The sequence below is a fragment of the Balaenoptera physalus genome, assembly GCF_965194825.1.
Source record: "Balaenoptera physalus genome assembly, chromosome: 14".
Lineage (NCBI taxonomy): Eukaryota > Metazoa > Chordata > Mammalia > Artiodactyla > Balaenopteridae > Balaenoptera > Balaenoptera physalus.
The window spans coordinates 14,505,886-14,629,433 of NC_138893.1; the positions used below are offsets into that span (position 1 = coordinate 14,505,886).

The window sequence follows — 123,548 nt, forward strand, 5'->3', positions numbered from 1 at the left end:
ATCAAGGATCTTCGACATCACCTCTTCTGAGAAAGCACAGGCTCTCAGACAGATAATGGGGAAATGTCAATCCCCGTCCAAAATTAGACATCTCATCTCACACATAAGGGTAACTAGGACGAAAGAGATAACATTAGGGGCTTCCCTGGTGGCGCAGTGGTTGAGAATCCACCTGCCAATGCAGGGGACACGGGTTCGATCCCTGGTCCGGGAAGATCCCACATGCTGCAGAGCAACTAAGCCCATGTGTCACAACTACTGAGCCTGCGCTCTAGAGCCCGTGAGCCACAAATACTGAGCCCGCGTGCCGCAACTACTGACGCCCGCGCGCCTAGAGCCCGTGCTCCACAATGAGAAGCCCACGCACCGCAATGAAGAGTAGCCCCCGCTCGCTGCACCTAGAGAGAGCCCGCACACAGCAGCGAAGACCCAACACAACCAAAAATAAATAAATAAAATAAATAAATTTATTTTAAAAAAAAGAGATAACATTAGCCAGATGTTGTTTATCAAGTACAAATGCCATAAAAACTTTCTCTTGGAGGGAAAAGTTTGTGTTGAAAAGCCGCTCGGTGGTAGAGATTGGGTTTCAGAGGACAAGAAAACAAATGAGACAAACTCCTCTGGGGAGAGATGAACAGAGATTTGGGGTGGAGGGATGCTAAGGGCAGAGGGGAGGAGAGAAATAGAGAGAAAACAACCGCGGAAGACCGAGCAGGTGTCATGGCATCAGAGGGACCAGGCTCTGGAACGGAATATCCGGTCCCACGGGGTTTGGGCCATTTCAAGGCTTTTGGGTGCTAGCACATGAATTGACCCCCTTTTTCATCTTCCCATCCCATCAGTTATGTCTGCTATACCTAACTGTTTTGTGTGAAATCAAGATCTGGGAGGGGAAATCCAGAAATGGAGGCTGAATTCCACATCTGGCTCAGCACAGAGAAGAGAAAGACACCATAGGAGGTAAAATGGAAGTGATCTCAAAGGGTCCTTACAGAAGCAGTGATTCAAAGCTAGCCGTGACCACGGGAATATAAATTTCAGGGACATTTTGGAGAAAATATAGGATATGACGATCAAATGCTCAACTAGGTCACATAAGAAACAAAAAAGGTTCCTTTTTAAAAATGATGACAACCAACGTTAATTGAGTGTTTATCGTATCTCAGTCTTTGTGTCAAGCAATTGACAAGCATTATCTCCTTTGACCTTATAATCCTATGAGGATAGCACTTTTATCTTTACTTGCAAATAAGAAAATTGAGACTTAAAGAAAGTAATAACTTGCCCAAGGGCACTCAGTAAGGGAAAAGCCAGGATTTGAGCCCAGACTGCCTGCTAGGATGGTTGATAACTCTTTTCCTGTGTCCACTGGCAAGAATGACTCACAGCTAACTAAAAGGTCCCATGATTCACTGAAACTCTTCTTGTTGAGGTCACTAAACCATCTCCCTGTTGCAAAATCCACAGAGCTGACTTCCGAGTCACAAAAGAAGCAGAACCTAGTTTCTCTTTTTAAAAATGGCAATAGTTAATATTACTTGTGCACAAGCCAGATGCTTCTTCACCTTCCTTGGAACTTCATTTTTCTCTACAGCTCTTATCACCCTTTGACATTTTGTATTTAACTTGTTTATTGGTTTATTGTGTCTTCCCCAACTAGCTGTCCCTCACAGCAGAGATTTTGGTTCTGTTTATTAGCCCTTGATAAATATTTGTTGAATAAGCCTTAATATCTATCCAAGAATATAACACTTTGGAGATGTGTTGGTAGTTTTTTAAAAAGTTAAATAAGCCTCTACCCTATGACTCAGCAATTCCACTCTTAGGAATTTACTTCAAAGAAATGAAAATATATGCCTCCCCTGCCCCAAAAAATGTCCTGTACAAGTGTTCATAACAACCTTATTCCTAACATTTAAAAACCGGAAACAACCCAAATGTCCATCAACAGGAGAACAGATAAGTAATTATGGTATTTCCCTTAAACGGAATAGTACTCAGCAACGAAAATGAACAAACTACTAACGCAAAAAGCAGTATGTATGAATCTCAAAAGCTTATGTTGTGTGAAAGAAGCCAGACATGAGAAAATAATGGAATATATTATTTCACTTTATATGACTTTAAAGAACAGGCAAAGCTAGTCTCTGGTGACAAATATCAGAGCAGTGCTCACCTGGGGTGCACCGGCACTGATGGGCTGGAGCCAGAGGGAGCTTCCTCGGGTTGTGGAGGTATTTATTCTCAACCTGGCTTTGGGTAGTGGTCACAGGAATGGAAGCAACTGTGAAAACTTATCAAATGGATCACTTAGATGCATATGTGCATCTTACGGTATATAGAATACACCCCAATTTTTTAAAACTTATTTTTAAAATATTAGCCAAAAAGAGTTGAAGAATTGTTCTTTTCTCTCGGGAAGCAGTTGGACCTAGTGAAATTGAATCCCATCTACTGGCTGGAAAACCTCTTAGCCTCTGTTTACTCATATGTAATACAAAGAGTATAATGCTTGCCTGACAAAATTTCTGTCGGGATTAAATAAGATAAGGTACATAATATGCTCAGCATCTTAGTGTCTGGCACAAAATAAGTGTTCCAAAAATGTTAATTCTCTGTCTTGCTGTGAAAAATAAAAGACAATTCTTCATCTTGATTGCTTTGGTCCAACTAATGCAAGGTTTTGGCTATCTTTTTTTATTCCCACTGGCAATTTTCTGAACATCTCTCTGTTCTTTAGAGATGGAAAAATTCAGTCCAGAAGACCACAAGTGCTTTTGACCTTGACACAAAGGAAAACTGGGTCAAACGGAATCGATTTAGATAATGGCAAGGTTAAAAGTCATTTCTGAAGTCTGTTTCCTAAACTTCAGATCTTCTTCTTTTTTTTAAGCAGTGAATGATAGAAGCTGCTCATTGACAAAAGCCTTTAAAAACTGTCATTTTTATTCTCAAGGTAAATGTCTGCTAAAGATTTGAACTTGGTTGGTGCTATCATTTTACTACCGTAGAACATGAAACCAATTTTTGGTTGATTTTGCATTATTGACCTGTGTAATGATTTCTGTCACTCTGAAGTGGGAGCTGAGTTTGCTCCAGGGATCCTGTGTGATTGTCACGTCTTTGATGTGGCCCCCTTAATCATTTCCCCGAGGGGCATGGTGACACAGCCAGGTTAGCGGGATGGCAGCTCTACCTCAGGCCGTGAGATCGAGCCCCCTCTCCTGCAGGAACCACTAGGCTGGGTCCCCAGATCTGCCTTCTGCTTTCAGGTTTTCCTGGTGGTCTGGCATCACGGGATCTTACTGGAATTAAGGAATAGAGATGTGGGACCCTACTTTCTCTCCACACCATCAGTGCCACATGGGGTATTGTATGGATTAAGGTGAATATCATGAAGCCTCCATGGCCTTGAAAAAGTTTTTCTTTCTAAGGCTTAGTTTCCTCTTCCATCAAATGGGGGTGATGATAGGTTGTCCTGAGGGTTGAATGAAGAAATGAAGCTAGCTCCTGGCACACTGCCTTTAGAGCAAGTGCTCAACAAGCAGGAGCTGACTTCATACAACCTTGCTCTCTCCCACCGAGAGTCCCCAGGCAGTGTTTTCTCCCAGCTTCACTATCACGTTGGATGGTTGTCTCCCAGCAAGTTTTGCCCAGACACTTCTGAGTCCACTATATCAGGGAATCTCGCCTTTTCTTAGGTCTCATCTCCATTCAAAAGAGATGGAAACAGGGGTCCAATAGGATATGATGCTTAGAGAATTCTTCTGAAGTCCTGAACATCCTCCTTCCCTCCGCTGACTCTGTTTCCTCATATAAACAGCACACACAGAACCACTTTTGACCTATCAGGTGGGCAGAGATGCAGGAACTAATAGGTCAACGTTAGTAAAACCTCTGACATCGTCTGACAAAAATATTCTAAGATGGTATCTGCAAGGAGCTTCATGGTTTTCTGCTTTTGCACATTGGTTTCTTATTCCTTAAGTACGATGAGAGCCGCAGAATGACGACCTCATGGCTGGAAGGTCCATAGAGGTCAGATGGTCCAGATGGTCTCTGGAGCCCTGACCGGGGGCCAAGGAAGGCCTTCAAGCAGGGGGCGTGGCCCTCTGAAACTGTACCTTTGTTATGTGCATGTTTTTGGAGAGAGGTCCATAGCTTTCATAAATCCTCAAGGATTCAGTGTCCAAACCCCCTGATTTTACACATGAGGAAGCTCAGACCTGAAGAAAACGAGTGGGATCTTTCCAAACTAATTTAAAAGGGGTTTCGTCTAAAGGAGGTCAACTGTTACAAGGAGTTGGGGAACAACTGCCTTATTATTTCTGTATATTTTTTGTCCATCTTTCAGGCAGTCTCTCTCAGAATCTAGCAAGTTTACCAAGAATCTCCAGAACCTCCCTGCCATCCGTACGCTATTCTCGGCCGTGGAGAATATAGTCACCAGATTTAGCAAACACCAACAACAAACACACTAGCAACAAAACAAGAGGAAGCCTAGCTAAATTGGAATTTCACATAAACAGTGAGTAATGTGTTAGTATAAGTACATCCCATTTCTGAAATCCACATATAACTGGGTAACCCTCTGTGGAAATACCAAAGCCAAAGAGGCCGAAGCCCTGACCTGTAGCACATTTAGAGAACGTTCTCCTGTAGTTCCTAACTAAGAATAGGGTGGTCTGGGAGCAGAGACCGGGCCCGCAAACTGGCCTACAAGTCTTGGAGGACCCCAAGTGAAGCACATAAAATCCATGACCCACAGGTTAAGCAGTGATTCTCTAGGCTAAGGTGGGTGAGGGAAACCTCCCTAAACTGAGGAACACTGAAACTAGGGGGTCAAAAATACAGCCCCCTCCTGACCTAAAAGTAGTAAGAGGTGAAGTGGAGGCTCCCTCTCTCCTGCAGAGATCACCATAACCAGAGCTGGGGGTCACCCAGGACACAAGGCTGGTGTGGGTTCCCGTGACACCTCTCAGTAAATTAGGAGAGAGCTTCTTTCATAGGTAAAGACCTATACTTCCTAAGTTAGTTGTTTCTCAGTAATAATAATTATCAAAATAATGTCAACCTATATAGATTTTGTAAATTCAATTATTGCATATAAAATTATTGAAAATGGAAAACTGAATCACAATTGATTAGAAACTCAAGTCACCAGACCATAAAATGATTACACTCAATATCTTGCTTTCATGGTGACATTTACTTGTCCCAATACCTTGTTTCCTGGAGAAATAGTTGCAAGATTTGCCTGCCTATCTTGTGACATTTTAAAATAAGCTTTAATTCTGAGAAATCATATTGGCAGAGTTAAATATATCCTGAAAGCTACATAAGTATGCAGAAAGGCATCTGATAAGCTGTTGTTGCAAAAATATTAAAATATACTAACAGATGCCATACTGGATTTTAGAAAGTAACCTGACGTTTTAGCTCTTCTTTTGTTGATATTCATCAATATCACATTGTTTATATATATCCAATCTATTTCTTTCATAAATTACATAGTAGAGTACTCCATGGTCATTATCATTCTCAAATACATGGCATCTAAATTGCTGAGAAGGTCATGATACTCAGTATCATAAACCTATCTTTGAAAGATGGTACTGTTGTAACAAATATAGAAAAAAGAATTTTACTTTCAAATTAATTTTGGATTAAAGTTGGGATGATCATGGGATTTGGAGATTAAATGAGTTTTCACTATACCTTTTCTAATATTTCTTGCATCAGTGTAGGAGATCTGTAATTTGTTTAGTATCAATAATATATATTTTATAAATGCTATCTCTTTGAGGTAAAATTGTATTATATGCAGATGACATAATACTATATATAGAAAACCCTAAAGACTCCATATAAAAACTACTAGAACTGATAAATGAATTCAGCAAGGTAGCAGGATACAAGATTAACATTCAGAAATTGGTTGCATTTCTTTACACTGACAATGAAATATCAGAAAGGGAAAGTAAAAACACAATATCTCTCTTAAAATCACATCCAAAAAAAATACTTAGGAATAAACCTGATCAGGGAGGTGAAAACCTCCTTATGCTGAGAACCATAAAACATTGATAAAGGAAATTGAAGATGATTCAAAGAATCATCTCATGCTCTTGGACTGGAAGAATTAATATTGTTAAAATGAGCATACTAGCCAAAGCAATTCTACAGATTTAATGCTATCCCTTTCAAATTACCCGTGACATTTTTCACAGAACTAGAACAAATAATCGTAAAATTTATATGGAACCATAAAAGACCCAGAAATGCCAAAGCAATCATGAGGGAAAAGAACAAAGCTGAGGCATAACCCTCCCAGATTTCAGACAATACTACAAAGCTACAGTAATCAAAACAGTGTGGTATTGGCACAAAAACAGACATATGGATCAATGGAACAGAATAGAGAGCTCAGAAATAAACCCACACACCTATGGACAATTAATCTTCGACAAAGGAGGCAAGAATATACAATGGAGAAAAGATAGTCTCTTCAGCACGTGGTGCTGGGAAAGTTGGACAGCTGCATGTAAATCAATGAAGTTAGAATATACCCTCACACTATGCACAAAAGCAGACACAAAATGGCTTAAAGACTTAAAGCCAAAAGAAACAAATGGTACCTAATCAAACTTATAAGCTTTTGCACAGCAAAGGAAACCATAAACAAAACTAAAAGACAACTTACGGACTGGGAGAAAATATTTGCAAATGATGCAACTGACAAGGGCTTAATTTCCAAAATATACAAACAGCTCATACATCTCAATAACAACAACAAAAAAAAAATCAAAAAATGGATGGAAAACCTAAACAGACATTTCTCCAAAGAAGATACACAGGTGGCCAACAGGCACATGAAATAAATGTTCAACATTGCTAATTATTAGAGAAATGCAAATCAAAACTACAATGAGGTACCACCTCACACTAGTCAGAATGGCCATCATCAAAAAGTCTACAAACAATAAATGCTGGAGAGGGTGTGGAGAAAAGGGAACCCTCCTACACTGTTGGTGGGAATGTAAATTGGTGCAGCCCCTATGGAAAACAGTATGGAGTTTCCTCAAAAAACTAAAAGTAGAGTTGCCATATGATCCAGCAATCCCACTCCTAGGCATGTATCCAGACAAAACTATAAAACTATAATTCAAAAAGGTACATGTTCATAGCAGCACTATTTACGATAGCCAAGACATAGAGGCAACCTAGATGTCCATGGACAGATGAATGGATAAAGAAGATGTGGTACATCAACACAATGGAATATTACTCAGCCATCAAAAAGAATGACATAATGCCATTTATAGCAACATGGATGGACCTAGAGCTTATCATATTAAGTAAGGTAAGTCAAAGACAAATACCATATGATATCACTTATATGTGGAATCTAAAATATGACACAAATGAATTTATTTATGAAATAGAAACAGACTCACAGACATAAAAAACAAACTATGGTTACCAAAGGGGAAAGGGGGTGGAGGGATAAATTAGGAGTTTGGGATTATCAGATACACACCACTATACCATATAGCACAGGGGACTATATACAGTATCTTGTAATAAAGCATAATGGAAAAGAATATGGAATGGAAATGATATATATATCCATACATATGTAATGGAAAATATATATGTGTGTATGTGTGTGTGTGTGTGTGTGTGTGTATATATATACATGAATCACTTTGCTGTACACCAGAAACTAACACAACACTGTAAATCAACTATACTTCAATAAAAAAAATAAAATATAAATACTGCCTCTTTGTTTTTCTTCAAAGTATTTCTGAATTCCTGCAATGCTTTTGGGATTATTATGTACATGGAATTTTAGTTCCTATAACTCTTTGCTAATTATACTAATTTTTCTTCAAACACCATACCAAATTAGTCCTGAACAAATACATTTAAAAGTAGATTTTTTAAAAGTACACCTTTGGCTGAAACCCAGAATTTATGTCTTTATTGGACATTGAGAATTTCTAACACAAAATTATGTACAGCTTCTAGTTGATTTTTCATGGCATGCAGGCATCAGCTCAACTTTCCCACCATGTGTCCAACAATATTTCAAATTTATGTTTGGTAAATGTGCATTTCCTGCTAAGTTTAAAGAATGTGCAGGTGAGGTGTCGCAGCCCAAACAGAGTGAAAAGAGCTTCCCTCTGTGGGGCAGCCTGGCGTGGGGTCTCTGACCCACACGGGGCGGTTTGGGGTAGCAGCCTAGTGCACAGGGAAAAGAAGGAGTCCCCGTGGAGGGAAGCCGGGCTGGTCGTCAGAGTCTGAGCAGGCCGAGGAGGGTGTCCGCATGAGTGGGGGGCAGTGCAGCCCCAAGAACCTGAGCCAGCGTGAGGTGAGGAGGACATGGGGCAGGGAAGATGCAAGACTAGTTATGAACAGGGGAACTGATCAAACCATGTCAGTATATTAAGGATAATAGGACCCAGGTTTCTTACATTTGGAGAAGGTGGTTACAAATATGGAAAGGGGAAAAGAACTAGAATTAAACCTGTGTATTGAATTGGGATCGAAAGAACCGTAGGAACTCAAGTCCAAAATATATAGATATATAGAAGTAAATACGAATGGAAATGTGTTTATGTTTGCTCCAAAACACACATGTATGCATACATGTGTACACAGACATATTTACATGCATACATCTATGTAGCACTGTTCAATAAATTGCTTGGAAACAATGACATCTCAATAGCAATGAGCACACCTAGGGTGCAGCTCTTGGCTTCTAAATTGCTTTCTCCACTTAAAGGCGCCAGGAGAAGTTAACTGATTCTAGGGCTGGGCAGGGAAAGTACAAACCTGGAACACCTTGCTGCGCTGAAGTGCTCAAAGAATGATGGGACATGTCACAAGAACCCCAAAGTCAGCTTGAAGGGCCCCCCCCTACTGGTCAGATTGGGGACAACATGAACATCAAGATAAATAATGGTGGTAACAGATTGTACTCCATTCAACAAATTGGAAAACGTGCATCCATACAAATACAAAAAATAAATAATAAATTAAATGCTTGAAGAGGAATGGGATACTTATATCACGTTAAAATACCACTCTACAAAATAATTCTGAATTCCAAAAGGGAAAAATGTAACTTTGCAGTGAAGACTGGCACACTCTACCTTAATCAAATGATCACAGGTAATATAGCCAGTAATGGGGCAAATCAAAATCCTACGCCACCTCCTAGGATGCAGGGAGAAAAGCACAGCATCACTACTGTGTTATTCCTGCCAAAGACACATAACCTGGATCCAATCTTGAGGAAACATCAGACAAACCCAAACCGAGGAACATTCTAGAACATAATTGGCCTGTAATCTTCAGAAATGTCAAGGTCCTGAAAGTGAAGGAATGACCGAGGGCTGCTGCGGCCTGAAGGAGATGGAGACTGACAGCTCCCTGCATCCCGTCATGGTTATCAGGACAGGTGACAGAATGTACATGGGTTCTGTGCATGAAATGGTAGTGCTGTACCCAGGCGAATCTCCTCATTTTGATGCTGTGTGGTAGCTGTGGAGGAGAACATTCTCATTTGTAGGAAATACACACTAAAGTATTCAGGAGTGATGATACATCAAGATTATCAATGAACTCTCAAATGGTTTAGGGAAAATGTTCCTCATTATCTGAGTTTTTGTATCATTTCAAAATAAAAATTAATAACGTACAGAAGAAGGGAATGTCCCAGAATATGCTTTAAGTATCTTCCTTTAATCCACTGTGTTTTCCATGCACATTTGCAGCAAAGTTGTAGGCCTGGCTCAAATTATTTTTTACTAGATTCAGTCTTTGTGTTTGGTAGTATTTTAACTTAGAATTTATAAAATTTTAAAGTAATATGTAATAACATTTTAAAGTAATAAGTAAATGTAATTTAAAGTAATAATATATGTAACAAGTAGGCAATTTATATACCAACAAAATTTCCATATCATTGAAAGTAACTGCTATAGTACAACTAGTGGACCATTTTGTAGTAACTTCTAACTTATTTCTATGTAATACTTTGTGGCTTATTAATGACAAATGAATATTCGCTATTAAAAATGATTTGTGTCACAATAAAAATACTTACAGATTTAAACTGGGAACTCAAAATACCATTCTGTTTTTAGCAAACAATTCCAGAAGATATGAACAACGAATCAAATTCAAAGATTAAATTTAGCCAGTATCTAATATTAATGGTGTATTATTTTTCACTTGAAGATAGCCACAGTCAGTAAATGAGTCAGAAAAGCAACTCTTCGCCTAGAGCAGTTTATTTGAGAAATTGTTTGGGCAAAAAGATCTTTCCTCTACCAACTTGTTTTTATTTCATAATGAAAGCAGAACCATCTCCCACTTGACATTAGTTAATCCATTCTTGACACTCAAATGTTCTGAACAACAACAACAAAAAGTAATCTGTTCCCCATTATTTTCAACGGGAAAATTTACTATACATTATACGTCAACAGAAAATCCATAACCAACTTCCTAAGACAACTAAAACAGTGAAATGCTTTCATGTAAGTAACAAACACACAAAGGGATATAAATGCTTTGAACACTGCTTCCTTATCACCCCACAATGAACATGGTGTTAACCAACACTTGCTCTGTATTCCCGTAGGTTTGCATGCAATTTTACATTTGCAATATAGCACAGCAAATTACAAACAGCGATAAATGGATCTACTAGAGAAAATGCTTACGATATATTAGGGCAATTTCCTGCAATGCAGCTCACCAAGTGAGGTAGACACTTGGAGCTGACAAAACTCGAGAAGCTGCTGCTGTAGATGCTCCTGGATGCTGATAAATCTTCAGAGGAGGTGGGTGACACTATATAGAGAAAAAATTGCCAGCGGAGCTCTGCTTATACTGTCAGCACTTATGTGTATAAATTTCTTTGTAGGGTGTTAAAGAGGCATGAGGCCATTTTTAAAGCAAGGCTTTCCGTCCTCTGGCCTCATGTTAAGAACAGGGATAGCACCACTCATGGAATTTTAAACCAGCAGCGTCCAGGGGCTTGGTCTCATGCTCCTCCAGGTCTTTGCCGTGGTCTTCCTCAAGCTCAGTGGTCAGTAATCCCGCAGCAGGAGATTTTTAGGAGTTTCCTGACATCTCTTTCACTACCTCTCCCATGCCTGCTGCCTCTGGAAGAGTGACAGCTCTGCCTGGGCACCCACCACCTCTTTAGAGCCTTTGAAATCAGTCACAAATTGCAGGGTTAATTTCCATAACCGTGGACTGCCTGTAGGAAACCTTTTTTCTGTGCCTTGTCAATGATAGTGAAGGTTTCATCTGCAACCTGGACCAGGTTTGGGAATGTTTTCTATACGAACATCAGCAAAAGTCTTTGTATTGAGAAGTGCCCATGTTTTGCAAACGCTAGGCTCTATTGCAAGGCCAATACATATGATATGCCTGTGTACGGACCCAGCTGGAAGGGGGCACTGTGTTTCCATCTTTCAGAAAATTGTTGTAACATACTGATTTTAATAAGAAATGAAGACGGTTTTATGCCCTCTACCAAAAAATTGTCATAATAAGCAATGAATTGCCCATCTTTGGAGTCAAAACTTAATAATATTTTTACATTTTCAAAATATTGAAGATATCTGCAATGTTAAGGGCATCCCCTCGGTGGTGGGAGCCGCTGGCACGCACAACCTGAACCATTTTACACGCAGCCAGCGGTCAGATTCGTCCATCAACTCACTCGGCATCGCATTAAAAGGGAGCCTTGCGCAGAATGCTGAAAGATGGCGGGACAAGGACCTCCCTGACTTTTTCAGGTATCCAGACATCTACCTAACCTACCGCATCCACTCATTGCCATGGTTACTGGAGAGTAAATCCCTTTTGTCTTCTTCTCCCCCGGGGGAAGGGGGAACGGCTGCCCAGTCCCGGGGCCTCCAGGGCCCTCACAGGGCTCTCCTCTCCACGGGAAGTTGCTGGGTCAGATTCTACAACCTGGTCAGTTCTGATGCTACATCTCTCTGTTTTCTTCTGTACCGTCAGCCCTCTGGGGGTGATCAGCTCTCTGCTAACCTCGTTGTCATGTGCTATGTTTCTGCTTCCTCCTCCCAAGAAAGTAATGCGTTCTCCCTAAGGGTTGGTTTGTCAGTTTCTTTTTGTTGGAAGGAGGCCGCAAACATGGACTTTGATATTGGGAGCACTAACGGCTAAAAGAATTTTGTGATGATACTGATTTTAAGTGAAATATGTTTTTCAAGCTTTGAGTTGGCAAGTCAGGGAGGAGAGGGCTGGTCCTAGAGCTGCAGCTTCGAGACTCGGATGAATGCTGCATCACGGACAGGCAGGCCCGGAACTGACTGGCTTCCATCTTTATTCACCGTCAGTGTGTTTCTTTAAAAATCAAGCTCTTTTCCCAATTTCCATATTAATCCTGGGATTTAATGGTAAAAATCGAAGTGCCCTACCTCTCTTTTGAAAAGTGTTCTCTCACGTGAGGTTTGAAAGATAGTCTAGTATGGAGCAGGAAGAAAATATTAGAAGTTTTATTTGTATTTAATTTTCATGTCATCCTTTTAAATGTTTATCTTTTGTATACCATTTATAATGCACATAGTAATTTAGTGCAGCAGTATAAGTTTATAACTTGTAAATAAGTATGCGTACACAAATAAATACGCTTACATTGCTGGTATGTTCTCAAAAAAAAAAACCTTTTTTTGAGAACGAAAGGCGTGCAGTCACGAACGTTTGGAGACCTTTGCTCTATAGACCCAGTCTACAGACGTCTTCCCCAGTCCTGGCTCCCTGTGTCCATTCTGTGAGCCCCTTTGCCGCCACATCTGCTCCCTGAAATCTACCCCTTTCTGCATCCAGACCTCACCCCCAACTCAGGCAGTCACGGCCAGGGTGTGGGGAAAAGGGTGGCCCCAGGAGCTTGCTGTCTCCCCTCTGCCCTGATCAGCAGCCCCGTGTACTGAACAGCTAGTGTAGCCCATGTGTGCCAACACAGGCTCTGGAATCAAAGTGGGTGCAGATCCAGCCGTCTCCCTGGTAGTGACGTGATCTGGGGAGAGTCGTGGGACTTCTCCCAGGACTTGGTACTCATCCTTAATCTGGAGATGAGAATAGCGTCACTGCCAGCGGGCTGCGGTGAGGATGCTGAGAGAGTAGCTCAGGTGCACAGCAGCACCTGGTGCGTCGTATTGCTATTACAGTTATTATTATTCATAATAACAAAACATAATTTGGGATGACTTTAAAGCAAAGTCTCTTTGCCTGGATATCCAAGATGAACCTGTTTTAGGATAAATTCTGCTCTACTAGGAAGAATGATTCAGCCAGCTGTCAGTGGGTTTCTTCTGGATCCTTTCTGAATTTTTCAGGATTCCCCCTGGAAAAAAGCTCTCAAGGAAGACAAAGTGGAGAATGGCTCTCTCTTCAAAGGCTGTGGGGCAATGGTTAATTTTGCCAGTTACTAGTGCCTTAGACATAGACGATGCTCAATGAATCCTGCTATAGATTGAATGCTTGTGTCCCCGCCAGAATTCCTATGTTGAAACCTAATGCCCAAGGTGATGGTGTTGGGAGGCGGGGCCTTTGGGAGGTGCTTGTGTCAAGAGGGTGGAGCCTGCCTGAAAAGGATTAGTGCCTTCATAAAAGAGACCCCAGGGAGATCCCTCACCCCTTCCACCACGTGAGGGTACAGTGAGAAGATGGGCACTATGAACCAGGAAGCGGGCCCTCAGACAGACAAGAAATTGGCTGGTGCCTTGATCTTGGACTTCCCAGCCTCCAGAATTGTGAGAAATAGATGTTTGTTGTTTAACCTACTCAATCTACAGTAATTTTTGTTATAGCAACCTGAGCTAAGATAAAGCTTGTCTCTTATACCTAAAAATAACACAAATTGTAACAATAATTTTAAAAAGGCACATTGTGGCCAACGACATATAACTAACATCATCCCTCCTCTATGAAGCCAAGAGCTTAATTAGGTTTGGATGGCTGAATAGAGTATGACTAAAAACAGACACCACCGAGATGTCTAAGTGCTTAATTCCTCTTCCTGCTGATTTTCTGCTAGAACAAAAGAAAAGCCCCAGGTCTCTGTTGCCACTGAACAGAGAGTGGCCAAATCCCAAATTAGGAAGTCTCGGGGTCTGTTTTGACTGCAGATGTGTGTAATTACAGGGAAGCTCTATTGTTCGTTCCAAAGAATGTTTCACTGCAAGGCTGCAAATACATCTCAGTCTATCAACTAAGGGGCACAAAAAATATGATTTTACTTCTTTTTAAATGTGTAAATTTCTTTTTTGAATCCAGTTTTGCCGGTTGTCATGGGCTCAGTTGTGTCCCCACAATTTCATATGTTGAAGCCTTAACCTCAAAATATGACCATATTTGGAGAGAGGGCCTTTAAAGAGGTGATTAATGTAAAATGGAGTCATTAGGGTGGGCCCTGATCCAATATGATAAGGAGATTTGGACACAGACGATACAGTCCAAAGGACAGCCATTTGATGACACAGGGAGAGGATGGCCACGGGCCAGCCAAGGAGAGCACCTTGGAAGAAATCAATCCTACTGACACCCTGATCTTGGACTTCCAGCCTCCAGAGCTGTGAGAAAGTACATGTCTAAGCCATCCAGTCTGTGGTACTTTGTTACGGCAGCCAGAGCAAACGAATACAGCTGTGTTTCAGAAATGGTCTCTTTCAATTTGAGGAGTCCCCCTTTTTACCCTAAAGTTTTGCTTCCGTTTGGGGGAGCTTGTGTTATGCTACTGTGTCAGGGCAGGAGGTTCACAACATTTACCCCACTGGGCCTTTGAGACACTGCACAGGTGTTCCCAGGGCTGGCTACATAATTTGCAGGCCCAGTGCAACATGAAAATGTTGGGGTCTTTGCTCAGAAGCATGAACAAAGCATTGTTAAAGGTACTAAAACAGAAAGCTCCTGTCCTCCATGGTCTCTCCTTGTTGTGGATGGTACTTTTTATTTGCTATTTAATGTCAATATAAGTAAATAATTTAATTATTCACACGAATTTTACCACTCACCTTTATATTGGACAATGCCAGTTTTAAATAATTTGTATGGGGACTCACAGTTCCTATTTCACAGCTGGTAGGTGCACAAGTATCTTGTTCTCACCAGAACAGTGGAAATCCTGCACAAGCCTAGCTCATTCCACTTGACACACACATCTGTTACCAACCCTCCTACCCATCATCTTACTGTTGAATAAGGAACAGCTGAACAGTTCAGGAACAGGAGGCTGCTTTTCTTTCCCTTTCCTTTTATGTCACTGTTTTCAGCTTTAGTGGTCAGTTAACAGAGAAAAAACGGGAGCGAGAAAGGTGCTTGGTTGTTCGCAAAAGGCCATTGCCCTCTTCCTGTGTTTAAATCAAGCTCTGGTTTGCGGGGAAAGGGTGCGTGGTCATCGACGTGAGTGCTTACCTTGTACTCACTTTGAGTGTCAACGAGCATAGCGTGTCCACTTCAATGCTGTGCTCACAGGCAGGGCGACCGCTCTATGCTAATGAGAAGGTAAGAAACCACGGACATGCACGTGGGCCGTCTCCTCTGCTCACGTACGTGCTCCGTTGTCCCATCCACTTTCCTCACAAAACACAAGTTCAAAAATAAAATTACTAAGAACTTCAAGGGACAGCAGAGCATTAAATCTGGCGTGGTGCCCTTCTGGGGGTGGAGCCTTTTGGAGGCGGGTCCTTCTGGGGGTGGAGCCTTTTGGAGGCGGGCCCTTCTGGGGGTGGAGCCTTTTGGAGGCGGGTCCTTCTGGGGGTGGAGCCTTTTGGAGGCGGGCCCTTCTGGGGGTGGAGCCTTTTGGAGGCGGGTCCTTCTGGGGGTGGAGCCTTTTGGAGGCAGGCCCTTCTGGGGGTGGAGCCTTTTGGAGGTGGGCCCTTCTGGGGGTGGGGAGTTCTGGGAGCGGGGCCTTTTGGAGGCAGGGCCCTGTGCAACTGCAAGTGTTGACCGCCGTGAAGTCCACCCTGCCTCTCTCTCCATTGCCCCTCCCCAAGGACCTTCAGGCTTTGGACACTAGAGTCGAAACTAAAGAAATATGTCCAATGCTTTAGTGCTGTGGTGGGTTGGTGTTTTTTCAATACTAATTGACTCTCTTTACTCAGTATTTTCGGCCCCCTCCCAATCCCCAGGCTTTCCCCTATAACGTGGTGCAAGGCTGGCCTTTCTATTGGGTCGGACCATTTGGTGAATCACCGCAAAAACCTGCCCTTCTTCCATTGCTCAGGAGGGTAGTGCTGCATCGCAAGCTAAATATAAATATACATATTAAATGTATTTGTGTTAATTTACATATATACACATTTCTATATTTACATATATAAAATTCAAATATTATTTGAAATATGATTTGCCCACTATATTGGTAAGATGGAATGCACTGCATTCAAGAGATTTTCCTTAATTCCATGATAACAATTCACCATTGTCTTAATTAGTCCTCACACATTCCCCACTTTTCAAGTGTTACAATCAAGGTTCAGTGAAGTCCAACACTTGCCTAACGTTATTCGTTCTGTACGTGGCCTCTTGCCTCAGCCTAGAAGCCCAAATGGGTGCTTCGGCCAAGTCTCTGGCCAGGGAGACAAAGCCAGAAGATGAAGGGAGGAGAAGTCTTGATTGGTGTTTCTTCTTGGGCCAAACAAAGGGCCCTTAGCAAGAGCCCTGTTGGCCCTGGCTGGGCAGAAGCCTGAGAGCAGAGGTCTCAGCTGCAGAGGGTGCGAGCATTCCTGGGAAATGCTCAGGTCAGCAGAAAGCACTGGCTTCTCCTTCCTGCCAGTGTCCTAGGCGCCCTCCCACCTGATACTGTCACTTGTCACATGTCTGCCCACCTGTCACTATTCCCCTTAAAACAGCATGTTCAGGAAAGGGCCCGAGAAATACATTCAAACTGCAGAATCACAACATATGGGGTAACATGTTGACCCACCCTGGCAGCTTTTGATTATTATGAGGGGCCACGTGATCTTAGGGCAAACTGATATATTTCAAGAATCAGCAAAATGACGCCAAGAGTAACATAAGGGCTAGTGATCACTACTGGTCCAGAAATACCTCTGGGAGTCCTTCTGAACATTCTCCCCTGCCCCGCCCCGCCCGTCATTACTCCTTGTCGCCAAGTGAATGCTATTTAGGTCTTCTGAAAGAAATATGGACGACATAGTACACTGTGTGTGACCCCTGAAGCGTAATTCATCTCTGAATGACAATTAATACTGATGGTTTGAAGGATGGATACTTTCCTGGGCAGAGGAAGGAGCTGAGCAGAACATACGAGGCAGCCCTGCCACCCTGCATACAAATAATTGACGCCAGCAGTCACCCCTCATGCACGGCCACTGTGGTTTAGGTACTGTTGCTTTTGTCCCCAGACGGAAGTGGGGTCGGAGCAGGTCACAGTCAAACAGAATTCAGCCCGGAATTGGACGGTCTGAGTTCTCATTCTGACCCCCTCATAGATTACTCGTATGGCCGTGGAAAATCACCTCTCTAAGCATCAGTTTTGTCATCCATAGTTACAATATTTTCACAAGAAATTTTAAGATCTACCCTCTTGGCAACTTTCAAATATACAATATAGTGTTATTAATTATAGTCACCAGGCTGCACAGCACATCCCCAGAACCAAACCTGAGACATTACCAGTTCAGTAATCCAGACAGCACCTGACCCTGCAACGCCAGTTTACACTTTGAGTTGTGTCAGCGTCCGCTATAGGTTTGTGAATTTAGGGACGTGGAGAAGGTCCCCTCTCTTCCAGGGAGCATTTCTCCCTGTTTCTTAGCATATCTGAGTTTCTACGACTAAGTGCTTCACTATCTTGTGTTAAACAACAACCTCTCACTGCAGTTTCTTCTTTAAAAGCAAATGAGTTTTAGGGATGGTGTTCATATCAGATCTCTTTCTTTGGTCGGAGAACAAGTTGGGGGGGGGGTTGGGTGTGCTAAAAGAGGGGAAAATGTCTCCAGAGGAGAAGGGAAAGGAACTAGACAAAAGTACAAAATTGTGGGAAGGGCTTTGGACTCAACCCTGACTCCATAAACTATACCGTTTTCTAAGAATGTGAAAAGCTAACTTCCAATTTGTATTTTACTTTTCTTTTCTCTAAATGTCTCATATGTTCACTTGTGGAAAAAAATTTATTTCAAACCCTGGGAATAAAAGGTAGGTGGAAACACTGATCAGAGTTGTTTGTGATGCTTTGCAGGGGTCTAGCTGCCTTAGATTATTTTGTGGAAATATTAATGATCTAAACCACTCAGAAGAGAAAAAAATTCCTGTGATTAAAAAGCCATTTACCCAACCCCTTTTTAATGTCCCTTAATCTTTCCCCAAATTCTCACTTGATGGATTCCAGGTCTGTCATTAAAATCACTCTCTTGTGCTGTCACCCTCCATCACACACACCTGGCAAAATCCCACCTGGGTAAAACCCAACAGTCTGTCAACCCCGTGTCTCTTCCTGGCAGCTGAACGTAGTCGGAGAAAAATACAACCATGCTGGCAGGTTTCACAGTAAATTCTCGACCACAAATCCAACTGTATATCTCTAGTCGACTGAGTCCCCGCGCCCCTAGAGAACTATTTCACACCTTCTTTCCTCAAATCCCTAACCGTGGGATCCTCAACTCTGGCCACACCTTTGAATCACCTGGAAGCCTGTAAAAAGCACCAGTGCCCAGGCCCCACCTCCAGAAAATCTGATTTAATTGTGTAGATAGAACAGGGGGTCTTGCTATGAATGTGCTTTTAAGATTCTCCAGGTGACTCTGGTGTACAGCCAAGATTGAGGACCAAGCCCTTCCTCAGACACAGCTGATCAGCCTTCTGATGGCTGCCCTGAGAAAATCCAATCAGTAAGGGAAAAACGCCCACAGACTCTCACCAAATCTACCTGCATGGGGCCTTCACTCCCTTCTGAGAGAAGACCAACCCCTCCGCTTCTGCATTCCAGCGCATCACCATTCGAGCAACCAAGGGCTTCGTTTAGCCACCGCTCCCTCTCTCTCCAGCATCTCCCTTGTATCCTTTCTACTGAATCATGTCCACAGCTGTTCAAACTTCTCTTGATTTTAAGAAATCGCTTCTCCAATCCCAAACCCACCTTTGCCACCTCCCTTTTCTCTCCTCCCTTTGCAGCAAAATTCCTCAAACTTTGTCTTTCCTCAATCCCCAAATTTCTTCTCTCATTTTCTGAAATCCACTCCCGTCACAGTTTCATCCCCTCGTTGTCAAACCCAGTGGTTAATTCTCAGCCCTCATCTTACTAGATCCCTCGGCAGCATTTGACAGTTACACCTTCTTCAGAATACACGCTTAGCCTCTAAAACTTTGCTTTGTCTCAGGTTTCTGAATTCTCAGTCTCCTTTGGTGGTTTCTTCTCATTTCCCTCACGTCTAAATATGAGTGTGTGGGAGATTGGGATTGACACATATACACTATTGATACTATGTATAAAATAGATAACTAATGAGAACATACTGTGTACCACAGGGAACTCTACTTGATGCACTTGTGGTGACCTGAATGGGAGGGAAGTCCAAAAGGGAGGGGATAAATGCATGTGTATGGCTGAGTCATTTTGCTGTGCAGTAGAAACTAACACAACATTGTAAAGCGACCATACTCCAATAAACATTAATTTAAAGAAATAATAAAATACAAAAAATGCAAAACTTAAATAAATAAATATGAGTGAGCTCCTCAGACCTCCTAATCCTTGGGTGATCTTGTCCACTAGCTACCATCGACCTACTGATGACGCCCACATTTCTAGCTCCAGTCCAAGCCTGAGCCTTGAATTCCAGATTCCTCTCTTCAACTGCCTGCTTTCCAGATCCACTTAGATGTGTTAAATCCAACACGTTCAAAACCAAGTTCTTATTCTTTCCCTCCAATCCTGCTGCTCTTGCAGTAGCTCAAGTAAAAAACTATGGAATCATTCTTGACTCATCTCTTTCACTGTCTGCTTTTAACTCTTCTGTAAAAGCTGTGGGTTCTACCTCCAAAATATATTCTCAATCTGAGCAGTTCTCATCACCTCCATCATTACCACTCTGTTCCGTAACACCCTTTTTCTACATGTTGGACTACTGCAGTGGTATCCTAACTGGTCTTCCGGATTCCATCTTTGCTCTGCTCCTGTTTATTTTCCACTCAGCAGCTAGAGCGATCCACTTAAAATACAAGTCAGATCTCGTTACTTCTCTGCTTTCAGCTCGCCAGTGGCTCCCCATTTCACTCAAAATCCAGTCTTACAAGATTTAACAGCCAACTTCCTCTGCAGTTTCATCTCCTACACTTCCCTCAGCGCTCTCTGCCTCAGCTGCACCAGACTCCTTAGTGCTCACTGAGTACAGCTAGTGTGCACACACCTCGGGGACTTTGCACTTGTGTCCTCTTCCTGAATGCACTGGACTTGCTCTCTCAAGGATCTGCCCCAGTGTCTTCTACCAGAGCAATGTCCGCCACCACACACACACACACACACACACACACACACACACACACACACCCCATTATCACCACCACCACAATCACCATGATCTCTGCCCCTCTACTTTTTACCCCTTATCAACAACTGACATATTACATATTTATTTATTTGTTTCTCTTCTCCCCCTCTACTTGAATGTAAGTGCTATAAAAACAGATTTTTTTTTTTCTGATTTATTCTCAGTGCTTATAAGAGAGCTTGGCCCATCGTAGGTACTCAGTACATTTTTGATGAATTAGTGAATGAATCAGTCAATCAAGCAAGCAAGCAATGGAAATGTCAGGGCATCTCAATCCCAGAAAGGGATTTTTTCCCCATAGTTTCCTATAGTGTTACCCTGTCTCATTCTTTCTCTGCCTCTTTGGGTTGACTCCTAGATAAATTCTTCATGCAAAATCATTTTGAGCAAGGTTAATCCTTAGGTCCCTATGTCAGATATGACCCCAAAAGTCACACCTTGCCACGTACACTTGCCTTCAACCTCCTCCCCCCACATACTGGCCATGGTTCAGCAGCTGTGGCTCTTCCTTCCTCTCGGTTCCAGGAGCTCCTTTTCAGCTCTAGCCCCCTCCTTTCTGGTGATGAAGGCCATGTGGGGAGAGGCAGCAGCTGCCCCGACTCCATCTCTGCCTTCTCTGCCCACGGTGACCCAGCAACACATAGACTTCCCAAGCCTGACTTGGCCTGTGCAGTCTGGGGCTGGCCAGGCCAGTCTGTGGTGCATTTCCATTCCCTGCAGCAGCTTGGCCATTTGCAAAATAAAAATTGTAAAAGTACCGACAGGAAGAAATATACACCATATTTTATTATTCTAAGATACCCACTTTTTTTTTTCTCTCTGTCTCTCACATTTCACATCTCAAACATCAGGAATCGTCTTGTAGTTGGTGGTGGGCAAGTGGGAATTCCTACGTAGCCTGAGTCTGTGTCAGCAAGGTTACGATTCCAGGGCACACCTGGCTGTCTATTCCCCTCGGTACTTTAGGCTGAGGACCTTTTGACCAATTAAAGAAGGAAAATAAAGCTGGTTATTATATGAAAACCTTGGATAAGACAAACAAACAAATACCAGCATTAAGCCATGCAGAACAGAGGGCAGCAACTTGGATGACCTCAGGGCACTTCTATAAGAAGTGTGGTGTGACAGAGGCTCTGGGTGGCTCAGAGGAACATACCATGAGGAAAACCTGGGCGTTGAAAACTCTCAGTGAGAAGGTAAATAAGACTAGTGAGATGAAGTTTTAGGAAAAGGCTGACCAATTATTTTAACGTATTTTTATGTGCTCATTAGAGCGCTACATGATAAAAATCTGTATCTGTATTTAGATTCGATAATATAAATAATTATCAAAGAGGTGTTTTTGATATGTTTAAGTTTAAATTATTAGGGAAAAGAAAACACTGTATCATAGTTTAAATGGTAGCATTTTTTCTTTCGTGGTGATACATAAAACAAAAGTGTACTATACCATGAAGGGAGGCCTAGACTCAATGAAATACAGCTACTAGCCCCAGGTACATAAAAGTACGAACCCCTGGTTTAACAAAACCTAAGGAATCTCCTACACAGATGAATTGCTTTTGCTACCTGGAGCTCTTTGAGAAGACTATAAACCAAAACCTCAATATTAACCTAAAATTACTTCATTATATTACAAAGTTATATTATTTGAAAGATGTTTTCAAATGACTCAAAATTAAAAGATCTTAGTGTAACATTGGTTCTGTAATTATCCTCACAAATATGTTACTTATAAAAGTTAATGATGTAGAATCATCATGGTAGCATCAAGTAGGAAGTTGCCAGGCAGATGGGAAAGTTTTTTTGCCTTTTGTTTTCCAATTGTTTTCTTCCTTCCCTCTCTTCCCTCCACAATGAGAAGCAGCCACTGTCTTTAAAGGTTGGAATATTTTTACTTTTCTAGGTTTTTACTTTACTGGGTTAAACAAAGTAACATGCTAAACATTGATTCTAAACAGGAACAGTCATCTAATTTTTATTTGACAAGCTTTGGGGTGACAATTTGATTTTACGTCTTTTGTGACCAAATAGTCCGCTTCCCATTGTTACATGCTGTGTGAGCTACAAGCACTTTGAGCTCAGGAATGCACAAAGGCCCTGCATTTCCTTGGGATTAGTACCATACAAATGCAAATTAAGGACAGTGGAAGGCTGTGTCCATCCTTGTGACTCTCACTGCTCCGTTTTGTGCTTCCTAGGGGAAGCAAAGCAATCCATTGTTTTAAAAACACACACCTGCCTTAGCTGCTGACTCTTTCATTGGCTACCTGAAGAAGAGAAGGAGGAATTCTTTCCTATAGAATCCACCCCTCTGGATCCTATTCAATTATTTTTAATAGATAGCATGAAATCTTACAGGAGTCTTACACAATTTCTAATTGCAGGATTTGTACTCGAGGTATGGAGTCTTATTTTGCTCCTTGCATCTTCGGTCTATGCTTCACATGACCCTTTGTGGTAAGCCTGAGGACCTGTACATACCCTCTTCAAACTCTTTGGCTGGTTGGCACAGTATATAGATATGTTGGAAATCAGTTCTCTTCTGTGGCATAATTCTTCCAAGGGAGTTGAAATGCTTTACAAACACTTCTCATTTATCAGTCAATCCATATAGCAAGCCATGTTATGCGAATCTCTTCCTTCTTATATGTTGTCCTTCGGTGATTTTCATGACGTTCTGCCTGTACAGTGGCTCTGGTTTGGGAGGAGGAAACATGGGGGCTGGGAAGAGAGGTCAGGAACAGAAATTGCCTGCCTGACAGAATTGACCTCAGTTGATGGCAGAATGGTCCCCACATCTTTATCCTTTATGCCTGCTTAGAAATAGCAACATGCCTTTCCATTTTGTGTAATTATTTAGCTAATACCCAGTAGGATTTGTAAGCCCTCACATTGCTGTAGATTTATTTTATTTCAGAGTGATAGTGACTTTATGACCCAATTAACATCAATGTGACTTATTGCACTACTTGTGGGAGGGAGAGGGGGCGCAAGAAGACAAGACAGACGGATCCTATCTACCACCATCAATAGGATGACCGCCACACACTCCTGTCCATGGAAGAGGGGCAGTTGGAACCTTTCTGTTCTATTTATCAGAGCCCTGAAGCCCGGGTGATCGTGCTATATTTTAACAGACGAGTGTGTCAAATGTCTGAGGGAAGGAGATACTGAAAGAGCGGTGTTAGAGTAATCAATATTTTGGTGGTACTGAATATGTTGAATTTAAAAGATGTCAAACGTCAAAGACGATGACGAATGACTACCTAACTGCAGATGCCGCCACCCTCAAATTACAGGGGTAAGGAAGGGAGACTGACCCCAGAAATGGACCGGTGAGGCCGGCTCCTAATCGCAGCAAGGTTCCCGGAAGCCGGACAGCCCTTGTATTTATAGGAGCAAGCGGCGCAGGCCGCCGTGACCCACGGGCAGCCGCAGCGCAGAAGCAGCCGGGGAATTGTGACCCTCCGCCTACCTGGAGCGTTTCCGCAGCGCCTGATTCAGAACCACCGGGGCGGACAGCTCCCCGGCGCCGGGCGTAGGGCGCCGACTGCGGAAGGGAACGTGAGCGCGGAGGGTCCGCGCACCGTCAGCGGCCTCGGGCGGCGGAAGAGCACACTGCGTCCACCTCACACCCACTTGGTTCCTCCCTTTCCCCCGAGGGTCAGTAAGGGGCCTGCGGTGGCCGTCCGCCGGCGCGTCCCGACAGGCGAGAGGACCGGCCGGAGCCGCCGCCGCCGCCCCCTGCCCGCCCCCCAGGCCCCTCGTCTTGCCTGCTCACCTCGCCTCGCCCCGCCCCGGTGGGGGCGGACGGGGGCGTTCCCGGCGCAGGGCCCGCCCAGCCCCTCCCTCCCGGCCCGGGTCTGGCTCCCCATTGGCCGGCAGGCTGGAGGCGCGAGGAGGCGGGGCCCGCCTCTGGCGGCTCGCGCCCGGGAAGGTCGGCCGGGGAGCGCGGGTAGCCGCCGCGGGGAGGGCGCACGGCGACGCGGCGGGCGCCGAGGAGACGCATCGGCGACGCCTGGCCCGGGCCGCAACCCCTGCCTCCCGCCGCGGCCCGCAGCCCGCGGCGCCCGAGCTCCGAGGCGCTTCCCCGGGCGCTGGGCCCGAGGCGGCCAAGACGGCGGGCCGGCCGGGCGCGGGGCGGCGGGCGCTGTGCTGCGGGCTGCGCTGGTGGGGGACGGCGGGCCGCGGCGCGGGCCCGGGGCCCGGCGCTTGCGGCTGGGAGGCGCTGTGGGGGGCCGGCGCGCGGGCGGCGGCCGGGGCCATGGCCGAGGGCGGCGGGGGCGCGCGGAGGAGGGCGCCGGCGCTGCTCGAGGCGGCCCGCGCGCGCTACGAGAGCCTGCACATCTCGGACGACGTGTTCGGCGAGTCGGGCCCGGACAGCAGCGGGAACCCCTTCTACAGCACGTCGGCCGCCTCGCGCTCCTCCTCGGCCGGCTCCTCGGACGACGAAGCCGAGCGCCCCGGCCCCGCGCGGGGCCCCGGCGCCCCCGCCGCCGCCGCGCAGGAGTCGGAGGAGGACGAGGCTGGCGCGGGCTGGAGCGCCACGCTGCGGGACAGCCCGGCCCCGCACTTCGAGGGCACCGGCGGTAAGGCGCGGCCCGGGGGCGGGGGCGCGAGAATTCCCGACGCTCCGCGGGTCGGCTTGCGGGTGGCAGCTGTGCGTTTCGGGAAACACACGAGGCTGCGGCAGCTTGCCGGGGCTCCGCCGAGTTCCTCGTGGGTGGACAGGATGAGGCGAGGCCGCGGCAGCACGGGGGAGTGTACCCTCACGTGCTGGGAGTGTCCCCGCGTCCCGAACCAGAAGACACTCGCACCTGGGGGGTGGGTCGGAGTTCGGCTCTCCTAGTTGAGGGGATCCTGAAAACCTGGCGTGTCTTGGGGCGGGGGAGTCATTTTGCATTGCTGGCCCCAGAGCAAGCCTGACCCGGGCGCCAGGGGTGGGGCAGGTAGCGGTTGGAGCGAGGCCCTGGGAGGGCTGAGAGAGGCCACCCATGGCGTCTTCACTGGGCTTTAGTTTTCTTCAGTTAATCTGAGAAACTTTCCGTGTCCGTGCCGTTGAGGATCTCTTGGGAAAAACAGGGAAGAGTGAAAGGACCAGTTAGTTGGGCAGCATTAAGGCGTATGCTTTTGCACCGGAAGGCACTTTCACGTGTGTCCTGCTTACTGTTACGGTCGTAGACCAGCCCCTGATACCTGGAGAAGGGCTGGCAGCTCTGGCTGCTTGAGGTCCTCTCTGCTGCCTCCTTTCTTGGGAGGTGGTTATAAAATATCTCCACTTTCTCCGCGGAAGCTCAGCAGCCTCTGCCCTCTCCCGGAGGTGGAGGCCAGCCATTTGCCCTTGTTCTCTGATGCTTTTGTTCCTTGCTCTGCGCCGCCTTCCGTGGCAGCCCCTGGTTTCTGCACACTGTTTTCATGGGTGGAATGGCGCGCAGCCGGTGATGCTGACGACCAGGGAGTGGCCGCAGTGGGCATGATGCTGGGCGAGATGCGGCTTTGCCTGTGGCTCTCCCGATTATTGTTCGACCGGTCGGGAACACAGCCCATAGGAGGACAGGACCAAGGGACCCCTGGCTGGTGCCTCGACTCGGGTCAGGACATCAGGCTGCAGCCCGCTGGCAGGGCTGGCTGGGCTCTCAGCAGGGAGTGGTCTGCAAGCCTCCAGCAGTCAGGCTGCAGTGTGGATACGCTAAGCTACAGCTGGGCTTCCAGAGTCCAGGTTAGCTGTGCAGTGTTGGAGGTGGGTGCATTTAAAAGCAGGTTCGTATTTGGGCTTTGATTAAGAGTGTGGGAGTTTTCAGTCACATCACTCTGTATAATCCTTTTACCACCCCCCTCCCATATTTTCCAAAACGTCATAAAGTTTTCCAGCCCCAGACAGCTGTTTTTCATATCGGCTCTTAAGAATTTGTACCTACCCAGAGCCCTGGTTTGGCAGGCTTTATGCAGTGAGTGTCTGTGATCCAGTTTTTGATCTTGGAACACTTGTGATGCGTGTCTGCTTGGGAGGATGCGGCGTTTCCCCTGTCTCAGGGGAGAACAGGGAAATTGTGTTGGGTTCAGCCTGGTTATGAATAAGATTCATGAGTATGCTGGTTTGAGAAGGCTGAACACACTGAAATTTCAAAGCAATATTATGTTTCTTAGTAAGCTATAAATGGGAGAAGTTCTGCAGCAGAGCAGTTTAGCCACTGCAGCACTTAAACGGTCACGAAGAGCAATATCATGTGTCAGTTGGCGTTAGGTTCAAATTCTGCTTCCTTCACGTGTCCGCTGAGTTCAAACCTGGACCTGAGAATCGCAGTCAAGCACTATAACCAAAGACCTTAGTGATTATTTGATGGTATATTTATACCTAGTTTTGCTTTCCTATTTTGTGTAGGAGCACAGCCGTAATTAAGAACTGTCTTTTTCCTTGCAGCACCTTCTCCCTGAGGGAATTTGGGGTAGCGGTGGAGGGATGAGATTGATGGTTTACTAAGTAAGAATTCAGGTCCCCTGAAACAATGGAATAGGGTTTACGGGGGCTGAGAATAGGTGCAGAAATACGCTGTTGGTGAGAGAAAATCCTTGTGCCTTACTGGTGCGGAGAGAGAGAAGTGTGTTAAGAGACTGGAGAGCTGCATCCTGGCCGCCCTGAGAGCAAAGAAGGGTCAGCCTGCAAAGTTTACCAAGTCCAGCAGCTCAGACGCTCCAGCCAGAGTGTTCTCCCCACTTTTACGGAACGCAGCCTGCACCTCCCTCCATCTTCGTTTCCCAGTTTGTTGATGGATCTCACTGGGCTGGTACGGTGGGAAGGAGACCAAGCCAGAGGGTGGCATTTTGATCTGTAATCAGCCGTCATCAGAGAAAACCCCTAATGGAAATTGCTGTTGCTGCTAGAATCAGATGAGGAAAGCAAAGGATTCTAGACTCATGGAACAGGCTTCCTGCCTGCCTCCTGCTGTGAAAAACCACGTAGGCGTATGTATGGAAATAGGCGTGTATGCATGTGACTGTCTTAAGTGAAAATGCGTTATCGCTTGTGCTGAGCCTGGTTTCTTCTATCAGAAAGAGGTTATGACCGCTGTCTGGGAGCCCTCTTGATGACCTGGAACCCTTTTCAGAGAGTCCCTGTGTAGGCGAGAGACACTGGGCACCACTGTGCCTTTGATCTGCATTCAGAGCCGCCTTTGGCCCGGCGGTGGGAGGGAGAGTACACAGTAGGGAGACATTTGATGCCCAGGAGGAGGGGAGGGAGGAGGAAGCATTTCTGTGGTTCAGGTTGTCTTCTCAGCCTCTTCCTTCTGTTTTTTTCAGTGTATTTAGCTCCTTGGATCAGGCTCTCCAGAAGTGCACTTATGGGTGGGGAGGGCCTCTCTCTCACAACCCCTTCCCTTCTCTCTCCTCCCGCTGGGTCCCCTTGGGATGATTTAATTACAAAGACCCTGTGTGGGTCATTTTAACCCCTGGTGGATGGAGGGTCGGCCTGGGAGCAGAAAGTGGTTACTGGGAACTCAAGGCCCAGGACTGTCTTCTAACCAGACTCGCAGGGTATCCCCCTAAAATAGCCCCCTCAAGCTGTCAGCCTCATCTGCCCACCGCGCAAATAACCAGCACAGCATGCAAGCTCACTCTTTGGAAACAGCATGAAATTCAGCTGCCTTGGGAGCTCCTGCCCTTTCTGAGCAGTCTTGTGATTCGTTCTTTCTGAGGAGGCAAAGGAACAGGCAGATTCACAGATGCTCGGGGGCTTCTTCTGTTTGGCTTTGTGGGTCCTTTGTCGTGGCAGGCTGGGATCTGAGCTATCTGCTCTTTCCATGAGAGCTTGGACTTCACAGGAGTTGTCTTCCCACGTCCCATGTCAGCCACCCTGTGTCATCATGCAGTGGGGAGCTGTGACCTTGAGAAGCTGGGGAGGAACATATGGCATTGATAATTAACACTGTGAAATGTTTTATCTTTAGAGTTTGTTGTTGGTTTATTTGGTTTAGAGTGTTTTTGAGTAACAAGGAAGAAGAGAAGCATCTTTCTCTTAAAACCAGAATTAAACCGAGACCTTCTACTGTAATGGGATTTGTCAGCTAAAATATTGGGCCCCTCTGGTGTCAGGTAAGCAGCTGCTCCCACCTTTAGCTCTGTGGCTCCGGGGGGAACTCAGATCATGGTGAGCTATGAGATAAATTGTGTGCAGTGCTACCTAATACTCAAGCGCATGCGGGGCCACGCAGAATTCAGAGAAGGGAACTTCCTGGGAGAGGTGTTTTGTTCTTTTCCTAGGAGTCTTTTCCTGTGATGGGGAAACTTGAGCTCACGATAAGGAAAATAACCCACAGTTTGCATCTGTAACTTGCTTTTTCAGGCATTATCGCACTGAATCGTCACAGGTACTCTGTGTGGGAGAAATTCTCTTCTCCACTTTACAGAGAAAGACAGATGGGGCTTTTCTGCCAGAGTCTGGGGGTAATGAGATTACCTTGGTTAAGTGATCACCACCGTCTAACTGCTCAGAGTTGATAATTCAGGAAAGGTAGTGGGTTGGGGTTTTTTGTTTGTTTGTTTGTTTTTCACCTAGAATTTTTTCCAGTCAAAAATATTTATATTGGTTTTCATGTTTATACGTGGATTTGCCGCTCCCTTTTCTGGAAGCGTATATAGTCCTGTGAGGCTTAATGCAGGTATGGATTTGTGTATTTCAGTGGGATTTCAGTCCCACAGTCGGGGACTGAAACAGAAGACCTAGGATTTTATCTGGCTTCTGATTTAATCCTGCTCCCCTGAGCCATGGTAATGGGAGGTCAGAGCTCCTCTGCGGGGGGCAGGGCTTTGACTACACCAGCACCCTGGGAGTTTAGTGTGGTGTAGTACTCAGTTTTACAGTCTAACACTCACCTTTATTTTTAAGAGCTGTGAGTGTATACTTTTTTCTTATTAACAAGTAATATATGTTCATTTTAGGAAAAAAACCAAAAAGAAAAATGATAAAATTTAAAGAAATCCCATAATCTCCCGTTACTCAGAGATAATCACAGTTAACACATTGAGTGTACCCTTCATAAATCTTAGGTTACATATTATCAGGTGACCTTTTTAGTTCTAAATAATATATTGTAAACATTTTCCATTTAAATTTTAAAGTGTTGTTTTAATGAATCAGTTCCCTTTGGGTGGGCATTGGGTTCATTGCCCCCTCTCCCTATTTACGTATATTTATTTATATTTATTATGCTGTGATAAATATTCTTGAACTTTAAGTTTGTGTGCTCATCTTTAATATATTCCTTAGCATAAAATGATCAAAACAGAACTGAATAAGGATTTTGTACATTTTAACATTTTTGATCTCTCTTGTGAAATAGCCTTCTGGAAATGCGGCTACTTGCACACCCCGGCCAGCAGTGTACCAGAAAGTCCATTAGAAAGTCTGGCTTCTAAGGCAGCAAACCAGTGTGTGATTCCTGCTGGTAGTGTGGCCCTGAGAGAGTGTTCCCTGTCATAAAGCTTACTGAGGTGTGACACACACAGCACACGAGTCACCGTGCGCAGCACAACCTTGCAGCTCCCCAGGTCAGGGTAGAGTCCGTCCAGCCCCTTCCCAGTCAGTACCTCCCTGCCCCCAGGGGTAACCATTGTTCTGATTTCCATCACCATCAATTAATTTCGCCTGTCATTTTGGTCAGGTTCTTTAGTTCATCATGATACCTGAGTCTTATTTTTACAGTCTTTATTTCGCCGTGTAGCATTCCATTGTATAAATACTACAGTTTGTTATCCATTATCCTATCAGTGGACTTTTGGACTGTTTTCAGGCGTTTATGAATAAAGCTGCTACCAGTATTCTTGTGCATGTTTTTGATGGACATACACGTAATTTCCCTGGGGCGTGTATACCTAGGAGTAGGATCTCTGGGTCATAGAATAGATGCGCCGTTGCAGCCTTGGCGCTGTGGACACCGTGGGCTGGGGGATCCTTTGTTGCAGAGGCTGCCCTGTGGGTTGAAGGCTGCTCAGCGGCACCCCTGGCCTCTGCCCGCTGAAGGCCAGCAGCGCGCCTTCCTCTCGTCGTGACAAACAAACTCCTCTCCAGGTGCTGCCAGGTGTCCCTTGGGGAGCAGAGTCATCTGCAGTGGAGAACCACTGCTGTAGTAGATACTGCCAAATGGTTTTCCAGTTTATACATGCACCAGTGGTGTATGAGATGCGCCACGTATTCATTCAGCAAGCGTATTGAGCCCTGCTGGGATACAACGATAAGTAAGGCATGTCTCCTGGGGTCCAGTAGGAGAGACAGAGTGAAGAAAAAGAGGTAAGAGTCTGTGATCAAAGTACACCTGTATTTAGATGGGATTCCAGAGGTACCTCACCTGATCCAGCTGGGTCGCACCTAATCCTCCGGCAGAGGTGGCCCCGAAGCTGCATCTTGAGGAATAAAAATGAATCAGGTGAAAAGGAAGGAAAAAGGCCTCTCAAACAAGGGAGCAACTTAGCCAAAGGCTGGGGTGGAAGGTGGAAAGAAGGTATGCCATCTTTGCCTCTGGGCAGCCCCACTCTCCCTTGAGCTCAGCATCCTTACTTGAGGCCTTGGTGAAAATGGCTTGAAATGTGATGTTTGTCATTGTTACCATTGCAAGAAACTGTAGCTGGAATCTGAACTTGAAGTCCAGGCATGGGTACGGATTTACCTAGCAAATGCTGGATCCCCCAGCGAGGGGAGTTTGGCAGGTTTGGCGAGAAATAAGTGCTTAGAGAGGGTGGAATCCATGGAGAGGCACTGGGGGTTTTTCTTTAAGGAAGGAAGAGGGGATATGAATGACAACCAGAGTCAATGTGGTAAAACCTTTATTGGCCAAGGGATGTGTAGTATCAGTATTAACTTAGGGTGAGGGGGAGAATGTCATGCTACAAGAACAATAGGATACCTAAAATATCCTGTAACGTAAAGGGACGCTCTGCCTGGATTGGCACATGGTGTAAATAACTTTCTTCCCCGTGTTTGTGAATTCCAGGAAGAATTACTACAGAAGTATGACTGTCTGGCCATACTTTTTTTGATTTATTAAATGCATACTAAATATTAGGTGTGTATTGAATAAATCAGTTTATTAAAACAATTAGAACCACAAATTCTTTCTCTTCTTATATCATTGCCATTGCTTCCACCTTTAAGCAGGACAACATCACTCATTGGTCAGGGCACTGGAATCTTCATCTGCTGGGATTCCCAGATTCCAGTTTTGTTGATGCCCCACCCCCTGCTTCTATCTCTCTTCCCATTGGCTGTGGAAGAAGAGTGATCTTTACAAACCGGGGCTCATCCACTCACTTTTCTGCTTAAAACCTTTCAGCGCCTTCAACTTCAAGCCAAAGGGAATTCCCAAGTCCTTCGCAGGGCCTGCTAGCCTTCCCGTCCCACGTTCCTTTGGGTACCTGTCCTACAGCACTCTCTCGCCACATGCTCTGTCCATCTCAGAGCCTTTGTGCCTGCCAGACCTTCACCTGGAATGTTCTTCCCGATACTCGAATAGCAGCCCTTGCTTGTTGGTCTGGTCTTGGTTCAAATGTCACTGCCTCCAAGAACCTAAAATCACCGTCTTCCCTCTGGTCCCTTTTAGCACCCATATAAGCTAACTCCTTCCCAGGGCTGAGACCTTGGATGTCTTGGTCATGGTTAGAACATGGTAATTCCTCAAATTCTGTTGGATGAATGAATGAACAAAAGACTAGATGGATGCGGAAGTAGATTTTTAAAATGGGGGTGGGAATTGGTGTCGGTGAATAAATGTTTACAAGGACCTGTGCGTTTTTAACATCTGAATTGTGGATGGGGAATGAGTTCCTTCCCAGGAAGGCACTGAAGCAAGTCTGGGATGTGTTTAACAGGGATTTCCATCCTGGATGGAAGACTGAACTCGTTGGCCTCTGGGGAACACTCCAGCCCTGGGCTTCTACAACCTGCCCACTTTCTAATAGCTAGAGACCTCCAAGACAGGACTGTGTTAGGAATTTGCGGGGAAGCCAGCTCCATACCCCTTAATTGTTTCACAAACGCCTGTATATATCACTTACTGTGTGCCAGATAGTGTCCTGAGCTCTTTCTAACCTATGTAATCCTCATAACAACCCTGTGAGGTCAGGACTGTTATTTTTCCTATTTTTAACATGAGGAAACTGAGTCACAGAGAGGTTAAGTGACATAGTGTGGACTGGTCCCTTTGATTAGGGTATAAGTAAGCATCATACTTAAGCATGAATGTGGACCATGGTATATGCTGGTCAGATCAACTAATTAAAAATAAGTCCGTTGCAGGGGGCTCTGAGTTGAAAACCAGTGTCATTCTCCAAATCTGTCTCACCCATTGACTCTCATCCCAGGCTTTGGCTGCACTTAATTTCCCAGGCCCCCCTCACCCCCTCCCCGTGCAGCGAGAAGGGCCGCTGCCTGGGTTCTGGGCAATGGAAGATGAGGCAAAGTGTGGACCCCATGCTCAGACCTCGCCAGGAGGGAGGCTTCTCTGGGCCACACGTCAAGAGATGCTGGGGCCACCAGATGAGAGGACCTTGTGTCTGAATCACCATTTGGAGCACAGCCACCCATGGATCAGTCATATCTGTCATGGACTAAATTTATGAAGAAATGAACTTCCCTCTTGTTTGCTCCCTCATACATTTGGCAGGGGCATGGGGTGGAGGGCGGGTTTTACAGCAGCCAGCAGAGTCCTACTTGTGCAGATGCTGAAGAAAAGGGATGGATGGGGGAAAGCGAATTCAGATCAGTAGGGCTCTTGCTGATCATCTGTCCAAGGATTCACGAGGGGAAACCGAGAAAAAAAAGCCTAGAGAAAAAAACTGAATTATTTGCATTCTCTCAGTAAAGTTCCCATTGTCACTTTGGAACAGGTGAGATGATGCAGGTAAGCAGTGTGCACGGGGTATTCTAGACGCAGTTATTAATTGCACGTTGATGTTTTGAAGTGGTAGAGGGTTTGAAAGGGGCTTAGTGGTCGGTTTCTGGTGGGGAGCGAGCATGCCCAGGGCAGAGGGCCTGGGCTCTGCTGAGGGCTCGCCCTGCGGTCTTGGGCCGGGGACCCAGTGGAGCTCAGCACTGAGAGTCAGTAAAGACATGCGGGAAAGCACAGAGCTGGTGCTTCATTCCAGGTAGCTGATTCTCATTCCTTTAACTACTTTTTTCCTATGTGGCCAAAATGGACATGATGGATATTGTGCTACTTAGAAGGTTTTCAAAACTTTTTGGCAAGCAGGAACCTCAGGACAAAACCAGGGGGCTCTCTTTGAAGCCGGAGTGAGAGGCCCCAGAACCCACCCAGCTGGCCTCCGCACCCTCTGGGAGCCCTCGGTCGTGTGGCACCCTGTGAGGTGCTTCAGGATCCCTCTCCCATCTGTCGAGGGCCTTCAGCTGGTGGAACCCAGGCTGGATGGGGAGAGAGACTCCACGGGCAGATGACAGACATCGGTGAGAAGCAGTTAGTGTCCTTGCCTCTGCTGGGCCCCATCCTCTTTCACATGATGGAGAGGAAACCAGTCGGTGAATGTAATATTGTCGTTTCAGAGCCACCGAATAGCTTCCATGGCAAAGGCGATTAAAAATTTAATTACTTTAGAAGAACCAGAGAGGGAGGAGACCTGTTTTCTCAAGTTTGGAAAACAGAGTTACAAAGAGAATATAAGGGATCGGGATAAAGGATAATTTTCTGGGAAGAAAAAAAAAATAGAAACAAGTGGAATCATTTAGAGAGTGGTTAATGAAGGGCTTGCTTATGTGAGCTCCTTCTACATTTGGGGAAGCGGAGAATCATTTGTATCTTAAATAAGCTTCCCTGGGACCCCCGCTGTGTCAGTGGGCTGTGCTGAGTAAAGATGCCGAGGTTCCGTGAGTGAGTAGAGCTTCACTTCAGAATTCACATTTGAAAAAATCTACCCCTTCTTCCTCATCTGCTTGTAATGATGCTTGCTTTCCTTGGGCCCCAGCGTTTGAGGTAAATAAAAATGTTCCATTTGGTTTGCTCTTAACACTATTGTATTTCAGCAAAATTCCCAATCAGGCTTCCTTGGCTAGCTGAGAAACTGGACCACAATTATTTCACCTGAGGGGACATGCATTCAGAATTCCAGTGGAATCTGGAAAATTACCTAATTGGAAATTGGCGATAAGTCCAGTGAGAAGGCTTTTAAGATTGAAAGAGGTGAATTTTAGGTAAATATCAGCAAGTGTAAATTCACACTGTGTATCACACATTTATAGACTCATTGTCTTCAAGAAGTTTGGCAGAGAAGAAATAGAAAGATTTTGAAAAGATGACGGTAAGTTCAGGGAGACGGCAGATTCCATCAGGGAAGTTGGAGTGGCTGGCTGCCAGGGTGCAGCCCAGACTCCTGAGGGCGGCGTGTGAGATGCTTTGCTGGGCTGGAGGGGGACCTGTCCCAGCTCAGCATCCAAAGCGCCGCCTCCTGCAGGGCGGCTCCAGGCACCCAACGAGATCCTGTCTGGTCTGACGGAGGAGGCACTCAGTGAAGTACCCTCCCCACTGTCTTGCTGGGCTCCTAAGAGCAATTCCCAGTGTCCCTGCTGCCAAAGGACCAGCCAAAGCCATGTGCCCCCTGGGGTGTGCCAACATTCTTTCACCCCAGCAGGTTATTGGCAGCAGGGCTGGAAGACGTGTAAGTACAGTTGCCTGGAAAACTAAAGTTAAATGGCCCCCCAAAAGAAAAGCTCTTGAGTTCAGACTTCATCCCTTCTTTTGAATACACTTCATTCATGTGGCCTGTGATGGGCCAGGCACTATGTCAGCAGCTGGGGCTTGAGAAATGGATAAGGAAAGCATGGTGCCCAGCCCTGAAGACAGGAAGTGCTCAAATACTTGTGACCCGTATGGTAGGTGCTGTCGTAAGAAGGGCATCCTGGTGCTGTGGGAGCCGCCAGGACCAGCACTTCTGTAGACCCGTAAATGTGACCGGGGCACGGCCCCAAGGGAAGCCAAGGATGGTTTGCTCAGATCCCTGCTCCTCACCGGCTCCAGAGTGCCTCCCCGGGATGGGATCAGGAGCTGGGCAAGCGGGATCGCTCCGGATAGAAGGATCACAGGTGTGCCTAAGTTCTGACCTGCAGCCGATTCCCGTTTCCACTGAGTCCAGCTAAAGGTGATACTGACAACAGAGTATCTTACCCTAAACTTGTTACTGGGAATAAAAAAAAGTCAGTGATGGTTGTGGAGTTAAAAAGAAAAGGAATACTTCTTTTCTTGGTAGTTTTCATACTGTGCAGTCTTTTAAAAATTATACACATGAACTATCTAATTTCATTTACATGCATTAATATCATACATGGTTTTTAACTGCAATCCTGTTTTACCCTTTTTTGTTAGAATTCTCTTCACTGCCTGCCTCCGTGTAATCCGTGTTGACAACTTGTTGCTCATACGCAAACATATTTGTGCATAAACATCATGTGTAGGAGTTTTTGGGGTCATTGTTTAACAAATACAGGCTCACTTTATATACCTTTGTATTATGCTCTTCTCATTCCAGAATACTTCATCAATAACTTCCTTCCGTTCCTAGCTTACTTTATTTTTATAAGGAATGGCTGCCAAACTTTTATCAAATGCCTTTATTTTTATCAAAATGCATTTATCGCTGTGGTCCTATTTTTTATTCACATTTAATTTATGGACGAAGTAGATTTCACTGATTTCCTGGTATTGAGATTCCTGTACTTTCCCGGAATATATCCAAGTTGGTCTCTTTGATAGATGGCTGAGTTCCGTTGTTTGCTGGTATTAGTTTAGTGTTTCTGTAGCTAATCCGTCCTAAGCCAGATTTGTTCATTGTTTCCCCCCCTCATCTCTCTCAGGTCTGAGTATTAAAATAATGCTCAGCTTCATAAAATGAATTGGCTTATTATTGTTTAATTGCCTGTTGCCATTCAGCGGTGGAATTATGTGTTAGATATAGCTCAGCTGTGAACCTGTCTGGTCCCGGTACTTCTGAATTTTCCACGTCTTGAATCATTTTGATGATTTATGTTTTCCTAGGAAATCATCTGTTTCTTCTAGGTTTTCAAATTTGTTAATGTAAAATGCCATGCAGTTTTGCAAAATGGTTCTTTGTGATTTGCTTTTGTAATCTGCAGTTGCTTTTATGTGTCTGTTCTCAGCCCTGGTCTTCTGTGTTTGTACATCGTCTCTCTCCCCTATCCCCTCCTCTCCTTCCCCTCCTTCCTTCACTTTCTCCACTTTTCCTCTCCCCCCATCACCCACTTTCTCTGTCTTACCCTTAATTGGGCACGTGAGGTTTTTCTGTATTATTGGTCTTTTAAAAGAATCAGCTTTGAGGGACTTCCTGGCGGTCCAGTAGATAGCACTCTGAGCTTCCACTGCCGGGGGCCCAGGTTCGAGCCCTGGTCGGGGAACTAAGATCCTGCCAGCTGCATGGTGCGGCCCTCCCCCCACCAAAAAAAAAATTAGCTTTGAGTTTATTTGTCCCTGTTATATTTTTTTTAATTTAAAAATTTATCTTTGTTATAACTTCTTTCTTTTGATTTATTGAGCTGTCCTTTTCTAATTGGTTTAGATGAGTACATGTTTTTTTATTTTAAAAAAGCTTTAGTATTGAAGGCATTTGACACTAAAATATCCTTAGAGTATAACTTCTGGTGTATTCTGTAAGTTTTGGTATCCTTTCCATTGCTTTCAAGATTTTTTCCATTCCTCCTTTTGATTTCTTCTTTGATCTAAGAGTATATTTCTTAATTTCTAAGTAGTTAAGATTTTTTTGTTACCTGATTATTTAATTCTAATTTTATTGGATTGCGATCAAAGAGCTGTCCTCTAAATCTTTAATTTGAAAGTTTTGTAAAGGTTTTCTTTGGTGCCAGATATCAAGTTAATCCTTACAAACGTGGCATACATAGGTAAGAAAAAATGTATGTTTTTTATTTGAGGGAAGTAAGGGTGTCTGTCTGTTTCTCTATCCTCTCTGTTTTTCTTTTTTCTGTCTAGTAGATATTCCCATTTGAAGAGCTAAGTTTTTACCATATGCTTGCATTTTTAGGAGTCTTTAGCTGCCGTGTTGTTTGGTGCACGCGTACTTATACCTTTTATATCTTCCCACCAAACTGTGTCTTTAATAATGTCCCTCTTCATCTTGCTTAGTACCTTTAACTTTAAATCCAGCTTGTTTGCTGTTAATTTGCCTTTCCTGCTTTCTCCTCCCTTGCATTTGCCAGGTATCTCCTTGCCTGGTGCATTCTTTCCAACCCCTTTTTGCCCCTATTTGTGTTTCACGGACAGCATATAGATGGATATATATTTTTGACACAACATGATAGACTCTTTAGTTGGAGAAATCAGTCTGTACACACTTTTTTTTTCTCCATTTTATTTAGTTTTTTAAAAATTTTTTTTAAGATTTTTTTTTTATGTGGACCATTTTTAAAGTCTTTATTGAATTTCTTACAATATTGCTTCTGTTCTTTATGTTTCGGTATTTTGGCCACAAGGCATGTGGGATCTTAGCTCCCTGACCAGGGATCAAACCTGCACCCCCTGCATTGGAAGGCAAAATCTTAACCACTGGACTGCCAGGGAAGTCCCTGTACACACTTAAAATGATGACAAACAAGCATGATTTTATTCCTTCTATATTAGTTAATTCACTTTTTTATTTCTTACTCTTTTCCCTGTTTTTGGTGTTTTGATCAAGTTGTTTATTCTTTTTTATGCAATAAATATAGAAGTTCTTTCCATTTTGGGGATAAGAGCTTTACTGAGATATAATTCACATGCCATACAATTTACCCATTTTATGTGTACAATTTAGTGGCTCTTAATGTATTCCCAATTGTGTAGTGTAAACAGTCAGTTTTAGAACATTTTCATCATCCCCAAAAGAAACCTTTAGCCATCACCCGGAGCCTTAGGCAACGGCTAATTTACTTTCTGTCTCTATAGATTTGCCTGTTCTGGAAATTTCATATAAATGAAATCATACAGTATGTGGTGATTTGTGACTGGTTTCTTTCCATTAGCATAATGTTTCCAAGGTTCATCCATGTTGTTGCATGTGTCAAAATTTCATTCCTTTTAAATGCTGAATAATATTCCATTGAATTGATGTATATACCACGTTTTGTTTACGCATCAGTTGATGAACATTTGGATTGTTTTCACTTTTTTGCTACTATGAATAAAGCCAAAACCTGCATGTACAAGTTTTAATGTGGGCATAGTTTTCATTTTTCTTGAGTATGTAGCTAGGAATGGAATTGCTGGCTTGTATGGTAACTCTCTGTTTAACTTTCTGAGGAACTGATAAAATGTTTTACAGAGTGGGTGGCCGCCAGCAGTGTATGTGGGTTTCAATTTCTCCACATCTTCATCAGGACTTTTGTTTTTTTTTAGATTTTTTTTTTAATGTGGACCATTTTTAAAGTCTTTATTGAATTTGTTACAATATTGCTTCTGTTTTATGTTTTGGTTTTTTGGCCGTGAGGCATGTGGGATCTTAGCTCCCCAACCAGGGATCAGACCCACACACCCTGCATTGGAAGGTGAAGTCTCAACCACTGGACCTCCAGGGAAGTCCCGTTTTTTTGGTTTTTTTGGTAGTAGCCATGGTAATGAGTGGGAGGTGGTATCTCATTGTGGTTTTGATTTGCATTTCCTTAATGATTAGTGATGTTGAGCATCTTTTCATGTGCTTGTTGGCCGTTCATATATTTGTATGTTGTAGAAATGTTTGTTCACGTTTTTTGCCCATTTTGTCCAAATGGCTAAACATTTGCCTAAGGCAGGACAGAAGCCAACTGTAGAATGAACTTCTAGGATAAAGATACAGTCTGAAGTTTTGTTCTTTTAAAAAAGCATTTATATATATATATATATTTTTTTTTTGTAAGGTTTATTTATTTATTTATTTTTGGCTGTGTTGGGTCTTCGTTTCTGTGCGAGGGCTTTCTCTAGTTGCGGCGAGCGGGGGCCACTCTTCATCGCGGTGCGCGGGCCTCTCACTATCACGGCCTCTCTTGTTGCGGAGCACAGGCTCCAGACGCGCAGGCTCAGTAGTTGTGGCTCACGGGCCTAGTTGCTCCGCAGCATGTGGGATCCTCCCAGACCAGGGCTCGAACCTGTGTCCCCTGCATTGGCAGGCAGATTCTCAACCACTGCGCCACCAGGGAAGCCCAGAAGTATTTATATTTTATTAAACATTTTAGGTGTCAAAATTCAAGAGGTTGACAGCATAGTACAGGAATAGTGATTTCTCATGCTGTCGGTGGCTTTCCTGTACCTGTAGTCGCAGCACTGCGCACTTGTGAACACTTGTGTTCACTTCCTGTTGGGCTAGGGAAGGGGCAAGGTGGTCGTGTCTGCCAACACAGGGACTTGTGCCAGCGACGGTGCACCTTCCTCCCTCACAGTAGCTCTTGAAGGTAGAGACTTACCTTCTTTTCATCTCCTAGACTTGAGGACTTGGTCAGTCTGTGGGCTGATGCAATGTCATTGGCAAAATCCCACGAACTAAACCTTGGTTGACTGCTTACAGGTATTCTTTGAGTATTTCTTAGGAGTAAACTTCAGATGTTGCCTCACTTGTAATTTTTATTTCTAATATTTCCGACTGCAATTGCTATGTCCTGCAGTCCGTTGAGGAAAAACTAGGAACGTGGCAGTGGAACAGTGTGTTTTTCTTCCACGATAACAAAATCATTTCTGAATTTCTGTCTGCACCTCAGATTTTGGTATACGAGCATGGATATGTGCATGGATTTTGGCGTCTTCCCGAGGAGACGATTCGTATCACGTAAAGAACACTTAGGCTCTTGTGACACGTCAGCCTGGTGACCCAGGATTCTGCAGGCCAGCCAGAAAGGCAGGACCGGGGGTAACTCCCTCATCACTGTAGGCTTTCGGCATTCAGAGGCCTCTGGATGTGTTTGCAACCTTCACACGTGTGCTGTGCAAGATGCAGAAGGAGCACATTAATTCAGGGGAACAAATCTTCAGCATCACATTTTCCAGGAGGAACTCCATAACTAGGATTCATAGCTTGGGTGATTCAACAGTTCTTCATCTTCTAACTACTGGAAATGGTAGTTATTACCCACGTGGTAATCATTTCAACAGACACTTTGAGTGTAGCATTAGTTTCCGTAGGCTTAAAACTACAAGACATTGTCTTCTTAAAGGGCACTCTTGTAAGGTTATTTTAAAACTTGACTCATGGAAACAAAATTATTCTGTAACACTTTCTTTTCTTCATACTCTATTATTTTTAATAGATTGAAAGTGATTTATTTTGGATGTTGTCATAAATGATTGTGGAATTTTTTTCTGTTCCTGAATTTTTAAGCTGGCAGAGTTGACTTTTGGATTTTAATTCATCTTCACTAGGTGAAGAATTCACAAATAGGACTTTTTCTTGAAATACTCATAGCCTGAATGAAATTGAATGAATGAAGTTGAATGATTATAAAATTACATTAAATTCTCAAGGGCTGTTTGCTTTAGTCTTATGAAAGCTAATGCATGAAATAATTCTACAAAGATTATAATTTTGATATAATCTAAACTATTTTTCTGCCTTCTGTCATTACTTAAATTTTATGACTCAGTTCTAAAGGATAGATATTTTTTCTAAAGTTATCTGGACGACGTACGTGTAACGTATGTATTGTATTAACTATCATTCTGTTTCTTGATTTAAGTATTTGGAAGCTCTTAATCTTACTACTTTTTTTTTTTATAAAATTGTCAGCTATTCCAATCTTTAATTACTGCAACATTTTACTCATACTAGTAAATATACATTTGTACTTTAACTTATAGAATTCCACCATAGATACTTTAACTTATAGAATTCCACCATAGAAAGCTCATAAGTTTATATTTTCAGCCTGAGTTATATCTAGAATGCTTAATTGTAGTGAAAGTGAATACTCAGATATTAATAACAAATCTGAATTGCATGTCCTGTGCATTGTGCCTGAGATGGCTCTGCTGCTTAGGCGTGATGAGAATCTACATGACTAAATGATGTTGATCACCCATTACTTCAGGGGTGTCAGAAATGACATTGACGCAGGCATCAGCCTTCAGCCTTGCCAAGGCCAAGACCGTTGGCTCATTAGTCATCAGTTTTCTCTCCTCTTTGCTCCATGGAGTCTTGGTTCTATTCCATTTGTTGTTAGAGCTTTTCCTTCCTTGTTTTTCCTCTGCTGTGGTGCCTGGTGCCTAGTAGTATATACTCTGAATTCTTGTCTTCAAAGACCTTTTCTTTGATCGTGATAGCTGAGGAGCTTTTATCTTGATGTCTAGGGAGCCATTTTCAAGTCCCGTGGTTCCCAGACGTTATCTCACCACCCAGGCTGCTCTGACATCGTCCACAGCCCGTCCGTGCCCATCTCCATGTTCTGTTTCCTTTTTAGGTGCGAGTTCATTCTGCCTGAAGCACGGTCTTTTTTTTTTTCTTTACCCTTAGATTCAGAAACTTAACTGGCACGTGGCTCTTGTCTTATCTCTTATGTCCAGCGCTGGGTGCCCTGTACTGCCTGTCCTTCATCTGTCCTTTTCTCTCTCTCTGTCTCAGGATGTAGCTTGAAAGTCTCATAGCCTGTCCCTTATGCTTTTCATTTCTTCATACCTGGCCTTTCTGCTTTATTTCTTGGACTTGGTCTTCTGAGTCAGTGATTCAAGGATCATCTGTGACCACCTTCCCGTTCTCTTTGCCTGAAGAGTTGTTTAGTGGGGAAATCATGTTTTATAGTTGCAGGAAGTCTTTTTTCCCCCTGTGTGTGTTGCCGTTGCATCTCTTTGCGTGCTGTTGCTACTATTTTAATTAAACTTCAAGTTGGCACGTGTATCTTCCAGCAGCTCTCTCTCCTGGAGTGAGTGTTCTCTTTCTTCTGAGTCATCATACTCCCTGTGCTGTGAGACCCTTGGAAGGGCGACTGTCTGTCTTTGTGGGCTTGTGGGCCTGGGTGGTAGAGAGAAGGCAGCTGACACGTCCACGGCTGACACCTGCAGGACCTCCTGCTTGTTCTCTCAGGCTCAGGGGCAGGAAGCCTCGCCTCTTTTCCAGCTGTTTCTCTACCTCTGGAGCCTGGGAATCTAGGTGAGCACACACAGGTGAGGCTGACCGTCCTCCCGGGTCCACAGGTGTCCTCAGGCCTCCTGCAACTGGGGCTCCGGGGCGGTCCCTCCAGCTTGAGGCAGGAAAAGGAGGGGGCAGTCTCCCCTCCACCTGGAGCCTGCGGGTCTCCGCACGGGAGGGGCCTGGTGGGGACGGGGAAGGGCTGTGTTGGAGTCTCCGTGTTCTTTCAAAGAGAAACGTCAAAGACTTTATCTCAAGGAAAAGAATAAAGGTTTATTGGGTAGCATTTAAAATATTTCATTGCACACTTGGAGAGTATTGTTATCCCCATTATACAAATGAAACAGGCTTTGCAAGGTTAAGGGATGTACACCATAAACAATAGTGCTGGAAGCAGGGGTCTAACTCGGCCAGCTGGTCTCTTTCCGCGAGAAGAGGCCTGGCACGCAGTGAGCATGCCTTTGAATGTTGGCTCGTACTGTCCTGTACTGCTCTGCCATCCTCACGGTTACAAACCTGTGGGTGCCTTGGAGGAAATAGTGGAGAGGTGGGTGGCTTTCCAATGAGATTCATGTTCAGGGCTTCCATTCCTCAAACTTTCTTTCTTTTTTTGGGGGGGAGTATAATTGCTTTACAACGCTGTGTTAGTTTCTGCTGTACAGTGAAGTGAATCAGCTGTATGTATACATATATCCCCTCCTTCTTGGCCCTCCCTCCCTCCCCGCCATCCCACCCATCTAGGTCATCACAGAGCACCGAGCTGAACTCCCTGTGCTCTACTGCAGCTTCCCACTAGCTATCTGTTTTACACATGGTAGTGTATATATGTCAGTCCTAATCTCCCATTCCTCAACTTTCTAACAAGGACTTGGTCTGGTAGTTGCTTAGATGAAGACAAGAAGCCATTAAGGGCAGGAGTCTCCCTGAAGACGCTCATTCTGGAACACCGAAGTCATGACCATGTGAGCCGTTGCTTGAAGTGGCCTTTGGCTGGAGGGACGGGTGTTCAGCTGGGCCAAATATTACATAATTGAGGCCTATTAAATGTTGTTCTTGCTATCATAAAAGACTTTTAGTTTTGGACTTTTAGCATCCAAATAGGTCAAAATAAAATTATTTTGACCTATTTTCCACGCTTTCTACGTGGAGATGAAAAGACTAGTTCCTCAGAGCCAAGAGAAGGTGGCCCCAGTTTTCTGGTCTTGTCTCGGTCGGGTTCCGTGACCTTCAGCCATCCCGTGTGTCAGCATCAGCCAAATAGCTTATCAGACGCCTCGGCAGTTTCTGGCTTCACGTTGGGTGAAGTTTGAGAGTGTGAAGAACATTTTGAGTCAGAATTCCCAAGTCTGCTTTGAGTCCAGCCAAATTTTTGAGTTCTCAGACTTCCCAGCCTCTGGTAATTCACTTGGCAAAGTAATTTAACCTGAGCCTCAGTTTTCTAATCTGTAAAATGGGGACATAGTAGATCCTCACAGCCTCGTCGGAAGGCAAAACATGTTTGTAAAGTGTCTGTGTCTGACCCTTAGCAAGTCCTCTGCCAGTGTTTTTCCCTTTTCCCTGCTCTGTCTGTCCCCTGAACCCTTCCCAGGCCTTTCTTAAGGAAGAGGAGAAACGCTGGGCCACATGGGCAGCTTCTATGGGCCCCCCAGGCTCACTCCCTTTGGGCGACCAGTCAGGTATGCACATGGATGTCGGTTTCCTTTAGAATCAGTTCATCTGGACAGCGTTGCTTGTGAGAAGTGTGGATGTAGAATATGTTGAGTAATGTTTGGCACAAGCATTTCTTTTTTCAGGAAAGACTGGGCAAGGCTGAGAATTCACAGGTTTTGGCTGGACGCCCTGTTTGGCAGACGCCCCTGCCTCTGTCAGCCATCACTCCTGGCAGGGGCTCCGTGACTGGGGTCCTGCTCCCTTACACTGTAAGGCAGTTCCGGCCCTTGGTCCCCCTTCCCCAGGCCCCTCCGCATCACGCTTCCGTCCAGGTGCCTCTCCCGCCTCGTCTGGGGTCGGCAGGTGTTTGCTGCCTGGGCACTGCTGGCCGTGCAGATGCCCAAGGCCTCTAGTTCGGGAGATGCCCGGGCAGCAGAAATCCTGATCAGAAGATGAGGAGGCGTGAAACCTGGTTACTTATTGATGCCGACGTGTTTTCAGTGTTTCTTTAACCCTCTGGAAGTCAGGGGAGAGCGGAAACTCTATACACTTCTTTTCCTTCCTGGTCTGGCTGCAATCCCCACGTTGAGAAGGAAGATACCTCGCGCTGGATCTTGGCACCCCGGGCAGCTCCCCGGCCTGACCGTGGCAGGCCCTCGGCTCCGACGAGCCCCTCCCAGCACCACGGCCCCTCTCTGCCCTTGAACTTGGCCTGTGAAGGGTCTGCTGCTCGCCCTTCTCTCCCCAGGCTGCAGGCACTGAGGTCCTTCCCGTGCCAGGTCAGGAGTTCCCCGTGAGAAGAGCCACCTGAGCGCCAGCAGGCAATCACTGAGCTCCTCCCGCATGCCGAGGACTTGCATGTTCACATGCCCCGTGGGCTGGGAGCGGGGCGCGTCTCGTGGGCGTTGTCTGCACCCCACGGCCGGGGGTGGCCTGTGACCCGGGGGCCAAAGCCAGCGTCCTTCCCTCACATCCCACAGCCTCCCTGAAGGTGGACGTGGCCCGTTCCTGCCCGACAGTCTGCACGGGGCTGTCCCTGCTGATAAATGTCAGGCGTCAGGTGGGAGGGACAGTGAGTGCTGCGGGGACAGCGGTGCTTCCCAGGGGACTGCAGAGATCACACGCTTCTCAGGGGATGCTGGAATCGCCTGAGCTTTCCTGTCTCGTCGGAATTCCCACCCCTGTCCCTTGGTAGCCAAGTGACCCCCTCGGAGACAGGTTTCTCATGTAGGAAATGGAGGCCCCTCGCCCTGCCTGACCTGTCCAGCGTTTGTAAAGCCCCTTCCGTGGTGCCTGCATGTAACGAGGCACCCAGGAAGTGTTGGCCCTTTTCCTGTTCCTGGTCTCCTATGTCCATGCGGTGGACGGTGAAGTAGACAAGTGTTTATTGAGCACATCTGTGTTTCAGTCACCGTTCTAGGCTCTTGGAATTCGTCAGCGAACAAGACAGATTCCTGCCTGCGTGAGGTACGCATTCTTGAGCGGGAAACAGACAGCGATAACCAGGGAGAACAGATGGTGCGTTAGAATGGAAACATGAGGGAAGAAGCAGTGGACAGGATGAGGGGGCTCGGGGGTGCTGGAGCGGGGACAGCAGTCCGCTGCACGGTTCAGTAGGGTGGACGGGATACGCCCCGTGGAGAAGGTGAGATTGGAGCAGAGGTGAGGGAGGTGGATATCCTTCCCGTGCAGGCGGGGGAGCGGCCAGTGTAAGGCCCCAGGTGGAGGTGCGCCTGGAGGGGAGGGAGGCCGAGTTGCTGAGAGTGAGTGAGGGTGCGGAGGACACGCAGTCCCAGAGGGTCCCAGAGGGACGGGCTGGAGGCGGATCACGGAGGGTCTTGGCGGCTGTCGTAGGGGCGTGGCTTTAACTGCAGTGAGATGGGGAGCCTTTGGGGTGTTTTTAGCAAAGAGCAGCCTGGCCCAACACAACTTTTTTTTTTTTTTTTTTTTTTAAGGAACTAAGGTGCTTCAGCATAGTTTTTTTTTTTTTTTTTAAGATAGTGTTAACTTTTTTTTTTTAAATTTAATTAATTAATTTATTTATTTTTGGCTGTGTTGGGTCTTCGTTTCTGTGCGAGGGCTTTCTCTAGTTGCGGCGAGCAGGGGCCACCCTTCATCACGGTGCGCGGGCCTCTCACTATCACGGCCTCTCTTGTTGCGGAGCACAGGCTCCAGACGCGCAGGCTCAGTAGTTGTGGCTCACGGGCTTAGTCGCTCCGTGGCATGTGGGATCTTCCCGGACCAGGGCTCGAACCCGTGTCCCCTGCATTGGCAGGTGGATTCTTATCCACTGCGCCACCAGGGAAGCCCCAACACAACTTTTAAAGAGATGCTCTGGGGCAGGTGTAGGACTTGGCCACGTAGTAACCCGAAGAGAGGGGCTGGAGGAGTGGAGGCCGTGATGTGGTCAGATTCTGGATGTGTCTTGAAACCAGAATCAGCCACGTGCCCTGATGGATCGAACGATCTGACCTTGGGGACTGAGCTTTGGAGAAGTCATCGGCAGTGTTGACGGAAGAAAGGTGCATCAATTTCCCAAAAGCTTGGCTTGACGCCGGGTGGAGCTGCCATCGGCAGGACCTCCTGACATCCTTCAGTTGAGTCACCCTCGGCCTCCCCCGTGTCCTTGTTAATATCGTCGTCACTGGTGATGGTGGTAGTGGTGTTGGTAACAGCTGTCTGAGAACCAGACCACAAGGCCTGGTGTGCGTTGGCCGTTAACGGCTGAGTTCCCAGCTGTGAAGGAGGTGGGCTTAACCACTTTCCCCTATAAGGTGAGCATGTGCCAGCATCACCGGACCAGTGGGAGGGGCTCTGGAAGAGGGGCCAAGGTTAGCTCTGCTGTGGACCCCTCCTGAGAAGACCCGCTCCCCTGGGCATCCCCGGGCAGGACCTCCTGCTCTCTGAGTAGTTGGCTCCTGAGGAGATGCCAAGTGGCCGTCGGCAAAGCTGGGAGGGCTGTTCTTTTGCAGGAGGGTTGCCAGATAGAACACAGGATGCCAAGTCAACTTGAATTTCAAATAAGCAGTGAATAATTTTTTTTAGTGTAAGTTTGCCCCAAATACACCATGGGGCATACTTGTATGAAAACATTACTGTTGTTTATCTGAAATTCAAAGTTCAGTAGGCGTCCTGTATTTAAATTTGCTAAACCTGGCTAGCCTCTGTTGGTGTGTCCTTGCTAATGGGTGAGCTGCACCTTCGTAACCTGTCAGAGTTGCCGAGTGACCGACTTGACTTTGGAAGAGCCGTTTCATTGTGTGGGGAGAAGATTCTGTGTGTTCTTGGGTCTGTCTTTCCCCGTCGCCTGAGCAGAGAATCAGGCCTCCTCCCGAGCTCTCATCAGAGCCCTGTGCAGCCTGCCCTTCCTCTCCTGTTTCTCCCGCATGAGTTGTGCCGGGGGACTCCCTGCCGACCCACTGCTGGGTTTTAAGTCCTCCTGGATGAGGCAGTGCTGAGGACCAAGGCTCAAGGTCTTCAGCCCCGGGAAACCCAGGACTAGGAGCCGTGGGAGTGGAGTCGGGCGCCAGCGGCTGGCTCTGCCCTCTGAGAGCTTACGGTCTGCTCTGCTCTGCTGGGGAGACCTCTGCTTCCAGCCCTGTCCTGAGCACCTACTCTGCTAGGTACCCCCTCCCTCTGTTATGGGCTGATTATGTCCCCTCCCCAAATTTGTCCTAGGACCGCAGAATGCGACTGTGTTCAGAGATAGGGCCTTTAAAGGTGATTTCATTAAAGTGAGGTCATTAGGCTGGGCCCTGATCCAATGTCACTGGTGCTTATAGGAAGAGATCAGGACACAGACACGCACAGAGGGAGGCCCCCTGGGGACACAGGGGGAAGACGGCCGCCACAAGCCAAGGAGAGAGGCCTCAGGAGAAACCACCCCTGCAGACACCTTGACCTTGGACTCCTAGCTTCCAGAACTGAGAGACAATAAATTCCTGTTGTCTAAGGCTCCCAGGCTGTGGTACTTTGTTTTGTTAAGTCCAGCAGATGACTAGACCATCGGCAAGGAGATGTGAAAGGCAGACGAGAAAGCAAGGCAGGGAGGCTGGCCTCCCAGGGTTGAGATGAGACATCTCAGCTCTGCAGAAGGCAGGTCTCGGAAGGAAAATATCATCCAGCTCTGAAGCTCCGAGGCTGTCGCTCTTCCTTGAGGACCCTGAACTTCTTTACATGTCTTAGTTGTCTCTTAGTCTGTAACATGTAACGGAAGAGTCACAGCTCAACCAAGTTTTGCATGTGCATATACCCATGTGTTCTGGGGGAGGTTTCGAAAGAATATTATCCTAGAGTTATTTTTATGGCAGTGACATCTCTGGGTAATTAAAATTATTTTTATATCGTTGTTCTTAGGAATGAATTTGGTAAATATTCTTTAATACCCTCTGTTGCTTAGGCTAGTTTGCTATTTAAAGATTCATCTTCTTTCATAAAAATGTCACCTCCAAGGTCAAAAACTAAGAATTTGAAGCCTGGATTAATTTGAAGGCGAAAGAGCGGCACTTGATTCTAGATTACTGGCTTTATTATGCTGTGGAACTTCACGTTGTAAAATTTTTAACGTTTTCTATGTAAGTGCAATTGGTGAGTTTTTGCTTTAGATTCCACAGTTAGGGGAACAGTGTCCTAGACTTAAATTGGACAAGTCAGCCTGTGAGGGTAGCAGAGCACTTGGCAAACAATCACAGCTTGGCAGCTGGGCTTCCTCTCCCTCCTTACAGTTTCCTGAGCTGGGATGGTGGCGGGGGGGATTTCAGCCGCAGGGGCCAGGTTGAAGGTTTCAGGTGAGCGTACCGGTGCGGGTGGCCGGGTAGCTGTAGATCTCAGTAGCGTGTCTATTCCCAGCGCCCGGAACTGGGCCACAGAGAGCTGAAGATTCGGCCTGAACAAAATGGAACTCCCTCTTTGTGGCACCAGTGTGCCTCTCAGCTGTCATCTTAGGAAGGACCCCGAGGCGTGACTCCAAACCCCTGTGGCCCCGAGGTGCGTGAGGTTTCAAGGCACCCTTCTGATTTTAAAACTTGAGTGATCGGTTTGCTTAGTACCTCATTAGTGGTTACACTAATCCTCCCGTCCTCACACGGCCCCACGGGTAGGCTCTGTCCTGGTTTAAAGGATGGAGGCTCACAGTGGTCCATGGGCGGGTCGGGTGCACCCAGGGGCTTCCTGTGCTGCCCCTCAGGTATGCTGACCTCAGCATCCGTGGGGCTTCCTGGAGTACATGCGGAGCTTACCAATCCAAGAGGACCGCGGGAGTGTGTGCTCCTGGGGGCGTCCCAAACCTGCCCCTGCTGTGAAGGCACAGCAGCACTCCATGCAGACAGGTCTGCAGGTCCCTAGGACGGAGAGCCCCACAGGGGTGGCAGGTCAGGGAGCGGGGAGAAGTGAGGAGAGAGGACGGGAGGAATGAGTTCAGGCAGAGGTGCTTGGGGAGAGGAGGGGGGTGAGCGGGAGGGGAGGGCGTAGGGGGAGGGGCAAGGGGGCGGAAGAGGAGAGGGGGAGGGAACAGAGGAAGGGAGCATCTTCCCCTCCCGGCGCTCAGAAACACTGCCCTGACTGCAGCGGCGGGGCAGGCTCAGGCCTGGGCCCTGTGGAAGCTGTAAGGGAAACCACGCCAGGGCTGGTGAGGGCGATGGGCAGGGTCACCAAGCGTGCTTGCCCGGTTCACAGGTGGGAGGGGCACCTTACCTTCGTGCTTTGGGAATAATCCTGACCAAGGGGTGGGTAGCCTCCAGGGAGATAAGAAGATAATAGCATGTGTCGCTGAAAACCTGGGTAAAGGGTGTGGGCCGGTTCTTTTGGGAGCCATAGGTAGGGTTGGGATAAGAGAAGGGGATTATGGAACGTCCACAGCCCAGCTGAGGATGAGAGAGAAAAGAGGGCTCGGAGCTCGGGGCCCTGGGTGCTGGGTGCCAGGGCAGGACCCCACGGCCAGGGGCAGCAAAGCCTTTAAAAGCCACCTGGGTTTCTAAGCAGAGCGGGCTGTGTGGGACCCTAATGGGTAGCCCCTCTGCTGAGCTCTGTCCCCAGCCGGTGGTGGACGCTGGGAGCAGCCCGTCTGTGCCCCAGGACCAGCCCCTCGCTGTGTCCCCTGAGAACCCTGAGAGCTGCCTTTTCCTCCTCCGTCACGTTGCCCTCCAGGGCTCCTTGAGTGAAAGTGACAGAGCTCTGGGTGCTTTTTAACTGACTTTGGAGGGGGAAAGAGCTGCCTGGAATTAAATAACACGTGAAGCTTTAGGTTGAAACAGGCTCAGACGGCAGTCTGTCATCAGAGCCCTCTGCCTTGTCGGCTGGGCTGCTCCCACCTAGTGGGACAGACTGTGGTGTAATCCCAGCCCTAGGCCCGGGTGCGGGCAGAGGCGGCCACGGGCATCCCGATAGCCGCAGGGCTTCCTCTACAGGGCCGATCCCCGGCGACACCTGGCCCTCCCACACCTCTCAGTGCCACGCCTGTGGAATAGGGGCCAGGAGGTGCTGAGGCCACCTGGAGCAGGTGCCCAAGACCAAGTCCAGGGTTCATCTTCTCTCGTTTCTGAGTCCTCTCCTCTTTACGCCTTGCTGCAGTCCGCAGACACCACAAGAGCAGGGTTTTCTAATGATGCCTCGAGCCCTTTGATGGGAGACCCTGGTGGATGTAAGTGGCCGTCGCCTTCTCTGTGCTCGAGCTTTCAGGATGCAGGGCACGTGAGGAGAGGCAGGATGCAGGTGCGGAACCGGCTTTGATGCCGATGCAGATACAGATCCCCTTTGCCCGGCAGATGCAGTCATCTGTTGCTTGACCCCAGCTGGGGCCCTACCAAGCATTCCCGGGTGTGGAGCTAGTGTGAAATGCACCCGGCTTGGGTGCAAGCAAGGGGAGAGAAGCTGTTGCTTGTGTGCTGGGCCCGGAGTCGGGTGTTCAGCACGCGGTGTATTAGAGATAAGTGGGAATCCCTCATTTCACAGGTAAGAGCGCAGAGGCTCAGGGAGGTTCAGCTTTGGGCGCAGAGCTGGGTCTGGCTGCACAGCTCCCTGCAGGGCAGGGTGTGGGTGCGCCCGAACCGTCCCGAAGGCCGTTCAAGGCGGTAGGAAGCAGGATCTGTTGCTTACACTGAGGACTCCCAAGTGCCAGCCTGCAAACCGCTGCTGGTCAACAGGGAAGTTACTGTTGGTCCACAGTGAAAAGAAAATGAGTCAGGACCCTGGGGTCATAGTCTCATAATGTGTCCTTGACTGAGAGTTCGTCCTTTCTCCTTTTTTTTTTTTTTTTTTAATGTTAAAATGGTTGAGGGTTTTTTTTTGTTTTTTGTTTTTGTTTTTGAGGGGGAGGGAGTTTATGGCAAAATAAACTCTGGGACCCCATGAGTACCTTCTGTCTTTCAAAGTGTTACTGATGTGTGTGAAATTGAGAAGCCTGTGGGCAGGGACACCTTTAGCAGCCCCCTTCCTCCCCACGACCAGAAGGGTCCTCAGCTGTCCCAGAATCGGGACCAAATCACTCACCTGCTCCCGTCGGCCAGCACCTGCCTCCCTGCCCTTGTTCTGCCCTGAGGCCTGGGGAGGGCCAGCTGTTCCTATGGACTCAGCACCATGGGAGCTCACCCAGGCACTTGAAAAGAAAAAATTCAAAGCAGGTCAGATTTTCATTTGGGCTTGAGATCTGCGAATGAAGCTTCATATTCCTGGGACGCGTCAGTCCTGCCTTTTCCAGTAAAAAGTTCATTTCATCTTCTGCTCCTTTCTAACCACATCATTAAACCAGCGAATGCCCAGCAGGACACCTGGGTCTGGCTCCCCGCGGCCCCTCCCCTGGGGCACGCTTGGACTGCCTCGGAGCCTGGAAGAAAGGCCTGCCATTCGTGGCTTCGTTTTTGTCTAATGGTGTAATGAGGATCGGCGCCGGGCATTTGGGGCCGCTTGATAGTTGTAAAGCCCGTTCTACTTATTGGCTGTTAGAGATGGTGAGGTTGAGGTGGGTTTCTCTTGGAAATAGCACATTCTCTTAATTGCACCAAAGATACTGTAGGAGCTGTCTTTTATGGATGACCAAATACTGTTCTTCGTCCTCACAGCATTACACAGTTTGGTCTGGGACACTGTTCTGGTACAAGGAGAAAAGCATGTTATGACTTAGCCCGTCAGGAGTTGACGGGGAGTAGTGGGTGTTACATTTGTGTGGCGTGTTACACTTGTCACTGATACCAACGTCATAGGTGGGTCACCCCATAGTATGTGCCATTTTATAATGTTGCCATCTGAGGCGCTGTCCATCTGTAAGACCTCTGTTACATCCCTGTGGGGAAGGAGAGAGCAAACGTATTTTTTCCTGGGGAAAAAGATGAGGGGGGCAAAATTGGAAAAGCATTTAACTGTGGTACCATATGCGGTTTCTGAATCCTTCCTGAATGTTTTGATGACTCAATACGAGAGTGAGTCAGGACCCTGTCCCGGACCCTCACTTTGAAGTGTGGTCACGAACCCCCTTCTGCTTCGTTCCAGATGCCTCCCGTCAGCAGCCCCCGCCCCCAGTCACACACACGCCCAGGCAAACTCCATCCTCGGCCACGTGCCCTGCGCTCTGCTGAAGGACTGAGCCCATTCCCCGACCCGTCAGTGTGCAATGGGGGCCCCCGCTAACCAGCGCCGACAAGTGGGCCCCTGGGTGACTCTGAGCGCGGGGAGGCTGGGCAGCGTGGGAGTGCGGTAGCGACTGATGCAGAGTCCCGTCTGGGTGGGACCCCCAGCCTTAGACTAGGTTTGCCCTCTCCTTGTCGGAGGTCACCGGCAGAGACAGCCAGGAATACCACTGACTAATAAATGTGGGTCCGTGTAGTTTGCTTTGGCGGGGCGGGGGTGGGATGGGAGGGGAGCATCCCGGGGCCTCAGGTGAGAGGTCAGAGGCGTCAGGAGGGCTCAGCACGGGGTCTGGGCTTCTGCTGGGTGATTCTAAGGCAGGTTTAGGACACCAAGCCGCGGCCAGTTCTGCACTGGGAGATGTGCAGACTCATCAGTGATAGAGCATCTTGGTCACCTTTATGTAGAAGGTGGAGGTTGATCGTGGGCCGGGTTTGCAGCATAAAGCAACAGTGGCTGCCGTGGCAGATGGAGCCTGGGGCGTTCGGTTATTTTATGGTGTGGACGCCCCCTGTGCCTGTCCCACCTTGTCTGTTCCGGAGCCTTGTTTATGGTCAATTGGGAGTATCCCAGCCTGGCAGTCACTGCGAACTCCAGGGCTGTGCTTTATTTTCTGCCCTTCCCCCCTCCCCTGGACCCCAGTGTCCATCTTTATAAAAGGGAGGGGGTGATGCCCTCCTGCCCTAGGCAGGCTCACTTTGGGACAGGGTAGTGTTCTCAGGTCCCATCCCAAATGATGGCAGACAGGTCCCATTCTCCACATGGAGTCACCCGGGAATTCTAAGTAATAGGAGTCAAGTTGCTGTTGACCAGTTGACACAAGGCCACACTTTATATGTTTTAACTAAACATTTACTGATTGGATTTTTCAGTCCTCTTTCTGTTTTACGGAGTCAGTAAAACCTTTTTCAGGGCTTGAGCATTTCCACAGCGCTTCTGAAGGCGCTGTGTCTGCAGTGCCCAAGGAAGGAAAAGGCCCCGCCTGCCTGCCTGCCTGCAGAGATGCTGGACACCTGAGTTCGCAGGTCCATAGACGGGGTCTGGGGAGTCCTTGGACCCCTTCATGTTTTATGGAAAGTTTTTACATGTAAGTGTGCATGTATATGTTTATACAGAGAAATTTCATCGCTCTTGCAGAATCTCCAAGGGATTTGCACTGCGGCAGAAAGCTCGCCTGAAGCCCTGGAAACGTGGAGCTTTCGGTACCGACATGTGCGGGGAGAATGCCTGGCTGGAGGGCCGGGCCCACTCGGCCGCGCTCCCTGCAGCTGGGCCCACGCCCCAGGCCGGTGTCCTCCCGGTCTCCCTGGCTGGAGGGGCCAGAACAGGAACCCTTGCCTGAGGTCCCCCCAGCTCCGTCTGTTCCTGTCTCCAGCCAGGGCCCTTCCTTTCCCACTTGGGGGCCTGACTCACCAAAGCCCGGGGTGGCCAGAGCTCCTCCCTGCCATTCCCTGGGTCGAGAGGGCTGCCACCGTGCACACAGGCAGCCCTAGGACTGTGTTTAAAGAGAAGTCAGCGGGTCTGGGTGTTGTAAATGACTTTGATGTTCTCTGTTTTTGAGGACCTGTTCTCGACTGTGTGTCTGACTCCTGAGGCACGTGCTGAGGGGCCAGGTGACGTGGGGACATGCTTGTCTGTCTTTTCATTTCTGCCTGTGGCCCGTCTTCTCCCATCTCACAGATTCCCTGGGGAAACATCTGCCACACCCCCCAGAAAACGCAGTGCAAGCTGTGTTCCCTGAACTTGGTAACTGCAACTCAGTCACCTAAACTCCTACCTGAGTCACTCCTCTTTTGAATAGAATTGGGGAAATATTTGGTCATTGGCCATCATTTTTAGGCTGCAGATTAGAAGTGATTCAAGGGGCAGAAGAACTCTGCTTCCTGCCTGCTCCCTAATCCACAGCCTGGCGCCTCCCAGGCCGGGCATCACCCGGGAGCTGGTTGAAATCCAGGTCCAACCCCCAGACCCCTGACCCGGCAGCGTGGCAGGTGCCCCGAGGTTTCCAGCACATTCAGGTTTGATGGCTGCTCTTCACACATTTCAGTATTCGGTGAAGCGAATGTGTCTGAGAAGCAGAAGGAATCTGGAGAAATAGGCCTGTCTGTCGTAAATCTCTCTTGGTGCCGCTTTGAGATAAGAGAGCAGATATAAGCTAAATGGAGAACGTCTCTAGGTTGTTCCACTTAAGGCTGGTGGTGAGTGAAACTACTGTGGCGAGATGGCTGGAATTCGTGTTGGGGGCCCAGGTCCCACACGACCTCAGCCTCTTAGAAACATTTCTTCCCCTTCCTCCTTTCTCCCTGTTAAAAGACATTTAAGAAAGAATCTTTCCGTCTAGGTGTTAACTCTAATGATTTGTTTCTCTTCCTGAGCATTTTGAAGTATTTTAATTTTTATCAAGACCCAAGGGTCTTAACCCAAAGCAGTGAAGTCCTAGTGATGGAATTTCAAGGTTTTCCACAAGTGGGAGGTTTCTCGAAGTAATAACGTAAAGAGAAGAGCCGTGAGTGCCAGGCCCATAGTTTACCGTCTGTGAGCACTTGTTCTGGACTGAACAGGTGGAGATGGTGATGGCCGGGTGGAGCTCCGGCTGTTGGGATCTAGGCATCCCGGACCTCACGGAGTTGGTTGATTCATTTGCTGCCTTAAGGGTCACAGGGTGACCAGCCGTCCAGGTTTGCGTGAGACTGAGGGGTTTCCTGGGACCCAGGACTTTCAGCGCTAAAACTAGGACAGTCCTGGGCAAACTGGACGGTTGGTCACCCGAGGAGATGTTATGAAAGCACGTGCGAGGCGTTAAGGGCTCTTTAAATGCCAGATGCTGCGGCCACTTCACTGCAAGGATGCTGGCCTCTATTTAAACTTTCTCCCGTTGGCGTTTGGTGGGGAGCTCTCTGGCCGGTGGTCCTGTACCATCTCGCCGTCTCTTGAGAGACCCACACGCGTGAGTTTGGGGGCAGCACACAGCCAGCATCCGGGACTGGTGGACCTTTGAAGGGGCCGAGCTCAGAGCCTGGCAGCCATCAGCTGGCTCTACCTGGCTTTTGCCTCCATTCCTGGCTTCCCCGACGAAAACACCCTCCTATCTATCGGAGGCACCGTGCGTGCTTGTGCCTTGGGGACAAACGGCCACGTGGGCTGCCAGGGTGAGCAGTGATGGGAGCAGAAACCCAGGCGTGAGGACGGCAAGGTGCCGATGGCAGGTGAGGCTCAGGAACAAGCAACAGTGGTGATGGAACTTGGGGAAACGGCGGCATCCTTGTCCGTTCCAGGCGAAAATACCTTCGTGTCCAGTCAAGCTGTTGAAAAGCTTCTTGACTTTCAAAGACACTGGTTTGCTGTGTGGACAGGAAGATTCCTGATTCTCTGGTGGGGATACTTTTTGGAAAGAGGATCTGGGACACGCAAATGACAGTTGGAGGAACATTGGATCATGCAACCATTAAGATTCAGTTTGAGATTATTATTGAATATCATGTTAATAAAAACAAGAAACTAAAGTAGTCAAAAGAGGGAACGTGTGTTAGTACTTTGGAAGTTTTGACCGGAGAGTTTGGTGAGATGTAGGTTTCACAAGTGGGAGATGGGGAGGGAGAGGGGTTCTGAGGGAAACAGTGCAGTGAGATTGTGTGCAGGGACTCTGGGGAGAGAAGGACCCAGGTTCAGATCCGCCCTCTGGCATGTAGGCCTGGGGTCCTTGGGCCAAGTACAAACCCTCCTCCTAGTGCTTTCCATCTGCTGAGCACCTGCCGTGTGCTGGGCACTCTGCTAGAAAATTGCCATATGTGCCCTCAATTCAGCTTCACAAATATGGCAGATAGTTTTATTATCCACATTTTACAAATAAAGAAATGGAAAGTGAGAGGCTAGAAGTGACTCGTGCAAGCCTACACAGGACCTTGGGGCAGGATCTCAGGTCCGCTGGACTCTCCCATTACGCCATGGTGCCACTTTACCTCAGTTTCCTCATCTGTAAAATGGGCATTCTTGTGATTATAGGACATAGTGTTTCATGTCCTTAACACAAGTCTCCGTACCCAGAGGTGCTTCCCCATCTTCCTTCCCCCTTTTAGTGCTGAACCATTGCTCTAAAGAGCTGTTTCCAAAAATAGCAGTGCTGGTCCAGAGCCTGCTGACTTTCTAGGCATCGTGGCTTACTCACTCTTCCCTACTCTGGTTAAAGGACTATTGTTGAGTAAACACATTTTTAGTCACTGAACTCAACTTTGCTCTTTGCAAAGGTGGCAGTTAAAATCGCTGCCTTTTATTTTGCCCAGCAGCGTAATGTACCAAATGAAAGAGGCCTGCTTTTCTTTCTTTTTTTCTCATGTGATGTACTCACACCCAGCCTTAGGTTTGAAGTTTTAGTCTCCCGCACTCAGAATTCGGGTGTAGATTCCCCCATAGCTCACGCCCTCCTCTTGTTCTCTGAATCACAGTGTCTCCTGGCTGTGGAGCCTTGACTTTGAATTGAGAGACAGATGCTGGGTAGTTACAAGGTTTCCTTCCTGCAGCAGGGGCTTGGCAAGTAATCGCCTTGTTTTTTAAGGGAGAATTTTAAGCAGTATTTTAAAGGGCCAGACCCACAGCTTTTACATGGCAGAAAAAAATGAAACGAATCTTTAAAATAACTTGTACCTCCCTTCCTGATGCAAAAGGGATTTTGGAAAAGAAAGCTTGACTTCCATTGAAGTGATGGCAGGATGAGAAAGGCTGGAGATGGTCCAGGCCGTCTCCGATGGGCACCGTGTGCCGAGTCAGAGTCGATTTCTGCTCCCACCCCTTTCAGAGTGCACAAGGGGGGCTGGGTTATTATAGGGAAAGTTAGAAAATACAAATAAGCAAAAAGAAAAATACCCAACATTCCCACATTTTGGTAAATATCTTTCCACATACCTGGATGTGTGTGTGTGTGTGTGTGTGTGTCTATGTTTAATTTAAAGATGAGCTTATCTGAACGTATAGGGTTTGTACAGATTTTCACTTCTATAATCAGTGCTGGGGTGAGTATCCTTATACCAAATGTCTTCGTCTCCCTGTCTGATCACCTACCTGGGATACATCAGTGGAAGAGAAGGTCTTTGATGAAAGATGCCAAATTTCACTCCCATCGGAAGTGTGGGTGACCATTTTCCCATGCTGATTCTGGCCGTTATCCTTTTTAAAAAAATCTTTGATAGCTTGATAAAAATAAATGGTGCCTCATCACCAGTGGTTAATTTATCTGCTTACTTGTGTTGTTAAACATGAATTCATTTACTTATTGGCCTTTTGTTTTATGTCTATTGTTCAGTCCTTTGTGGGTTTTCCTTTGAGGTGGTTATCAGTTTTCTTCTTGATTTGGTAAGAACTCTTTATATATTTAGATATCATCTCTCTGAAATATGTTACAAACGTAGTTCCAATTTCCAACATGGTGTTTTGTCCTGTTATTGGATTATGTTCCAAATGCAGGAGGGGATTTTCGGAGAGGAAGCCTGAGTTGGGAGAATGTTCAGCATCAGTATAGAGACTTTCCTCCTTAAACCCACCTAAAAATCATGGCCTTAGAAGAAGTGAGTTTGAGGTTATGACTGAACAACTAACTCTAAGCCAACGTCATCTGTCCCTGCTACCTTAGGGGCTCCGAAGAACCTCACCAAACTTTGGAAGCATGCATTTACCATTTTCTTCTATTTTTTGATGCCGGATTTTTTTTAGAACATGGAGCTGGAAGAACTTAATTTTTAAATAAAACTTGTAGTTTAGCAGACAGGTAGTATATATATGTGTGCATGTATGTAGAGCGTCCTTTGTATAAAATTTTTAAATTTCTAAATGGAAAGGAGTAGAGGCATGGACAAGAAAAAAAAAAAGACATTCATATTTTGAAATGACCTTACTTGGAACCTCATTTCCAGGATTCATTATTTCTGAGCCAATAATAAATTCACCTTACTGAGAGTACCTTTCTCTCTTGACCCTGATTCAGTTGCTTAGTAAGGAGCTGGTATGGTTTAGATTCAGAATTAGAATAAAGGACAAAATAGGCAGAATACAGGATGGCCCAGGAGGGCCTGTGGACCTGGGGAGATCCTCCCCCACCAGCCTTGGGGTGCCTGCGGGGCTGTGCGCACGGGGCGGCCCAGGCTGTGTCTGAGGTCAGGACGGCGTCCTGTGCTGGATTTCTGCCTGTGCAGGGACACACGGGGGCTGTGAATGGGGGCTTCCAGCACCTTCTTGAACAAGCAGAGGTGACCCTGCATCGAAACATACAGGGCTGAGGAGCTTCCCCGTGACAGGCTTGGGGCTCAGGACGCGCTGGGCAGGGCTGAGAATCCAGAGGAAGAAGTGGGGTTTTTTTGTGTTTTTTGAATTTGAAGACAGTAAGAAACGTTTCATGGAGGGTCTGTGACCTGTCCTCTGCAGGCAGTGCGGCCCGCGGCATTTCACGTAGGGCTGCGAGGTGTGGGGGGGGGGGGGCGGTCACTGTGGGGGGGGTGGGTCACGCCAGCAGAAGCGTGATGGCAGGCTGGAGAAGGAGCTGCGAGAAGGCTGAGCAGCCGTGGCCTTGGCCTGAGGGGCTGCGCAGGGGCCTGGGGGAGCCGTCGTTCAGGGTGTGGAGCTGCACGGCCTGCCTGGGGAGAGGCAGGGGGTGGACGGAGGGCTCGGGTGGCCCGAACGACCCCGTGGATGAGGTGCCGTCCCGGGGCAGGTAGGGGGCGGGGCGGGGAGGAGCCGGGGTCGGTCAGGTTGGGTCGCAGGCGCACGTGGAGGTGCCAGGCGGTAGCGCAGCCGGGGTGAGCGTGGGAGGCCGCGGGGCGTGGGCTGCGGTCGGTGGACGCGCCCCCACTGGTCCTCGGGCGGCCTGGCGGTCCGGACCTTCCCGTCTCGTGCGGATATCACAGCAGGACCTTGGGCGACGGCTGTCTGCTTGGGTTGACTCTCTTGTCTTCATCCACAAAGGAGGATAAACTCGGCCCCCGTCGCGGGGATGAGCGAGCAGGTGGGCCGCCTGCGGGCCTCGTTCCGCAAGGACATCGTGGTCTTGGGGGCGGTGGCCGCGCCGAGATCTGGCGGCTGCGGGGAAGCCTCGTGCTCAGGGCGGAGCTTGACGGGGACGTTTGCACCCCGGGTTGTGTAGCGCAGGCGAGGGGCAGGGCGGTGTTCCAAGGGAGGTTACGAGCGAAGCAGCACCTTCCTGCGGAGAACGGCGCAGCCTCCGGAGATACCCCGGCTCCCCGCGGGCCCCCCGTGCCGTTTCTTCCCCGACTCTGAAGCGTGCTTTGGGGACCTAGGGGAGCAGACCTGAACTAGCCACACGACTCCAGGTGACTGGGAGGGTTTTGAATGCCGAGAGAGAGGGAATGGCAGGTATGGCCATGGGGTGGGGGACCGGGGGTGGCGATGAGGGGACCCGGTTTTCCCCCCATTGCAGTCAGCATCAACTTGACAGCATGTCTCATGAGTGAAAGGACCACCAGATGACCCTTTTTTTTTTTTAATAATCCCTGCATAGGAGATGATGTGATTCGTTAGTGCTGTATTAGATCCTGTCCCTGCCGAGAGGCAGTGGAAGGCAGGAATATCGCTTCGCATGTGGTGCCTTAAAATCATAGTCAGAAACCCGCGTGCCAACACAAGGTGTCCCCAAAATAACTTCCGCTGCTCTTGAGCCCCAAAGCGAAAGTGCTCGTTATCCTGTGATGTGCTCTCCTGATGCGCTCCTGGCCTTGGACTTGGGATGAACAACCAGCATGGGACCTCGACGAGGAGTCTGCATTTTTTTATCTTCAGTCTCTGGCTGTAGCGTCCCTCCTCCTCAGACTCCGATCAAGCCGGGGGTGCATCCTCATTTGGCCTCACTGGTCTTTAGGAAAGAGGCTTGAGTCTCATCCTCATGTCTGTGTCGAGAGGCACATGCCCCGTGTCAGCGTTTGGCAGGCGGCATTAATAGCAGTAGCTGGTGCCGTTTCCAGTTTTAGTGTGTACCAGCTGCTGCGCTGTGCTTTCTGCACACTGTTTAATTTTATCCTCGTGGTTTACTCTTGGGGGCAGATACTCCAATCATCCCCATTTTGCAGACGGGGAAACCGAGGCTCTGTAGGGTTATGCACCCTGCCTAAGGCTCTGTTTGATGGTCAGCTCTGCCTGACTGCAGCCCCCGTGCTCTGTTTGTGCAGAGCATCCTCGGAGACTTTGCAGGGCCAGGAGCAGCAACTGGTCAGCTCGGTGCTCGGCCAGGGTCTGCGGTCGAGAGATCCACTCCCAGGCAGAGCCGCCCTGGCGAGGCCCTCCCATCTCTGGGAACCGGGTCATCCTCCTTGTGTTGCTGGCGTCATCAGCACCACAGCTGCTTCTCGTCACATGCCTGGCACCGTCGGCGGCAGCATTTCACACCGATTGCCTTTGCTTCTCCACTTCCGCAGTCACCACTCGCCTCTCCGATTCCACAAGCCCCAGCGGCACACAGCTTTGGCGTCCAGACTGAGTTGTCTGCAGGACTTTTGTCCCTCTCTGCTGTGGGAGATGAGCTTCACCCCCTTTATCTCAAGGAATTTGCTTCACAGGGATCCACACTCAGCACCTCGCACCTGCGCGCTTAGGCTCTCCTCCCAGGGCAGGGGGCTGTGTGCACCTGCGATTAGGAAGGGGCTGGCCTGGCCCGGGAGGACTGACCTCATGCCAAAGGCAGGGCAGCTCCTCGCCTCCCTTCTAAGATTTCCCTGGGAGAAGGGCCCTCCCCGTAGGAGCAGGCCCTTCCCTGCTGGCTGCTGTGCACAGAGCACGTGGGCTGCACCAGACACCGCGCTCAGAACTGTTTGGATACCGTCTTGACAGCCCTGTGAGGGAGAGGGGATGTCCCCTCCTCCAGCAGGAGCAGTCGCAATGAAGTCAGAGCCTGCTGCTTTTTTTTCTGGGGGGATAACAGCTTTATTGGGATATAATTTACTTAGCATACAGTTCACCCATTTCCAGTATACAGTTCAGCGGGTTTTAGGACAGCCGCAAATGCGCGCGGCCGTCGTCAGTCAGTTTTAGAGCATCGTCACCTCAAGAAGAGACGCCTTACCCGTCAGCTGTCACTCCCCTACCCCGGCATACTCCTCACCTCCACTTTCCAAGGAGCCAGTAATCAACGTCTGTCTCTGTAGATTTCGTAGGGCCTGCTTCTTGGCTGTGGACAGCAATTATGTTTTGAAAGAGCTGGAAAGAACCTTAGATGGTCTCAGTCCAACCCCTTTATTCTGCAGACGAATATTTGCCTGGCATCGGGCTGCTCGTGGGCGGTGCAGCTGGCCGAGGGCCCATCCGTCTCCGTGTGCTGCCCCGCCCCTGCTCTGCCCCCTAGTGTCGGAGCTCTCCCCTGATGCCCACCCCAGGCAGCCCCAGGCCCTGGCCCCGCAGTGTGTGCCGAAAGTGGTCCTTGGGGTTAGAATAAGAATTCTCAGTAACGGTGACGTGAACAGACCATTGAATGATGACAGTGACGGCCCTGGGGCAGCTCTGCAGAGCGCAGGGGCCGCCAGAGGGGAAACCAGGGCCCGGGCCCTCAGTTTGCCCACTTGTAAATAGAACTGCTGGTTTGGATGATCGTTATATTTTCTGGAGTCACCCAGGACCTCAAAGGGTAAGAACCCTGGCCAGTGGATGGAGCAGGTAGGGCGGGCTGAGTCCAGGAAGGTAAGGCCTCTCGTAGACACTCAGGCCGGCTCCAGGTTTGGTGGGAGGTAGGGAGCTGCCTGCCTCCTGGGTGGCTTGGGATTCTCGCCTTAGCGAAGAATAAATAATAAAAGAATAATTAAACTACACAAAGCTTCTCCTCTGTAAAGTGTTCCTTTGGAACGATGCCTTCTTAGAAGGGAAGGAGTCTGTACAGCTTGGCCATCCCACGGCACTCTGCCCACGCTCTGCCCTCCATTGATTCCATGTCACATCAACAGACTATGGCTCGACAATGAAAATAATAACAACAGCAAGAGGAGGAGTGACCCATGGTTCCTGAGTGCATCCTGATAAGTCCTAACTCATTTAATCCTCACAACAGCTCAGTGAGGTAGGTGGCCTGAGGCCCACAGAGGAGGCATCGCATTCAAGGTCACACAGCTAACAAGTGGCAGATTCACCCCTGGGCTGCTGGTGCCAGAAGCTGCACTCTCAACCCCCCATGGTCGTGGGAGGATGGGAGGATGAAAAAGAAGTCTCATGTAGAAGAGCCCACCACAGCTTCTGACACTGGTGCCTGTTTGGAAAAGGGAAGAGAGACGCTCTCTCTTGCTTAGGTCTGCTCACATCCTCCTGGATATTTTGCTATTTCATTGTGAGCTTCTTTGTCTATATGAAAAAAAAAAAAACAGGAAGGGAAAGCTCAGATGAAAACTCAAAGTCCAGCCTGACCGGCCATCTCTCTCCCATGTAAAGGGTTGGGAGGATGGAGAGTTTTCTCCTTAGTGCATCTATGGCGTCCAGCATGGAAATGTCAACCTGGAAACCTGCTTTCTGAGTTTGGGAGCAGCTCACAGCTGATTGGAAGACAAGAGTGTGGGGTGCGGGAGCTTCCCCGCCTCTCCACTCATTGGTACACCCCCCTCCTGCTGGGGCTGTTGCTTTTGCATTTTGCCAACATCTGCTCAGGCTGCCTTTTCTTCCCCAAGTCGTGACAAACAACACCCTTGGTTACAAAGAGGAGTATCTGTAACCAATGGCAAACACAAGCAAGTGTTTGACTACCATGTTAACCTTTGGGGGATTCTTATATTTTTTCCAGCCTGGTAAAAAATTTACCCCCTGAGGTCCGGACTGCATTCAGTCTCCATAAGTTGGGTGTTTTGGCTTGTCTGCTCGCTTATTCCTTCTTAGAACCTTAGGTCGGGGGAGGTGGACTCCCAAAGAGGAAAAAGGGGCTGGAAGTCTTTGGAAGCCTCTGAGAGCTCTCGCCCCAGGGCCCTCTGCCCCTCACCGCCCAGTGGGAGTGCTGTAGGCAGTGAGCTGGAGCCTGGGGGCCGCGGGCTGTAGAAGGGGGGCCTGGGACTCGACTTCAGTCCTGCTCAAGTGGCCTCCCGTCTAAGGAGTAGAAGTTGGTGCTTGAGGCAGATAGGCCGTGAGGCACAGAATATCACTGTAGAAAGGATTCTAGAAACCCCCTCGTCCCACTCTAGCTTTACAAGTGAAACCCACCCTTTGCCTTGAAAGGAAGGGTAGAAGGACATCAGGACCTCAAGTGCCCATTCTCTAAAATATAATTTGCTGTTCTTTTTCTCATTTTAAAGGCCATATGTTTAATTACATCCATTAGTCCCAGAAATCATATTCAGAAAAGTATGAAAAATGGAAGTCGCTTATAATGGTGGCCCTGCCCCTGGCCACCTGCACCCACAGCAAGCATTGCTTGTGAGCCAGCACCACCTTCCCCCAGCCCCAGACAGGGCTTCAGAATCCTCCTTAACACGTGTACAGGCAGTTGCCAACTAGAAGTGACACGAGCGCCAAAGCCTGTTGGCCACCTCTGGACAGGGATTGACACCTACGCTGAAGCGGAGGGAGAGGGCCTCTGCTGTTCACTCCTGGGGAGGTGAGTGCCTGTGTATGCGCTGGGTGTCGGGTGGCACCTGCACAGATGGGTTTTGGACACACCCTGGGCGATATTTCTGTAGGTATCTGAGCAGGACCCAAATCTACCCAAAGGCTACAAAATCTTAGCCCCACTTTGTGTCATTCTCCGTACCTACTAGCCACTCTGCCACTGGAGTGATTTAGGAAGTTGAAGCCTTTGATAGTCCCTGAAGCCTTTATTAGAATGAAAACCCCCTTGGGAAGGGTCATACCTGAAGGTGTTCTCCACTGGAACTTCAGTTCTCTATCAAGATTCTGGCAGTGCTGCAGAGCTGGAGTCGTGAGGGACAGACGGGGGCGGGAGACGCACCATGGAGAAAGGCTGGACCGGCAGGAGGCGACAGGAGGCCCCAGGCCACCAGCTGCAGGGCCCTGAAGCATCCTTGCCCGGCACTCACTCGGTTGACCACAATGAGCGTCTCTAGAAGGGACCTGTGTGTCAGGTATGCTGATCGGCTTCTGGCTATCAGCAGGGGTGAGTGGAGGACTAACTTCTTCTCTGTACACATTTAGCCAGTGGAGTCTGTTGCAGAGAGCGTCTCTCTGAGGAAGATATGACGTAATCAGAGTTTCTGTAGGAGGAGGACAGCCTTTCTGCATCTGCTCCAATTGGAAGGGCTGCCGTTGGAAAGGTGCATTCTGTGCTCTTAGCACGTACGTGGGGTGAGCTCCTTACCAAATAAGAGGACAACAGGGGGACGGTGGTGGGGAAGACACGCATGGCACTTGCTAGGTGTGGTTTATAGTGTCCGGGTCTCCTAACTGCTTTCGCTTTTGATTATTCACTCTAGTTTTTTATCTTTACGCATGAAAATGAGGAATAGCTGCGTATGTGCTTTGCAATTGTCCTTTCTAGTGTGGAGTCACCCTTAACAGGAAGGAAATCTAAACAACGCAGTAGCTCCAAAACGGCTGGGTAAACGTGGCCGGGGTGCCGTCTCACCCGGGCGGTGTGCCGTGTCGGAGGGTCCGCTGAGCTGAGAGCTCCCTGCTCTTCCTGGGCTCGCAGCGTGACAAGTGCGGCTGCCTGAGCGCCGTGGGCCCTTCTCCTGCCCGGAAGACCCGCTCCTCTGTTCCGAGACGCTTAGGTGATAGAGGTCACTCACCTCGGCCGGGGAGGGCTGCCCCACGATGGGACCTTTTACTGCCTTCCAGCCCCCCCCGCAGTGCGCGTCTTCGTGTTCGGTGCCCAGGGAGCTGGTGCACAGGCTAGACTGGCGCTTGGGGCACTGTGGTGGGAGGCATGCTTCCGTGACGGGGCAGCGGCATGGGGTCAGGAGGCAACTAGGGCTCACGCTTGGGCTCCGACCTTCAACAGCTGGCCCGAGCTCTGTGTCTCTTCTTCCGCATCCGTACAACTTCCTTAGAAATGTGGTGCTAACGTACATGGGTCTCGAGCGCAGCTCTGGGCGCGTCACCAGCCCTAAATGAAGGTCAGTGTCCCCTCCCCATACCGGGCACGTCACACTTCGGTATGTTGTGGAATTAAAGGATGTACCTCAGAGGCTCCCCTCCTGAAGGAGTGATCTGACTATTGTCCAGCTTGAACAGACCTGTTGGGCACAAGACAACTGGCTCTGGGTTTCTGTTCTCAAGTTCTCTGAAGCCGGGCCTCGGGGGCGGTCACCTTTGTGCCTTCTGTTCCTCAAAGACTTAAGTATTTCTTAAACATCCCTGAATCCTTTAGAATTCAGGCGTCAGCTGGGTGTCTTTCCAGTGGCCAGGGGCTGAGCCCATGGCAGCAGGTGGGCCTTCCAGGCAGAGTGGCCCACGATCGCACAGGCGATTGTGTTTCTAGAGCAGGTCTCATCCGGGTAATTTGTCCTACCGATAATTTTTGTACAGACTTCATCCTGAAGCTGCATGATTTAAAGCTGAGGAAAAAATAACATTGCCACGAGATGGGCGACAAGAATAGCATTTGTGTTGGAAAACAAACTGCAGTTTAAAACAGCAGACGCTTGGCCAAGCTCGTGCTGCTGTAGGCAGCGGGGCACTGGTGCCCGGAGGTGGGTTTGCTCAGGTGATGGTGGAGCTCCCGGTGAAGGGAGAGGGCTCGGGCCCAGGTCGGGGTCCGCGGGCGCCCAGCCCCACCCAGACCCAGAAGGGGAAAGGAGGTCCTGGTGACACAGCCTTCGCCGAGGGCCGCCCCCTGGGCCGCAGCTGGCGGTCCCGCCAACACGGGCCGTCGAGGGGCGGCTCTGGGCACACACGCGCACGCCCTTAGCCTCTCTGCCGCAGAGGCTGCCTCGTTCTTACACATAGAAACATCAGGGTCATATAGGTCTTTGTGAAGTAAAATAAACGTGATTTATTCCTATTTACTGATAAATAGATAAATATCTCCCTGGGCAGCCTTTGTGGAGTTGGGCTCTAGAGTGTGGCCTGAGAGGGGAAAGGCTACCAGCAGGCCAGAGGCCGGAGTCACCCCAGCTCACTCACTGTGACCGTGACCTTCTCTGGTCCTTGTTTCCTCGTGGGAAAGTGAGGCGGATGTGCTGTCTGTCCTGGAGGCCACGGGGCGACCAGCGGGACGGGCTCAGCGTCTGCCCGCAGTGTCTCCGGGGTCTCCCTCCCACGTCCGCACCTGCAGCGTCCTGCCCGTCCCCGCCCGGCCTCCACGCCGAGAGGGGGGAGCCCAGGCCCGTGCTGCTTGTCCCTCACTTGCCCAGGCTTTTTCTCCCTCCCCGCCCCACCCCCTGGGGTCTGGTTCTCCATCCCAGCAACCCTTTCCCTGTCTCTTCCATCTCTCGTCCTGCGTTCTGTCTCCCGCCAGGGTGTGGGCGGGTGTGCAGGGAATTAGAGGGATCTCATCAGCATCCGGGGGCCAAGCTGCTCCTGTGGTTTCCTTTGTCCTGAGGCAGGGCCGGCTCCGGCTGTCTGTCTGGCTGTGGGGCGCCGCGGGGCCCTGGGATAGTGGGAACTACACCCCTGTCCTCTTGCTGCTCCTTCCGGACCCCAGCCACTCTGCAGCAACCACTTGTCCCCAGCACTCACACACGCTCAGAGTAAATCCAGAGGGGCTGATGGTGGAAAAGAAGGAGGACGGTGTGCGGGTCTGCAGACCTGGGCTGTGTGGCCTCAAGTGACTGGCGAGTCTGTAAAAGGGGGTAACGGATCGCACCAGTGATTCTAAACCAGGAGGGAGAGAGAGAGAGAGAGAGAGAGAGAGAGAGAGTGTGTGTGTGTGTGTGTGTGTGTGTGTCGGGGCGTTGCCTAAGAGAACCAGGGTTGGGGGCTGTCACCCGTGTCCTGCAGGTCCTCCCGGGGAGGGAGTCCAGTGCCACCCACCTCCCCATCACTGTGTGCACGGACCAGGCGGAGCCCGCTGCCCTCTGGGGAGGGGAGCCTGGGAGCCAGCAGTGCCTGGATGGTAGGGGCCAGCAGAGCACGGACCAGCTGTCCCCACCCACCCCCGCCTATCAGTGATCTAACGGCCGTCATGTCCACACACATCCTTGACCAGTTGCTGCTCAGGCCGGGCTGGGCCCCGGAGAGGAAGTCCAGGTTTGACCTTCCGAGGCCCACTGTCTGGAGGCAGGCTGCCACGTGACCTTTACTTTCTCGTTTGGGTTGGCAAGGGCCAGACTGTTTCCCTGGGGGCCTCGCAGGGCCTCTGGATTCTCCAGACTCATCCTCTCTGGCCTGTGGCTGAGGTGTTCCAGGGCTCGGGACCAGCCTGTGCCACTTGCTTCTGGTTTGTTTGCTTCTTCAGACTCCCAGTATTTTTTCAGTGCCAAGACAGGATTCCCAAAGCGGAGCATTTTCTGTGCGCGGCCCAGCGTGTGTGTCTCTGTAGCCATGTGTTTAATCTCATGTGTAGGTAAGCACAAATGTCCACATCTAGGGTCCTGAGGAATGTGAGGCCCAGGTCCCTCACCTCTTCGGATACATACACACACACGCATGCACGCAGGTGCCTGGAAAGGGTCCCCGGCTCCAGGACCTGCCCCTTTGTCTTCTCCCTCCCTCATCGGGTTCCATAACCCTAACCCTCGATGCTTTTGACCTTCTCTGTTTACTGCCCTCACATCCTAAAGAGCCATTTCCCTTTTCATTCCCTCGTTCCCTCATTCATTCATCACTCACCCAACAAGGTATCTGCTGAGCACCTCCTGTGGGCCAGACAGTGTTCTAGGCGGTGAAGATGCAACAGGGAACAGAACAGACAAAGACCCCCGCCCGTGGACGCTACACGCACCGCTTCTGTTACCCTCTCTCCCGGGAGTCACCGTAAGCGACAACATCACCCTGACTTCTCCGACAGCACCCTAACAATATCCACGACTTCCTGCTGGTACATCAGCAGCCAGACCCTGGCCGCGCTCCTCCCGGCCCCGCTGGCTTTCCGGGAGGGGCCGTTTCACTTCAGCAGCACACAGTTAGCTTTCTAAGAATCTACTTCAGCCACGAGAAGACCTCGCAAGCCCACGTGTGCGTCAGTGGTCGGCTTCCAGCTTTCCCCCTTTCTCCTGATCAGCCGCTGCCTCACAGCCATCCTCGTGGTCAGAGCTTCATGGCGTACGTGGAGGGTCGCAAGCAACCGCAAAGCTAGAGGGGCCCACCGTGTGGGGCGTCTGTGCCCCCGTGCGCAGGGCCGCCGGGGTGAGGCTCTCCGGCGCGTCTTTCCCCGGGCCCGGTGACCTCGCACGAGTTGTCCCCGTGAGCCTGAGCCTCCGCAGCTGCGAAGAGGGCGTCCCAGTGCCTCCTCGGTGGGCTGTTGCAAGAGGAAGACCCTGCCAGTCACACACTCGCTGTGGGGCTCGATGCCAAGAAGACCCTCCGCCAGCACGTCAGGCTTTTCTGTCCTGCCAAGGGCACACTTCTTGAAGCCTAGGATGGTGGCATCCTTTTCAGTGCTCCTCCCCCAGCGCCTGACGGCATGGTCCGCTTCTGTCACCTCTCATGGAGGAGGGACCAGGGTGGTCCGGGGGGTGCAGGTGAGGTTGCCATGCTACCTGGAACTGGCCAGGGCTGGCAGCAAGTTGGGGACCTCAGTGGTCTCAGCTGAGGCCTCATGAACGGGAGGAGGTAGGTCTGGGGAAGGAGCTTGAGGAAGAAACAGTGTCCCGGGTGGATGGAAATCGGGCACGGACCTGATGTGATTGGGGCTGAAGAGCTGCAGTGGGTGTGGTGGCATCAGGGAAGATCTGGGAAGGGATGGGGGACATTAACTCAGCATCCGGGTGGCCCATCCTCCCTGGCCACTCTGCACGAACTGGGGCTGGAGGCGGGCAGGCCTTGGACAGCTCCTCGCCACCACGTCCCTCCCCCATCAGGTGCTACCCAAGTGGGAAAAACACTTCTGTCCCTTCTGTACCCAAGCAGAGCTTTCAAAATACAGCCTCATGTGAAAAATAGACACGGTGTCTAAATGAAACACAAAGTGTGGTCGCCAAGGCTGCTGTTCTGTCACAGCCATCTGGTAAGCGAGCTCCTGGAAGAGGGACAGGAGCCGGGGATGCGGGGTTCACAGATGCTGTCCGCAGGTGGTGAGGCAGTATTACTGGGTGTCGGGCGTGTGCGACGCACCTTAGGCTCCTGACCTACGTCGTCCCACTTCATCCTCACCCAAACCCTGAATTTCAGACTGTTGTTATCCTCCGTTTACCGGCATGGAGACTGCAGATCACCGTGCTGTAGACTGAACGTTTGTGCCCCCCAAATTCATATGCTGAAACCTAACGCCCAGTGTGATGGCGTTGGGAGGTGCTCAGGTCATGAGGGTGGAGCCCTCGCGATGGGATGTGTGCCTTATGAAAGAGACCCAGAGAGCTCCCTGGTCCCTTCCCCATGTGGGAACACACCGAGGAAACAAACCCCTATGAACCAGAAGGCGGCCCTCACCTCGCCGGACACCGAATCTGCCTGCACTCGATCTGACCCTGCACTTCTGGCCTCCAGAACTGTGAGAAGTACAGTTCTGTTGTTGGAGCCCCCTGCCTGTGGCACTCTGTGGTAGCAGCCCAAACAGAACAAGACAAAGAGGTTAAGGAATGTGCCCAAGGTCCCACGGCTGGTGAGTCATGGGGAGCTGGACCCAGTCCAGGGCCTCAACTTGGCTGGACAGCAGCCATTTCAGAATGACGACGTGAGACTTTTATACGATTATTGACATTCCTCAAAATAACTTACATCATCGTCTTGTTGTTTCGTTAGTCTTGGACGGGAGATGATGCAAGTGACCAGTGAGAAGCTGAGACCCAGAGAAACAGCAGCTTCCCGGAGGTTCAGGCAGACGAGACCCTGGAGCAGGGCGGCTCCCGACCCAGCCCCAGCTCCTCTGCGTCCTTACACACACCTGCCTCCTCACACACACCTGCCTCCTCAGCACTAAGGAAGAGGGAAAGACGTGTCTTGGTGCCCAAGTGTCTTAGTGGGATGAGCCTGGGCCAGGGCAGGGGGATGGGGGAGAGCATCGGGAATGAGCCTGGGAGGAGGGTGGGCGCAGGGGGAGCCTGGGCCAGGGCAGGGGGATGGGGGAGAGCGTCGGGAATGAGCCTGGGGGGAGGGTGGGTGCAGGGGGGAGCCTTGTCCAGGGCAGGGGGATGGGGGAGAGCGTCGGGAATGAGCCTGGGGGGAGGGTGGGTGCAGGGGGAGCCTGGTCCAGGGCAGGGGGATGGGGGAGAGCGTTGGGAATGAGCCTGGAGGGAGGGTGGGTGCAGGGGGAGCCTGGTCCAGGGCAGGGGGATGGGGGAGAGCGTTGGGAATGAGCCTGGAGGGAGGGTGGGTGCAGGGGGAGCCTGGTCCAGGGCAGGGGGATGGGGGAGAGCGTTGGGAATGAGCCTGGGGGGAGGGTGGGTGCAGGGGGAGCCTGGTCCAGGGCAGGGGGATGGGGGAGAGCGTTGGGAATGAGCCTGGAGGGAGGGTGGGTGCAGGGGGAGCCTGGTCCAGGGCGGGGGTGGGGGGGATGGGGGAGAGTGTCGGGAATGAGCCTGGGAGGAGGGTGGGTGCAGGGGGAGCCTGGTCCAGGGCAGGGGGATGGGGGAGAGCGTCGGGAATGAGCCTGGGGGGAGGGTGGGTGCAGGGGGAGCCTGGTCCAGGGCGGGGGTGGGGGGGATGGGGGAGAGTGTCGGGAATGAGCCTGGGAGGAGGGTGGGTGCAGGGGGAGCCTGGTCCAGGGCGGGGGTGGGGGTGGGGGGGATGGGGGAGAGCGTCGGGAATGAGCCTGGGGGGAGGGTGGGTGCAGGGGGAGCCTGGTCCAGGGCGGGGGGGGGGGGGGGATGGGGGAGAATGTTGGGAATGAGCCTGGGGGGAGGGTGGGTGCAGGGGGAGCCTGGTGCAGGGGGAGCCTGGTCCAGGGCGGGGAGGGTAGCCTGGTCCAGGCTTTCTCAGTAGCGTGGGCTGGTGAAGGCCACAGCACACTGGGCATGGCAGGGCTCACAGACTCACAGACTGTCACAGAATAGCCTTGTTGCCTCCTGGCCTTTGGGCTACTGCCAGCAAAGGAGTCACAGTTACAGTGACATCTGTCGTTCGTCTGACATCTGAGTCTGCTCTGTGGCGTCATCACCTTGCTACTCACGCTGAGAACCAGATCTGGTCGGAGGAGTAGGAGTTCCTTGTTCTGTCTGTACAAACATGCCTGACCTGATCTCTTTTCACAAACGGAGTCCAAAGAATAGTTTGTGCACATGAGCTTGACTGTAGAAACACCACTGCTCCAGGCAGAGAGGACACGGTCCGGGTGGGAGGTTCCCCGGGCCCAGGGGAGCGGGCACTGCCATGCTTTCTCTCCCAGGGCTCTCTTAGCTCAGTGCACGTGGAGATGGTCACGGCCACCTCTGCCCTGCAGAGCACTCCCAGGAGACCCTTCGGAGCAGGTTGACTGCAGGTGGAGGAGCTCGAGTTGGCTGTCACACAGAAATCTTATGTTTTGTGTGAAATAGGCTTTCTTACGTGTGTGTATGTGCCTCATACAGTGAGTGCTTCTGAAGATGACATGTCGGGCTCAGGTGCATGTCACCCCTTCTTTGTGTACCAGCGCTTTGCCACATGACGTCTAGTCAAGGTTCTGGATTTAGTGTTTCCATTAGCCCACAGATTAGCCTCTTTCTGTAGGGACCACACGCTGCTGTTCTATGATCTGTTCACTATGAACAGCATCAACTTGCATTTGTTACCTGTCACTTAGCTGTGAGCAAAAGTTATGCAAGGGAAGAGGATTTAGAGCTCTCGCGTGGCCGCCTGGCTGCATTCTGCAGTGGAGACTTAGACCTCAAGTGTTTGTCAGATAGCTGGCTTGTCCTGCCTATCAGCCACCGGGGGAAGGATAGAAGGATGCGAGAGACAGGACGATTACGTCCACCGAAGGTGAAGACCAGCTGCAGCTGGCAATGAGAACAACGGGTCCGCCTGTCTTCTGCATTACCCATTTATGGACTGTTGTGCCTTAAGATTTTTCAGTGTCTCCAGTGAGAGGAATATTTTTGTGATGATACAGGATGTTCCCGTTATATTTTTTTATTAATTAATTAATTAAATTTTTTTTTTTTGGCTGTATTGGGTCTTCGTTGCTGCACGTGGGCTTTCTCCAGTTGCGGCGAGCGGGGGCTACTCTTCATTGCGGTGCGCGCGCTTCTCATTGCGGTGGCTTCTCTTTGTTGCGGAGCACGGGCTCTAGGCACGCGGGCTTCAGTAGTTGTGGCATGTGGGCTCAGTAGTTGTAGCTCGCGGGCTCTAGAGCGCAGGCTCAGTAGTTGTGGCACGTGGGCTCAGTAGTTGTGGCTCGCGGGCTCTAGAGCGCAGGCTCAGTAGTTATGGCACGTGGGCTTAGTTGCTCCGCGGCATGTGGATCGAACCACATGTCCCCTGCATTGGCAGGCGGATTCTTAACCCCTGCGCCACCAGGGAAGTCCTCCTGTTATATTTTTATACCGTTTGATTTGGCCTGGAGGTAAGTTATTTTGTTATTTTTAAACCATTAATTCAAAATATTGTGTTCCTCATATATGTCTGAAAACTGCTGACTATTTGTACCCCAAAGTGCCAGTGTATACAAAATGCCAATCTCATCTCAAAATGAAAGCTTCAGTCTCTAAAAGGTTATGCTTTCGAAAGCACACAACGCCAGCCTTTTCTTCCAGACAGGGCAAAGGTGGGGGTCAGTGCCACATGCGGGGTGCCCGGCTGCCTTGGGTCTGGGTGATGCAGTGGGTGGAGGGAAAGGGGCAGCCGGAGCAGCTCCTTCGGGACCAGGACCGACGCCCCAGTGGGCCTCAGTGCGGACTGGCCAGGACCAGCCATTGTCTGACTTCCACTCACTCTAGGGTGGTTATTACTCCAATTTGACTGATAAGGAAACTGAGGCACAGAGAGGTTATGTGGCCTGCCTAAGGTCACACAGCCAGTAGCTGTGGACAGGGAAGGGGGAAAAGGCATCAGAAGACGCAGAAGGGCCAGGGGGAGTTCTGCAGTGGTTTCCCTCAATTCAGGAAGGGAGGGAGGGAGGAAATTAAACCCAACAAGATCCCGAGCCAGCTCACCCAAGCTGGGCACCTGGACGGTGTCTGTGACGCACTCCTTCCCACATCCTGTCCGTGACCAAGTGTCTCCCACCCAGGGCTCACCTGGCCACCCCAGCTTGGTGTCCTCAGGGAGGTGCAGCCAGGGGTGTGCCAGCTCTGCCCCGCCCTTCCCGCCCACTCAGGCCTCCTGTTACACACAGAAGCTGCTGGCTGACCTGACTTCTCCACCGGGCGTTAGCACGGGGGGCTGCTGTCCAGACACCAGACCCTGCCTGGGGGGCTCAGCACCGATGCTCCTCCTCCTCGGTGGGCGTGGCTCCTTCCTCCTTGCCACTCACCGTCCATCCACCCTCAGCGGGAATGTTTTGGACATACCGTGTACTGGGCTCCGAGGATGCAGGGTGATACGACGGCCTCGACCTCTGAGGGTGGGGCAGCAGAGGCAGGCCGCAGCAAGTGTAAGTCCCTAAGAAAACCACCGTAGGCTGATGAACACAAGGAGGGAGACCCAGTGGGGGCCGAGACTGAGAAGCCCGGCACTGGTCAGCTTGCAGTTGGGTGGGCAGGAAAGCCTACAGGTGGGGATGCTCAATGAATCCAGAGGCCGGGAGGGCTTCGTCCCCGCAGACACGCCTGTGTGGACGCAGGCCCTGTGGTGGGAAGAGATGCCGGGGCCCAGGCCTGACACCAGCTCCACCTATGAGCCGAGCACCGGCCCGGCATGGAGCGTGGCCCAGGACGAGCCTGGGGGTAGGGCATGCAGGGCCCTGAACCCTGGGCGCTTCGTGAGGAACGTAGCTCTGCTTTAAGTGCAGTGGGCACTCATGGGGGCGTTTTCCTTACGCAGGGGGTTACTGTGATCCGGCTTGTGTCTTTAAAATAATCTCCCTGTTGCTGTCAGTTATTTGGGGAGGGGGGATGCCCTTGCGGGAGGCTGCTTTAATCGTCCAGGCCAGAGGCGGCGGCCGTTGGAGGGAGGGCTGCACGCGCTGGTTGGTGGGCACGGTGTGGCGGTGAGGGTGGCAGGACGTGCCGCAGGGGTGGGCGTGGGCTGCAGGAGGCGCGGGACCCACGGTGGTCCAGGTGTCTGGCCCAGGTATCCGGGGGGCTGGTGGGGAGGAGCAGAGGGTGGGGGGCGCAGTGGGGAACCTGGGGTTTCGGTCCGGACACCGTTGGCTTAAGGTATCAGCCTGTGTGCCAGTCCTGGTACCAGTGGAAGAGATCAGTGGATGTGGCCGCTTCTGGATGGAGGCTCCGGGCTCAGGCCGTCCCCGCTGCCCCTCACCTGTAGCCCATGCCTGTGCCCAGCACACCTGCGGGGGCCAGGGGGGAGCCAGAGGAGCACAGGGACGGGCCGTGGCCACCCCTCCCGCTCCGTCGGGTCCCCGCCGGGCCTCAGTGACTTCAGGAGCAGCCCAGACCTCCCCCACTCTGCGGGCAGCGAGAACCCCGTGAAGTGTGGTCCGCCGTGCTCACGGTGCTGCACTGGCCCGGCCCTGGTGCCAGCCCGGGTCCCGTGCCCCTCGACGCCTCGAGCCACTCACCCTCCTCCCCGGGCCTTTGCACGAGATGTCCTCTCTGCCCGAAATACTCTGCAACGTCTGCACCCCCGCCCCACGGGGCTGATGCCTTTCCACCCATAAAGCCCAGCTTGCACGGCCCCTTCAGGGAACCTCCCGGACCCTGTCCCCAGGACCTGGACTCAGGGTCCCCTCGTGGGCAGAGCGTTCCCCAGCCTGACGTCACCGGGTCACTCTCCGTGGCCTGCTCCCCTCACCCCATCGAGAACCTCTGGGAAGGGAATACCGGTCGTACTCCTTTCTGTTCCCAGGGTCACCACGACGTTTTTCACTGAATGGTGGTTCGCTGCCACCCTCGAGTGACCGTCCCCTTTCCAAACAGAACATCTGCTTTTGTAGCCGCTGCTGAGAAGAGGGGTTAGGGGTTCCTCGCATGCGGTGGGCTGGGGAGTCTCCGGGGGATGGAGCTTCACTGAGCGACTGTCAGGGCCCCCCGGGCTGCAGGCCTGCTGCCACATCCTGGGTTTGATCCCCTGGAGGCCGAGGGAACCAGGTGGGTGGTGGTGATGGGGCCTTGAAGGAGTGGCGTGGTGACACGATGGGGTGGGTGGGCGTGAGGCGGGAGGGGAGGGAGATGGTTGTGTGAGTTTATTAGCTGGACGCCAGGATAAGCCTGGGCAGGCGTCCCCTCTCCTCCCCCAGGGCCGCCCCCAGCCCCAGTTCCATGCTGCCTTTACGTTTTTGGCAGCGTGGGGTCTCCTCTCCCTCCAGAGTTGCTCCTGCTGTGCTCTGTGACCCTCCTTTGCCCACCTCAGAGGCGGAGGGTTGCTGTGTGGTCGTGAGGACCACACACCTGGCTTGAGTTGCGTGCTCGCCGTTGCAGACAGCCACGGCCCTTGTGGTCGGATGGGACACTCGGGAGGGCGGCAGGGGCACCGTTCACAGCTGCAGCAGGGTGACTGGACCTAGGCCCGGTGGGACGAAGGTCACCCCGCTCTAAGGCACTTAGAGGTGGGCGACCTTGGGCTGTGTCCTTGCGCTTCTGAGCTCCTGTTTCCTCACCTGCAGGCTGGGACGTTGCTTCACAGGTCGTGAGGATCACACGGGTTAATACCCAGAAAAGCTCTTGATACATGAATCAGAAGGGAGGGAGTCTTATCTCGGCTGGGGATCTGCCCACCTCCGGGGCCTGATTATTAAACAGATAAGAGGGTATCAGCTACTTCCCTGTTTTTTCATTAAGAGGTTGGCCAGGCCCGAGTTTGCTGTGTGAATTCATTTTGAAATGGTCTGAGAGGCAAAATGACTTTAAACGTAACTTTTGGAAGAGAAAATTTCATTCTGCTTACTCAGCATGACGTAGCCATTAAAATGCTGGTTTTCCTCCTTTTTGAAAGCTACCCCTGAATAATTTATGGCTTCACCCACCAGAGGCTGCAAGGTTTGCGGAAATAAAATGATTTCAGTCAGGGCGGCCGTGGAGCCGTCCTGCCGGCCTCATTGTCTGGTCAGCCAGGGCCGGTGCCCATGGCACCAGGACCGCCTGGAGACCTTCCAAGAAACGATGGGTGAAAGAGAATATGGTGGCCACTTTGCTCTCTGGGCCTTGGTTTCTTCTTCTGTAAAATGAGGGCAGTTAGAGCATTCTAAAGCCCTCAGCCCGCCGTCAATGGATTTCTCTGGATAATGTCTCAGTAAAGGTTACCCAGTTGTAGGTACCTCCGTAGGGCCAGGCACTGTGCTCGATGCATCCCCTGCATCCCCCGTTCATCCTGCCCCACGTGACAGCCTGGCAAAGCAGCTGTTACTGTGCCCATTTTATGAACGGGAGAGATGAAGAAATCTATCCAAGGCCGTGCAGTTAGCGAGCAGTAAATTTAGGGTTGCACCCCCCAGATCTGTCCATCTGCATTTAAGACCTGGGGTGCCTCATGTACACTGTCAGTCTTCATTTTGCTGTAGAAAAGTTGTTTTTCAGAGACTGCCTACATCAGTCGTAGAGGAAAGTTGGGGGTGGGCTGGGGGTGAGTTTAAGGTTCCAGAGAATGTGCACAGCTTTTATTAGAAGTCACTACAAGGATGCAGTAGAAGCAAAGCTTGTCTCCTTCAGGTCTCTACGTACTGTTAGCCTGGCTTACATGGAGTTGAAAGCCATGTCTCTTTAAGGATGTGTGTGTGTGTGTGTGTGTGTGTGTGTGTGTGTGTGTGTGTGTGTGTGTGTGTTTCAAAAGGCTGTCCTTGCATTTGTAAAAAACTGTGAGGTTTTCATTGCATTGGTGAAATTATCTAAACAAGCCCCTTCAGATTTATTTACTAATAAATGTAGAGTCACCACCTAGACAGTACCTAATAGATTGCCGTCTCACTTGAACGGAATCTTTCGGGCCCCGAGTGGTGAAAGCATTCTTATTCCCAAAGTCACCTTAACTTACAAGGAGGCGAGAGCCAGAGCCCCGTGCCGAGCTCCTCTGTTCAGAACTCGGTGTGTCTCTGGCGGGTGCCCTCCCCCCTCCTCCCCCGTCTGCCTTTCTCTTCCGATGGTGTTTCTGGTCTGCCAGATCTGTGAGGCAGGGCCGTGTGCGGGGCGCAGTGGGGAAGCAGGGCACGGGGAACGCGGGGCGGCGTGTCCTGTCGGGGGAGGACGGCTTCGGGGGGCGCGTTCGGGCCCCTCCCGGGAGGGAGTCGGGAGGGGAGGTGGCGCTCGGGCGGAGGCCTCGAGGGGACCCAGCGGCTGTAGCAGTGGCGCTTGGCCTGCCTGCCCAGGTCCCACCCGGAAGATGCCGCCCAGCGCCAGCGCCGTGGACTTCTTCCAGCTCTTCGTCCCTGACAACGTCCTCAAGAACATGGTGGTGCAGACCAACCTGTACGCCAAGAAGTTCCAGGAGCGGTTCGGGAGCGACGGGGCCTGGGTGGACGTGACGCTGCCGGAGATGAAGGCGTTCCTGGGCTACGTGATCTCCACCAGCACCTCCCACTGCGAGTCGGTGCTCAGCATCTGGAGCGGTGGCTTCTACAGCAACCGCAGCCTCGCCCTGGTCATGAGCCAGGCCCGCTTCGAGAAGATCCTCAAGTACTTCCACGTCGTGGCCTTCCGCTCCAGCCAGACCACGCACGGCCTCTACAAGGTCCAGCCCTTCCTGGACTCCCTGCAGAGTGGCTTCGACTCCGCCTTCAGGCCTTCCCAAACCCAGGTGAGGCCGCCGGCCAGGGCCGGGCCTTCAGGGGTGGCAGTGGGTCGGGGAAACGGTGGGTGGTGACCTTGGCATCCTCCCATCCTGCCTTGACCCCGAGGTCACTTCCGGGGTGTCCCTGCTCGTCCCCCAGGCCACCAGCCCGTCCATCCCCATCCAATCAGTGGGAGGTGATGGAGGAACAGCTCCAAACCCCATTCAGCGTTTTGCTCCGAGATGCAGTTTCCCTCCTCTTTTTCCCCCATCCTCCCTCTCCTTTTTTTTTTTTATAAATTTTATTTATTTATTTATTTATTTATTTATTTTTGGCTGTGTTGGGTCTTCGTTTCCGTGCGAGGGCTTTCTCTAGTTGCGGCGAGCGGGGGCCACTCTTCATCGCGGTGCGCGGGCCTCTCACTGTCGCAGCCTCTCTTGTTGCGGAGCACAGGCTCCAGACGCGCAGGCTCAGTAGTTGTGGCTCACGGGCCTAGTTGCTCTGCGGCATGTGGGATCTTCCCAGACCAGGGCTCAAACCCGTGTTCCCCGCTTTGGCGGGCGGATTCTCAACCACTGCGCCACCAGGGAAGCCCCTCCCTCTCCTTTAATTACACTTTCTTTCTGAACTGTGGTTTGCTCAGGGTAATGTTAATTTTCTCGTATCCTCCGAGCATGTGCTCATCTGCTGGTGGTGAAAGGAGGTGAGAGGCCTTCGGGGGGTGAAGGGAACGGGCCTGGTGTTGCAGCCGTCCTCAGGCTGTCGGAGTGGCTCAGGTGCTGGGGTCCCCGGGCCCGCGTGGAGAGCCGGCCGCCTTTGGACTGGAGGTGACAGAGCCCCGGCCCTGACTGTCACGGCCCCTCACCTTCCTCGCTTCCTGAATGGAGGCTGTGTTTGCTCTCAGCTCCCGAGCCCCAGCCTTCTGGTTGGCTGGGGCAATCGCATTTGGCTGTGGTGAGACAGTTTCAGAATCGTCCTCAAAGTTGCCCTGCTGGTCTGGAAACTGAGGAGGTGGCTCCTTCTAGAAATTTCTCTAAGGAAAACATCAGGAGGTTCACGGCCCACGTGAGCCCAGTTCCCTTTGATCTGTTCCATACGGAGACAAAATCTTACTTCTTTTATTTGTACATTTAAAGGCCCACCCACCCACCTACTTTTCCTTGTGCTTTTCCTTAAAGGCCTTTGTCACGGGCCTCAAGTTCTTTTCGCTGTTCTCTTTGAGATCCTCTCCTAATTCCCTGTCTCACCTGCTCCGCACAGCTGGAAAGCACCGGGTTTCCGTGGGGAAGGTAATGTCCTGTGTCAGGTCCGCGGTCCCTGCACGGTTCTCCTGTCTCTGCTCTGCTGTCCTGTGAATGTGCCGGTCCATGAGGGTCTCCAGGTGTCTGTGATATGCCTTCTGACTCCTGGGAGGTGTTCCCTCCTCTCTGCCTTTGCAGGTTTCCCATCTCCAGGACCCCGTGTGACTCCAGGCTTCCCGAATCCCCCGACTATTTACAGGGCAACGAATGCCGTTTTGTCTTGTCACTCACCTTCCTTCTTACCAGGAGGTGGGGTCTTTGGGGACACACGCCCTGCCTTATAACAGGCCCTGCAGGACCAAGTACAGGGCTGGGCTTGGTTTTTTTGTGTGTGTCACTGAATAATTGCTTGGTTGAAAATGAGCCAGACCAGAGACACATTGTCTGGGATACAAGGGGAAAAAACAATATTCTGGCCATCCTTGGCATCAAACATTTGAAGAGCTGCTGGAGAGGACTGTGAGCTCACTAAGACCAAGCATCTTCCCAGAGCCAACCAAGCAGTTCCATGGATGATTGATATTTAACAGCCTGAAGATAAGGCTGCCCAGGGTCCTTCCAGCCCCTAGACGAGCTGTACCCATGATGACACCCATGTTTATTGTGTGCCTGCCGTGTGCCGGCCCCGGGCGGCCTGATCCTTCTGGAACGGCAGCATCAGACACCTGAGACCTGCGTCCCGGGCGATCGCCATGCCTGTGTGTGTGTGTCCCCAGGGTCCGTTTAGCCGGTGGGCACACTGCAGCACCCACTAGCGAATTCTGAGCTATGTGGGCTCACCCCTTCCCAGCCCCAGACATGGGTGCCATGAGGGGGGCAGGTGTCTGGGGTGGCAGCTCTGCCCTCCTGCGTCGTACGGCTCAGGTGGGTACGAGGGGAGACCCTGGAGAGACGGTCACTGTATTCTTGCCGCCCACATCTTTTCTTTGCGTCCAGTTGATGAGACTGAGAAAAGAGGGGCTGACGTGAGATTTAGTCTGGGGAAGGGCTCTCGGCTCTCTGCTCACGTTGGGGTTTTTTTCCTCCCCCTCTTTGCTTTTTCTTTTTTAAATTTTACTTTGTATTTAATTTTTATTTTTACCTTTGTATTTGCAAACTTAGGTGCTCTCGTCGCTACCGTTTTCCATCCCGTGCTCTATATGTTGGTCAGGATCCCAGCAGGAAACAAATGCTGTGTTCCGGAAGGGCAGTTGCAGAGAACTGGAAGCTGGGACTGTGGACAGTCAGGGTTTAGGGGCATCACCAGGGTGGCGAACACCTGGGCTGGCAACAGCGGGAAGCCGCCGTGAGCCTGTGCCGAGGAGCGGAGCGGGGGCAGCGACAGCTGCAGCCCAACGGCGCGGGCAGGCAGGCAGGCAGGGCTCCCATCTCTTGTTCGTCCCTCCCTCGTGGCCACACAAGCCAGGCGCTGGGGGCAGGGCCCTGGGGCGTGCGGTTTATAAGAGGTTGGCCACCAGGACACAGCGCAGGGTAGGAAGGTGGAAAGGGGGGTCTGGGGAGCAAACGGTACCCGGTAGAGCCCACCCACCAGACAGGAACACGAGGCAGAGGGGAAGAGTCCCTGGGATTGGCTTTCCAGCGGGCTGGTGATCACCTGGAATTTCCGCTTCCTCCCGACTCTGGGCCCCACTGAGCCAGCTCTGCGTGAGGAGGGCCAGCCAAAGGAGGTGAGACCAGAAAGTGCAGCGTGGATTGGAGCAGGCTCGGGCCTTCCTGTGGGCTGGCGGTCCCGCCAACACGGGCCGTCGAGGCGCGGCTCTGGGCACACACGCGCACGCCCTCAGCCTCTCTGCCTCGCTGCCGCAGAGGCCGCCTCGTTCTTACACATAGAAACATCAGGGTCATATACGTCTTTGTTAAGTAAAATAAAGGAAACCCTCAAGGTTTCCCGGCTTTCCAGCTTCTTCTCTGAAATCTCTGTTGGCTCTGGAACATTCCATTCAAGGAGAAGGTGCGTTTTCAAGGTGCAGTCCTCCACCCCGAGGCCTCAGGGCTCCATTGACTGGTCTTCACTCTGCTTGTTGAGACCAGTGGGAACAGTCTCCGTTCCATCCCCCAGCAGACTTGGCTCCAGGCTCCGGGAAAGGCTCTGCATCGCCGCCATGCACACACCACACCTCGGCACACGGCACCCTCTGCCCTGCAGTCTCTGGAGCCTTTTTATTCCAGCAAATGTGACCCTTTGAGATGAGTTTACAGAGTCTCCAGACTCCACCAGTAACCCCAGCAGCAGGGTGCGCCCACGAACGGGTGTTTATGCACAGTTACTAAATGGGGAGACGCTGCATCTCCTCAAGCCCGGGGGCAGGTTAGTTAAAGGAGGATTGGGGGAGGGATTGCGGAAGTCAATACATGGCCGCCGTGTCTCCCCTACATAACCACTGCCCCCCCCAGCCTGAGCTCGTCACACCCGGGAGGGGCTCAGAACACACAGCTGGGTGACAGCAGTGCTGGCCGACGACAGCCTGGCAGAGGAGGGGGCAGTTTTCGGAGCTCTGGAGAGCGCCCTACCCCATGCTGCGCTCAGCTGTGACCCGTTCCACATGCCTGTAATGAGGGTGGAAAAGAGGAGAAGCCATGGAAGGCCAGGCGTTCCTGCTGGCTCTTTTGCGCTGGTGAAGCATGTGATTAAATAGAAACTTGAACGGGATTCTGTGATAAGTGCAGGTGGAGTTGGCCTTCTGGAGAGCAGAGAGAGGGCCGCATCTCCCTCACTCCCCACTCCACCCGCCCGCCCCTCCATGTGTGGGATGTGGCCATCCTGCTGCAGTGGTTCCAGATGGGCCTTGAAAGTTTGAAGAGCCGCACGGAGCCGGGCGCGAGGTCAGCTTCTCCAGCCTCCCCTTCGTGAGCTCAAGGCAGGGGAGGCCGGGCTTAATGACCCCCGCTTCCAACAACAGAACACCGAAGGGGCTGGTATGCACACCTAAGACCCAACACTGCAGGGCAGTTATTTCTTAAGTGGAATTCGAGGTAACAGTAATAGGAGAGTGGAAGGCCACTGTCCATGTCACACTTGGTCAGTGTTATCCCGTTCTGCCCTCATCAGGCCACATTCTGACATCACCTGGGAGCTCGCTGGGAATGCAGAAGCTCAGGCTCTGCCCCAAGCTTTCCGAAACAGAACCCACATTTCATAAGATTCCCAGGTGACTAGTTGTTCATTCAAGTTGAAAGGCCCTGATGGAGAGCGGGCATTGGCACACTTTTTCTGTCAGCGGCCAGGTATTAGACTTTGGGGGCCGTGTGGTCTGTGTTGGGACCTTGTAGCCCAAAAGCAGCCACTGACAGCACATCAGTGAGGGGCACGGCAGGTTCTGGGAAAACTTGATTTACAGCGGGCGGGGGGCCAGCCCTTGATCTGGAGTTTTGTGAAGAGTTCTTGGAATCATAGTATTTCTAGCATTCTTCATTTCAGTGAAGCACACACGTACGTACCAATCCGTAAGGAAGCTTGAAATTGGATTGGAAGGGAAGTGTAGCAGGTTCCTAAAATTTACCCAGGAGTCCCCCCAAAAGCTTTAGCTTGAAGGAACAAAACTTGGGGCACCCCTGGAACCTGTTTTCATGCCATTTCTTTTTACTTTATTGTCTTGTCATTGAAAAAGTCCTGTCACCGTGCCATCGAGAAGTGGAAATAGGTGAAGTAAGTTTAAAAATTGCCTGGGGAGTCCCACGTCAGAAAGGAGGTGATGACCCAGAGGAGAGCCAGAGGCTGGCTCGTGGCAATGAGGGAACTGGGTCATTTCAGGAAGAGTTTTTAAAAAGAGAATGTTTAGCCTGAGAGAAAGAAGGTCATGGGCCAGCATGAGAGCTGTCCGGAAAACCTAAAGAACCTAAAGAATCGTGTGAAGTTGGGTCAGTAGGTTTAGGTTAGATGTAGGTCACCTTTGCGTCAGTGAACGGTTGGAGCGTCCATCCGTGGAAAGGTCTTCCTTGAAACGAAGTGGGTGTCCCCACCGGGCATGTCCAGCTGGAAGTCAGGACCCCTGCTGGAGGTCCCTCTCCCAAGTGACAGTTTGGACTGAGGACCTTAGGCCAATAATAATAACTGTCATGATGATTTCCATTTACTAAATACCTGCTAAGTGCCAGTTTCTCATTTAATCCTCCCCCAAACACTGGTATAGACCAATGAGGAGACTCAGGGAGACTGAAGGAGACTCAGGATCAGAGAGGTAAAGTAACTTAGCCAAGGTCACACAGCTGGTCAAAGGCAGAGACTAGATTTGAGCCCAGACCTGAAGACCCCCCCTGAGCTCACGCTGCCTTCCATGAGAATCTCTGCTTTTTCTTTCCCGGCAGGTGCTACATGAACCCCTGATCGATGAGGACCCTGTGTTCATTGCCACGTGCACGGAGCGGGAGCTGCGGAAGAGGAAAAAGCGGAAATTCAGCCTCTGGGTCCGGCAGTGCTCTTCCACCGGCTTCATCATCCAGGTGAGCCCTGGGCTGGCCCTGGAGGCCGAGGGAGGATTTGGTAACCGGTGAACTTGCCCACTTACCCTTTTCCCTGCGCCTCACTAGATGCTGCAGCTTAGGCTGGGGTGCGCCGCTCTCTTCCTCGCTGGGGCACGGGGCTAGCTGGCGCTGTCCGCTGCACGTTCTTCCTGCCCGCTCCGGACCCCGGGGTTAAACAACAGCCGTAAACACCGATCAGGGCTCAGGCCCTTACAGTGTCAGCCAGAGGGTTCACCAGAATGGTGGGCACAGAGGTCGCTGCCATGGCTCTCGAGAGTGCGTCGTGACACCCCAGAAAGACCCCCCAGACCCCGCCAGGTCTCTGTCCTAAGGACACCTTCTTCAGAGGCCTGCAACGGCATCAGGAGCTCGGCCCTCTGAGCCAGCCTTGCCGCCCGCTCCCTGGCTGTGCCCTGAAGAGGTGGCCGGGCTCTGCTGCGGGAACAGTGTCAGACGCGGAGCTGCCGGAGCGGCAGGGTGCGGAGTGCGCGGAAGGAAGAGGGGGGGCTGGCAAAGCGGACCCCGGCTGGGCTGGTTCCTGCCGCTCAGGCCACTCAGCGGCCCCCGCTGCCCTGCCCAGCTGCAGCCCCAGGCCCAAGGCGCAGGGGGTTCGCACACCTCCTCCCGCCCCCGAGCCAGGGAAGCATTCGTAGGAAGGTTCAGCTGAGCATCTCCGCGCCGCATGTGCTCGAGCCCCGGCAAGGAAGGTGCGTGTGCCCCAAGCAGCAGCCCGCCCTGCCCCGCAGGCCGGGGGGCTTCAGGTTGGGCTGGGCCCGGGCTCTCCAGCTGGGCTCATGCACAGGCTTCAGGCTGTTGCTAGACAGACCCACCCCAGAGCGGGAAACACTCTGGACGTACAGCCTCGGCCCTCCCTCCCCACACAACCCCTGCCATCGCTGTAGTACCTTTTGCAGTGACACTGCCCTGGGGACAGGGGAGTCCGTTTCACTGTATATAGATGACATTCAGTCATTCTTTGAATAAATACTTACTGCTGCGTGCTGTGGCCTGCAGCATCGGGCCAGGCACCGGGGTGTGCAGTCATGGCGCTGCCTTCCCAGGGGTCTGCCTGTGCGGCTTTTGAAGGAATGTTCGCATGTGGGTTCTGTGTGCATCTGGCACCCCTTCCTTTTTACTGTAAACTTGACGAGTAGCGAGGAGTCACGACCATTACCTGCAAAGCCCCTCTCTCTTTCTCTCTCTCTCTCTCTCTCTCTGTCTGTGTCTCTCTGTGCAGGTTCCTCCTAGTTTCTATGAAACCTATAAAATCCCCATCTGTCAGATAAAAGGTTCAGATTGGTACCTTGAAGGTTCCTTTTATTTCTAAAACTCTCTGATCCTAGGAAGCTTTGTGCAGCTTGAGGGTTTGAATTGAGAAGTTAGGATTGAAGCTGGCAGCCCCCGGTCCCAAGCAGTCTGGCCTCCGCCGAGGCCGGGGCGACTGGAAGCCCCGTGCACGCAGGTGCTGAAGGGGTACCTACCCTTGGCTGCAGGCTGTCCCGTGGCAGATGGAGCGAGGACTTCCGTGGCCTCCCCAGTTCGTTGGTCGAGATGGAGGTGTTTGTGGTGGCAGCAAAGCAGGGAGGGACACCTCCGTCTGAGAAGAACCCACGCGGCCTGGGGACGGTTGTCTCTTTAGCATCCTGGCCCTTGTCTTGGTCCCCCAGACCCTCATCCTGGTTAGGCAGCGGCCCAGGCAGATGCAGCCGTGGGGCGAGGGGCAGGAGGAGCCTCCCATCCCCCGAGCTTTCACACCTGCATCTCCTCTGCTCTCACACCAGCCGCGAGGTACAAGGGGCAGTGGTACGCACACCCGCTTCCCAGATGAGGTGGGTCAGTGCTGCTAATGTTCCGGGACCCCCTCCTCAGTCCTGAGGACCAGCTACAAGCCCAGCTCTGCTACTTCCTGTGTGAACTAAGCCGGCTCCCAAACTGTCCTGGATCTTAGCGTCCTTACCTGTAGAGTGAAAGGATGGGGGGGCCTTAATCAGTGAGGCCCCTTCTACTGCAAGGTTCTGTGACTCTTCTCTTTTTTAACGTCACCTGTGGGATGGTGTACACAAGCCCATTTTCTTCATTTTAGTTTGTCGAATAAATTCTTCTCCTAAATAACTTTCCACTGGAGAATCCCGGTTGCTGAGCCTAAAGAGGCTGTGGCCATCCTGCTGCCCAGGTGGCCCTTCGCCCCCTGCTGTCCTCCCGCTGGCAGCAGGTCTGAGGCTGGCCGATGGGAGGCCGGCAGACGTGGCACGTGAAGGGGTCGGAAAGGGCGTGTGCAAGGTTCTCCTCTGGCCTCTCCGCCCTGACCATGGGCAGATGTCCCGGCTGGATCGCTGAGTCCTGAAACCATGAACTCATAAAAGTGATCGCGGGCCACGGAGGCTTTGCTGTCGTGTGTGACATGGTAATAGAATTGCCCCGGGGCCTGCCAGTGAGGGTCTGCAAAGCTGACCAGGTAACCTTCTTCCCGTTACCCTGTCATGGACACAGCTGATACCCGGAAGGGACAGTGGATTCCAGGAGAGACCCAAGGCCTGGCTTCGGCTTTATAGTGTCATTCGGCCAGGACTGTAAGGTTTGGTGACTGGACTGCATGCTTCTGAGGTAGGGCCTCATGGGGGATTAGCTCCGCTCGGAAGATTCTAGATCAAGGCTTAAGTGAGGAAAAAAACATTCCAGACTGGGTGGTGGTTTCCCAAGTGGTCCCAGTAAAGGTCATTGTGAGAGCTGACCAGGAGCTCCAAGCCTCAGAAGCGGTGAGTGCTTCCCCTCAGGGCACCTGAGCGAGGAGGGAAAGCCCACAGTTTGACAGACAATGCTGCTAACGGGCAAAGTGTCCAGAGGAACCCCGGTATTTTCAGTACTTTTATAGGTTCACTACTCTTGAATGCATCTGAAGGGGAATCTCAGAATCAGATGAACGTGGTTAAGAGTCCTGGGTGATCTAACCCGTGAGGGGACGGTAGGGAGGTGTGTGGGAGAAGAGGTGAACTGTGTCGCCCTGAATATTAAGGAGTTGATGTGTTTCACTTCTGGGAGTGCAAGAGGGAGGGAGTAAAATGTTTCCAGGAGAGAGAAGCCATCAGAGGAGGTGCGGTCACTGCAGAGAGAGTCACACCCGCGTGGAGACGCTGTCCCGCGTGATGACGTGGCACTGCCTCGTCTGTCCTCGGCCCTCTCCTCCAGCCCTCCTTCCAGAATCTCGTATGAGAGGCCTGGATCGTGGTGGGGCCGGTCCCCCACTTGGCGTTTGTAGAGCTGCCCTGCAGGCCTACTCACCACAAAAGCCCTCGGATCCAAGGTGTCTACCTTGGGGTCTCCCCCTGCACCGAACGCTGAACACCGAGTCAGCGTGTGATGATGCCAGCCTGCAGTGCTCAGGGCCGGGGAGCAACCAGATGAGGCCACCCACGCTGCCCTGGGAAGGAGACTGCTGCCTGTAGGACTGGGGCCACGAGGTGATCTGGCAAGCTGTCACACGAGGAGCGGTGAGGGATGAAATTTGTATCGTGTCTTGTGGGCCTATCCTGAAGGAGCGTATCTTTTTTTTTTTTATTGTGGTGAAATGTACGTAACGTGAAATTTACCTTTAAGTGGCGTTAAATACATCACAGTGTTGTGCAACCATCATCACTATCCATTTCCAGAACTTTTTCATCATCCCAAACAGCTGAGAGCATCTCTCTTAGCTGCGGGGTGATACACGATCACACAGAAAGAGTGAATTCCCCCCAAGCAAACGCATCCTCCGGATACACCATGGATGCTTCTGGAGCTTGGAGGCGGGGTCACCTGGCACCCTGGTCTGGTTGCATGTTCAGCTCTGGTCACACTCCCCCTGGTCAGGCTGCTCTACCTGCTGTGCCTTTGGGACTCCTAGTTACGGGCAGGTGAGTGGCCGGGATGGTGTATGTGCTAGGCTCTTGGTCCCAGCGCGGGCCATCTGCGTTCCGTGCCGGAGAGGTGCTTGCAATCACGTGTAGTGTTCTCGGGCAGTCTGTGGTCAGATGGCTCTGGTGGGGGCAGTGGGGAAGGGGGCAGTTGCAGGGTGCCCATGAGTGCCCACTCTGCTTCACCTCTTTTCTGACCCGGACTTTCTGGCTTTACCCTCTGACGTTAGCAGGGCTCGGAGGGTGTGATGGGTGATTTCATGCCAATTTGGCTGGGCCACAGTACCCAGATATTTGGTCAAACACTATTCTGGATGTCCCAGTGGAGGTATTTTTAGATGACATTAACATTTAGATCAGTGGAGTTGGAGTAAAGCAGATTGCCCTCCCTCGGGTGGGTGGGCCTCATCCAATCAGTTGAAGGCCTAAATAGAAAAAGCCTGACCTCACTGAAAGGAGAGGCAGTTCTGCCAGCAGACGGCCTTTGGATATGAACTGCAGCTCTACCCTGGGTCTCCAGCCTGCCAGGCCGTCCTGCAGATTTTGGACTTAATGAACCTCCGTAATCATGCAATCAATTTCTTGAAATAAATATCTCTATCTCTTGCTCGATGGATAAATGGATAGAACTCTCTCTGTATCTCTGTCTCCATCCCGTTGGTTCCACTGTAGAGGGATTTCCGCTACCACCTAACTCACACAGCCTGTTTGTGTCTGAGGCTCCCTGGGTTCCTAGAGGGCAGGGACCAGGGATTCTTCAGCCTTCCCTCTCTAGAGCCTAAGGGGCTTGCCAGCTTTTTTTTTTTTTCTTCTGAAGTCAGAGACATCCCTATTATCAAGGAGTTTACAAAATAGATGGGAAAACAAAGCGTCTACAAAGGAAAACCTAAGTGCAGGTTGTTTTCTAACCACACTTTATGGGATTAGCGTTGCGCGCAGCACTGAAGACCCAGAAGTGAATGGAGCCCTCATGGCCTCTCTCACAGGAGAGATGGAAGTATGAAAAGTATTCATGAGTAATAGATACAATGGAATACTACTCAGCCATAAAAAAGAGTGAAATAATGCCCTCTGCAGCAACATGGATGGACCTAGAGATGATCATACTAAACAAAGCAAGTCAGACAGAGAAAGACAAATACCCTATAACATCACTTCTATGTGGGATCTAAAGTATGACACAACTGACCTTATCTACGAAACAGAAACAGACTCACAGACATAGGGAACAGACTTGTGGTTGCCAAGGGGGAGGAGGATGGGGGAGGGATGGAGTGGGAGTTTGGGGTTAGCAGGTACAAACTATTACATATAGAATGGGTAAACAACAAGGTCCTACTGTACAGCACAGGGAACTGTATTCAGTATCCTGTGATAAACCATAATGGAAAAGAATATGAAAAAGAATGTCTATATGTGTATAACTGAGTCACTGTGCTGTCCAGCAGAAATTAACACAACATTGTAAATCAACTACACTTCAATAAAAAAATATTCCTAAGTACAGTGTGACCTGTGTGTGAGGCGTGTGTGGAATGTTGTGAGGCTGTAGGATGGCGCCTTTGGGGCTAAGAAAGGCTCCCGGGTGCCCCAGCGGGGAAGGTGAACCCTGAGTGCAGAGATTGAAGTTGACAGGCGGGAGGCAGTGTCACTCCCCACAGGCCAGCCCTGAGCATGACCACCGAGCAGGATGCAGCCTTGCCGAGTGTCCTGCTGTCCTTACTTTACACCCGGGAAAACCGAAGAGATTGAGTCGCTTACCCCAGATCTCAAGGCCATGATAGGTGGAGGCAGGAATGTGAGCCGCAGGGCTGGCCGGCCCCCTACTCCGCGGTCTCGGCTCCCAGGACCCCTTCAGGGAGGGAGGAGGAGACGCCCAGGGACCCGGCTCGGGGCCAGTGCATGCCCATGCAGTATCTTCTTCCAAACACGGGCGGGCGTCTTTGACACCCATCAGAGTGTTCCTGTGACTCGCCTTTGAAGTGTCCGTTTCAGGAGAATCAGGTGATCCGCGGCGTTTCCGTCCACAGTGGAGAATCCTCAGGGCTGACGTAGGCGCCCACAGCCTGGAGTACTTGTCACGGGTCCCCTGGAGGATCTTTAGGCTTTGTGACCCCGGGTTTTGACAGCCGTGGAACAAGCAGGTGGGGGAATCACTGGTGACGTGAGGCTCTGACCATCCCGAGACGCACTTCCTCCTTGGGTACAAAGCTCTGTGCTTGAGACCTCGGCTGATGCCTTCTTTTTGCAAAACCACTGCCGTTTCCAGATCAGAGGCGTGTGGTGCACTGGAGAGAATGTTCCTGGTGTGTCACAGGCCTGCCGAGAGCTGCCCCGACCCCAGCAGGTCCTCCGGCCCGTGCCGCCTGCGAGCTGAGGTCCCCGCCTGTGCCCTCGTCCGTGGCTCCCAGTGAGCTGAGGGGTGCAAGGAGGAGTTTGTACAGAAGAGGGCATGTCCAGTTTCAGGGGAAGCCGTGTCACCGGGCGGCTGGGGGTTCTTAGTCTGCGACACTGAGGTCACTCATCTTGGAAGCCTTGTGACCCTTCCATGGGCACAGAAGGAAACTCTCTGTAGAGACTGTTGTTCTGTCTTTACAATGTCAGAAAGATTGAGAATAAAGTGGGGGAAACTGGCGCACAGTTTAGTTAATGCTGTGTTGACCTACGGTGATTATGTGAAGCCCTGAGACTCTTTGGGGAAGAAAAAAAAGAGTCTACTAATTAAAAAAAAAAAAAGCTGGTATGGTCTAAAGCGCCTAATTGTCCCATTTGAATGTGTTGAACTAGGCCGCTTGCCTCTGCAGCGTGAGACCCAGGGTCCCCGAGCTGGAGGTGGTGGCTGGGAGGGCACCGGGCAGAGGGGCGCACAGAGCAGAGGCCTGGGAGACCCGTACGGGGCTTTAATGAGGGGCCGGTGCTCCGCCTGCAGAGGACAACTGGACAGTCTCTAGAGGGTTGAGTGCTGGGTGCCGAGCAGGGGCAGAGCGGTTCTCAATGGCGAGCGTGGTCCTCTCGCTCAGTGAGTGCATCTACACCAGAGACACTGGGCTTCAGAAGCCGGAAGTCAAATGGAGCCCCCAGGCCAGGGGACCCTGCCGCCTGACCCCGTGCACATCACCGGGTGTGTCCAGGGGACCCTGGGAGCATCTGTGAGGGGCCGCACACTTGGTGTGGCTGGACCAGCTGCTCTGGGAGCCTTTTCCTCCCTTCAGTCTAATCCGTGGATTATGAGCTGCTTCTGCGGTTCAGAAAAGGACAATTTGCATCCATGGAGCGCTTGCCGCGGGCCAGGCCCCACAGCTAAGCACTCTGCGTGCATCGCTCATTTTCTGTTCACAACCATCTCGGGAGGTGGAGGTGCTCCTGCCCCTGTTTCACGGTGAGGAAGCCGAAGCGCAGAGAGATTCGCTGCCTCGTCCAAAGTCTCAGCCTAAAGGGACACACCTGGGATTAAACCCAGCCTTCCCGACCCCGGAGCCCACCCTCTGGACCCCTAGGGTATGATCTCTCCCCAGGGAGATAACTTCTCTCCCTTTAGACCAAAACCAAGTCTCTGTTTCTTACCCAGCTTGATTGTTGTGTCATTGATGTTCTAGCCTCAAATTGTCACTCATCTCCCTTATTTTGAGACATGCTTTTTATGTTGAAAGAACTTGAGGAATTTGCACTGAAGTTTTTGTTTTTTTTTTTTCTTATTTGACTTTTAATTTTTTGTGTGTACTAGTGAATTGCTCCTGACCTAAAACTAACTGGATTAGCTTGAAAAATGGGGCTCGGAATGGAATTAATTAACAAGAGTGAATTTTGCTTGTGGAATCAAAAACTGGGCAGTGCATATACCCATCTGTTTAATTGTGCAGTGGCCGGGATGTGCAGTGGCCAGTCCTGTCCAGGTTGAATGTGGCTATGTCCCAGGATGGAACTGGCTGGGGCACAGGACATCTGTCACAGACCCGAGTGTCCTTGAGCAAGCGGCTGAGCACTAATCCCTTCCTCATTCTGTGGAATGCTTTAGTTTGCCCAGCCCTCCTTACCGCACAGGGAAGGAGAGACAATAAAGAATGTAAGTGCCATGTAGGTGCATCAGACACTAACTGGATCAGATTAAGCCCTGGCCCTCTCCCCAAGGAACTACACTCACGTGAGGGGTGCAGAGCCCACCTTCTCCTCCTGTCCATTGTTGTTGTTGTTGTTTTATTGACGTACAGTTGATTTTCAACATTGTGTTAGCACAGCAGAGTGTTTCCGTTATATATCTATTCTTTTTCATATTCTTTTCTATTATGGTTTATTACAAGATATTGAATATAGTTCCCTGTGCTATACAGTTGGTCCCTGTTGTTTATCTATTTTATATAGAGTAGTGTGTGTATGTTAATCCTAAACTCCTAATTTATCCCTCCCCCTCTTTCCCCTTTGGTAACCATAAGTTTGTTTTCTATGTCTGTGAGTCTGTTTCTATTTTGTAAATAAGTTGTATCATTTTTTTAGATTCCATATATAAGCAACATCATATGATATTTGTCTTTCTCTGTCTTACTTCGTTTAGTATGATAATCTTTAGGTCCATCCATGTTGCTGCAAACGGCATTCTTTCATTCTTCTTTATGGCTGAGTAGTATTTCTATTTTTTCTTTTTTAAGAAAGCATTCTATTTTTTTTAATTAATTGATTTATTTATTTTTGGCTGCATTGGGTCTTCGTTGCTGTACGTGGGCTTTCTCTAGTTGCATCGAGTGGGGGTTGCTCTTCGTTGCGGTGCACGGGCTTCTCATTGCTGTGGCTTCTCTTGTTGCAGAGCACAGGCTGTAGGCACGTGGGCTTCAGTAGTTGTGGCTCGCAGACTCAGTAGTTGTGGCTCGTGGGCTCTAGAGCGCAGGCTCAGTAGTTGTGGTGCACGGGCTTAGTTGTTCTGCGACATGTGGGATCTTCCCGGACCAGGGCTCAAACCCGTGTCCCCTGCATTGACAGGCGGATTCTTAACCACTGCGCCACCAGGGAAGTCCCTGAGTAGTATTCCACTGTATATATGTACAACATCTTCTTTATCCATTCATCTGTCGATGGACATTTAGGTTGTTTCCATGTCTTGGCTGTTGTAAATAGAGCTGCTCTGAACATTGGGGTGCATGTATCTTTTCTAATTAGAGTTTCCTCCGCAATCCGTCATTTTGAAAGACAGACTCACCGATTATTTGAGCTTTGGGATAAAACAAAGCAAGGTTCTTGTAAGGGCCTGTAGTACCGAAGGTGCTGGAGAAGACGGGGTAGAGAACAGTCTCAGTGCACAAGCCCTTCCTGGCCGTGGTCGTGGTGAGAGGTGACCTGAGAAAACACTGGTAGTGAAAAACCATCCACAAGGTGATGGCATGGAGACTTTGCTGGAAAACCAGGCTGCTGAGTCAAGGATGGCATAAGGCAGCACGTCCAGTGGAACTTTCATGAGGATGGAACGTCCTGTATCCGTGGGCTCCACCACGGCAGCCACTAGCCACATGTGACTGCTGAGTACCTGACCAGTGTGACTGAGGAATTGAATTTTTCATTGTACTTAATTTTAGCTAATTTAAATTAAAACAGCCCCATGTATCTAGAGGCTACAGCACAGATATGGAGCTTTGCCATAAAAAAAAAAATCACTTCTGTGTACACGACTTGCACGTAAAGACAGTGGCCTTGAGAGGTACAGAGAGTAGTACTATCCTTACAAATGAGGAAATCAAGGCTCAGAGCAATTAAGTAACTTGCCCCAAATCACACAAGCCGGTAAACGGCAGAGCCCTTGCCCGTCGAATCCAGGGCTTCCGCCCTCATCGTCTCCTGGTGGCAGACTCCGTTCCTCTCGAGGTGAGTGAGCATCCTTTAAACTTGATGGCTCTCAGCATGGCCGTCCCCCCGCACAGGTGACAGCCCCACCCATCTCCATGTGCCTGTTCCGCGTGGTCTCCATGAGTGCGGCCCCTGCACTCTTGTGCTGTCACCCCACTGCTGGGATTACAGCCTACACCTGCTCTGTGCGCCCTAGTCCCTGATGAGTGACTTCCCTGTCCCCAGGTATGCCCTCCACCAGCCGTGGAAAAGCCCGATTCTCTTCTGTTGTGCAAGAGAAGTAGGGCCAGTGGTCAAGACCAGCAAAGCCCAGGGACAGCTTAGTGGAAGCGTCGGCTGGTGCATCTTCATGACCCTTGAGTCCATCCGTGATGGCAGCTGTCACCAGTGTTCTTTTGGGGGAGGCGGTGATGAACTAGGTCCCACCTCTCGAGGTCTTGGGGCATTTCAGAAGTAGGGCTAAGATAGACAGTCACGTGGTGCAGGCATCTCCCAAGGCATTACCACTGTACTCCATGTTTCCTAAGATTCTTTCTGTTACGATGTCAATAAAAAATACACATTAGTAATAACATCCTGGGGCAAAATGTAATACCATATGATATCATATATCAATCAATTTTCTTCCTTCTCTTTCTAAATCTGTGTATGAAAAAGTTAATAAATCCTAGGAGGAAGAAGAACTTTTTTGTAGGAAAAGTGAAAAGCTTGGCAACTGAAAGATGCATTTTTCTTCCCTAACGACACTTGTCAAACGAGCTTGTAGCTCAGAGGGGAGCGGTCTCAACCGCAAATTCCATTTTACGCAGTGATGGAAGCTCCCCCGTGCCCCTACCTGCTGGAGGAGGAGCTATTGTAGAGTGATGGTGCTATCTGCGTGCGTGGACGGAGAGAGAGAACGTTCGAAAAGCCAGCGAGGCAGCAATTACACATTTAAGTGAGTGGCGTTTCCTTGGCCGCCGGCGCAGTGTATGGGTGTGTGGGGGCTCTCAGTGGGGCTGCCTCTGTCGGGGTGCTGATGGGATTGTCTGAGGCGGGCTTTCAAATCCGCACACGATCGGCTGCCTGTCTTCAGCAGTTGGAGCAATGGCGTGTAGTTGGGGTACGATTCCATGGGAGCTTATGACTTTTTTCATAGAGTCATAGATTCATTCATCCAACTCAGGGGTACAGGTTCACATCTTAGACCAGCTAAAGTTATTCAGTCAAAGCAAACCCAGACCAGTGAGAGCTGGACCAGGCTGACCCAGCGGCACTGGTCAGGCAGGTTGAGTCCTTGTGTGGCCTTTTGACTGCCCAGTTTAACAGTTCATTGGAAACCGTGCCCCTCAGCTGGGACTTCTGAGGTTACTATTTTTGTAGATCATATGTTTTTTTTTTTTTAAAGACTTCTTGACGTGGACCATTTTTAAAGTCTTTATTGAATTTGTTACAATACTGCTTCTGTTTTATGTTGTGGTATTTTTGGCCCCGAGGCTTGTGGGATCTTAGCTCCCCGACCAGGGATCGAACCCGCACCCCCTGCATTGGAAGGCGAAGTCTTAACCACTGGACCGCCAGGGAAGTCCTTATTTAGATCCTATTTTATATTCGCTTTAAAGATAAACTCACCTTACCTTCTAGTACTGAGTGCCATAATTCAAGACCCTCCTTGGACTCCTATTGATGCCACGTTTTGGCCTCAGGCTTCTTCCAGATTTCCTGATAGGAACAGGGAGACGTCTGATCCCATACCTCTCCCCTTCTCCTGATGGAGCAGCTAAGTGTCTGCTCCTTGGGAAGGAACTGGCTGGAATCTGCGGAAACGCCAGTGTGCAGACTTGCCTGTGTGGCCATATGAAGCTAGGTCATCTGAGATGGTCCTGTAACACCACCGCACGTCATGGCTTTTGGAGAGATGTGTTATCCCAGGGAAGAGGCTGTCATCACCTCCAGGTGTGGGCTTAATGCAGTGCATATTAACAAACGCTAACTGATGCGGGGCTGTCTCAGGAATAGATACGAGTTCCGCGTGGGCCTATGCTTGGGTAACCCTGATGGGGGGTGGGGGTCCTTCTATAATTATATTTAGTTTGTGTATTTTATTAAATTGGATTGTGTGTTTAGCAGCCAAAACAAAAATCTCCAAATATCTATAATTGCAACACATAAAAATAGCCATTTAAGGATATAGTCAACATATCTACACACACACACACACACACGCGCGCACACACAAAGATTGTACCAAGGCAGCGTTCCCAGCAGTGATGAACACTCCCAAACCCTCACCAGTGTGGGGTGTTTGGGTAGGTGGGTTTCACTGCTGGTCTCCGCACGTTGTACATGGAATCAGTCTATTTTCAGGGAATAAAGTTGACATCATCAACTTGACTTTTACGTCAACAACTTTATGACATCATCACCACCCTACTGGTTTTATTACTGAGATGGGGGAGCGTTTCCTTCATCAGCTGTGGTGTTTGGGTCCGTCAGGTGCATAGGCACGCGGCTGCTGAAACGCTGTGCCCCCGTGGGTGGCAGGCGGAATCGAAGACGCCCACAGATTCCTGCCCCCGTGTAATGACCCCAGCTCTTCACTCAAACGCTGATCTAGGTGTTGCTGTGGAGGGAGTTTGATTTTGCGGGTATAATTATGGTCGTAAAACCGCTGATTTTAAAAAGGAAATGATGCCAGGTGGACCTGACCTAACGAGGTGAGCCTTTAAAAGGAACAGGGCTCTCCTTGGCAAAGGGGCTGGAAGCACAGGAGGGTTTCAACCCAAGGGAGAGTCTCCACTGCCGGCTCTGAGGATGGAGGGGCCCCTGGGGGGAGAGGGCAGGGGCCTCTAGGACCTGAGAGCCCCCCCGGCTCGCGCCAGCAGGGGACGGGGCGCACACAGCCAGCGATGCTGATTGATTGCAGCCCCGAGGTAACCTGAGCAGAACCTTGCCCGTGCCCTGCAGAGCCGGGGTGCCAGCGGGTGTTGCATAAGCCACTAGGCTTGTGGTGACTCGTGACCCAGCAAAACAGAAGCAGCAAGTGCACGATGTGTCGACATTTGAGTATGGATATCTGTCCAGAAATATTGAATAAGTTGCATGAGGAGAGGACAGTTGTGTGTGTGAAGGTAGAAATCGTCCTTTAGACTGGATTTTAAATAACGTGTAGTTAGAAACAGAATTTCTGTTTCAGTTCTGCCTCGAGCCCCGCTGTGGCCTTGGAGGAGTCACCAGCGTCCTCGGGTGTCCCCCCGGTCACTGCTTTCCAGCCGGGCTGGTGGGCCTTCTTGAGCCCTCCCTCCTCTTCCGGGTGCCCTCCCCCCTTCCCCTCCACGCCTCCCTGTGAGCCCCTCCTCCGCGGCCCGCCCCCGAATGCTGGCGACCCAGGGGCCTGGCTCAGCCCCTGTCACCCACACGCGCCGACTCTTCTCCTGTATCCACCCGCCTGACCGTCTCCTCTTTCCACCTTCCTCTGTGTGTGCTGCTGCCCGACGGCCCTCAGCGCCTGAGACGCAGCGCGATCACACCTGGGCCCACGCGTCCCGCCTGCACCACCTCCTGCCTGGGCCCACCTCCCGCCTGGGCCCACGCGTCCCGCCTGCACCACCTCCCGCCTGGGCCCACGCGTCCCGCCTGCACCACCTCCCGCCTGGGCCCACGCGTCCCGCCTGCACCACCTGCCGCCTGGGCCCACGCGTCCCGCCTGCACCACCTGCCGCCTGGGCCCACGCGTCCCGCCTGCACCACCTCCCGCCGGGGCCATGGCTTCACGGCCTCCGTGTGCTCCTCCCTCGCCCACCCGCCCGGGGCCCACGGCTCCGCAGCATCAGGGGATCGGTGCCGAGGGCCACAGCACTTTAGGGGCCTGCGACGCTGTTTCTGTTTCTCTTAAAATCAGAAGGGACAAAATAACGAACTTGTAATTTGCAGGAAGTGCTTCGATGTGTTAACACTTCTCTTTATGCCAATGCAGTTGGAAAATATAATTTCAAATACTTTTTCACGGAGGAAGAGGCCCGTGGGAGCAAAAGGGCCCACGAAAGTCACAATGCAGTCCTGACGCCACGCCGTTTTGCGGAGTGACGACGTTTGCCCTGCAGGGGGCACGCGTCCCCTTGCCCGCGGCCTGGCAGGTAGGGGAGGTACTTCGAGGCACGACCTCAGGGGATGTCTCGCAGCTCTGGGGCCTGGGAAGGGCTGTACATCACTGCTAACTGGGAGCTGGCGCCTCGGCCCTCTTCTGCCCTGACGGGTGAGTCTGAGACAGGACGGCCCTCCCTTGCCTTCAGCTCCTGGCTGACATACCTTGGTACATGTCTTGTGATGAGCAGAAGTGACCAGTCCCTCGGGGCCGTGTGAGGGATCCACTGTCCCCTGGCCGGGCGCTCCGGTTCCCTTCCCAGCATTGTCCCAACAGGGACTGTGGCAGGTCCTCACCGCCCCTGCGTGCCACCCCTTCCCCACCCGCCGACCCCGAGGACATCCACGCTTCCAAAGAGGGTGGGGGCGGGACGGGGGATGACACCAGTCTGTGCAGCTGAGTCTGGTCTGGAAATCAGGGGGGTGATGTTTTGAAGGCATCTCATATCCAGAAGCCTGGAGAACCCACCTTCCAAACCACTGACTTTATTGCTGGAAAGGAGTTTATAAGACTCTGGCTCACGCGATGCCTCAGCTGGGAAAGCGGTTGGTGAGAAAGACGTGATTCTCTCCAGGTTATTATTAGATCCAGGAGAGAAGCGGTGCTCTCTGAATTTAGACTCCGACACCCTTTGCTGTTAGGACTGAAGCAGGGAAAGGCTATGCTTCTGGTGTCGGTCGCCCTGCGATGGCCACGCTTAGTCTTGTTGGCTCCAGCTCATCCTCTCGTGAGTCAAGGGCTACACGTTCATGGGGGGCGGGGCGTGGTCTTATGTGCCGCTTTGTTGGGGCATCTGAACTTGGCATCTGTGTGCTCCTGAACCGTCCTCTGACACTGGCATACACCCCCTGCGGTTGAAGCTCAGACCTCCCGAGGGGCCACCAGCTTGTCCTGGAGCCTCTCTGAGGACACCCATTCAGTGTTTGGACGGCTCTGAGTGTTAGTAAGGGCTCTGATGCTTGCAGACCTGTTTTCTGTCTGTATGCGTTCATCTTGGTTCTGCCTTAGAGAGATCTTAGTCATCATTCCATGACACAGCTCTCTAGCCAAAGAAAAGTTCTTGGAGTCCTCTGTGCTCCTCTCTGGTTCTTTGTCACGGCAGCCCTAGCAAACTAATATGCCGACCACCACCCTTCTCTTTACGCCTTGGCAAGTGTGGTGTCCCGGAGATGCAGTGTCATGATGTGACCAGGGAAGGATGAGATACTCACCACCCTGGTTTTTAATGTGGGTCAAGATCACTTAGGCCGGTCATGGTATCTGAGGCCTGCAGTTGGCCATCTCCAAGGGTTTAGTGTTTGTTTGTTTTCCAGAAGTATCCTTGCTAAGTCACGTTTCTTGCATCCTGTACTAGATGCAGTTAAGTTTTTGAACTTGGTTGCAGGATTTTGCATTTAATCCTGTGAAATGTTGCCTGCCTTGGGCAGAGTATGCCACGGTCTGCCCGTCTCTCAGGGGACTTTGGAAGCCACCTGGGGTGTCATCAGAGTTGGCCTGAGAGTTTCCACTAGCAAACCTTCCATTCCCTGGTGAGAATCCTGGGTGCGTGTAGCCGGACGATTGCCTTTCGAGGGACACATGGGACAAAACTAACTGTCCCCAGGTAGGTTTGGGGACACAGTGCCCAGCGTGGCTGTGCCAGCAGTTCAGGCAGGATACCTGGGAGGGGCTGTGAGTCAGAGCTGGCCTTGGTGCAGAACCCACGGTGGGCGCCGCAGGACCGGACTTTGCTGAAGGAGAGCAGGCGGGTTCTGAGGAGACGTCCTTGCTCGGTCGCAACCTCACGTGACACGTGGCCAAGACGATTGGCTTCTCTTTATCAGTGCTTTACTCTCTATCAGAGAGGTTCCTCCTGGGAATGAGGTGGTGAAGGCATAAAGACCCCAAAATAAAGTGTTGGGATCCTGCTGTGTGATCCCACTCTTGCCTGCCAGGCTGCGGGCAAGTCGGTCCTCCCCAGGGACGTCTCGGGTGAGTATTCGGGACAGAATTAGCCCTCGAGGATGAGCTGTTTTTAGAGAAAGACCTACACCGCCTGCTGTTCGTCTGCCTCAGGAACCTCAGACACCGTGTTTTGCGAGTGATCGTCCGCAGCCGTCTGTCTGAGGGCGGTACTGTGGACCTGCCGGTCCTCTCTGTACCCGCCCTCGGTTGTGCTCAGTCTGCACGGACGGGCCTGCCCTCAGCAGTTCTGTGCCTCGGAGGACAGTCAGGGTGAGCCCTGTCGCCCATCAGCTGCCGGGCGTGGTCCCTGAGCAGTGTGACGGGCACACTGAGCACCGTCTGTGAACCGCTGCCAGCAAAGGCACCCGGAACATTCCACGAGAAGAACTGTTCTCCCTAAAGGAGGACAGTGGTTAATACCTGTATGGTAATTCTGCGTGGCTCAGTCAGCCACAGGGAGAACCACACACTCCTTGACTCCGTTCCCGCTTCCCGCACCCACCTCTTAGATGATATGATGATCCTGGAGGATGTTCACGGACAGAATTTAAAATTATTGAGTACTAATTCCAGCACACCCTTGCTGGTCCTGGGACCGCAGGTGAGTTTTAAATCCCCGATCCTGTCCCCTCCTCTGCAGTATGAAGTCAATATTACCCCTTCTGCCCACATGGTGATTACTGTAAAGAGTAAGGTGGTAATTGTGGATGTGCTTTGTGAATTAAAAAGCTGTATTCAAACGGAAAGTGCACGGATATGCTTATCCCTTACAGGTGAAGTAGCCTTTACTTCTGTTTACTGTGAACATGACTCCTGTGCTTCAGAATGGGGGGAATGTGTTTGCTTTTGATCTCAGCTGCCAGATTCATTACTTGTAACAGTTTGACCTTTTCCTTCTTTACCTTGACATTTCTAAACTGCTGAGTCTGGGGCTGAGGCACCAGGCTGATGGGCAGCCTTGGGAGTGACTGGTGGCCTCTGTGGGCCACGGAGATGCTGGGATCGGTGGGGACTGTGGAACCGGAAGCCCGAGGAGGGGGGGCTTTCCCACACACCCGGCCCGGAGACGGAAGCCTGTGCTCCCAGAATGGTTGGGCCCCTGCCCGACCCTGCTGTGAGCTCACTGACCCTTGTGTGTTTCTGATGCAGATTTACGTCCACCTGAAGGAAGGCGGGGGCCCTGACGGGCTGGATGCACTGAAGAACAAGCCGCAGCTGCACAGCATGGTGGCCAGGAGCCTGTGCCGGAGCGCGGCCGGGAAGAACTACATCATCTTCACCGGGCCCAGCATCACCAGCCTGACCCTGTTTGAGGAGTTTGAAAAGCAAGGTTTGGCAAGTGGGGAGCGAGTCTGAGCGCGGTCCCCCGCCCCCGAGAAGTGGTGGGCAAGGCTGGGGATGCAGGCGAGTGGCGGGCAGCACAGAGCACAGGATGCCGGGTGGGGAGGCCCTCCCACGGGGCGACAGGTCATGCCAGCCTGCCGGCTGCCTGCACCCTGCTGGGCACCGGAGGTCTGGAGGGAGACCAGACTCGTGGTCTGGGGGACAGGTCAGTTCAGGTCTTCTGGGCACATCTCTTTGTGTCCCTTGTGGTAAGGCCATGGCCATCCGAGGAGTCTTCCTAGTGTTTTAGTCCATTCGGGCTGCTATAACAAAGTACCACAGAGTGGGAGGTTTATAGACCGCCCTATAAATCCTTTTTATAGTTCCTATAAATAGGAATTCATTGCTCACAGCTCTGGAGGCTGGATGTCCAAGGTCGGGGCGCCAGTGTGGTCGGGTGAGGGCCCTCTTCCAGATTGCAGACTTCTCCCTGTGTCTTCACATGGTGGAAGGGACTAGGGAGCTCTGTAGGGCCTCTTTTATAAGGGCACTAATCCCATTCATGAGGGCTCCACCCTCATGACCTAAGCACCTCCCAAAGGCCCACCTCCAAATACCATCACTTCAGGCATTAGGTTTTCAACATAGGAATTTGGGGTGCGGGGGACACAAATGTTAAATCTGCAGCACCAAGGCACAGCTCCTACTAAGACTCATAGGAAGTCTGAACTCCCCACCCGGGTCTGTAATGTAGACCCTTTCCAGCTGGGCAGAGAATTGTGTGCATTAATACAGGCAGCAGTACAATGGGCCTCAGAAAGGTGTTAGTTCCCCTCAGTGCTAAGATGCCTGGTTCGTTTGTTGCAAAGATTAGGCAAGCCTTCCAGGGCTCTGGCAGAAATGGGGCTATAGAGACAGACCTGGGCCGAGTCAGGAAGCCCCACGGCAGGTTGTATCTGCCTTCACTTCATCCTACATCTGGGATTTATTTATATCCAGTCCACTCGGGAGAAACACAGAAAGCCCCCACTCAGCTACTCCAGACACTGGAATTGCAGACCTGTTGCTTAGCAACAGATCTGATGTCTGGCTTTAAAACAAAACCTTCTCTGGACTTCCCTGCTGGTCCAGTGGTAAAGAGGTAAAGAATCCACCTTCCACTGCAGGGGATGTGGGTTCAGTCCCTGGTCGGGGAACTAAGATCCCACGTGCTGCAGGGCAACTAAGCCGGTGCACAACTACTGAGCCCAGACGCCTCAAGTGGAGAGCCCGCATGCTGCAACTAGAGAGAAGCCTGCGTGCCACAACTAAGACCCGATGCAGCCAAAAAAAAAAAAAAAAAGCAAACCCTCTCAAGTAATGGGGAGCTCACAGCTTCCGACCTGCGGCCTCAGCCTGGACCCTGTGCTCTTGCCGGCCTGGGCTACGTCTTACTCATCTGTAAGGCTGGTCCCAGCAGGGCTCAGGGTTTAATTGTTGAGAGAATTCCGTGTGGAGAGGTCAGACTATGTGAAGAGGGACCGTGGAGTCAAGTTGGAGAAAACTGACCCTGACGCACGTTAACCCAGCACAGTGGGTGCCCGTGTCAGAGCGTGGGGTGAGAGCCAGGGCTGCCATGCCCGCTGGCCCGCTCGTGCGGGTCCCAGGGTGAGTGTCACATGCGTGGGCCCCAGGGTTCCCAGAACTGCCCCCCACAGCGTCCGTGTGCCCTGCAGGCCCGCTCCCTGCCCAACACCGTGGGTGTCCCTGTCTCCTGGACCAAGAGTCGCATGACGTAGTCAGGACCCGCTTGTAGCATGTGGGCTGGTGGGGTGCTGAGTGAGGACGCCAGAGGCTTCCCTGAGAGCTGGGCTGCTGGCCTGGGCCCTCCCCGCACGGGGAATTAGCGGAGGATGGAGGAGAATCTTCCAGTGGGAAGAAAATAATTAGACGTGGAATTTGAAGTTTTCCAAGAGCAGACAAAGATTTCTTCGGCTGTTTGTTAGAAGCATTTGAGGCTGTGAGCCCTCCCACACGACCTCCTGGGCTCCCCCTGTGATGACCGACACGTGGGGAGGTTGTCTCCACGTCGCTCACGGACGGCTGCCCCCCACCCGCGGGGACTCGGACCGCCTCGTCTGGCCTGGTGCCCCCAGGGGCGTCTAACGGGCAGGGCGGCTGGGGTTGAAGACAGGAGTCCCCGCTGAGTCTGGCCGTCCCTCCTGGGCGCACAGAGACTGCTCTGTAAAATAATAGCCAGGAACGATAGTCATGCAAGAATGGCCGTTTTCATAAATAAACTTGTGTGCTGCCGGATTCTTTTCTTCCCCTGTTAGGAGAACGCAGCTGCTCTTTGGGTGGTTGGGTTCACCGAGCCCGGTGGGCGATTTAAAACACTATCCTCATTCGTCTAATCCTCTGCCCTGTTTTGAAGACAGGTTCTTCTTAAATCTCAAGGCCAGCGGAGTCTGGGTGGTTGGATCTGTAGAGGTGGGAGCCGCAGGGAGCCCTCTTCTTTCTGGCAGCAACACTGGGCCTGTCCCCCCCGCCCCCCGCGGGTGTTATTCCTCACCCACTGCTGCTTCTGGGGCGGCGAGGAGGACAGGAAGTCATCGGCCGTCCTTCCAGCATGGGGGTGGGAAGCAGTGGTGAGGAGAGCGTGGGCCTGGAACATGTGCCCATAGTGTCAGTGAGCCCGGAGGGGCGGACTGCTCCCGGGTCTTCGGTCAAAGTGCCCCATCACGTCCCCCCCCCCGGGTGTGGGGAGGGGCGGGCTTCCCCGCGGCTTCCTGGGCCGGGGGCGGGGGGAGCCTGGGACCACGAGCAGGGAGGGCTGGGGAAGACCTCGAGTCCCGGCGGAATCTAGAGAAGGCTCCTTGTTCCTGCTGGTCTCTGCCTGCGGGGCCTCCTGCCCCGTGGAACGTGCTGGGCGTCGAGGCCCCTCAGGAAGCTCCGCCACCCAGGGGCCCCGCGCGTACAGCACAGGCAGGACCCCGTGTAGCGCGTGTCCTGTGATGACTCCCTGCCTCCTCTGCCTTTCACTTGGCTGCACGCGGCCAGGGCTGCCCGGGTGCCCGGCGAGTCTTGGTGAGGGGGGGTGTGACTGGCTGGGTCAGGCTTAGACGGCAGACAGACCTGTGCTAACGATGCCCGTCTCTGCCCGCCCAGCCGGGAGCCTGCAGTGCCAGTGCATCGCATGTGCTCAGAAGTTTCTAGAAGCAGGAGGGAGGATGGGTCCTCGGGCTCAGCCCTGTGCTGGCAGGTAGCCAGCCCTCTGGCTGCGAGAGCGGCCGTTGTTACTGCCGACGCCCTGCTTGCGTTAGCTCTTCCCTGTGATCTTAGTACGTACGGAAGTTGGGGGCGGCAGCACATCTGGGATGAAAGCCCCCAGACTTCACCATCTCTTCTAGAGGGGCCCCCTGAGGGCCGAGCCCGGGGGTGTCGGGGGGAGCCGCCCTGAGGCCGTGCGGTCCGTGTCCCCGCAGGGATCTACTGCTGCGGGCTGCTCAGCTCCAGGAAGAGTGACTGCACCGGCCTGCCGCCCTCCATGCTGAGCAGCCCGGCCTTGCCGCCCGCCCGGGGCCAGCACAGCATCCGGATGAAGGGGAGCATGTCCCTGATCTGCTGGTACAACAAGGGGCACTTCCGCTTCCTGACCAACGCCTACTCGCCCGTGCAGCAAGGTGGGCACGCGGTGGGCCCCGGGGCAGGGGTGTGGGTGAGCTCTGGCGTCAGGTGACCCCCGCCCCTCTTCGGCTCTGGGCCACAGGGTGACGGCTGCTGCCCTTCGCGGGGCGGCAAGCGCTTCCTGGGCCCGCAGGCTGTCCGCTGCCTGGGACTTGCCAGCCGTCAACAGAAGCCGTGAGGCTGGCATTTGCAGGTCCCCCAGGTCGTACGCGGTGTGATTAATAGGCTCCGTTTGAACGGCATTTACATGATTGTCATCTAGGATTCTGTGAAAAATCTGTTCTGATGGGAGGGGGGGAAAGAAAGTCCACCATTCTTATCTTTAAAATGTCTTCCTTAGAAGTTAATCGCTTGCGTTGGGTTTTTGGGGGGTTCAGTTTGTATCGTCATTGATTTTCCTTGGGATTTAAAATCCATTGCTAACAAGGGGATTCATTTAGCAAGGAGCCTTATATTTAAGGGAAGCTACAGCTCAAACACGATTAAACAACAGAAAAGGAAATTGCAGTGACAAAGGGACCCTTTACAAAAATATTTATCGTTGCGTAGTGTATTTGAAAAGTCCCTTGTGTTCCTTTACATTAAGACATCTTTCCTCTTCTCTATTAAAGGAACACTGCCAAGGAGCTCAGGGGTGTGCGATGTGTCTGTGTGTGTCTGCATGTGCGTGGTATGTGTGTATGTATGTGGTATGTGGGTGTGTATTTAGTGCCTCTTGTTCATTTATTCCCATCCTTCCCCACACACACCTAAGTTGTGTTACATTTCAGTGGAGATTGCAATTGAGGGACTCAAGCACGTGGGTGTCGTTACCCCACTTATGTGTAGGGGGTGGAGAAAGCCTCCCCCACCTCGAGTGCTATGTCAAGGGCTCTTAGAGGAGAGGTTTGGAATTGACCTTGTCAGCTGAAGGCCAGTTTGAATTGGACTTCTGCTCTCTTGCGGTTGGGGCCTCGGGGCCAGAGTGTCTCTAGGAACAGGTGTGGGTGTAGGGCATGGGAGCTGCTTCCCACCAAGTTACGTTAAGTGATAGCCTCTGAAACGATGTCCCGAAGCAAGGACTTCTCACTTGTCTGAGCTGGGTGAAATGAGGTAGCAGAGAGCAGACCGCATCTGGGGAGGTTAGGGAGAAGCCTGCAATAGGATTGAAGGTGACACACCTGAAAACCCCGATATCAAGGACTGGGACCCTTAAATCGGGCACCAAGGGAAGGAGGCAGGAGGCTGTTGAGGGAAGATGAGAAAATTGGGAGGGGTGATTTTTAAATACGCCGAAACTAGTATTTGTGTTCAATTCCGTGATAGTTTTCTGAAGTACGTACTCTATTATACATCACGCAGCCCCCGACCCTAGTCGCCCTTGAAAATCCCATGGAGTGTGTCCACAGCCTGGCCACAGACCGACCCCCACCGCCAGGCCCCTGGGCCCCCCCAGGGCCTGTGGACACTGGGAGCCCGGCAGGTGAGAGGAGACCCTGGGTGCGGCCAAGGGGGCTCGCAGAGCGGAGGCCGTGTGGCCGGCACGCTCCCCACTGGGAATCCTTCTCCTGGTCCACATCCTAGGGCCTCGTTTCTTAATGAAGGGAGGTAGTTCTCCTTTCGGTGTACTTCAAAGAGATGATTTTTAAAAACCACCTCGTATTCCATCCTTAGATGTATCATAATTTCTTTATCTTGGCCCCTATGAATGATCCTTTTTTCATAATATGAATAATGATGTAGTGATGATCTTCATATATAAATCTTCAGGTACATCTTTGATCACTTCCTTTGATCACTTTGATCCTTTGATCACTTCCAAGATAAATCTAAAAGTTGAACGGCTGGGCCAAAGGGTTTGAACGTTTTTAAGGCTCTTGATGCTGTGTTGCCAAAAGGCCGTATTATTGCTGTTGCAGTAGGTTACAAGGGGACCGAGATTCCTCCTGCTTTATCAACACTATTTTTTTTCTTTTCTAAATTTGTCAGTATGATGGCTGAAAAATGCTACCAAATTTTAAATATGAATCACCGTGACTGTTGGTGGGGTTGAACATCTTTTCCTGTGTTTTTAGCTAATTTTCAATGATTTCTTCATGTTCTTGTCAATTTTTCATTTGAAGTATTTGTCTTACAAAATTGAAAGCAGATTTTATGCCTATAGCAGATAGTTTTCTTCGTTTGTTTTCCTTTTGCTTTTATTTATGGCCAGTAATTTTAACATACAAAGGGTTTTTCATTTCCGCATAGGCACAGCTGTCGATCATGTTATTTGCTCTCATGCTTTAAAGCCCCTGCTCTGTCCCAAGGCCAGGTGAGTATAGTTCACTTGGTTGTTTTATAGGGTGATTTTGTGCACTTTGCAGTCATCCGCTTGGAATTTATTTTGGTCGTGGCACCAGTTGGGCTGCTACTATTTTTTTTTTCGTTAAGTGGCAAAGGTTGGTTGACCAAGCAGCCCCACCTCTGTACCTGAACCATTTATCAAATAATTCTTTTTTTCCCTACTTATTTTAAATGTCACCCAGATGACAAAGTCTCCTATATTCTAAAGACTGCTTCTCAGCTTTATACTGTCGTCTACTGTGACCATATTTGTTCTTGTAAAAGATGAGCAGAATTTTGAATTTTAGAAAACATGTAACTAGTTATGGACATTTTAGGGATTGATTGATTATTCCTTACTCCAGATTCTAAGGGAAAATGAGCCCTCTTTCAGAGACTGTGAGCGTATGCAGGCTTTTTAAGTTACATGCTGTCATTCATCCAGGGACATATCCCCATCGAGAACCACATCCTTTTGCGTTTCTTCTAGAATCCATTTTGAGTCTACCGTCTCGTTGCCGTCTCCCTCTTTGCCCACTTAGGGTTCAGATTCTATGAGGCTAATGTGAGTGTGGAATGTCTGCATGGGTCTGTGAGTCAGGTCTTGACTCATTCATTCAGACTTACAGAAGGACGGAAAGAAGGTCAGCCCAGCCAGAAAAAGCCCGGGGAAGGCAGAAGACAGAACTCCCTGGAACATGAAGACACGTGGTCCTCTCATAGGCCCACGTGGACCTACGGTGTCACAGAGGTAGACACGTGGAATAAAGCTGTGCACAGAGGGTCCCCCACACGGCTGTAAATGTACAGGGTGCACCCAGGAGAGCACGGCATTCCTGGTTATGAGGGCAGCAGACACAATAAATGGCACATCACCTCTTGTCAATATTTCCAATGTCTAAAGCTTTTCAGTCCTCAGAAAAGGATATTATAGAACAGCAGACTTACCCTTTCCAGCTCGAATAGTATCTAAATTCCAAAATTTCAGGAGAGAGGAGTGTGGACTTGTTTATGAACTTGGGGAAATGCTAGAGACTGACGCACACCTGGATTTTGAAACCACTCTCCTGAGATTTCCAGCTGCAATCCTCATGTTGAGTTAAAACGTTCGAAGGGATGGGAAGGAAACGGAGAAGGAAAGCAGGCCTGGCACGGCTGGGTGTGCTGGGACAGCAGCGGCCCTGGAGCTAGTGCCCTGGCTGTGTGGAAGGCAGCAGCCGGAGCTGCAGGCGGGGAGCCCCAGGGGCACGGTGCTGGCCGAGGCCCTCGGACAGCGGCCCTGACCCGCTGGGAGCCCTGGTGACTCGGAGTGAGTTGTCCTTCACTTCTGGGAAAAGAACGGAGGGGATTTTATTTCTTTATGGGATGGTCTGATCTGCTCATACCCACGTGGACTCCAGGGAGCCCTGAAGGGGCCTCCTTAGTCCCAGAGGAGGCTGTAGGCGAAAGTCGGGCAAATTAAAATGGAGCTGGAGGTGGGAAACCTCCCAAGGCCATGTGCCTGGGCCGGGGTGTGAAACTGGGGTGTTTGCCCACTTGGACTTGAGGTCGGGCGGGGTGGTGAGCAAAGACACCAGCACAGGTCCCCTCAGGAAGGGTGCTGCAGAGACACAGCCCTCCTTGGAGGCAGAAGCCCAGCCGTGAAGGATGCACGTGCGTCTGCATCACCCGACCATAGAACGTCTCTCTGAGTGGGGAAAGGATCCCTAAGCAACCAGGGCCCAGGACCCTCTGGCTGGGCACGGAGGTCCTCTGAGCTTTGGAGGCTTTAGGAAGTGTGTTGCCCAGGTCCTGCCCCGGGCTTCCCCAGACCACAACTCTAGGGGCGGGGCCTGGCTTCTCAGTCTCTCACAACATGTCCAGGTGCTTCTTCAGTGCAAAAAATCAGTATCTGGGGAGCGGGGTGGGAGACAAAAAAGATCCCGGCTCAGGGCTCAGTCTCAGTAGATGGACCTGTGTGACCATTTTTACTTCAGTTACGCCCATTTAAGTAATGCTGAAAACCCACAGCCCTTTGAATGGCCCTGTTCTAATCACATCGTTCTGCGGGCGGCGGGGATGGGGGCGGGCTGCGCAGAGGAAGCGCTCTATAATCCCGACCTCGCTCGCACGAGTGTCCTTCCCGCCCCCGCGTCCCCTCCGTGGGCGCAGTGGACGTCCACCCGGTTGGCGGGGCAGGTCTTGGAAAGCAGGTTGTTGGACAGCAGGTTGAAGAGGACTGATGACCTCTTTTTGCTTCTCATGCCCGGTCAGTGGGACGTTTGAATCTTGCCGTGACCTCGGCGAGTGGCCCCGGGACGCGGTTCCATGTGTATTTGGGAGGCAAAGGCGTTTGAAGGCGTGTGAGAGAGGGCGTCCCAGGAGCAGCTGGGTGTACAGGCTTCTGTCCGCGGGGCGAGGCGTGGAAGAGCCTGGGGTCGGGGCAGCTGCTGCGCCTTCTGGCCTCTAGTCCCACCCTCTGCCTTGATGGAGGCGCCAGAGCAGACCCCCTGCTCCCTGACCTCGGTGACCACCTCCTCCCACCCCCGCTCAGACCCTGGCGGGAGGGGTTGAAGCCCGGGGGAGGGAGGAAGGGAGGGGGAAGGTGGGTCCTGAGCTCCCCCTCTGGTCTCAAGGTCCCTTCGGGTGCAGCAGCCCCGCTCCACTTACGGCCGCCTTTGTGCCTCACCACCCGCGGGCCCAGCCGTGGCCTGTGCCGTGGCCCGTGCCGTGGCCTGTGCTGTGGCCCAGTGTCCTGTGCTCCCCTGAAGCTGCAGTGGCGGTGTTGGTGGTGGTTTCCCTCCATCTCCTCCCCTGCCGTCTGTTTGACAAGCAGGCAGGGGGGAGGGGGGCACATTTTGAACGGGGGTCTGCGGGGGGTGGCTCAGAGGGGACGTCCCGTCTGTTCCCCGCAGGCGTGATCATCAAGAGGAGGAGTGGGGAGATCCCCTGCCCGCTGGCCGTGGAGGCCTTCGCCGCCCACCTCAGCTACATCTGCAAGTACGATGACAAGTACAGCAAGTAAGTGAGCCGGCGCCCCGGCACGGGAGGCCTCACCGCCGAGAACAGAGGGGCCGCTGGGCGGTCAGTGTCCCCAGGTTCAGAGTTGACAACGGGAGAGCCCGAGGGATAAAATCCCGAGCCCGCGGCCCGGCCCGCCCAGCCCCCCACCTCCTGCACCGCTGCCCTCTCTGTCCCCTCCCCTCCATCTCGGCCGCTGGCCTGCACCCCACACCCTCTGGGCCCCGGGCGCCGTCGGGCCGGGCCGCGTGTTTTCCGGCACTGGTTATGGAGCTCTTTCGCGTGCGGGCGCGGGCGCAGGTGTGGGGTCGTCGTCAAGTGCACACGCGGTGTGCGTGTACGCGCCCCCCTGCTGTCTCGGGGCGAGCTCCTGTGTCCACAACGGGAGGGAAGAAATGATTGCCCTTGAACCTCGGTCTGCCTATGAAATTACTGGGCCTGAGCCTCACAGCCTGGAACAGGGTTGGACTAACCCCAAAGGCGGTGGGCATTTTCGCAGCCCTCCTTGAGGGGCACGGACGTCGCCCCAGGCTGCTTGCGGGCGGGGAGGCAGCACGTGGTCCTGGGTCTCCTGGAAAAGCCCGGGAGTGAGAGGGAGCCCCGCTGCGCAGGGAGTCACCGGACGGTCTCCGCGGAGCCTGCGGCGTGCCTGGCGCCTCGCGGGCCTGCGCGGTGGCTCCAGGGGAATCGGCACGATTGCGCGAATGGACATCCGTGGCCGCCCTGGCTGGGCGTCTCGCTGGTGCCGAGGCTACCGGCCCCCGGGGTGCAGAGACACACGTGCAGACGGAGGACGCGGCGCAGGGATGGGTCCTGAGTTGGCCGTCTGGGGGCAGCGCCGTCCTCCGTCTCGGGGCAGAGGAGGCCTCCCTCTGAGGGGAGGCGGGGGTGGTGAAGAGACACGCACAGAGCTGCGGGCGGACGGGGCGCGAGATGGCTCGGGATGTGCCGCACTTGAGCAGGGCCCTCGGCGACCCGGGGAGCCCCTCGGCCCGGTTCCCTCCAGAGCTCCGGGCTGCACCGCAGAGGCCTGGCCCCTGGTCTCGGTGTCCCCTGTGGTGACCCGCCTCCTCCCACCTGACCTTTGATAGGGGTTGTTGGCACGTTCAAGTTCGGTTCACGGGGCCGAGCCTCAGAGAGGGGCTGCCCCGCCCTCCCGCCCCTCCCCACAGCCGGGTTCCCGCCGCCGCGCCCCCTGCGGCATCTCGCTGACCCCGATGAGGCCTTTCGGGGAAGTCTCTCCTGCACGGGGTCCCCGGGCACCGTCTGAGTCAGCCTCCCTTGCCGCTCTGTCCTCCTAGGTATTTCGTTTCTCATAAAGCAAACAAGACGTGGCAACAGGTGTTCTGGTTTGCCGTCAGCGTCGCCGTCAACAACGCCTACATCCTGTACAAGATGTCGGAGGCCTACCACGTGAAGAGGTACAGCCGGGCCCAGTTCGGGGAGACACTCGTGCGAGAGCTGCTGGGCCTGGAGGACACCTCTCCGAGCCTCTGATGCCGCGGGCGCGGCCCGGGTTAGGTAAGGACCGGGTCCAGGGAGGGGCGGGGGAGCCTGACGTCCGACCCGCCGGCCAGAGACCCGGAGACGCCCTGCGTGGGGCTGCGGCCCGGGAAGGGTTGCTCAGGGCCCCTGGAGGGACCAGGACGGACCTGGTCAGAGGATGGCGCCACCCCGCTTTCCACGCAAAGAAGAGCACGGCCTCCCTCCGGAGAGCGGGGCATCCTGCAGGTGTGGCCCCGAGCCAGACCCTCCGTGCAGCCAGCGCGGGGCATGGAGGGCACCCTCACGACGCCCCGGAGGCCGCGGGAGAGCCCGCTCAGCACAGGGGACCTGGGAGGGCTGCAGCCACCAGGGGCGCCAGGGATGGGATGAGACGAGCCGGAGCGCGTCCTGCTTGGTGAAGATGGAGAGACGTCGTGACGTGGCTCGCGCCTCGCCGTGCCTGCGGGTGGCGGGAGGCGAGCCGGGTGGGCTCTGCGTAGCTGGGACTGCTCAGGTGTGTGCGGGAGCCCGGAGGGTTTCCCAGCGTTTGCCCTGTGCAGGCAACTTAGAACGGGGCTCGTAGAAGAAACAACCCAGCACCACGAAAAGACAGCGACAGCGCGGGGAGTGGGGCCCTCTGATACGTCCACGAGGCCTTCCTGCCCATCCCTGCGTGGCTGGTGGACGGGGAGAAAGGGAGAATGGCAGTGAAGTGTGAGGCCGGTTTTTATTTTTAAATATATCTTCAGGTTATTTTCTTACTGTTGCTTCAGATCTTCTGTAAAAGGAAATGTCCCTCTTCTTTTCTGCTCTCCCCCTCTCACCCCACCCTGTCGTGGCTCTTTGCATGATCACAGGCCTGGACCTGGGCCAGAGAGGGCACCTCGCGTCCATCAGACCACGGGGGCCTGCGGGCCTTGAGCTCGGTCATCATTAGCAGAACCACTTGTTTTGGAAAGTACATAGCATGGCTGAGACAACAGAATGTCTCTACGGATGACCACTCGCAAACTCTCTCCCTCGCGTGGTCACCGGGCAGTGTCTGCCGGCCTCACAGCACCCCTCCGAACGGTGTGGTGGGCATTGGCAAACCCACCTGTACCAGCTTGGCTGGGCGTGATTCCCGCGGGCCGGGGGCCTGCTCACCGCCAGCCCGAAAGGCCTACGTGACGAGCAGTGGCAGCAAGGGCTTTGCTTACTGCCCAGAACACTTGGGCCTTTTCTGAACCAAGGTCCACCGGTCTCCCTGGGAGACCTCGGCCAGGGTGGTCGGCTGGTCTGGCTGTCCCCGCAGATAAGAAACAAGTAATTTCTAGAGTTACGTGATCCCCCTTCGACCCAGTTTATGTCGCCCCCTTATTTTTACAGATGCAAACCTACTCTACTCAGGCTTTGGGACGTTCTTCCCTGTTGTCACTCAGTTAATTAAAAGTGTTGCTGGCGGCATGCTCCCAACTCACATCATTTCTGTCCCCGGGTTCATGACGGTCACCTCACCTGTGGTTTTAATCCGATGCCACGGATCGTAGGCCAAATTTTAAATCGCGTCTCAACACACCTTTGCCGTGTCCTTTAATTGGATTGGAAGCACTTTTACCACATGGAGAAATCTATTTTTAATTTGTGATGCTTTTCTACAAGGTCCACTATTTCTGAGTTTAATGCGTTTCCAACACTTAGGGAGACTCTAATGAAAGCTGACGAATTTTCTTTTCTGTCCAAATAAGTAAAAGAAAAAAATAAAAGTCTATTTAGATGTTGACTCTTTGTTAATATGTGAGTTTGTTTAAAAGATCAGGGACAAAAATCCGGGCTCCTTTTTTAAGTCTTGATTTCCTGTATAATCCCATGTACACGATCTTGACTGTTGTAGCACCATGAACCAGTGAGCAGTTTAGAAGAGGAATTCAGCTAAAAGTGTTGACTGGAGACACGTATATGGATGCCTAGTCCCCCCCGTGAGTGTTTAGTTGTATTGCAAGCGCCTCTGCCGTCAGACACGTCGCGCCTGTCTCCCAGCCTGGCGGTCCGTCCTCTCCCAGGCTGTGCGTCATTCTGATTCAACACAAGAGGCGCTGCCGTGACCAGTAGTGGGTGACTTCACATCACCAAGTGATTACAGAGTAATGACACCATCTTAGTGCTCTGAACTCAAGACGGTGGCCACCTGGTTTCTGAGAAATGACTGAGGGGACAGCAGTTCAGCTGGGTTCTAACGGAGGCTGTGGCGACCGCACCAGCTCTCAGGTTGAGAGCAGTTTCTCTTCCCTTTCCGGGAGGAGGGCAGAGTGACAGGCAGCGCTGATTAGGAGAACCTGCAGGGACCCGGACCTCACCCTCGGATGGGATGTGGCGTGACTCGCTAGCATTCACCAGACTCCATACCTCCCTGGGTCTGAGGGCCGGCGGGTCCCCACTGGACGGGCTCATTGAGAAGCAGGCCAGCACAGCCCTGGCAGAGGCTGGGAGGCAGGTGGCCTCCCCTGTCTGCACAGGTCCTGCCACTGTGGCATACCATTCCCGGTGGGAGGTCTTTGCTACGGGGTCTAGGAAGGAAGGACAGACAATGAGCTCCCAACCCGGTTCAAAACAAAGCACCCCTGGAGCTTCTAAGCTTCTCCAGAGAACATCTGTTAGACTGAACGAAGGTTAACCTGTTTGGGTTCCACCGTTTGTGATGTAGTCACATGACCTCAGCTGTCTCTGGAAGTAGGTAAGGTAATTCTTAGGAGAATATAACTTGAATGAATTGCTGATTGTATCTGGTGCCTTCTTTCTCAGGGTCTATATTTCAGACGCATTGTCTTTTTCCCCCCGCACTCTGCTTCCCCAAAAGTCTCAGATTTGAACAATATCTCACTTTGGTCACGGGAACATTACATGAGTATTTCAAAACTCAGGTGAGTGACAGGAAAATCTTGGTGTCTGGATCATTCTGGGCAAAGGTATCCAGTTTATTGACTAAATTAGACAAGGCCTGGCCACCAAAATCGAAGTAACTCTGCAGCTGTGGCCGACGCGAGAAGGTCACAGAGCCCGACCGGGGCGGGGAGGTCCTGGGTCACAGTGTGTGGCCGGGCACCGCTGTCACCCTCCGGAACCCCGCCCCGGCATCCGCAGCGAGGGGGGGTGAGGCAGACTCGCCATCACCGCTGAGTGATGCCCTCTCCAGCCTGCGGTTAAGGGAGAAAGCATCCCCCACCCTTAGCAGGTCCTGGAGGTCCAGGAGACCAACTCAGCGACAGGCTGATGGGAGAGGGAAAGGGCGTGCCGTCCACCACGGGGCGACCACGGGCAGACGGCCAGGGCCACGTCCGTGCAGCACAGAGAGCTCCCTGTGCCCCAGCTCTTCTCCTTCCGGGCTCCCTGCTCCCTCCTCCCGTCACCATCCCCAGCTTGCAGGGGGTGTTGGACAGCTTTCCCAGGTGAGCCAGCGGACCTGGCACCGAGGCCACGTTCTAGCCGCTGCACACACTGGATGCCCAGATCCACCACGAGGGTCGGCAGCGTTAGCCCTGGTTTACTTTACGTAATGCCTTTATAGGGCGTGCTCTCCTGTCTGGGGCTTTACAGAAAGGAGACATTAAACCTCTCTTCTGATCTCAAATACTGCAGACAGTCGAGGTGCACAGCCTCCCTGCATCGTTCTCACTCACTTGTGTTCCCTTCTTGCCCTGGACCAGGTGGGTGTTTTTGGCTGAAGGCTTGATGCAGCCCAACTTGACCTGGTGGTGAGCTGTGGTCTGGGGGGCGTTCGGCCAGAGAAAGGCCCTAGGCTGCAGCCGGCCCTGGGCTGGGCCAGCCGGCCTCTCCTCACCAGGCAGCACGAGGGGAGGGAGGGGGTGGGGAGGGCCGGCCTGGAACCTCTCCCCAGGTGCCCAGGTGCCTGCTGTCCTGTGGGTCGTGGGCTGGGGTAGGGGGTGCGTCTCCAGAATGGTCTCGATCCCTCCTCCTCAGGTGCCGCCCACTGGCCAGCTTGTGTCGTGTTGTCCCCATGGTGGGTAGAGGCTCGTCAACAGTCTTGGGTATAGAAAGCCAAGGGTACCAAAGGAAAGGGAACCCCCAAAAGATCACAGCACGGTTCCCAGGAAGTGACCCCAGCCCTGCCCCAGGGACTCCACAGCCCCCTCTGGAAAAGAGCGACGCTGAATAGCCCCTGTATTTCTGTAGCCTCCACTGTCACACCCAAACACCTTCTATCTTTTTTTTTTTTTGATAGGTCTTTATTGGAGTATAATTGCTTTACAATGTTGTGTTAGTTTCTGCTGTATAACAAAGTGAATCAGCTATATGCATACGTATATCCCCATATCCCCTCCCTCTTGAGCCTCCCTCCCAACCTCCCTATCCCACCCCTCTAGGTGGTCACAAAGCACTGAGCTGATCTCCCTGTGCTATGCGGCTGCTTCCCACTAGCTAGCTATTTTACATTTGGTAGTGTATATATGTCCATGCCACTCTCTCACTTCGTCCCAGCTTACCCTTCCCCCTCCCCATGTCCTCAAGTCCATTCTCTACGTCTGCGTCTTTATTCCTGTCCTGCCCCTAGGTTCTTCAGAACCTTTTTTTCTAGATTCCATATATACGTGTTAGCATACAGTATTTGTTTTTCTCTTTCTGACTTACTTCACTCTGTATGACAGACTCTAGGTCGCACTGTTTACAATAGCCAGAACATGACACCTAAATGTCCATCAACAGATGAATGGATAAAGAAGATGTAACACCTTCTATCGTGATTAGGAAGAGTGCTGAGACCTCCCACTTTGCACTCCATTGTTCAAGCTTTTATTCCGTGTGGCTTCCCTGTGTGTCTCATCTTTGATAGTATTTCTAAACCTCCTTTCTGAGTGTGTCATTCTCTTCCATTAAGAGATGAAAGAGGGTACCGGTACCACGCTGGCACTTGGAGCCGTTGCTCCAACATGTGAGCAGGAGGTGAGGCGGTGTCACGTGGGCTGGGCCTGTGCCCCGCACCGCCCACCCCGTGCCCGGTCCACGCCCCTTTTCTCCACCGTCCAGACCCTCCCAGCCATGACCTCTGTTGGAGAAGCCCTGGCAGCTTCCCGGGCGGGTGCAGGCTCTGCCCTCGGGGGTGAAGTACATTCCTGCGCCAGTGCACAGCCATGACTGGGTCTCCTTAAAGGAGAGGTGCCCGTATGACGCTTGGCTGGGCCTTCTCTTCTTCATCAGCTACTGTGCAAACAGATGAAGGGCTTTTTTTCCTAAGCTACTTGGAAGCATGACCTTTTGTGTCCATATCTGGAGATGAAGGCTGAAGAGGAGAGGGCCCCTGGCGTCTATGGAGACCTGCAAGGGGGCAGGAGGCGATGGGGGCGGTGCTCGGCTCCCGTTCAGGTGTGAGAGCCCAGGTGTCCTTCGGGCAGGGGCATCCTGTGGCCCAGCACATCTGAGACGCCGCTCCTCCCCGCCAGGAGACCACCTGGGTAGAGCATCCCCCTTTAGGATCTCTCTCTTTAATCTTTCATTCATTCTCTTACGCATCCCTCGGACAGGTCTCTATCAAAGCCGAACTATAATCAAAAGTGAGTATGGAGTGTCCATTCCTGGCCCAGACCTGGTTGTTGGCTTGGCCTGGTGGTTTCATTTAATCCTCAGGACTGCCTGTGAGCCGGGACCATCAGTACAGTAAGTCCCTTACATACGAACGAGTTCCATGCTGAGAGCGCGTCCGTAAGTCCAATGTATTCATAAGTCCAACAGAGTTAGCCTAGGTACCCAACTAACACAGTCGGCTATATAGTGCTGTACTGTCATAGGTTTATAATACTTCTCACACAAATAATACATACCTAAAAAATAAACACAAAAAATAAAGAAAACATTTTTAATCTTACAGTGCAGTCCCTGGAAAAGTGCAGTAGTCCAGGACAACACCTGGCGTCCAGGGGCTGGCATCGAGTGAACAGGCAAGAAGAGGTACTGACTGGAGTGGGGGGAGAGGAGGTGGGAGATGGTAGAGCTGAAGGATCGTCAGCAATAGGAGACGGAGGGCAAGCTGCAGTTTCACTCACGCCTGACGTTGATGGAACGCACGTTCGCATCTTTGAAAGTTTGCAACTTGAAGGTTCGTATGTAAGGGACTTCCTGTATCCCTATTTCTCGAGGGGGGAAGGTGATGCCTTACGGCCGTAGGGACCCCAGGGGGCAGAGGCGCTGGGTGGACCTCAGTCACTCCCACCAACGCCCGGGCGGCTCAGCTTTCCCGGCAGGCGCGGTACCAAGAGCCAAACTGCACGGTCTCTGCCTCGAGGGCGCTGGGCTGCAAGTACGTCGGGGCTCAACGGAGGCTGAGATCTGCCCAGAGGAAAGGTTTCCATGAGGGGCGAGCCCCCTGCGTGGTGGAGGTGGCAGTCGGCGTTGCTGCTGGGTGCACGGCACAGCCCCCCTCCGAAATGTGGGGTGTTAATGAATGACTTTTAGTCCACTTTCCCTGGCTGCACGGCACAGCCCCCCTCCGAAATGTGGGGCGTTAATGAACGCCCACCAGACGCGCCTGCTTACACAGCCCCGGAAAGATGGGACCTGAGCATCTCGGAAGGCTGGGACGAGACTGCCTCTGACCAGGACTTGCCGGTTTATACAAAAGTGTCTTTGGAAAGCGTGGCATCCTGTGGAGCAGCAAGGCAAAAAGTGGTCTCAGCTATTCAAGAGGTCATCACCAAGCACAAAGAAAGTTTCTCATCTCATCAGTACTCATACGCAGTTACGAAACTTTTCTTCCTTTCATTCCCCCAGCAACTTGTACCCTGTTCTGTTTTCTCCCAGGAAGCGTGGCGCTCACCTCTTTCCCCACCTTCCTCCACTAAGAAAGGGCCGCAGCTTAGGCAGAAAAGTGGTGGAAAAAATGATTAATTGGGCAAATGAGATTTTTAGCTTTTTTAATTAGCTCTTTCCCTAGACTCAGCTGTTTAAAAAGAAAAAAATGCATCTAGCTTCGCAGTTGGGAGCTCCCTTCCTGTGAGTAGAACACAGAAGGAAGGAGGGGAAGGGGTTTCTATGATCTCAGTAGATTAAAAATGTGGACTCAGAACAGTTGTGTACATTTTTAGGTGTAAATTTAAGGTCTGGAGTTGAGGGATTGTGGGATTCTTGATTGAGGCATCTTGGGGTAACTTTCATCCATTTCGGCATAATGGCAGAGTATGATGTGACTCAAAGTGTTGACCCCTTGTCACTACTCGTCACTAGAAGTACAGTATCCAAAGTGGGACGGATGCTCTGCCAGCTCCTCTACCAGTCAAGCCACGTGTCCAGCCCTGGCCCCTCCCTACAGCAGGAGACCTCGACCACTCACGGGTCCAGGAGGCAAGGACAGTGGGTCCACATCAAAAGCGAATGCTACGAGGGGCAGTTGGGAAAATGGGGTGATGGGTGTGGTGCAGCACTGACTCAGGCCGAGGGTGCACGGCAGGGGTCCCTGGTCCTCCTCGTCTCTCTTGGGATACAGCGGACATCACCAGCAGGCAGGCTTCAGCTCAGTGGGGAAGTGCTTTCCAGCACTTAGAGCTGCCCCACGTGGGCACAGGACGCCTCCGAAAGCAGGGGGACACCCTGCCTGTTGCTAAACATCCCGCACCAGAGGCAGCGTTCTTGGTGGGCAGGAGGCGGGACCGGGTGGGACACCCCTGCTGGCAGCTCTGATCTTGACTAAGGAGGGGCAGAAAGTGTCCGGGAAACAAGGCCCTGGCCCTGGCCCCTGCCAGAGGCTGTAGCTGGGGTGAAGGCGCCGCCCGTCTCCAGGGGATGGCCTCACCCTCCCAAGCCGCTCAGCCCCCTTCCTCTTCCTCATGGAGGTTCCCACTTGGAGTTCAGGGGTAGCAACCATTAGTGACAGGGACATCTATGTCAAAGAATCTGGAAAAAGTGCTATTTCATTTGAGAAGTTTTTTGCCACCATTACCTTGTTTTCCTGTGATTTTCAGTTACGAATCTTCAGGAGAAAATTTTTAATCTTGCCGGGAACTGCACATACATATCCCTCAGGTGACGTCACACAACTACGTCCCCAACCCCTTTGTGACAATAAAGCAGACCCTTTGGTCGAGATTTTGATTTTACACCAAGGCACACTTGCCATACATTTTTTACAAATTTTGTATTCCCTGAGTTAAATTCTGAGCTCTAAAATATGAAGTATGCCCCCCCAAAATTATGATTTAATTCTGATATCTCATGTGTTTTTTATTTCTTCAACAGAGTTTGTTTACACTCAGCAACTTTGAAATACAGTCAAATATATTGCATTTGCTTCTCTCTTGTGCTTTCTTCCGCGGGGAGGGCTGGTGCGGGGGGGGAGGGAGAGAGTAGGGTAAAGGAAGTCACGGACTACATCATGGGACCTGTTGCCAGAAGTAAATAATAGTAGCGGTTAGGCAAAGCCTGGGGAACACCCCAGGGACTCTCTTGAAGGTGAAGAGGGATGGCAGGCAGGTAAGGGGACCCCGGGTGCTGCAGGCACGTTCTACCACCTGAGCCTTCTCAACTGCCTCGGGTCCTGGGGGAGTCAAGGGTCCTCCCTCCCCTCCCATCTTCTCCATGTGGAGCGCACAGGGGCCCTCGCCATCAGAGGCCAGACTGTGCACCCTTCGGGTCCTGCCACGGCTGCCATTCCCTCTGCCGTGTCCTCCTCCCACTCCTCCGAAGGGTCTGGAATCGGGCACGCAACTGGGATGAGCATTCACCATCAGAAGGCAGGTCCTGTGAGCAAAGTGAGAGATGGGAGGGAAAGCGCCCACAAGTGGAGCTGGTATGCGTGGGATGTCAACAAAACTAACTTTGGCTGGGGGGGCGGGGGGGAGTAAGCTCCCAGGAGGCCGAAGAGCAGGGGCTGTTTTCATTAACAGAAACTCTGTATCTAATGAGGTGCTGGACGCCACTTTCCAGGGTTCTTTTTACACTTCATTACAGGCGAATCAAAAGATTTTGAGAAGCGTGTACTCTTCAACCGAAAAGAAGAATTAAAACTTTTTACAGCACATCCTGGCAATATTTTAAGTTCTTCTGTAAGCAAAAAAAATAATTTTTGAACACCCTTTTAAAGTTTTAAAGACATCAAATCTTTGCTTGCCAAACCTTGCAGTAAGTGCTGGATTTACCTTTGCTGCATTGCTTTGCTGACCTCGGCTGTGATTGTTCCCTCTAATCAGTGACTCCCTCCCCATCGGCTTTATATCTTCCTTCCAGTTTCCCTCTACACCTCTCCCTCTTGACTCCTCCCTCTGCAAGCACCACCCCCTTCTTCCCCTCCCTTTCTCCCACCCTCCCCCTTCCTGACATCCCACACTCCAGGGCTTTGGTGAGCCCTGGAGTCACCCCCTGGCTGCCCTCTCTGCATGCAGGAGGCCAGTACGGTCCCTTCCTCCTGTATCTGGCATCCAGGCCCCGAGCCTCACCGCCCCACAGGGACCCTTACCTTTCAATGGTAGTGGGGGTGGGAGATGTGATCCTTTGTATCAAAGACATTGTGAGGGCAGAGACACCCCAGAAAGAAGTGAGACTTCAACAAGGAGGAGACAAAAGACCCTTTCTAGTTAGGAATGGATGTCAGGACTTAATGAGTAATTCTAGGGGCCCAGCCTTCCATGCCATATTTACGGAACTTTCATCACGTCTCCTGGCAGTGTGGGTTTCTTTGGGGGCTCAAAGGAATACTCAGAAAGTCAAACAGCCACTCTCTGGTTTGAGAGAGAGAGGCAAGCAGAGGGAAAGTGGACTAAAAGTCATTCATTAAATAAACTTTTATTGAGCTCTTCTGAACCACTAGACCCTGGGGATGTAAGCAAGGGCAGTCTTTTCCATCAGGAACTCTCAAGCCATGGGAGAGACACACAGATATCTCGTGTGACCAGAGTAATAATAGTATGTTAAAAAATAAGGAACAGTGACCATATTTTCTCACCCACAAATGGGGCAGAATATTTCTGAAGGAAATGTTAGCAGGGTTCACAAAACGAATGGGCTTGTTTCTTGGAACAAACCTATGTGACATGGGCCCATCTTGGGCCAAAGGCTTTGGGATTTGCCACTGGGAGAGTCTTGGGTCAACAGGTCAAAGTCCAACAGTTCTGCCTCAGTTTAACCACCCTGACACTATAGGGCAGGAGAAAGTGAGGTGTATCCACATTAAAGTTTGTGCTCCAAGGAGAGACAGTCCATCTGGAGGAAGGAACCTGCTCCTGAGCAAGCCAGGCAGCTGGACACAGGGTCTCTGCCAGGCAGATCCTGGCTGGGGGCAGCGGCTGACCCACCTTCCCTGTCGCTCTCCCCCCATGCCAGGAACTGGAAAAAGGTGGGGTGAGATCTGTCCTCTCTCGTGGCTGCCCCAGCCCATAGCAGCAGCCTGACCTTGGCCAGCCTGCATCAAGCCAGGTGGTAGCAGTGGCTTTTTATCCACAGTCACCATCCTCCAAGGCAGAAAGTCTAGAGACTACAGGTAAGCAAAGCCCCAAACTGAGACGGCCAGCCAGATAAGTGTATTCATGAAGATAACAGGATGGAATATTTTAAAACCTGGAAGGATTGTTGTCCTGCTGTAGACTGTACAAGCGCTGGGAAGGTGCAGGCAGCTTTGTTTGTTTTCAAGACTGTTAGAATGAAAAACGATGTTTTCACACCTGGTCTTTGGTCCAGCCCCTGCCTTCCCAGAATCCGCCCGCCTTCCGTGAGCCTCTCCACGTCCGCCCAGCAGAGGGCGGCAGAGGACACCTCGTGCGCCTCTCGCGGCTGCAGACACAGCGCGTTCCTTCCATAGCGGTGCGGATTTAGGGTCTCGCAGGGCTCTAGGCACCGTGGATGCCAAGGTAAGAAAGACACACGAGGTCTCTATTGCTCCAGAGCGAGGAGAGAGAACCATAAGCAAGTCATAGACCTCCAACCGTGCTGTCACGGGGCAGGAGTGGGAAGGGAACTCGGTGCTGAATTCCACGTTCATTCCTCCCGCAGATGTGTGCTGGGTGCTTCCTAGGTACAGGCCCCTGTGGGTACAAGACAAACACCCCTGCCCTCCCGAAGGGCAGAGAGGACACAGCAAACCAAAAAGTGCCTGTATAGTATTTGTAAAGAGATCCAGTTCTGCAGAAGACGGGAAGGTTCAGGTTTGGGGAGCGCTGAGGCAGCAGGTGGTCAGGTTAGGCTGAGAGGGTCTGTTCGGGGCAAGTCCCAAGGGGAGAGTCGGTCCAGCAGATCCAGGGACCCACGACAGCCCCGTCTTCAGCTATGCTGGGGAGCGAGGGCTGCTGGGCCCATCCCAGGCGGAGGTTGGGCGCTGCGGGTCTAGAGCAGCAGCACTCGGTGCCAGTGGGGAAGAGCAGGACCTCAGGCCGGACAGGCTGCGGTGGGGGAGATGACCAGCCCAGCAGGACAGGGAAGGCTCACTCAGGGAAACCGGAGGATGTTGGAGCAGAAACTAGCATCATGGTTTGCACGTAGTAGGCATTCAATGAATGTTAATAAAATATAAATACACTCTTGCATTTGGGTTAGAAAAAACAACTGCACAGGATGGAGGAAACCGACTCTAACAGTTTC

At 51.4% G+C, this 123,548-nt stretch overlaps 1 protein-coding gene and 1 long non-coding RNA gene across 5 annotated transcripts; one reads left to right on the forward strand and one right to left on the reverse strand.

Annotated features, from left to right (window-relative positions):
• Positions 1-5,283: 5,283 nt before the first annotated feature.
• On the reverse strand, positions 5,284-24,299 carry LOC309642460. 2 transcript variants are annotated; one of them, XR_014253220.1, is made up of 3 exons: positions 24,052-24,299; positions 15,475-15,632; positions 5,284-9,558 (listed from the first exon to the last, which is right to left on the reverse strand). It is a non-coding gene; the product is annotated as an uncharacterized lncRNA (long non-coding RNA). The 2 variants fall into 2 exon arrangements; XR_014253221.1 differs by having other exon boundaries at positions 15,475-15,637.
• Positions 24,300-24,833: 534 nt separating this feature from the next.
• Positions 24,834-113,760, forward strand: PGBD5 (piggyBac transposable element derived 5). 3 transcript variants are annotated; one of them, XR_014253054.1, is made up of 8 exons: positions 24,834-25,165; positions 78,271-78,698; positions 84,279-84,413; positions 101,370-101,550; positions 105,008-105,205; positions 110,408-110,513; positions 111,815-112,712; positions 112,856-113,760. XR_014253054.1 is itself a non-coding variant. In XM_082423439.1 (8 exons), exons 1-7 carry the CDS (start codon positions 24,841-24,843, stop codon positions 112,008-112,010), a joined length of 1,569 nt encoding a protein of 522 aa, XP_082279565.1. In that variant the 5' UTR covers positions 24,834-24,840; the 3' UTR covers positions 112,011-112,034; positions 112,856-113,760. The 3 variants fall into 3 exon arrangements, 2 of the variants coding, with proteins under 2 accessions (XP_082279565.1, XP_082279564.1); XM_082423439.1 differs by having other exon boundaries at positions 111,815-112,034; XM_082423438.1 differs by having other exon boundaries at positions 111,815-113,760.
• The last annotated feature ends 9,788 nt before the right edge of the window (positions 113,761-123,548 follow it).

Excerpts from the sequence above, each read along its gene's own strand:
- PGBD5 (XM_082423438.1), top strand. The coding sequence starts at position 24,841 with ATGGCCGAGGGCGGCGGGGGCGCGCGGAGGAGGGCGCCGGCGCTGCTC. Across the intron at positions 84,414-101,369 it reads CCACCGGCTTCATCATCCAG|ATTTACGTCCACCTGAAGGA; the intron begins GTGAGCCCTGGG and ends TTTCTGATGCAG. Across the intron at positions 105,206-110,407 it reads CTACTCGCCCGTGCAGCAAG|GCGTGATCATCAAGAGGAGG; the intron begins GTGGGCACGCGG and ends TGTTCCCCGCAG.